General features: G+C 44.7%; 2 protein-coding genes and 1 long non-coding RNA gene across 3 annotated transcripts; 1 reads left to right on the forward strand and 2 right to left on the reverse strand.

Annotated features, from left to right (window-relative positions):
- Positions 1-10,031: 10,031 nt before the first annotated feature.
- LOC307230207 (caM kinase-like vesicle-associated protein) lies at positions 10,032-16,555 on the forward strand (the record flags this gene model as incomplete). The annotated part of the gene is made up of 10 exons (XM_080000441.1): positions 10,032-10,126; positions 10,579-10,710; positions 12,249-12,323; positions 13,177-13,315; positions 14,225-14,345; positions 15,053-15,128; positions 15,225-15,361; positions 15,556-15,634; positions 15,883-15,970; positions 16,166-16,555. 10 exons carry the CDS (start codon positions 10,032-10,034, stop codon positions 16,553-16,555), a joined length of 1,332 nt encoding a protein of 443 aa, XP_079856567.1.
- Positions 16,556-23,016: 6,461 nt separating this feature from the next.
- LOC307230961 lies at positions 23,017-25,453 on the reverse strand. The gene is made up of 2 exons (XR_013844178.1): positions 25,169-25,453; positions 23,017-24,982 (listed from the first exon to the last, which is right to left on the reverse strand). It is a non-coding gene; the product is annotated as an uncharacterized lncRNA (long non-coding RNA).
- On the reverse strand, positions 25,453-84,708 carry LOC307230208 (semaphorin-3F-like; the record flags this gene model as incomplete). Its single annotated transcript, XM_080000442.1, has 19 exons — positions 84,426-84,708; positions 81,327-81,486; positions 50,752-50,912; positions 50,317-50,379; positions 49,627-49,746; positions 47,810-47,899; positions 44,651-44,744; positions 42,880-42,999; positions 42,528-42,667; positions 39,231-39,345; positions 33,883-33,952; positions 33,624-33,768; positions 33,268-33,490; positions 31,877-31,965; positions 30,998-31,039; positions 28,921-29,078; positions 28,463-28,530; positions 27,204-27,337; positions 25,453-25,944 (listed from the first exon to the last, which is right to left on the reverse strand). The coding sequence occupies exons 2-19, from the start codon at positions 81,442-81,444 to the stop codon at positions 25,453-25,455; spliced, it is 2,442 nt and encodes an 813-aa protein (XP_079856568.1). The 5' UTR covers positions 81,445-81,486; positions 84,426-84,708.
- Positions 84,709-130,000: the final 45,292 nt, after the last annotated feature.

Raw genomic sequence — 130,000 nt, forward strand, 5'->3', positions numbered from 1 at the left:
GCCGCTGCCTTTGACTAAGCGCTACAGCAGTGCAACATTTTGAGTTCACTTCACTCCCAAAGCCATCAATCCTTCATGATTGATCCTCGCAGACGGGAGGGGAGGCGGGGGGTGGGGCTGGGTGAGGGTGGGTGTAAGGAATTTAAGAGGGAGGCATTCCGGGAGAGTTTGAGGCTGAGAAACAGACACACGGGGCGGCCCCATGACGATGACTCTGAACTGGGGAGCTGGTAGGCAGACGGTGGCGACGGCGGTGGTGGTGGAGCAGGAGGAGGAGGAGGACGAGGTGGAGTAAGAGGGATCATAAAGGCAAAGCCAGCCACTCCGACCGTAGCACACTGTAGGAGCGAGTGCTCTGATTCCTCGATACCAAAGAGACACAAGCCACAGGCCGGGTGCACTACAACAGTAAAACAAACGGAATAAAAGGACGCTGTTGGCCGTGTACAATGAATACATTTGTCTGTGAGCGCTCATTTGTCTGTCTTTTGTGTTGAAAAAAGAAACCACTGCTGTATTCTGTATCCCCATGCTTCTTGGCGCACTCTGCTGATTGATTTTTCGGCTCGCAGCCCATTTGTTCCCAATGAGTTGTTGTTATCTTGCGTTTCTCTTTCTTCACACAGATGTCTCCCTCTCTCTCTCTCTCTCTCTCTCTCTCTCTCTCTCTCTCTCTCTCTCGCGCTCTCGTTTTCTTGTTTTCTCATTCTCTCTCTCAACTCCCGATACTCGGCCCTCTGCTGGCCCAGCAGAGGCTGAAAAGGCAAGCCTAATATTACGCTGCGATACAAGTTTAATAGTGCTGGAAAAAAGCCCTGGAGAGCAGGCACGCCAAACTTTTATCTGCAAGAATCCGCTTCCCCTTAAAGTTGAATCTAAAAAGGCGTGATCCTTGTAAGGTGCAATACTGAGGCAGTGTAATGAATGTTGTTTCTTCCCGAGCGAGCCAATTCCCGACAAGTGCTTCAGAAAGTATAGCAAAGCAGCACTGAATTCATGCAGTTTTGTATTGTAATTTCGAAATAAGACATAAAGTCTCCATCCCTTGTCTTTTAATTATCTAAAATCGTCAGGAGCCGGTACAAAGGTGTCTTTCCCCACTGTCGGGGTCCCGTACTGGCAGGGTTGGGTTTTATTGCGCAGCCTCAACATTCCACCATGAGCGCGGTGTTTATCGAATAAATCCAAGCCTTAATGCATTTCATTGGCCCTGGAGTTGGACTTTCAACCATTAATGTTCACTCAAACTAAGACAGCTCTGAGTTTAATGGGATGATTTCGGTTGCGCAGCAAGACGTAGCTTTCATAAGCCTATTTGTTTATGACACGTCTCGCACCATCGGACTCCCTAACAATTACAAATCCACAGATTTTCACATTTTATTGTCTTCACTAAATTGTAATTTGACTTCAGGGTTTCAGCCATGAAACCGCCGCTGTTAGGCGTTATTCATCTAATTGAGATGAGGACTGAGCTGTAATAAAAACAGCTCTGGTGTGCTTTGTTAATGAAGTGCCATTAATTGTGATTACTGAGAAGGGAAGGACTCTCTCATTGTACTTCTATGTCTCATATGAATCTTCTTTTCTCCATGTTCTTTGTCACTGATGGACAAAAGAAAAATGATGGTCCAGTGATAAAAAGGACAGTGTCCAATGTCTACCAAAGTCAGTCTCAAAGTAGGACATTTCATTTCCATCTTTATGGTGTTTCCTTTTGGCTTTATCTTTCATTTTTATCCCTGGCAGACGGCCATGATATCCCGCTATCATGCCGGACCAGGGTCTTGTTTTCACCTTTTGCCTCGCTTGCGATATCTTCCATTCTCGCCAGCTCTCACCAGTATTTATGACTTGTTGTGGCAGACTAATTTCACAAGTCCAGACAGTGCTTTCAATTAGGGGATATCTTTCAAAATTCAAGGGCAGAATGGTCCATCACCTCCGCCCACCAAAAAGAAGACTTAGCAAACTAAGTAGGTAGCTGGAGTTGTGGCAACTGTCAAACGTGGTAAAAACAGATACTTTCATGGACATTACTTCTAATAGATATTTTAAGACGGACACTTCCATCACACATGCACCACCCATGCAATTTACCAACTTGAATGTCCAGAACACAGATATACGCAATATGGACGTCCAAACCCATCACCATCCACCGAATACATGTTTATTTTCATACCATTTATATACGGCGAACGATGGTGAAAGGCAGATGCTTGACTCCCTCTCTCTCATTGGCCCATGCAAAGTGGCCATGTTCCACTATACTGAGCCTATCATTCCCTTCCAATGCCCTGTAGTTCAACAGGGAATAAAGAAAATGAATGTCTGATGTATCCCAGACGACCACCAGGGACTGGACTGGGCGAGTGCGGGAATATAGCTAGATAGATAGATAGATAGATAGATAGATAGATAGATAGATAGACAGATAGACAGATAGATAGATAGATAGATAGATAGATAGATAGATAGATAGATAGATAGATAGATAGACAGATAGACAGATAGATAGATAGATAGATAGATAGATAGATAGATAGATAGATAGATAGATAGATAGATAGATAGATAGATAGACAGATAGACAGATAGACAGATAGATAGATAGATAGATAGATAGATAGATAGATAGATAGATAGATAGATAGATAGATAGATAGATGGATAGAAATGCTTCACAATTTGCATGAATATCAATCATTCTCAACAGTCTTGAAGAGACAGGCATTATACTGTAAATATGGTACATTTTGTAACAGGCTTCAGTGTAAAATGTGTCATTCACACTGCAGCAGAGAGCCCGACTGACAAGCAAAACAGAATATGCACTTTTGAACAAACCAAGCAAATACCCTTTACTTTGAGAAAATTCACGGTGGGATTAACCCGCACTCTCATATAGGTAAGGCTTAGCGTCCCAAACAGATAGCTGCTCCTTTCCTCGTTATGCAGCCCAACACCAAGCTGCAGCAGCAGGTAAAATACCACCCCCACCCCCTTTCTATTCTAAAAGTCCTGACACCGTGGCGCATAAGTGCTGTGTTTGATTTAATCCCCAAGCTTTACCCGGCACTACAGAGACTTCTCATCGATTAACAAAAATAAAAATAAAAAGATTAAAAAAAAAAAAACAGCCTAATTTGCTTGCTGGCTCGTCTGATGTAGAACAAGAAAGGTTTCTGACTAATACGCTTCTTTAACCTTATCCACCTTCCGTCCTATAATTCTTCACCGCATCTGCACAAAATCCTCTGTGATCTTGTGGGCCGCCATGTGTGTGACCCAGCCCGGGTCACACGCCGCAGCTAGAGGGCTTCGGGAGGCATCGATCACTGCTTCCCCCGGGGAGATGGACGTGGGGTGATGATGTTTGATTGTAGCTGAGGCTCGGCCGAGGGAAAAGAGGCTCCATTATGCCGCCTCTTTATCTTTATCACATATCAGACTTCCAGCAGGAGTCCATTCAGTGATTCTTCAATCGTTTCAGCTGTTTACGCTGGTGCTCTAAAACTGGACAAGATGAATGGGATGATTTGTGGAAGTACCTTTCTTAGCCCGCCGGCAATATTCTTCTACTCTCTTGGTCCTGTGGGAATTGAGACTTAAGTTTTGTTCGCGCTTCATGCCACCAGCAAAATTGTGGAGTTTATTTTACCGCCTGGGAGATGGGGATCTTCACGGCATAATTGTTAACCACGGAACACTAATCTTAGTAACTTTATTTGATATAAATTGAGAATACAAGCTTTAGAATCAGTATTACCATTAATCATAATCATTTTAACCTTAGATTCCTGTGCAGCAGTCGTATTTATACATATATATGCATTATTGCTAACAGACATATACAGTATGTTAGGAATAACGCCGTGATGTATATTATGGCCCTGGAGTCAAGGTTCTTTGAGTCTACATTGTCCATTCAATTTTGATAACGTTTACCTCATAGGCCATTATCTTGCTTACACCTTGTGCCACTCATGAATGATTAAAAAAAGGCTAAATAGGAGAGGGCTTATATAAATGCAGAATTGCCTGCAATCCTGTGGTGTCACGAGGAAATCCATTTGCCGCAGATACCAGAGGCTACGCATTGTAACAGGCTGTGTGATTCATTCCACGTCTGTTTCATCTGCGATGGAGCAGAACGACGGGATGGATTTATATTAATATGATGTGAAAGAGTGCATGTTCCTCCCGGGGATACAACTATGTTACACGCGGGTTTCAATAAGAGAACACACTTTAGACCTGTGGCTTCAGTACCCGCAGAGCGGGTAGTGTGTAACACATTAGCATGCTGTGGTGTGGGGGTGGCCTGGTTTGAACAGCCACATTTCTTGGGTCTAGGTAATTAGGCCCAGGATCAGGGTGGCTGTACGCCTGTTGCTCGTTAGACCGATCAAACAAGCAACAGGTAAAACCCACACTGCCCCACACACACAACAGAAGAGCCCTTGTCATGACATGTTTTCCATCTGCTCTGGGCTTCTTTCACATTGCCCACTCGCTACAATAAACTGGAGTGTTTTCAACTCCATTGACTCTGCCTTTGTGTTGGAGGGCTCTGAAAACGCCACCCGGGTGGCAGGTGGCAGCGCTACACATGCGTTGCGACGCACGCTTATTGAATCCAATTTTCCACCTTTAACAAGCCTGCTCGGTTTGGGTGCTTCCGCGTTGCAGGTTGGATGTGTCAGGAAATTACAGGAATGCCTCCTCGCATTTAGCACCTCGAAGTTGATGTGAATGGTGTGTCTCTCATCAGGGAACATGGTAATTACAGTGACTTCTATGTGACCTGAATGCATCGGCTTTTATGCAGTTTGGATTCAGCACAGCAAACTTTGACACTTGACTCAAGCAACTTGGTAGGTGAATGTATATCCTGATCTAACGCCGCAACCAAAGAGAGCCTAATATTCATCAATGTTAATCTCATCATAAAATCAATGGCGAAGCCTTGGTCATGAGGATATTTGTGTTTTATGTCATCAAGGAAGATGATAATGCATTTCCTATAATGATATTATAGAGGATTTTATTATGATTCGGTCCAAAATACAGTATAATGCAGCTAGAAATATGCTTTGCAAGACAATGTGTGTGCAAGCAGTAGTTGCATTAGCAAAATTCTAAAAGTGCTGGATCTTGTGTGGTGGGTCGTACTCACGGAAAAGTTGGTGTGAAGTTATAGATCCTGACATGCCGTCACGAGTCTCGAAAAACGTCGATTCAGGCCATTCGATATGCAAGGAAAAACAATAAATCAGGATTCGGAAACAGCTCACACCAAATGGCAACTGCTTCTGTATGATTGTTGAAGTTGTTTCTCTGGGATGTGATGTGATATGTGAGTCGCTACGTAGCATGGTTAGATCTCACCTTTCTTTTTTTGATCATCTTTGAGGCTTTTTTGTAATGATTTTGAATGGTGATTGAACGCCAAGCTTCCTTGAGCTTGCGCTCCGGCGGCTAAGACGTGAGCTATGGCACATCGTCCTTGTAATGCCACTATTGTGTTCAAGCTACGTGATCCCTTTGTGATACCGGTATTAATAAATAGTTGTGTCACCACGTGTTATTTTGTTCCATCTGCCATACAGTCATAGCTAAGCGTTTCCAAGTTGAGGATGTTTCCTGAACCTGGTTAAGGTGAGAGGATAACAGTTAGTCTTCATCTCAATGAACGGCTTGACAAGTTTATGGGATCCGGTTTCCAAATCAAAGCCAGGAATGAAGCCGAGTTATGAGCATACAAGGTTCCATTTCTCAACGTACCCGGCCCTCTCCTGTGGTCTAGAGATAGGTGAAATACTCCATGGTAACTCCTTAAAAACGTACAGTAAACTGGTTTAACAGCTGCTTATATCAGTCATTTCTTTGCTCTATCGTTATTTTTTATGATTAATAATTGTTTTTTTTTCTAATTTTCCATCCGTCCAAATCATCTCAAATCAAATGCTTCACTATAGCATTTTGATAACATCTAACAATTACTAAACCCCCCCGAATATTACATCAAAATTTGTCATTCTACAGCATGGAGCCATTTTTGGTGTGGGGACCTGAACATTTGTTTTCCTTTTTTTTTTTTGTCTAGTTTTATTGTTTTTCTCTTCCTTTCTCTTTTTTTTGCTGCCAAATCTGCAACATTTAATTTACTGTTATCGAATCTCATAATAACTATATCATTAACTACATTATAACTAATATTTATTTATATTAATTTATTATTATTATTATTATTATTATTATTATTATTATTATTATTATTATTATCAGGGTTAGGGTTAAAATTGCCATGAAAGTTAACAGTGGTTTTCACCTGGGCCGTGGTCTGAATCCATATGCAGTGTTTACAAGTGACTCGCAACTCTTAACATCTTCCTGACCACAGAACGACAAAGGGAAATAGAGAAAAGGGAGAGAGAGAGAGAGAGAGAGAGAGAGAGAGAGAGAGAGAGAGAGAGAGAGAGGGAGAAAAGGTCGGCTCCTTGCACCAAGCAACACAGAACTGCTACGTTAGAGGGGGAAAAACAAGGGCTCAGAGAGTGTCGACGTGTCTGTGTCGTGCCGTAAATTGGACTGGATTACATGTCGGTTTGTGGGGCCGCTGTGCTGAACGAATTGCACCCCTCCCCCTCCAGCCTCCACCCTTCACCCTCCGTCTCACACGTGATGCTATATTTCTCTCTTGCTCCCCACTCTCATTTACATGGAGACATCGATCACCCAGACTGCGGCTGGAGATGGATATAGCAGAAGGCTCTTTGGGAGGGAAATGGCTTTATTTATTTATTTATTTATTTATTTATTTATTTATTTATTTATTTATTTATTTAAATGTTAACTATTTGAGGGTGATTCAGCTGAGCGTGCACTTCCACACTTCACTCAGTACAGTAGCTGGTCTGCGGTCCTAGGATGGCCAGAGTGAACAATCCTCTCTGGTATAGCAGCTTTAATGTCAAGTGCAGCCATGGTATGTTGTTTTTTTTTTATACTACACCTGTAGTTTGAGTGAAGACATGTACAATGATGTCACGCACACGCCCACCTACATGACAGATACAGTATCCTATTTGCTGAATTATAAATGCTGTTTTATCATCTGCTGCCTCCCAGAACAGCTGATTCAACACCAGTTTTGGGAACTCTCTCTTCCTGCCTGCACTCAGGGAGCATCAACACAAAGAGACACAACATCTTTTTCCGCCGAAATAACAGACCAATTAAGCCCGCCGTAAAACCTTTAATCCGCTCTAAGAATCTGCAGTAAAAGTTGAATAGGTTGCTCCAAAAATTCCACCCTGTGAGTGGAGGGAAGAAAGAAAGGCCTTTCGCATATAGGCTTGTAAGTGTTGATGCAGAGCTCATCAAGTGCTGCAATTTGTCTGTGTACTGTGGTGCTCTGGTCATGATTGCTGGCCATCCGGGATTGGAAATGCTTCACTTGTTGCTGGGGTTTGCTGGTACGGCTGGTGGAGTGCATTGAATTAAAGGAAAATTCCACTGCAGTACTATGTATGTACATAGTGATATGGTGCTAAATTACCGTGCCTGCTCCAGCCTCGACCATGGATTTCAACTGAAAGACAGGCCAACAACATTGTGATCGATTGCGGGGTAAAGCTACAAAATCTTCCTCCGCCGTTAGTTCTTGGATTCCCTTGACCACAATGACGGAGTTAATTATGCATCGATTGGATCATTTTGTTTCATGTTGATTTGCTGTGTAATTTCACGTCAAGCCTGTCCTCCCACAGGCAGTGGTGGACAAAGTACACAACTCCATTTCTTGAATCAAAGTATAAATTCTGTGAAATATTACTCCAACACAAGTGGAAGTTGTTCAGTCAGTTTCTTACTTGAATTTAAGTACTGGAGCACTTGCTTTTAAAAAATACTTAGGTATTCAAAAGTACATTTTGTTTTTGCTGTCAACTTATTGTTGAACTGTCGCCACAATGCATTTTACAGAACCTACTGAGGGACGAATTCACAAAGCGATTGAGCGGCTTTTGGGCGCGTTGTGTGTGTGTGTGTGTGTCGCTGTCGTAGCATTGGCGCAATATCTTTTGTGAATGGGACGCTAAGGCGACGCAGATGGCGGGCCCAATTCATATTGCGCTTAGAGGCAGCCATCCATTCTTTGTGAATTCGCCCCTGAATGCACTACCTTGCTGGTAGGACCTGTAAAATAAAAAGCGTGTAGAATATGCTGCCTATAGAAATACCTATACAGTAGAAACACAGTTGAATCGACACAAGGAAAGCCATTGTTGTTTCATGTTTTTTATTTAAACCCCACCCCCACAAAACAGCATGGCAGTGTTCTGGCACAGCTATGGCAGTGTGTGTGTGCGTGTGTGTGTGCGTGTGTGTGTGTGTGTGTGTGTGCATTTGTGCACAGGCGTGCATCAGGCAGACAGTGGAATTGCTGTAGACGCAGCTTCCTCAGAAAATATCAAATAAATAAAACAAGCACCCTCCCTTAGAATCCCAGTTACACACCTCTAGCTTTACAAGCTGAAGGTGTGTGCCCAACAGGCAACAGCAACACTGCCTTTAGTGGGGGGAAATAACCCTCAATATAGATTGCGTTAATTCAGCAACTGGATTGCTTATTTCTTGCCTCAAATTAGCTCAGAAACAGATTTTGATGGAAAACAGTCCACCAAAATTTTTTCCGAGCATATTTGAGGACAACAAAAGCTGGAAGCCATGCTCAAACGCTATTGGCTCACAGAACCCCGGAACCTGTGCTCAAACCCCATTGTCTCACAGAACTCGGGGCGTCGGGAGGGTGGCTCCGCCCACCGAAAACAGCTTGTTTCCGAACAAGAGGGTTATAGAGGCATGCGTAATCTGAGTGGTACCCTCAGCAAAAGACTTCAAAGACATGTTTTGCGGACGTCAGAGGCTTTTATTTACTTGTTGAAAAGGAGCGTGATAGGTCCCCTTTAAAAATGATCTTTATTTATTTTTGCATCGTTTCAGTTCAGGCATCTGGACTTTCCTGCTCATCACTCCCGGCAAGGTGTACGGTAAAGATAGGCATACTTAGTGAGCTAGAAACAGGTGTGATGAGCTTGAATCCCCCCACTGGACAAAAGAGTGGAGCCCAACAGGTGGATGCAGGTGGGAGGTGGAGGGAGCGTAGCAAAGCAGGCAGGGCAGGAGGGATCGGTTGCTTAAATAGACCAGCCCATAAAGTCATGGAAGCGCGTAGGGTCGCCAAGTTGTCTGTCTGAACTAGCTCCGTAATCTATGCATCATTTACTGCGGACCCAAAATAAATATTTTTTTCAGAATTATATGATTCCTGCCAAAATTCCATGCACAACTCAGAGCGAATGACTCTTGTTCACTGTTCAAATCAAGCGAACAAAAGTGGCGGAAAAAACGAACGGATCTTTTTAGTGAGTGACTCGTCAAGAAGCGACTCTCAAAAGAAGAGTCGGACCTTTCATACATTAACTTTGAACATGACACCCACATCGCTGCAGCAGCATCTTTCTATGACGGCCCCCTCTATTTCCAGACATATTTCAGGTATGTTTTCTACACTTGATGCCTCCTCTGCTCGTCAATACAGGATCATGAAAGGGCCTCGCTTACAGCAGTTAAGTGGAGAAAAATCAGCCCAAATCCATACCACAAAACTGTCGGCTGCGTGAAACCCACTCAAACTCCGGAAAAGACTCTCTCAGCATGTTTTTCCCCTTGGTATTCTTTACGAGTGATGGAAGGCCGTGCTTCACGTTTGGCCAGTCATCATCCAGTCCAAATTGCCGGCCATGTGATGAGGCGGAGTTTAGAAAAAACATCTGCAGGATGGGAAATCTTGATGAATTCATGGGAGTCGTTACTCTTTGCGCTCTATTTCCTTTCTTGCTGCCCTCGCCCTTCTGCTTCTCTATTCTTTTTAAACCATTTTCTCTCTCTCTCTCTCTCTCTCTCTCTCTCTCTCTCTCTCTCTCACCCTCCCTCTTATTCTTCCCAGGTCAGCAGTGGCCATGCCATTTGGCTGTTTAACAATCGGGGAAAAGAAGGATTATAATAATCCTTCAGAGGTGACAGATAAATATGACCTGGGACAGATTGTTAAATCGTAAGTATATTCCACCGGCTTCTTGTCGAGCAAAGTAATTATCTTCTGTTTTCTGAACGATACGCTCTACTTCTTCAGCGAAGAAAATATTAAAAATATTCGGGAAACAGAATTTTTGAAACTCTGTGTGTGTGTGTGTGTGTGTGTGTGTGTGTGTGTGTGTGTGTGTGTGTGTGTGTGTGTGTGTGTGTGTGAGGTATACTACAAAGAAAGACTTGGTATTTAGCCAGCAGTGGTGTGTTTGTTTTATGTAATAGGTACTGCAGGGCCAGCCTCCGAACGTATAGATGTTTATAGTAACACAGAGGGGTGACCTGTTAGATAAATAGAAGATGAATAGGAGATAAATAAAAGACAAACCACCTAAGTGCGCCTCACAGTATACTCCTCAGAAAGACCTTTTTCCTTTGTGCATTTCATTTTGTGTGCTGCTGTGAACTTCTTGGTTACAGGGAGGAGTTCTGTGAGATCTTCAGGGCTAAGGACAAAACCACACTGAAAATGTTCACGTGTAAAAAGTTCCTAAAAAAGGACGGAAGAAAAGTCCGCAAGGCGGCGAAAAATGAGATCCTCATCCTCAAAATGTAGGTTGTTTTTTTTGGTTTTTTTTCATCCCTGTGACGTTTACTGTGATTATTAGGTATGTGGAACCCTCTGAAGCTTGAATTGTATGCTGTGAAATTAGTCTTCCGGAAGGGTTTTGTAATCTACGCCATAAAAAGAAAAAAAATGAAAACCCGACTTGTTTTTCTCCACTGCATCACCTGAACTATATCTTCAGGGGTGGACGCGGCAAACACAAAACAAATGTATCATTGCGTGTAGTAAAGGCAATAAAGCAGACTTAATTTTGCATTTGGTGATTGCAAACTAAGAGCCTTTTTATTAGAGACATTTTTTCTATTACCTTGCACCCAAAGAATAATACATTAACATAATGTGAACCCTTATCAAGTAATTTGCTACAGACGGCAGGCAGCACAAAAAAAAAATGATGGGGAAGCCAGAGAAGTTAATGGAAGATGAAGGCATCGCATGTTTTTGAGGTGTCTTTAAAAAGGGGGCCTGACCTCGCTTCCCACAAACTTCCTTCGAGCTTCGATTGAATTCTTGGCACAATGGCAACAGGAGGATTTTTAATGCTCCATTAGAAACAAGCAGACAAGTTGGTGCTTTCGCAGAGTCGATCACAGGGAGGCGTTCACAATGGCTGATTACCAAACTGAACGATTCCTATTTCCTATTTAGAATTATACAAAAGGGGAATCGTAAATATATTTTTATATGTGTGAATGGAACACAGCTCTCTGCGGGCTCCGATCGCCGGGCCCGGTTCCCCCAAATAAAACAACTTAAAACAGTGTGTGGACGGGCCACGGAGGAACGGGGCATGACTCGTAGACTCGTTAAGATTATTTTCTGCGCATAACGCATAGAGAGGAGGTGATCGGGGAGAGACTCACAGAGAACGTGTCTCCATTACGCACGGCTTCGTTCCATACGCACTTGATTTGCTCCATAAGCAGACGTAAAATAAAATAACCTGCATCTAAAATAAAAACACACTGTTCTGGCGTGCCGACGAGCATCGTCGGTACCGTCGGAGAGGGAGCCCGGTGCGCAAAATGCACCCCAATCGCCCCTCCCCTCTTTGGGATGGCGCCCTAGGCGGACGCCTATCTCGCCGGGCCCGGCCCAGGCCAGCCTGCCTGTCTGCGGAGCTCACCCGTTCTCCACCAACTGTGCCAAGAAGTTTCCTGCCTGGTGCGGCGTGTATCCAAGTCATGGTTCAAGGCTCCGTGCTCCGCTACCGGATGGTTGTCGTTTTGGGGCAAATCAAAAATCCCGTTCCGCCCAGGAAATATTTTATGTACACACGGGCAGTCGAATAAACATGCAGATATTTGCGTCTTCGATTGATCCAGATTGATTACGTTTTTTTGTGTTTTTATGTTTTTCCACATGGTTTCTTCTCGCCTTGGCTTCCTTGATTATAGCTGTCTGTTATTCATGAGTGTATATTGTGAACAGTAAGTGAATGAATGATGCAACCTGACCCATGACATAGGATCTCTCTCTCTCTCTCTCCCTTCTGTGCGGCCTCTTTCACGTCTCATTTCAGGGTGAAGCACGCGAATATCCTCCAGCTGATGGACGTCTACGAGACCAGAAAAGAGTACTTCCTCTTCCTTGAGCTGTGAGTGGAGGTGTCTGATGATCGGAAGGAACGACATGCTTGCTTGTCTTTGTGGTGGCTGTAGCCCTCTGTATGTGTTGATTATGCACTCATGGGAAATGGGCTGTTGTAGCCCGAGGCCCCGTAGATATGAGGAGCGGCTCTGAACTGAGCTCATTTGGTAGTCAGATACTGTTTTTTTTCCTCAGCTGCTCCACATGCTCATCAGCATGTGTTCTTGGGGAATTTGATGCATTTCCACGAATATGTTAAACACGCGATACTCATCTGCTCCTTCAAGGGCTTGCGATCCACGGGATTTTTCAATTCTAGTCGTGAGGAAAATGATCATACACCAGCGTAGACATCCACATGGAAATTATTAAGATCATCTCACCCCAAACAGGTGTTATGAGATCTTGTCCGAGGTTGTTGCTCTCAGCAAGTGTAATTGTCAATTTTCCGAGGTATCTTCATCAAGAAATCACCCTAGACATTGGACACACGTTGTATTCGTTCGAATTCAAAGACAAGCACGTATCATGTAGGTAATCGTTTTTTCAAACAATCAAACCCGATTCAATCCAAATCCCCACTATTCAAAAGACGCAATACATTTGCTCCCGAGAGAATGTTTTTGAGGGCATACAATGCATTAAAGTATAAAGTCTTGCATTTTGTTACAATTTATAGGTGGCATTTTGAACCAATATTTAACTATTAAAACAGTATTTAACTTATTAAAACATTAGCCTTAAATCAGCCCAGTCCTTACAACCCCCCTCCCATCGGATCTCTGGCGACCCTCTAGAACCCCAGGTTGAGAACCACTGCTCTAGATGTAGAAACTGAGCCCTCCCTGTCTCCTCCATAGTGCGACGGGAAGAGAGGTGTTTGACTGGATCCTGGACCAGGGCTACTACTCAGAGCGGGACACCAGCAACGTGGTCCGCCAGGTGCTGGAGGCGGTGGCCTACCTCCACTCCCTTCACATCGTGCACAGGAACCTCAAGGTAACCGGCAGCTAGGATCAGAGGTCAGAGATCTGCTGGGGTCTAGCTGTGGGTCAGTTAGTTACAGGTCCTTTTTTAGGTTTGGTATAAGTTTTTGGAACCTGCAAAGACCTCTCATGTTAAGGTATTTTTTATCACTCTTATCATGTCAGTTGGGGTTAGAGGTGAGTGTGAGAGGTTAGGGCTTAAGTTACGGGTTAAGGGCGTTAGGGTACCAAAAGCACGTGTCATTTCTTACCTCGAGTTTGGAGTCGTTTTAATACCCGTGAGGAAGTAACAACACAAGTTTGGCGGTGTTACAATGACCTCTGGGATAATTACAGGCTCCTCATTAAGAGCTGCACCGCACATTAAGAGCAGCGTGAATGATTCATCTCACTGTGTTTAGGGTCTCGTTAGGAACGGAGAAGGCAGGGCTAGTGTTGGACATTGTACAATATTTAAAGACTGCGTGTCACACTCTCCCATCTGCCTGAGCTTGTTCAGTATCAAGTAGGGAGTATTAACTTGATATAATGTCATAATAATGGCTTAATTGGTCTCGGTGGCTTCTATTATTTATCAGTCATTTTTAGTACTTAAGTGATTTAATAATGGAAGGAACAAGTTGTAACACAAATGAGTAGTGAAATGAGCCTTCACAGATCTGTCTCTGATCCGTCTTTTGAAATGAAGAGACGGACCGTTGAACTTGTCCCGCGTCGGCATTTCATTTAATCTTCGTCATTCCTGTTAGCGGGCTGAAAAACGTCTCATCGGTTTCATTTAATCTTTGATGAGGGTGATCTCAAAAGGTATTATATTTTCATGAGGATGGTAAAATACCATCCCCCCTCTTTCCCGACAAAAAAAAGGGACCTTAAAAATGCATGTGACCTTATCTGCTGTCGTCTTGCTTCTTCTTTCTAGCTGGAGAACTTGGTGTACTACAACCGACTCAAGCACTCCAAAATAGTGATCAGCGACTTTCATCTGGCCAAGCTGGAGAACGGGCTGATCAAAGACCCCTGCGGGACTCCTGAGTACCTGGGTGAGGGAAAACACTTTTTTTTTATAAAGTTTGTTTATATTTATTCTTTTTTATAAAGAATAAAGCTTGCTCGAAGGTGAGAAATATCGGTACATTTTTTTTTGAATGGCAACGTTGGCAACGTTGAAATAAATAACCAGAAAGACCACACCCCCAGACCTAAAATAAGGTACTTATAAACATGTATAAAAAAGATTGGATTTGTATAGAACTAAATTACAATAATATCATACATAAAATATAACATCTAGTTATAATATTTATAATATCTATACTACTTAATGATGGGTGTACATCCTTCATGAGAAGGGATAATACATAAAGCTGTTTTGTATGCATCTTCATACATTGAAGATGTATGAAGACTGTTTATCCTTTGGTCTTTTTGAGTGTCTTTGTTTATTATTATTATTATTATTATTATTATTATTATTTGTATTATTATTATTTTCCCGATAATTGGTTGTTATTCATATATCAGCATTTGTGTTAAATAAACAAAAAATGCCTATAGGTTTATGAAACGTAGAAAATGATGACTATTTTTATGATATTGTCAACAAACACCGTAACATTGACACTCTAAATTATAAAAAATAGAATAAAGTCCACGCACAAGTCGTAGTTAATCGTAGTTGCGGATGTAATAGGAGAACGAGCAAATTAACAAATAGAGACCTTAAACTTGAATCTTTTCCCGACACAAGCACCCGAGGTCGTTGGCCGGCAGAGGTACGGTCGGCCAGTGGACTGCTGGGCGATGGGCGTCATCATGTACATACTGTAAGTTTATTGTTCTGCAATAACTCGCAATAGGGTTGTAAGAACTCGCCTTGTATTCCTGAACACACTGATCCACCAAAGCCCTTGTCCTCGCAGGCTGTCAGGCAATCCTCCCTTCTACGACGAGACCGACGACGACGATTACGAAAACCATGACAAGAATCTCTTCAGGAAGATCTTGGCAGGAGATTATGAGTTTGACTCTCCGTACTGGGATGAAATATCTGACTCGGGTACGATCCAAAAAAATTAGACGGATAGCCAAGAGGCAAACAACAACATCCATCCATCAGAAAGAAAAATAGTCGGTGTGTGTATGTGTGTGTGTGTGTGTGTGTGTGTGTGTGTGTGTGTGTGTGTGTGTGTGTGTGTGTGTGTGTGTGTGTGTGTGTGTGTGTGTGTGTGTGTGTGTGTTTCCTCTTATTAGCTAAGAGCCTGGTCGCTCGTCTGATGGAGGTTGACCAGGACCAGAGACTGACGGCTCAGGAGGCGATCAACCATGAATGGTAGGAATCATAGCACTGTCAACGGCTGCAACAACAACAACAACAACAACAACAACAACAACAACAACAACAACAACAACAACAACAACAACAACACAGCACAACATAACTGCGGCTTCTCTTGTTTCACCAAGTGTCTCCCGTAGAGGGTTGCCAGTTCTACGGAAGCAAAAATGTTTGTGTTGAATGTGAAGAAAGCGTAATCATTGTCTCCCATAAAGCTCCGTTGTCCCTCTTTTTCCCGTCAGGATCTCGGGCGGCGCGGCTTCAGATAAAAATATCAAGGAGAACGTGTGTGCACAAATAGAGAAGAACTTTGCCAAAGCTAAGTGGAAGGTGAGCCTCTTTTGTTTTCTGTGTTTGGCAGCTCGAGATGTAAAGTGCGGTGGCGTTGCATAACTCCCAAGTTCAGGTGGATGATGACGGCGTTGATGAGAATGATGATGATGATGGTGTTGATGGTGCAGCGGTGAGTAAGCGCCTACTCCAGTGGAGTTTTGTCCTGATGCGATGGAATGCGTCCTCCCACAGAAAGCCGTGCGGGTCACCACCATCATGAAGAGGCTGCGAGCGCCGGAACAGAGCGACTCCAGGGTGGCCAGCCCCGCCGCCGCGGTCCCCGCCGCCTCACCCCAGGCCGACCCTGACCCCTCAGCCGCAGCCGCAGCCACCGCCACCGCCACCGCCACCGCCGGGGGAGGAGACGCCGGTCATGGGCTCGCGGAGCCCCCCGCCGGGGCTGAGGCGGCCGGGGCCGAGGCGGCGCCCGAGGCAGGGGTCCCGGCTCTGGCCTCCGCACCGGCCCCGGAGCCGGAGCAGCCGGGCCCGGTGCTGGAGGAAGCTCAACCCGAGTCGCGTTGTAACGGAGAAGTGTCGGCCTCGCTCCAACCCGCCGCCGAGGCCGGGGGAGAGCAGGGTTAGCCCCCAACCCCCCACCCCACAGTCTGCCCCTCCTCCCTTCCTCCCACTATGATGACCCCCCACATTACCCGCACACTGTACATTAGCTGCTCGCATGGTGACACTGACTCTGCTTCTCTCACTCGCAGCATTAGTTCCATCACATGGAAGCTGTGCTCTGTCTTTCCTGAGTGTCGCATTGCGTGGGCCTCCTTTTTTCTCCCTTTTTTTCCCCCTTTTTCTCCCCTTTTCTCCTTTATTTTTAACATGTGTTGAAACTTTTTATGACTGTCTTTGCTTTTTTTACCAAAAGGTGTCGTTTTGTTTAGTTTGGTTTTGTATCCACTATGACCGCCGCATCGATCTCGATCTCTATCTCTAGATGTTTTTCTTCTTTCTAGGGGACTTCACCGAGAGGTTTACTGTAGGGCCACCATGGTAAACAGCTAAAGGCTGCTCTCTGTTATTTTTTCTTTTCCCCCAGAATATCGAGAGACGCAATTGTGTCGCCAAACAACTTTGATTCCTTTTTAATGAGCCAGCCTCGAAAAAATTCTCCATTCTCCCCTCTTACTCCTTCCCCCAGCAGTATTTGTCCTGTTAAATGGGTACAGAAACAGCTCTGCTTTGCTCTTCAAATTTGGATAATTTGCCATAATATCTAGTCCTGTTTGTAGAGTAGAGTACAGGAGCTACATTTGCACACACATACACACACACACACACACACACACACACACACACACACACACACTTGCTTTTCTTTGCCAGCTTCCAGCTCAGGAAATAACCTTATAGCTGTAAGTGTATAGATTCTGTACATAGTGACCTTTGTAGAAGTAGCCAGAACAGCATGCATTCTCACACCCTTTGCTGTTGATTTTTACATTTAGAAGCAGGTGGATGCTCTTTCTTTCTGCCAGCACTGCTCTTCGCTCCCACTAGAAGCCTCGTTCAGGCTGCTTCTATTACCCCCCCCAAGCCCCTCCCCCCCCCCCAGAATCCTCTTGTACATTAGGCTTTTTACTCGTACCGTCCAATCGGCACTCCTGTCAGACCACGTAACCGATGACAACATTAGAAGAATATTTGCCGCCTCCTTGTTATAGCTCATCGTAGTTTCTATGCATCGGAATAATTTGTACAGTTGCTCATCTTTAGCCATATAGTATATATATAGTATATGTATATGCATATATATAAAATATATATGTATATTCTATACAGTGTATAGAACGGCTGATCCCGTGACATCCATCCCATGTCAAAATATCGGCAAATGATACCATTATCTATTGCCTTTTTATTTCCCGTCAATTTAGATTCTATTGTGTTCATATGTCGATCGTCACCCTTGTCTTTCAGGTCGCCCTCTCACGTCGCAACGTGTTAGTCACCCGACATCCGTTATCAACTCTATCCGCTTTATTTATCTATCTATCTATCTATCTATCTATCTATCTATCTATCTATCTATCTATCTATCTATCTATCTATCTATCTATCTATCTATCTATCTATCTATCTATCTATCTATCTATCTATCTATCTATCTATCTATCTATCTATCTATTTATCTGTTTATCTATCCATCATCCATCATCCATCCATCCATCTATCTATCTATCTATCTATCTATCTATCTATCTATCTATCTATCTATCTATCTATCTATCTATCTATCTATCTATCTATCTATCTATCTATCTATCTATCTATCTATCTATCTATCTATCTATCTATCTATCTATCTATCTATCTATCTATCTATCTATCTATTTATCTGTTTATCTATCCATCATCCATCATCCATCCATCCATCCATCCATCCATCTATCTATCTATCTATCTATATCCCGTACTCGCCCAGTCTAGTCCCCGGTGGTGGTCTGGGATACATCTGACATTTATTTTAATTATTATTATTATTATTATTATTATTATTATTATTATTATTAATAATAATAATAATAATAATAATGATAATAATAATAATAATAATGATGATAATATATATCTATATATAATAAATGTTTAATTTTCTATCCATTGTTTTTCTTTGCTATACTTGATGAAGAACAATAATTCTCGTCGTGGAACTTGTCTCCCCCGGCTCCTCTCTCAATAATGACTTACAGATGTTTTTTTTTTTTATTATTTTCTGTAAATCACCACCGGAGTAAATTGAGCAATATCCAACCAGCTGCAGATACTGTGACCCCCACCCCCACCCCAGTGTCCTCTCTCTCTCTTCTGTATAAACCTCCTTGTGGTTGTAAAGCACCTTGTGGTTGTAAAGCACCTTGTGGTTGTAGTTGCACGACGCTGTGGAGGATCGTCTGCCCTCGCCCGCACGGCCGACGCCACCATCCGGCAGAGCTGCTGTGAGAAGCAACACAACACAAGCAAAATAGTTTATGATTTGGACCGAGTTTCCACGGGCTCGGAGCGAAAGCACAAAGCGCTGTTCAGCCCCGTTTGAACCGAACCTCGCTGTCGAGGGAGATGGCATATGGACGGCGTGTGCCTGTAAATTTGCGTTTTTTCGAATGTGTACTTCTGGGGGAGAGAAAAGGGGCAACTACAATAGAGGGAAATCAGCTAAGCTGTGTTTAAAATGTTATTTATTTTATTTAAATGAGTGCTTCACTTTTTGTTGTTAATAATAATAATACATGTGCATTAAGCCACGCTGTCATATTAAGGTGGATTGGTTGTGCAGATACATTTTTTCCCCGGTTTAACCATCGTATCCTTGAGTTCTATTTCCTCCCGTACATGTTTACAGTGTGACAACAGGCCTCATCAGGAATATCACTGATTATTTATGTGAATAGATTATCTTGCCTCATCCATTTTCTTGGTTTGGATGCCAAATAAATGCTGTTTCACTGTAAAGCAATGCCCCCCCCCATGCATCTCCTACTGTACTTAGTATTCCGTGTCCATTTTTTTTGCCATGCACTTCCAGGCGTATTTGTACCGTAGTCGTGATGTTCTATCGGGCCAGCAGTCACCTGTGGGTCCTTTCTCACGTTTGTAAGCTGTATACCGTATTCCTTGAATAAGTTGATGACTTTGATGGAAATAAAATTTAAATCATCCGTACCCTCTCAACGCCATCCCGCCTCTCTCTTCCGATCGGCCCCCTCATCCACCTGTCTGACTGCATATTGAAGGGAAGGGTTGCTAAAATGTAAAAGTGTTGGCTCCCATCACCCAGAGCATAAAATAGGAAACATCCGGCATTGAGTCATTCACAATGAAGGGCGGGGGGGGTTCCACCGTTAAAAATGCAGTCAAATATGCAGCTTTAACTCATTAGTCGGCAACAATAACGGGAAGAGAAAAGAAAGTGGTTTACATGAATCATTACAAATCAAAAGCGCGCAGCATTATTAAATATTAAAGTGAGTTAACAGGGAGGGAGGGAGGGAGGGGTTATTCATTGCGTCCTATCATTGGAAAAACTAGCTCCCGCTAACCCAGAAGGAGAGCATCTGTGCTAAGCTGCCGCAATTAACACAAGCTTAGATTTGATCCCACTGGGGAGTGAACTCATGTGAGAAGAGTCCCCGTGCTGCCAGTTGGTGAGGCTCTCTGGGATCCTTGCGCTTCCCCGGGACCCACAGGACATTAACGCACCTTCTCTTGGGGTCCCCCTGACTTTCTTCGGGGGCCTCTCGCAAACGGTGCAGCCATCCGTGTGATGGTAGTCGCTCCCGGAAATCCCAACTCTGTGTCATTCGACACTGTGCCATTAAAGATACCATCATTTCACGCAGTCTCCATCACAATTTTGACAATATTGCTTGGAAACCAATGAGGGAGGTGGAAAATGTGGTTTCAGGAAGTAAAATCCCACTCCGGAATTTTGTGACAACCGTGGGGATTTCTGCAAGTTGAGCAAAAACAAGCCTGGACTCTTACTTTCTGAATTTCGACTTCTGCACCAATTTGCAGGATGGGATATGGAGTTATTATCTAGTAGTTACAGAGACACATCCTGAATGTCAACCCAGTATCGAGGGACACTCAATCAATGGGAAAGGGTACTCAAGGCCCCTCCCTGGGCCGTACACAGATCTGCTTGTAATAAGCACTATTTGCCACTTACTATTGATGTTTCCATCTCGCGGGGTGTGAAGGGTCACTATATCAGCCATCATCAAACAGACTGATGACTACACTCCCAGGGAAGATGAATATTAGGACATTGACGAATGGCTGTGGTTTGTGCCATTGATTTCTCGGCAAGCAGAGGCTAAGAAACGATCCATCACTGAGCCATCCCATATATATCTGAATTTACAGGGTATAAAGTGGGCCACATGTCATTCTGAATGCAGTGTGACATCCCTCAAAACACAGCTATCCTAGAAGGTTGTTTTTTTTTGTTATTTTTTATCAACACAGATACTTCGAGTGGTATCAACATTTGTAACGGCTGCCGTGACATATTATTGTACATTTTAGATGTAGATAGATGCATTTTTAATACTGTGGCGTAATAATAAATAAATTAAAGTACATTTATTAGAAACATTGGTTGCATCTTGCCATCTGCTGGGTGATAATATGTCATGCATCTATGAGCAGGGACGTTGCAATCTGGTGAATTAGTTGCGTTAGTTGCATTGATTGACCGGCAGAGGGCAGTATTGCTTCACTATATTGCAGTCACACGTGGCTACTGAGTGAAAATAAAAACCTCAAGACCTTTTCATTCCTCATTGAGAATGTTTGAAAATATGACACATGGGATCCCATCGTCCCCCTGAATTGGGATGAGACGTAAAACAAGTCTCTCCAAATCAGTTTTATATCTCAACTTTTGGTAAAGCAAATCCAAGCTGAGACAACGGTGTCAGCTCATCGTCCACGCAGCGATCTTGGCCGCAGCACTGGCCGAGGGCGTAACTAGGCCTTCAAAAAGGACGCCTGCGAACAAAGGGCCAGATTTAACGTTTTTCCAGACTGCTGCCCTCCGGAGTTTTTGAGAGGCTCCGACAAAGCGGAGAGTGTGCTCGTTCATTCTACTCTGAGGGAGATGGCGCGGATGGTTGACGTCCACATAATGGCGTGTCTGCCTCCCCATGCCACAGAAAACCTGATCAGATCCTCTGATAAGATGCGGCTGAATTCCTCGTCCGAGGAGTCATCTAAATGATGCCTCTGTTAAGTGTTGGCTGCGGCTCGGCATCATGTGCGCCATTGTGAAGTAAACGCCACTGATCATAAATGCTCCTTTATTATGTGTATTGTTTGGGGAAATCTCTCTGATCAAATACTCGGCGGCCGGACTTTGCTGTGGGTGGACTTTAAATTTCCAAGATGCGGTTCACTGTCTGTCAACCTTCCTCTGAGATGGCAAGGCCAACCCGACTCAAAGCCACCGCCGCTCTAGGTCAGCTCTCATGGTCCATGAGGGGTTTAAGACGTCACTGTCCCTCTATTCAGCGTGGGCGTCCCGTTTCCCACGGATGCTTTTACCCCGACGGGAGACGAGATAAGAGACAGAGAGTTGGCGTGTTGTGAGCGCAGTTGAGTCCAGGGCAAAAGCCGAGACGTTGATGGTCAATTCCAAATGCAGCGGTGCCTCATAGATGACACACAAACAGAAGCACCATGGGGTGAGACGGTGGGAACCCACCTCATCTCTATGAGGGGGAATCTGAGTTTGAAGTCCTATCCACCCGATCTGTGTGCTGGTCACTGGCAGTCGTATAGCTTTTGGAAAACCCAAGATTCTTCATGCATCTATGTTCAGGGACAGGACCTTCAGGATATCCTTTGACCAAAGCGTTTCTGCGCTCTACACATTTTTGCAGGTTTGGATAGTGTGCAGGAGTCACTTTTTTTTGAGCAATGTAGCTTTGAAAGATCTGCTATTGGACAGTAACTGACATTGCTTTTTCGTTCCATATCAAATAGCTACGGTATAAGGGCTAGAGTTGTCTCTTCCTGGGTTTCTTTCTCCCTCACTCTCTCTCTCTCTGTCTGTCTCTCTTTGACCCTGTCTTGGTTTTCTAAAAGGGAAATGTGAATCACCCGTCTGCCAGTAGTTAGAGGTCACACTTTCTAAGCTGCAAGCCGGCGCCTCTTAGAAGCTGGCTTTGCCACGCCTACGCCTGACACGGCCAAGACCTTTCTCCAGAGATTTGGCACCGAGGCCAGGCCTCCGAATCCCCCAACTCCACTGTATCTATGATATAAAAAAAAAGGCAAAAGTACTCTAAGATCTTCTCTATGGTAGGATAAATAACGTGGCCTGGTTAGTCCAATGCTGGCTTCCTTACATTGTATGTCAATGCGGGCTAGCGTCAAGCCATTTTTTTGTAGTTACAACATAGACCAAACTTGGATCCATAACTTTTGGGTCTAAAACCGATGGAGACATTAAGAGGAAACAGCGCTGGTTTTCTCGACCATTGCACGAAACATAATAACACAATAGGCTTTTATACAAACGTGCGTCGATATCTCTTTAACAGATACAACTTTATTCCAACCATCCAGAGGTTTTCTGGGCAGAACATGGAAAGAAAAAAAAAACATCTAGTATCAAGCCATTGACAATGAAGGGGGGAGCATTCCATTCTTATAAAATATAGAGCTTTAATTCATTAGTCGGCAACAACAATGGAAAGGGAAGAGGAAAGTCATTTACACGAGTCATTACAATAACGTCACCTTTGTGCATTTAGGTTTTTTTTTTCTTTAGTTTCGTTTTGTTTCAGAAATTCATAATGCAAAAAAAAAACAAAAAACTAAAAAAGAAAACAGAACCCCCAAAAAAACGACAACAGAAAAACAAAACACTCAAAAAACAAAAAATACATCTCGAAAATACCAACAATTTGTACAACCACGTCTCTCTCTCTCTCTCTCTCTCTCTCTCTCTCTCTCTCTCTCTTTTATTTCCTTTATTTATTCATTTATTTTGAGCGGTTTCACCCAACTGGGGGAGAGACTAAACCGGGAGTGTGAGCGGCTGTGATGCGTTCTGGGAATAAGCAAAAACCCGGCAAGAAAGCGCAGGTCTAACTAATCTATATACTGTAGTCACCTTTTAAATAAAGACTTTCACAGATCCCTTGTGGATGAATGCGGGATAAGGTATGAATGCTGCAATCCTGGCCGAAAGAGTCTGCATTACAGCCTGCATAAATATACATGTTTTCTCTCTTTTTTAATGCAGAGGTACAGTTTTCGCGTTATCCTCTAGAAATATTTTTTTTTCTTTTTTTTCTTTTAAACTTTTTCTCGATGTGCCTTGGCTGCTGTGCGGAGCGACTGACCATACTGTACAGAACAGAAAAATGACCACCATAGCTTCTTCTTTTTTTTTTTTTTTCAACAGAATTACAGTACAAATACAGGTTCATGCACACAATGAAAAGCCAGCTTCCCAATATTTTGGTTAGTGTCACAACATTGTTACGATGCTCTATTTTGTCGTATCTTCTTGTTTTTCCTGTTATTTTCTTTTTTTTTTTTTTTTTTTTTTCACACACACACACACACACACACACACACACACACACACACACACACGCGAACATCAAAAGGGTCTGGACGGACCCCATGGAACGACAGGAGATGATAAGTGCTTGGAAGCCGACGCCGCCGCCACCAGCCGCCACCGCCTGATCCGGGCACCTCTTTCATCTTCATCTGAATTGGGGGTCGCTTCACTGATGTCAGCTTTGTTTGTTTGTTTGTTTGTTTGTTTGTTTGTTTGTTTGTTTGTTTGTTTGGCCCTGGCAAACGTTTGTTGGATTGCACACCGCCCCCCGCCGCCCCCCGAAGCCCGCACCAGGGCGGAGGGCGGTGCCATCGGTGCCAGACGTTGACTCTTTGCAGCACCTCACCCAGTCTAATTCCATTTGAGGTCTCGAGTTTCGAAAACCAAGCCTAGCTTCTAAAAAAGATTTGAGGCCTGGCTCGTCGTCTTCGAGGGCAACGTAGTAGGATTTGTCGAACACAAGTTGATTTCGTTTTCCTTTCAGTACGACCCAGGAGTAAAATTGTCTTCATCCGTTTGTTAAAACAATTCCGAGCATACTTGGGAATGGAAACAGCTGAGATTTTCCATTGTTTTCCCCAACTTATTTTTCTGTTAAAACTGGCTCATAAAAAGAAACTGGGACCGAGATATCGATAATCTGTTTGAATATTTGAACAGCTGAACGGAAAAGTCAGAGAAGTTTTTGCGCCCCACACCCCGGCCCATCGACAAGGACCCGTTGCCTGTTTAAAAAAACAAACCAGTCTCTGTCCTCATCTCTCCTCTCAGCTCATCTCCTCCAAGGGTGGAGGAGTCAAAGGCAAGGAGAAACGGGAGGATCCCGGTTGCCCCCCGATCGCCCACTTGGTTTTTTCCCACAATAGCACATTCCAAAGGGTCGACAGCAGCGTCGCACGATGCAGGTGAAGGGTGAGATTCTGGTAATGACAGTAACAGCAACAATAAAATTAACAACGTCAATAATAACAATAATATTTGCCCTCAAGGTACCTATACATAAAGAGCATGTATTTTTTCCGTTTTTTTTAACTATAAGTACAAAGAAATCCACAGAATGATACTATATACAACCTACAATAAATACTGTGTATCATATCTCTTACTGTTGACTGGGATTGGGAGTTGCTATCAGAAGCCTCTATTTCCTTTTCCCTATTTGCCAGGTTTGTAGAGTTGATCTTTTCTTTTTTTTTTCTTTGCCTTGTTCCTGTCATTGAGTCCGTCCCAGTTTTTTTTATTTTCATGGTGGGGATGTATGTGTGTGTGTGTGTGTGTGTGTGTGTGTGTGTGTGGGATTGCGGCGGTACCAGGTGGATGCGAGGCGGGAGGGGGTTCAGAGTGGTTGAGGGGCGTCGCACACGAAGTGGAGGACGAATGGATCGCCTCCTCATGTCTCCACCTCCTCCTCCTCCTCCTCCTCCTCCTCCTCCTCCTCCCCCTGATCCTCCTCCTGCTCCACGTGGTGATGCCGGCGATTGCGCGGCTTCTTCTGCTCCTTGAGCTCCTTCAGGTCCTTGGCCTTGAGGGCTCCCAGCAGAGGATCTCCCAGCTGCCAGTAGTCCTGGCAATACTGGTTGATCAGGCCCATCTCCGGCTGGCTGAGGATGGTCAGCAGGTCCTTGTACTGGCCGGCACCGGGGGCCCACTGGGGGCCGCCGCCGAGCGGGTGTGGGGACGACGGCACCAGCCCCCCGCCGCCGCCCTCCACCAGCACGCTGTTGACGGCACGGCCCGACAGCACCACCAGCTGCATCTTGACCAGCGTGTGCTTGAAGTTCTTCTCGGTGGCCGTGCACTGGTACATGCCTGAGTCTGAGGGCTGCAGCGAGCGCAGCAGCAAGCCCTGCTCCGTCTTCAGGATCCGCCCGTCCGAACGCATCTGAGGGTAGGGGAGCGGGTGGGCGAGTCATTAGACACATTGTTCCTTCTCTGCCAATAAGCTCGACATGGATGAATTAGACACCTGCACAAAAATAATGTAAAGCCAGCTGGTCGTTAGTGCAAAACAACCCCCGGCAGGGTGATAAGGTCTTGCATCCATCTGAAGGGGGTTATTTTGCGATAATGACCGGCTGCCCGAACATTATCCTACTTATTACACGGCTACTTACGTACCAAGTGAAGGACGCATTATGATAGAATATTGATTTTAAATAATTTTACAACTAGTATTCCTAGTTTTAGCCCAGAGCAACATACCTAACTATTTACTCTACAAAAAAAAAACTTTGCCTTATATGTGATGAACCTATTTACTGCTAATGTGAATCGGACATATCTGCATTCATGTCGTTTTCCATTGTAGTTTCTATGTAGCATCACAAGACGTCACTAACTAGTGTTGTGCATGTAGGTCGTGAGTGAAACAAGGGAGGGGAATCCAGGCAGAGTAGCGGTTTCCCGCGACAACGGTCATTATCAACAGATCACTGGCCATTATTCAGAAATAACTGCCCTGAATCGAGCATTCCACAGAGCCGTGTAGAAAAAGACTCTTAACTCTGTTTTTGATTATACAGTGAGTATTTTTTATGTCGTTCTTTTTAAATCCCGCTTTTTGGTTCTGTGATTAAGTGATGACAGCTTTCAAGCCAAGTCTCTGGGGAGAGAGAGGGCGAGAGAGAGAGAGAGAGAGAGAGAGAGAGAGAGAGAGAGAGAGAGAGAGAGAGAGAGAGAGAGACCAGCCAACAGAATAGCCAATAAAAGGCAGAGAGAGGCAGCAGCACTGCATAGCGTCACAGTAAAAGTTTCACCAGAGCCGAGGGTTATGGATACCGCGGGACTTTTGCGAGGACCTCCTTCGTGTGTCCTTTTCCACACCTCTGAGGAAAGTTGGGAGGCCTATAGATAGTTGGCTAGTTGGAGGTCTCAGTGAGAACCACGCATCGTGTACTGACGGGCGGTTGTATCCCCTGTTTACACATAATTAGAGAGGGAGACACATAGCTGGAGCATGCACAATATGCATCCTCCCAATACAGGAAAGCACCGAAGGAAACTCTGGGGAAACAGAGATTATCATGTGTCTTAGAAACGCCCTACTTTCCTCAGAGATATTTCCAAAAATAATTCATGTATTTAAGCTTATTCTCTACGGTATAGTAAAACCATGTATTTGTGCGCGATCCGGCCGCTCACCTCCTTCCTGCGGTCACTGTTGTCCCTTTGCAGGTGCCACTTGATGACGGCGTGTGGGGAGCGGGCCTGACACTCCAGGAAGGTGCTGCTGCCCTCCACCCCGTACTGCACCATCTCCAGGGTGTTCTTGTTGGCTGCCGGGGCAGAGGGAGGCATGTCCATGGTAACCATATGCTCACACGCGAATTCCACAAAATTCTCACTCGTGGCAAATCAAAGGTCTCCCCACACAAAGTGCTCTACAGTACATTATAGTTATATACCATACAGTATGTCACAATGGATGCTTCTGTCATTTCCTTTACTGAAGTCAATTGCTAAGGGATGTTGCTTTGACTCTGCCTGCTGAATAATTCATTTTTGTTTATGTTCCTTTTCATAATCACAGACATGCATACGCATCAGGCGTGCAAACCGATCAATGTGTCTGAATTAAGTTATAGAGTGGGAGTGGGCTGAAATTCCCCTTGGTATCAAATTATGGGAAGTGTTTGTCTGCAGTTATTGCTGCTAAAGGTGTGGCAACCAGTTAATACGTTTAAGGGGACAATACATTTTTCACATTGGTAATTATGTTTATTTTTCATTAAATAAATGAAATAATAAAAAACAACATACTGACATTTTGTGTTTACTCATGTTCCCTTTGTCTAATATTACATTTTGTCAAAATATTTGAAAACAGTGTGACAAATATGCAGTTATAGAGGTAATTAGGGAGGGAATGCTTTCTCACAGAACTATACAAACATACATACAAATACACAAATATAAACACTATACATAACAGTATATACAGTGAAAAAAATATATATATATCTATATATATATATATATATATATATATATATTGATATATATATATATATGTGCAAAACAAAATAACTATAGTTCCATATGTGATTGTCAATTGTCTATTGTAGCCCCATGGGAATGACCATAAAAACTGTTCCTAATTCAATCCCAAGTCAGTTACCTAAAATCTGCCAGAAACAAACCTATAACTTATCCTATTTATCCTATTTATCATCCATAAACAAAAAATGAAAAATCAATCAATGAATCAAATGAACCAAACTTTGTCAGAAGCAAAGATCTGAATATCCATCAATAGCCCCAGTACTCTTTTTCGGTTATAGCCATAACTGGTGGGAAAGACCAAAAAGCTGTCACCGGTGGATAAGTGATGTTCGGATGAACTGGACTGAAAATGGATCTAGGGTATATGTTATAGGGCTGCTGAGGTAACGCTGTCTCACCATTGGAGTTGAAGCCTCTGCACTGGCGGATGGGGTTCCCATACTTGACGTCCTGCCTCCGGCTACGTCTAAAGGGGTCAGACCAGTTTTGCCGAATAAGGAGAGAAAAAAAGGATAAAGCAACTGCGGAGCCATTCCAAGCCGTTCAAACAACACAAGAAGCCATTCACGACTGTCTGCCATTAAGGTTCTTTAGTTTTTTTTTTCTTCTTCATTGATTTACTTAATACAACATTGGCATCCCCCTCCGGGTTAACACATTGTGCAGTGGACGGTATTTGAGGGATCACAATAAACACCACGTTTGAATGTACTCCAACACGTGCCCTTTGAAAACTCAAGCCGCCATTCAGCCAAACAGGCTCACGGTAACTCAGCATCGAGACCGGTTCAATGGAGCGTTGCAGTTAATTCGGCTGGTTATTGTTATAGGGTTAGTGGGGTCACGCCGTGCTCACCTCTTCTGCGACGCCGAGTAGCGGGAGCAGGACTTGCCGTCCCAGGCGCAGTAGGGATCCCGGGCAAGGCAGCAGTCGGCGCACGCCTCGCCGTACACATCGCAGCGGTGCAGGGCCAAGTGGGTCACCCCTACCGTCGACGACACATAGAGCTGTTGCTGTTGGGGGCGGGGGTTGAAAACAGTGGAAAGCAGCATTCAGCCACAAGAGCATCAGGAATTTTCTTTGGTGGAATTGCTCACGCTGAAAGCGAGGACATCGCTGACGATGGCGGTGAAGATACCTTACTGACTTGATGTAAGCTTCCCATTCCATGGAGGGAAAAGGAGCTTCTATTTATAGCTAAGTATTTAATCATTTGTCTTAAAGAAGTGTCTACTTTGTCTACTTAAAGAACTGTAATACATATCAAATTGACAGTTTCATATAGACTAATGAGTAGACACTGTAATAATTTAGTCATAACATAATAATTTATAACTACACCTTCATTGTGATCCATGACTGTAATATTGTATACATATACATTTATCTGGTACAGTATATCCATCTATATTTATAATTTATACCTACAGCCATGCTGCCACTCAGGCACACGCGGGGGGGGGGGCTTTTTATGTAAGGATGGGAATCGAGGGATCGTTTTTTTGCGATGGCGTGCGTTGGGTTGCCTGTGATCGCTGCTCCAGTGCTGCCACTACGTTTCCTTATTGAACCGAAACTCAAAAGAACCGTGCGTAACGGGGACACTTCCTCACTCACTCTCTTACCCCCCCCCCCCCCCCCCCCCCCCCCATGTGCCTTTATTTTTTTGAGCACCTCCACCGCTTAACGTCTCTGTCTTGTCGCTTCACTTATCATGTGCATAGAATCACATTTTGTATAGTCTGTATATCAGTGGTCTTCAACCGGGGGCAGGTGCAGGGGGTCAGCCAATTTTTCTTTGTCCAAATAATTTTTGTGAAAATTAAAAATACATATTTTAGCCAAAAAATAATATTGAGTAAACTCAACACTAATGCTGGAATGGAGCCGTTTTTATCGTTTATTTTTTGAATTTTTTTATCAGTAATCAGACGTGTATATAAATAGGTTGATAAGGCATTATCAATATTATATATTATACAATACAATAATATATTATTATATAATAATGTATTCTATTATTATAGGTCAGGCATAAAATGTTACACAAAATAAAAAATAAAAAATCTAGGGAGTCCCTGCTCTGATTTTCGATTCACCAAAAGGCCCTTGGGCTGAAAAAAGTTTCTGTACATTTTTGTATTTTGGCTATTTTTGTTTTCTACTTGGGGCTATTTTTATTTATTTCTTTTTTGACTGTTCCGGTCTCTTTTATATACTTAATTTGCTGAACAGCAATGAACCTTCCTCGTTACGATAAATTCCTTGTAAATGAGAATGTACTTGACCGGATAGATTCTGATTCCGACTCTGATCTTGGGACTTACAGGAGCTTGGAGGACTCAATAAAAGGAAGAATACGAAGTGCTCTGAATTGTTACGACAGTTGGCTGCTCCGGAGAAAAAACATAGTGTAAGGATGACTAGGAGGACTACAATCCAGACAAATGTAACGTGATCACTGTGGAATCTAACTGTGCGTCGTTGGGCTGCCGAGCATTTAAGGGAGGCTTTTACGGTGTTCAGCCACTGAGCTCATCTTCATAACGCTGGGATTGCGACCGTCCCGCCGCGGAGCACCTTCGGATTTAACGATCAGATGTTTCAAATCCATCATTCCTGGCAGATTGTGTATAATAGCCGCTTCCTCTCCGCTCCAGAAATGATGTCACGCAGCGCACCGGAGGCCTAGTGTTGTAATCAGGGTGAAAGACAACGCTAAACTCTTAATGTCTTTTCCACGCCGCTCTGTTCGGTTGTCTCCTCTGGACGTGAAGGTATTTCTAAAAGGTGGGAAGGGAAGCATTTGTTCCGCAGCAGCGTTTTAAAATCATTTTCCAATTCATTTGTAAAGTTCCCTTTCCCCTGCTGTTTTATCTCGAAAAGATACACTGGCCTATAAGGTAATGCATTGCACCGACTGGGCACCTACCCTCTTGGACGAGATCTTCATTGTGGTGATGGGCGTGGGCACCTTGAAGAGGAGAGAGATTCATTGTGAGAACTGTGCGGTATCCCCATAGTAGTGGGTTGAAATGTAAAGAGTAGATACAATGAGGGAGAGGAACAGAGAGGGGGTAAGGGCCTGGTAAATAAAGGAGAGCATACCACCACCACAGAACAGACACAGTGCCTCTAGGTATTGTGATTTTACGCAATATTTGCAAGAGCTTGCAATTTTGCAAAAATGTTGGGTTTGAGTCACCGCCAGTGCACCACATATAATACTGATTTAAGATAAGCATGAAGTAAGAGTATAAAGTATACTACATTAACAAAATATATACAGTTAAAATTATAAATAGTAAACAGCTTAAACAAAGTAAGAATACGTATATGCATATTTTATTTGGTGCTCCCTGTACAGTATGTTGAATAGAAAGTTTATTTTAAAGACTTATTACTGGATTCCAACCAAAGGCACAGGGCTTTCTGCTTTTGAAAAGAATACTCAAATATTTCCCGTTGTTTTTGTGATTCCGCATACTCTTTCTTCATTGGTAGTTAAAAAAAATGAACATTTGGGCAATTTAGGCAATTTTTGACAACCTCCACAATTATACTTCAAAAGAAAATACATGGAAGTTCAAAAATTGCATCGCAATTTTTGAGAAGAGCCTCTGCAAAATCGATTCGTCTTGGTGGCCACACTCCCATCGCTCAGGGGCACTGAACAGGTGTGTGGAAGATTACAGAAAAGACAGAGAGAGGAGGGAAGAGTGGAAGAACAGAGGAGGAAAACGGGAAAAGTCGAGTTGAACAGACAGAGAGAGAGAGAGAGTGAGAGGAAAACCCCAGACGGGGAGCTCACCTTGAACACCTCTACCTCCTCCAGGACCAGCTCCTCCGTCTGCAGATCGTCCCTGGGCAGAACAATCACCTTCTGCACCGTCCCCTTGTCTGTGAAGCACGACGCACACACACCGTGAGCAACACACGCACACACACACACACACACACATACACACACACACACACACACACACACACACACACACACACACACACACACACACACACACACACACACACACACACACACACACACACACACACACACACACCACCTCTACAGTCCGCACACCTTCAGCCGCAGAGCCCCGATGGTTAAATCAGCCCCTTATACAATCGGGAGCGCTACTTATCATCGGGCCCTCCTGCACTCTTCACCTCACACATACACACACACACACACACACGGATCTTAGGAAGCTTAAACCTTCCACGCGATGACGACACTTAACATCCCGCTTTCTCTGCCACGACCCCAAAAGCACTGAAGGCGACAGGAAAATCTACGCCTTGCCCTAAATCGGAGCGCATGTTTGGTTACTGCAAGGGATGCTCGGCTTTCCTAGCGAGCGGGGATACCTGAGATTTATTATGACTTCTCTGGTGCGCCCTGACGTGGCGCTGAATGGCCGCCTCTGACAGCAGCTGTAAAGACGATACATTCCTCCGGCGCCGAGGCACGGTGGGGGGCCGGAGGATGGGGGGCTGGCGCGGGCCAACACCACCCTCCGGCCCATTAGTCTCTCCGCCCGACACACGCAGGAACAAAGGAACCAAACAAAATCATCCGTCCTAAGTGAGGGCTTGCTCCCTTTGAGGTACTGATGACATCCTGATGGAGGGGGGGCTATTAAAGGTTCAAAGCACTAAGACAAATAGATAAACTCCCTACCTCCAATGCCAGGATTAAGGGGATGGATATCTGCCCCTCCTTCCCACCTACATTTCAGAGATAATCCCTCCTTTTACCTCATCTAGGCCCCCAGCACTTCACGTCGATCCACCCCTTACCTTACGCAGGTTCGACAGTCCCTAATGTTAGTCTCGAGTGAATGGAGCGTGGCATATCCCCTCTGATGGGTTAAATGTCCGTCTCAACATCTTTCTTTCCTTCAGCTTTTTCTCGTAGTGACAGACGAGTGAGGAGGGAGGCCTCTCACTTGTAAAACAAGAGGCCAGGTTGCCTCTTTTTCATTACCCTACACCCTATATCCCTTTCTTCAAACATCATTTCCGTCCACTCAATGACCAATGGGGTTATAAGTCAAAACTCGCCCACACACAGACTACACGTGCAAACATAAACATAAACAGTCAAAACTAAGAAATCAAGTAGTGATAGAGTGATGGTCTCAGAGCTTAATCCCACGCTCTCCCTCGAGCCAAATCTATGCATGGCAAAACACTCACCGGTCCCCAAGAAGAGGACTTCATAGTTGCCGTCCGCAGCCGCCACCTGGTCGACGGTGATGGTGGTGAACTCGTAGTCCACGTTTGTCCGAACCACCAGGGGGCGCTTGTGCACCGGGTACACGGCGTTGTACATGGTGGGGTGGTTCCTCATGAAGTTGATGACTTCATCCGGGTAGTCCTTGGTGGACTTCATGTTGGGGGTAAATGTACCGCCGGGGCACTGGGAGATGAAGAGGAAAATTTGAAACATAATTTACAGCAGCATCATGGATTCTATTTCGATTTCTACTCTGGGTCTGAAGTCAGCGCAGAGAAGCATCTGTCATGGCAGCTTGCTGTGGGATGTGGCTTACCGTCCCAGGTCGGGGGTAGGGGATCTTCCCAGAGTAGGCCACCCATTGGTAATTGGGACCCTCCTTGTGAGCAAAGGGTCCGTTGAAGACCATACGAATGTCTGCCATGGAGTAGACACAAACTGCTGAGCCTTTGAATACAGCACTACAGTGCAGGAGAGAAAGAAAAGTGTCAGGGCACATAGGTTTGTAAGTAATGGCCAAACCAAAAAAGTCCATGCTGTTTAGTTTTGTGGGAATGGCTTTTATTGTTACTGACCCAGAGACTGAGAAGACTCCATATATGACAGGGTTCTTAGTGTCCTGTGTTGGCTGTATGTACACATCACCTGCAAGAGAAAGGAGAGAAATCACCTCAGTTCACGAAGAACGGCCTAAAGAAACATCACGCTCCGCCGGACAAACATTCTTCATCAATAATATTTGCCCTGCTTCTAAATCAACCAAACCCCATTGAGCCGCAGAGACCTTGAGACGACGACTTCTCAGAAGGAGTGCCTCACAAAAGAAGTTGAACTCGTACCATTTACCCTCTCGTGAGTGAGTGAGGCCGGGACTCGGCCTTCGGCGGCCTTTTATGCTTTTGTGCTACAGTGTTTGCTCTGGGCTCTGTCATGCAACGGTTCACAGGAGAACCAGGGGGAAGTCGTAGATTTACAATGAGTATAAGGGAAAGGAAAGGCAAAGCCACGTCGCTGAAGACTCATAGATGAGAGGGTGAAGGAATGAGTTGAACTCTTTCCTTGTTAGGCCACTCATGCTGTCATTCCCGTATCCTGCCTAAGCACTAGGTGGTAAACGTACGGCGTTGTGGACCCTGCCACAACAGGAACTGGAGCTGTCGCCATGGGAAGGACAACCGAGGTGAAGGCCTCGTTGACAATTTGTTAAAATATGGCCCGATGGCTCCTTTGACAAATTCCCCAAGCTTCCCTCAAAACCCCAACCATAAATAGTTATTACCGGTGGGTGATTGCTCAAGCAAACACATTGTGGATTCATATGGCTCTGCTCGTACCTCAGCCGCTGAGGAGACAAACTGCTTTCTGGTTTTCGGTTCTTTCCAAAGTCTAGACTCGAGCAAGACAAATTGCGCTGTGTTGTCGCCCGGGGCTTCTCTTTAGGAGGCGTAAGATTCAACCATGATGTGCGGGGAATCTTCCTGAGCTTTGCGGTTCACGCTTTACACTCGGGAGGGGAGGGAATATCTTCTCTTACTGAATCCTATATTCTGAGGCCAGGCGTACAGGCCCTAAATCACCAACGCTCACCGTGGTGCACTCCACAAGGCCGTGTCATTGAACGCTGCCCGATTCAGATGGGATTATCCTGTTGGCGAGGGAAGAGGTGCGGCGTGTAAGTCCTGTTCTCCTGTTCTAGAACCTGACCTAAATACGTGCCGGTGCCTTCAGGAGGCTCCCGGGAGGCCCTCTCAACGTCCTGCAAGAAGATGGGACCCTTCGTGGCCATGCAATGGAATAGCGGGGGGTGCCAAAGCTATCTGCGTAAGAGACCAAAGACATTATTGACAGAGGAGTCCATGAGTGAATGCCTGGAAAACAGGAATAATTCAACTAAAGAAACAGCATGAGCACTGTTTGGTATATGCTGGGGGAAAAAAAAACAAAAACGTGGCAAGGTATACTGATTCAGATTTATGCCCCAGCAGTCCCATATAGACCAGAATGAGAAATTAGCTGTCAGGCTGCTATGCAGATAGAACGATAGGGAGGGGTGGGGGTGGAGTATTGTCTCCGATTCCAAACCGAGTCCTGCTGGGGTTCCGGTCCTGTGTATATTTGTAAGTGTAAGTGTGTGTGCGTGCGTGTATGTGCCCGTACAGGCTTTTTTGGCAGGCGGTCGAGTCGTTCTCGGGGGAATGTCTACGTCCGTGAGCTCATTCCCGGTGAAGAGGATGGAGCTGAGGAACAGCAGGCACATGGTCTATATTTTTTCTGTAACTACCCAATTTTCCCCTCACTGTCTCTCTCTCTCTCTATCTCTCCATCTCTCTCTCTCTCTCTCTCTCTCTCTCTCTCACACACCAGCCTGCTGCCACCATGTGCTGCAGCTGCTGGGGCCAGAGCAGCGTATCGGTCATGGATTTGCATGGTCGCAGGAGGACGGGCTGTCATGGCCATGCAACAGATGAGCCACCTCATGACACACAGCTGTTCCACTGCAGAGACAACTAAATCACATCACACACACGCACAAACACACACAAGACACGCACACATAGACATTCAAGAAAATGCGCGTGTGTGCACCATGAGTCACCACGGAAGGCAAAGATAGAGCTATCAGGGCTGATGTGCAGATAGGGCAGCATGTTTCTACAAAACAGATCATCAAAAAGGGAAAAGCGTTTTGATCTCTAATAAAAGCTTTTCTGACAGGGCGGCGGAGTTGGCTCCAGGGGATCTCTGCACCTGCATTTTAACAGGAACTAAGAGCGGGGTTCCACAAGTGTTCAGTCTTAAGGCCTCTGTACTTCTTCCACTCGTCAGTTTGTTTCCCGTTGGGTTACAGTGTTTATTGACTTCATTTCACTGTATCTCTCTGTCTTTTATTCTTTTTTTAAATTCTTCCTCACTGTGTGACCTTTATCTTCCCCGATGCAATTTTGAACACGCTCAACGCTCTCTCTACTGAAGCTGTGATGCTGAAGCTGAACGTGGACGTGTTTGTTTTGGCCATTTTTCAAACAAAATGACCCGCCAGGCAGAAAAGCAGGCCTTCACCAGAGGTTCCTCAAGGTGTGAGTAGTCACTGAAGCCAGTTTTTTTAACATGGTCCAATTATAAAAGCTCCCTTGGTCTTAAGTGCGCCCAGCCAGCGTACCTCCCATCACCGGCAGTGCAGCTGGTCCGGATGTTTCATGCTCACTTTTCAGTAACGACTTGAGTGACTTTTTTACTAATGCTTTAATAGAGAGAAGGGGGAGAGAAACATTTCTCTTCTCTCTCACCTCAAGCGGGGCCCAGCAGGCTCTCAAAACTAGTCTTGGCACGAAATCTGTTTGTAATGTATCTACACCGCCTCTCCGCCGCATGTCATTGTTCGCAAACAGGCCTCGATGACCTACGTGAAGACATTGTGAAGTATAATATACCCCTTGTGATATCCTGAAAATCCCAGTTGTCCCGAACAAATCCTGCGCAAGGAGGAGTCCAAAGAAAACTTTAAACTATTAGCGTGAAACTCAGTTACATCCCATTCACTTTGCCCTCCAGGGGGACTTGGCAAGGAACGGCTGATCTTCAAACTGAAATGTGTGTCTCTCAGTCCGCCCCCTCCTCCATGTCTTCTCCGTGGGACGTCTGTCCTGCAGTGTCTTGTCCTGCTCCCTTACTGGACTTCCCATGTCACCGCATATTTACGGCTCGAATAAAGGAATATCCCGAAGAGTGCGAGACAGCTCAACGTCCATCTTGTCAGCATGAATTGTCCACATCGCGCTCGGATCAGCGGGGAACCTAGTTGGAAGAGAAAGGACGCAGAGAACTCGCTCAGAGCCACAGAGTCTCCTTTGTTTTCGCCAAAGGCCAAATGCAGCTTTTTTTGCGGTTGTTCAATTAGGGATACTAACACATGTAGACGAGCCTGGCATCGCCAAACCAATTCGCAAATTCATATTAGCCTGGAATCTCTCAGTTATTTTTCAATTTCCAAGGGGTGTTACCAACGGGCACAGACCAAAATGTCTCTGGATGCAGTTGGATAGATCTACAACCAATTAGAGCATTGGATAGACCTACAACCAATCGGAGCATTGGATAGACCTACAACCAATCAGAGCAACGAAACATGTGGCGTTGCGATGAGCGAGTGAGTTGGTCAATGAAACTTTTACCAAATCCAGTCGAAACAACAGCAAACACATCTTTCTTATCAACAAAAGTTTTTTCGAGAAAATAAACAGTCCGGTTTGTTTAATACTGTCATGATAGCAGATTCAACATGTCAGCAGCAGCCATCTTGGTAAGGTGCCTCAACGGCAATAGTGGGTTCAACAGACTGCTCCACCTCAGCGGCAGCCATCTTGGTCGGGTGCATCAACGGCGATAGCGGATTCAACAGACCATTCCACCTCAGTGGCAGCCATCTTGTTAAGGTCCCTCATCGGCGATAGCGGATTCAACAGACCGTTCCACGTCGGCGGCAGCCATCTTAGTGAGGTCCCTCAACGGCTCTCCTCTGCATCGTCATCGTATCAAACCCGCCCCATGTTAGATAACGGTTGTGATTGGCCCGACCCTGGCAATGTCGGGTGGAAACTGTTTTAATGGGAGGTTGGCCAGACGTATTCTGCAGAGCAAATGACACACCAGCTGCATATTCGTCTGTTTCGCAGGCTACATGTAGACTGTAACACAAAACAAAACAAAGAACGGGGTTTTGACGACGATGAGATGCAAGCCAGGAATGCGTTAGCTGGACATAATGACGAGATTTATCATCGTCCTTGTGTTGAGGTCTACTGCGACCGTGGCCTCACGGATGGTCACTCAGTGGATGTGAAGTGAGAGTCAGACGGACAGGGGGCGGGGCGAGTGGCACACCTTGCACTCCACAGGCAAGAAAATGTTTTGTGAGACATCTTAAAGCAGAGAGAGAAAAATTGAATAAATAACCTGCTACGTCGCTGTGAGTATGTGTGTGATTTCTATTTAAGAATGCTGTATGGACCGTGCGATGGCTGGGGGAGATGGGAGAGGGGGTGGCAGGCTGCCATATGGAACAAGATTCGGGCCGTGTGTGTGTGTGTGTGTGTGTGTGTGTGTGTGTGTGTGTGTGTGTGTGTGTGTATGTGTATGTGTGAAGGCATGTGTGCATCCAGTATTTATAGTCTTCTCAGCTTTGCAGTCCAGACCACATTGATCTGCATAAAATGTTTCCTTTACTATTAAAAGAACATACTACTATTACTCCAAGTGCTACTATTACTACTGTGATTACTACTCCAAGCCTAAAACTGACACTACTACTTACAATAGTAAAAATAATAATCATCATATATATTGTTTTATTTTTGTGTTATATAAGCCAGTTTTATAATTTTATGTCTTTGTCAAGAAGCTGTTTTATATAAAACACTGTTTTATAATAATTACTAACGATTATCTAATTATAACTGCAGCTGAAAGAAGAAGAAGAAGAAAAAGTAGAAGAAGAAGGAAAAGAACAAGAACAAGACTATTGATTATATCTAATAAAAATTTATATATAATTGATATTAATTATAAATGATATTAATGGTATACTGTATATTGATTATATAGTAGCTATCATGCTATTATTATTATTATTATTATTATTATTATTATTGTTATTCATAATAATAAAAATAATAAAAATAATAATAATAAAAATTATAATAGTTAATCATTAATAATAATAATACTAATAATAATAATAATAATAATAATAATACTTAATCATTAATAATATTAATAATTATAATTTATAATTAAGTAAAAACATTTAGAAATATATAGTGACAAACTTGGATTTAAATGCCTCCAAACCAGCCACATCTAATACTGTATTGATAATTCTTTGGGTGGGGTTGAGGGGGGGGGCATGAGTGTTAAGTATACTCACGGAGCTCGTCAAAGTGGGTCTCCATGCCGTCGGCCCCGGGCACCGAGCAGATGAGCCTGGCCTTCAGGAAGGTGCTCCACTTGTTGACCAGGCAGCAGTGGCCCCCGTCGTCGTTCTGTTGAAGGGGGTGGAGGGAGGGGCGGGGTTTCAGCACAGAACGCAGTCTCTCTTACTGATTGGCTCTTACGCTCGCATGGAGAAACCCGCAAACAAGCCCAGGTGGAAGCCACCAACCCGCCCACACACACTGTAACATGTTGGTTGAGGTGTGTGTGTGTGTGTGTGTGTGTGTGTGTGTGTGTGTGTGTGTGTGTGTGTGGTAGTAGTGGTTTGTTATGAGGGGATGCGATGGTAAACACAATCTCCGTCTATTTAGACTCTTCCATCTGTGATGGAGCCCGGCCAGATTCCTCCCCAGCGCCGAGACAACTATACGTGATGGAGAGTGTTCCTCCCGCCGTAAAGCATGTCATGCACTGATGAGAGGAGAACACAATATAGGGCTATGTATTCGGAAGAAATTGTAAAATAAATACATTTTCATGGCCTAAAGCAGTGATTCTCAACATTTTTCCAACAAGGACCCTCAATATGCATTAGGCAATGGACCCCAGTTGATGAGGTTTTGTATTTGGATCCCGATCTGGGAAGCATTTTATTGTTATATTTGATTTAGTCCTTCCATACCTGTCCCTACGATAGTTATGGAGATAATAGTGAAACTATGATCATAATAGTCATAATTGTACATTGTCTAATGGTGCTAGTAGTCATTTTAGTCATTTTGCTGGGAACCACCTCTCAAAGGACCCCCAGTAGTCCCTGCTCCCGCATTTAGAACCATTAGCGGAAAGGATAGTCGTAAGCTTGTAACTTCTACAACTTCTTCTGTTATAAATGTTCCCACAAGAAAGTCTCAGGGTCAAATTCATAACAGGATTGCACGGCTTTAGCGGCCGCTAAACCTGCACAAATAAGACAAAAAGAAACAAACCCGCAAAGGGCGAAATGCACTCCTAACTGCGCTGCTAAACAAACAGCGTCTCGGTGCTCCAGTGCTATTTGTACGTATTTAAATGAGGTCATATGCATACATTTGCTGCAAAATTGGCCCCTTTCTACAAATGAGCCTCATTGCAAATGAGCGTCACACAGTTGGAGTGAAAATTATTAACGTCTTCAGAGAGTCGGTGGTAACTGAAGTACATTTATCAGGGGTGTCCCGTTTGAGAAGCTTGTGACGCATTGTGTGATTTATTTTCTTTTGTCCTGAGCTTAAAACCATGCCATCTTCTTTTATAGTCTGAAGGTGTGTGTTTGAAAACACCAAAAGCGCTGACAGATTGGTATATGAAATCACAAATACGGTTTCTCTTTGTCAGGTTTAAATTCCTTGCCTGAAGTTTTTAGGAATGTCTCTGAACCTCGACGTGTTTCCCACGTTCAACTCTTTTATGGAAAATAACAGAATGGGTAAAACTATTCCCTACACCAACTTGTTGTAGCAACAGTGCAAAACACAAATCCATTCTAACCTAATCACCCTTTCTTATGTAATGAATATCAGCGCCGGGCCAATGTACAGTGTGTATAGCACCATCTTTCTTCATATTCTGTTATCACTACTTAGATAAATCACATCATTAAAGGCCATAAATCCTTCACTACCTCTGCCAAATATGCCATATTTTGAAACCAATTTCAAAACTGTTTATCTTGGTATCAGACCAAATTTGTGCAGCCAAGACAGAGGTTGTACTGCATGTGCTGTGAGTGCCTGGGTGTATTTTTTGATTTGAAGCACTTTGAAATGTTGAAATGTTCTCCAGAAATGTTCTTGGATTTGTGCATACAGTATCAACTACACCTACTTGGTGTAGAAATTGATAGAGAAAAAAGGATCTTAATTCAAGTAAAAACATTTCTTAGTTTTCCGCTCGTGATTTTCAAATACTATCTTTGGCTATAAAGTGGCCCTGCCATCTGCCGGGGTCCCTGTGGAACACCCACTCTGTCCTCCAGTGGGAGCCTCCTGGCAGAGTGGAAACCTGTCTTCCCTCAGCTCCCTGAGCGCTCTCTCACACACACACACACACGCACGCACACGGGGAAGCACGCGGGGACGCATGCACGCACGCACACACGCACAGACACACTCCAGGTTCCAGGATCCAGGTTCCATGATCCAGGTTCTAGGATCCAGATTCCAGGTTCCTGTTTCCAGGTTCCAGGATTCAGGTTCCCTTTGCAAATGTGAAAGGTGGCGACTAACACGAGAAAGAACCCAGCTCCTTCACATACGCTCCTTCATTTATTTACTTAATAACTTATTTCCTTAATTTCGTTTTTGGCTATAATGTACAGTGGAGTTCATGATTGTTTGTTCTGTCAATGTTTAAAAAGTTCAATCGAGGGTTAAAAAAAAGAGGAGATGGGAAAGATGGTGCGAAGTTGACATTTTTAGGTCAGTCAAGATGAGGTGCAGCAGGTTGGTGACTAAATAAGGCTGACAAATGTATTGAAATAGTGAAATATTATATGACATTATAAATAGCATCAGGAATATCCAGATGTTCTATCCAGGTGTGTGTGTGTGTGTGTGTGTATCAGGACGCGGGTGTGTGTTTGTGTGCAGGGTCAGGGCCTGACCCCCCTCAGATAAACACTATGGTCAACAGCTGAGGACACACACACACACACACACACACACACACACACACACACACACACACACACACACACACACACATCCACACATGCACACACATAAACAAAGACACACATACTATCTATATAAACACTTTGACTCCCAGTTTGAGACAGAGAGATGAGGTATAAGCTCAGAGTTTACTCCCTGGGGACAAACATGTCCCTCTCCGCCGCCTCCTTCGGGTGCTTGGCCCACACTGTGTTTGTCGGGAGGAAGAGTTTGGCGGCTTTAATTTAAGGTCTCGTTTTTCACTAGGATGGATGGTTTAAAGATGAAAAGGCCACTTTTACGCTGCTCCTGAATGACCAGTGCATTAAAAGCCTTCGAGTTTTTGCGACGACCGCCGAGCAGAGGTCAGCAGGTCGGGGCGTCGGGGGGGGCTGGGGTCAATCTCCCCAGACAGAGACACGTATTGTACGCCGGAGGGTTAAGGACACATGTGGATTCCAGCACTGCAGTGTTGGCCAAATACAACGTTTCTGAAACTGGATCAGTTGGAGGAGTGCAGACTGATTTCCAAACACAGTGTGTTTTCTTTGTTGTTGACTTAGGCTTCCTTTTAATTAGATAACCGTGGGTGTACCTACCAGGCAGATGCGTCCGATGCGGGACTGGGTCACGGGGCTCTGGCCCATCTCAGAGGACTTCTCCCTGAAGAAGAAGTACAGCTTGTCGTCGTTTCTCTCGGCACTGTCCGGGATGAGCTTGATGTGAATAAACGAGGGGTCTGGTCGGAGAGGGAGGGAGGGGTGGTGGCGGTGAGTCCGGACCAGGGGGGTAGAGAGAAGATCTAAAATGGTTCAACTATGCATTTCCTGTTTATCAAGGATTCTGTATGATGAAGCCAATTTGGAACCCTGTTTAGATAGTATATGGACAGGCTGTGCAAGCTGGCAAAAATCCATATGTAAAAATTGGCCGCTAAACAAGGATGTTTACCGTTCAACCATCTGGAGTTGTACTGGTCCGTCCGCATGGCGGTCTGCTTCCCCAGAGTTCGAAAAATGGCTGAGTCTGTTCCCATGAAGTCGATGTAAACGCCGGCATAAAGCTCTCCACCTGAGGGAGGGGCCACACAGAAAGAGACACAAAGAGTGAAGTGAAATTCTTGAACTTTGAGATTATCCCAGACCTGTGGCCAAAAACGTTCCTTTTCTAAGAAGCACAATTTACTCTCTGGAATCTGAGAGGCTCTTGGGTTCCTGGATCCCAGCAGCGAAGCTTAAGGGGGTCTCCTCCTTGCAAAAAATGTCTACTTTTAGGCGTAAACTGGAGCAGAGCATTTTGTGACCTAAGGCGTAAGTGACTCAGCCTCTGTTGGCTGAAAATAATCACAATGAAAATGACATCCAGATATTAAAAAGACTAACGAACCACACCGCACACACACACAGCCCGATCCGGCAGCTCAGCCATTCTCCGGGGACAGTCTGCATCCGTTAGCTCATTCTCCAAGTGAAGGAGAGTGATAGTTGAGGGATAGCAGGCACATCCACCAAGCTATCCATTTCCCACAGTCTCACACACACACACACACACACACACACACACACACACACACACACACACACACACACACACACACACACACGCACACACACACGAGCACGCACACCGGCAGCCTTGTTTTACAGGAGGCCTGGCAAGACGAGTCTTCCAGTTGCCCATCAAAGAGCAGGTGTCCCAGCACGTGGGACTGTGCATGCAAGAGACAGGAATTCTCGGGTCAGAGGAAACTTCGGGACTTGGTGCAGATTACGATGGCAGCAACTTTAGTCAGTTAGTCACTCTTTGATTTATGTTTCAATTGCACTCAATGGGGACATTAGCATGGTATTCCACAACAGAGTTGAAGGAAAACGGAACATCTAATGTCGCCCTCACTGAAATGGCTGTTGATATGGTGGAAGGTGTACATTTTAAGAAACTGTCGTGATCAACACGTCTACATGTCAACATATCCAAATGTTCCTCGCCTGAAGCTAACTGGTGAATGCGTGCCGGTACGGTACCAGTCAGCTGGCAACGTGCTAATGTGGGAAAGTCGTACGGGCGATTTACACCCTCCGTCGCACTCAGGAGAGAGGGGATCAGCTTTCACCGTTGGCAACCGTGCAGGTCTAGGACGAGATAAATGACCTTGAACGCTGCGGTCTAAGGACACTGCTTTCCCGAAAGGTGACTAGTTAGCGCAATTTTAGTGGATCTGTCTTTTTTGGTTTTTCCTAATGGTGATCTAAGCTGAACTGGTGAATTATCCTGGCGTGTGCTGGACATTTCCATTGGAAGCGACTGAAGCCACAGCAAAGGATATACAGTACTTAGTGGGAGTGGCGGGTCTGTGCCCATCTCCGCCCTAACAAGGCAGAATTCCTCATGAATTTATGATTCGGCTTCAAGTACCGTGGGAAACAGGAATGGCAAGGACACTTGAGCAAGTCATCCTGGACTCCCTGGGAAGGAAGGAAAAAAACTTCACTGTTTAATGGAACGTTTGCTTAACCCAAAATGCCCATTGAAATGTAGTTGAGTGAGGCGGCCATTAAAAGCAACAGGAGATGAAGCAGAGTGAGTCCATATGAGATTAGAGATGCCTGGTGTATGAGAGGCCTGCATCAAAATGATGTGAACTGGACTGCACCACACTGGCCAGAACACCCCCCCCCCCCTCCTCATTAGGCCATGTGACCAAAAATCTGAGGACACTCACTGATCAGAGCTGACACACTGTTGAGCTTCGGGTCGTAGGAGCACTTTCCCTTCCCAGAATCCACTTTGCCTGGCTCCAGATGGAAGATGTATTCCTGAAATGAAAAAAAGTAGCGAGAAGTGGCAATAAATTCAGGGCTGCTCATCTTGTCACGGGCAATTCCCTGATGCAGCGGGGAAATGAGGGAGCATCGGTTTCCCCTGACTCCCGCGGGACCTCTAAGGCTTGGTGCAGGTTGAGCTATTAGAATAATGAGCGCGCTTTCGCACAAAAAAAATACATATGGAGGGTGAAGGATGTGATGAATTTCCAATCCATCTCCATTGCCAACGTGCCATAGAAAACATTGTGTCAAGCAAAGGCCTGTAACGAGCCGCGTGGCAAGCCTCTCTCGGCCTTGCAGCGCTGGTGACGGTGCTGGCTCGCTGCTGACACCTGGAATCCAGCGCAGTGAAAACACGCCACCAATGGAGGCTGGATGACTAGTGCTCACCACTCACGGCATCGCCACTCCCGAGCATAGCGATCTGACTGGCAGGGTGTTTGAGTGAGCTGGTGAAGGCAATGACACGTCCTGCCCAAAAGTTCAAAGCTTGTCAAATCCTTAAACACCGCGTTCCAAATTCTTATGCAAATGATGTTTTTCTCTGATTTTCCTGAATAGTCGATGCAAATGACAGTCAGTATAATTTTCATCAAGTCATCAACACTTAGTGTATAATTCGAATGTTATTGAACAAACCTCCCAATGATAATAATATTTTTTTCAAAAATAAAAAACTCAAAATGCACTATTCCAAATTATTATGCACAACAGAGTTTCAAAACATTTTATAGGTTGTAAAGAACTGAAAATGGTCATTTGTTGCAGCATTAGGAGGTCATATTTACTGAAATCAAAAGCTATTTCAATCAAAAACATCTTAACAGGCCAAGTTACATGTTATCATAGGACCCCTTCTTTGATATCACCTTCACAATTCTTGCATCCATTGAACTTGTGAGTTTTTGGAGAGTTTCTACTTGAATTTCTTTGCAGGATGTCAGAATAGCCTCCCAGAGCTGCTGTTTTGATGCAAACTGCCTCCCACCCTCATAGATCTTTTGCTTGAGGATGCTCCAAAGGTTCTCAATAGGGTTGAGGTCAGGGGAGGGTGGGGGCCACACCATGAGTTTCTCTCCTTTTTATGCCCATAGCAGCCAATGACACAGAGGTATTCTTTGCAGCATGAGATGGTGCATTGTCATGCATGAAGATGATTTTGCTATGGAAGGCACGGTTCTTCTATTTGTACCATGGAAGAAAGTGGTCAGAAACTCTATATACTTTGCCAAGGTCATTTTCACACCTTCAAGGACCCTAAAGGGGCCGACCAGCTCTCTCCCCATGATTCAGGCCCAAAACATGACTCTGCCACCTCGTTGCTGACGTGGCAGCCTTGTTGGGACATGGTGGCCATCCACCAACCATCCACTACTCCATCCATCTGGATCATCCAGGGTTGCATGGCACTCATCAGTAAACAAGACTGTTTGAAAATGAGTCTTCATGTATTTCTGGGCCCACTGCAACCGTTTCTGCTTGTGAGCATTGGTCAGGGGGTGGCCCAATAGTAGGTTTATGCACAAGTGCAAGCCTCTGGAGGATCCTACACCTTGAGATTCTTGGGACTCCAGAGGCACCAGCAGCTTCAAATACCTGTTTGCTGCTTTGTGATGGCATTTTAGCAGCTGCTCTCTTAATCCCACAAATTTGTCTGGCAGAAACCTTCCTCATTATGACTTCTGCACGAACCCACCTGTGCTCTGAATCAGCCACAAATCTCTTCACAGTACGATGATCACGCTTAAGTTTTGTGAAATCTCTAATGTTTTCATATCTTGTCCAAGGCATTGCACTATTTGAGGCTTTTTGGCAGCAGAGAGATCCTTTTTCTTTCCCATATTGCTTGAAACCTGTGGCCTGCTTAATAATGTGGAACGTCCTTCTTAAGTAGTTTTCCTTTAATTGGGCTCACCTGGCAAACTAATTATCACAGGTGTCTGAGATTGATTTCAGTGATCCAAAGAGCCCTGAGACACAATACCATCCATGAGTTTAATTGAAAAACCAAACATTTTATGTTTGTGACACTTAAATCCAATTTGCATAATAATTTGTAACGCGGTGTTTACCGAGAGAAATAGATTGAGAGAAAGTGAAACGTCCTTGTCCGTGTCTGTCAGCACAAACAAGGGGTGACAGCAAGGGAGCCGTTGCTCCAATCTATTCCCCACCGGGTTTACATGCACCCTCTTGTGCTTCGCCCTCACCTTTGATTAAAATCAACCAGCCATGCAAATGTGAAGGTGTTGGCAGCTCACCCCCAGCCATGCCAAACGCCGACACGTACCGAAGGTTGCAAACATTCAAATGTGCCGAGAGGGGAAAAACTCCCTAATCTGAACTACTTCTCTAGACTCCCCTTGTGAGACGTTGCCTTTTGGGAGTGTTGTCTGATATAAATATAAAACGTCAGACTTAACACAATGCCTACTTTTGTCCTCCAAGAGCCTCGTTGGGAGAACTGAAGTCAAACACTCAAGCCACGCTCAGCTACGAGCCTCTATTATTTTCTTGACTGCTCTGAAGGTTGACTACAGATGGCGGGTGTTTGCCCTTAGCCAACAGGAACTTCACTCAAAGGAGTGAAGGAAGAAGAGGATGAAGAATTCAGGTATTGTCAATGTCTGATGTGTGTAAATTCATTGGCATTGAGCACGGCATTCAATGGACAATGAGTGGTACTGCTGGGGGGGCATGGCATAAGAAAGCTTGTGACAAAACATTTAAAGTGGATTGTGCATGCAAAATGAGACTCCTCAAGAACACCTCAGTGGAGGGACAGAACTCAGGCGGTGCTCATGGAAACCGAGACAACGAGGCTCACACACAACATGCAGGGTGGAACCAAACAATGCAAAAAACTCAGAATGAGAGTAAGAAAGTCTCCGGAATGTAAAAAGACAAAACAAATGGTTTCACACGGACCACATAACATGCGTGCAAAAACGTGATGAGATGACAGACAAAGTGGTGTCATCAAGAGGACGGTGGTCAAAAATGGCACACAGAGAGGCAGTTTGCGCGTCGGCTGGCACGGGGGCCGCGAACCCCACCTTGAGTCCCAACGTCTCGTGCACCACACTGGGCTCAGCGGCGCGGCTGGCCCTTCCTCCAGCCTGGGGCATCAGGAGATGCATAGCGGTCTAGAACAAGAAACAGGCGACAGGGGTCTGACTTGGGGGTTGTCCAAGGGGGTGATGTGTTCAGCCAGCTTACCTCTGACTTAGGGTATATCGGTAGGTAGACTTATGGTATATAGGGTATAGGGAATATCACAATAGGTTTTGATGAATACAACGATATTTTGAGGATGGCTATTGGTGCCTTTATAGGATGTTTGAGAAATAACGAATAGTAATGTGGATATTATAACCAAACAGGTAGAATAGCTAAAGTCAAACAGTCTGTGAAGTTCATAAAATTGCATTACTTTACTTTAACGTAGCCTGAAAGACAACATTAAACTATATCAAATTATCACAATATCGATATTATATCAATATACAATCTACATTTGTGTAATATCTAATAATAGCTGATATAATATCTAATGTAATAGCTGTGTGTATCAGCAAATGTGTTGAAATGGGAGTGTAAAGAATTGCGCATAGAAAGTATGTTGGTTTATTTAACCAGATGGCGGAATAAGCAGTGATAGAAGGTGCCTGCCCTGTGGTTGAGCTCATTCTCACACTATTCGCAGTGAAACATTTGGCAATTTCACTTTAAAGTAGCTGTTTGGATCCTATTAATGCATTTAATATATGTTGTAAGTAGCATCGAGGAAGGATAAATGGTGCCAGAAAGTGGTGATCCATCAAAATTACGACAATCAATATGGAGGTCTTGCCAAGAGATAGAAAAAGTTTCAAATGTGTGGCTGTGTGTGTGTGTGTGTGTGTGTGTGTGTGTGTGTGTGTGTGTGTGTGTGTGTGTGTGTGTGTGTGTGCCAGCTGTCAAACTAAACTCCTCAGCCCGACCGAGGACAGGCTCAGGGGACAGGTCGGACCTGTCTGTTCTATGTGATGGGGAAAATAATGGCCTTCTCATTAATGGACTGGAACTGGAACATTCCACTGGCACCCCATAATGGGAGCTCCCGCTCCCCAATTACATGACATCTCACACGGTGGAGGCAGGAGGGTGGCCTGGATGGATAGGTGTGTAAATGGATGGATGGTGGGTGAACTGATAGGTGTTGTGCCTCTGGTGGGGGGGTTGCAAGTCCCCCAGGCAAGAACTGGGTGGGAATGTTTTTATTTCATTTTATTCATCCCTTTATTAGATTCCCATGATCACCATTAGTGAACCACCCAGTAAAGTATGTAGCATTTAAAGAACGAGAGAGCGAAGCTAGCTGCACTGGAAGCAGCGGGGCGATGGGGAGGAGGGTGGAGTGGAGGTCGCTAAATAAAAGAGGAGCATTGGGAGCCACTGAAGCCTGGCTCGCTATAGGAAACTCAAGAGGTCCCATTAAAGAGTGAGACTAAACAGAGTAGCGGTAACAGCGCACTGGGGACGACAGCTGTGCGCTAGCTAAGCCGCTCTGGCTGCCTGGGGTAAGAAACTGGAAGGCTGGAAACACGGTAAGCCATGAAAAAAGGCTTAATGAGGTAGAGGAAAATCATCATAAAATGAACCTGGCGTGAGGTGGCTGGGGCACGAGGGGGGGGGGGTGAGGGCAATCGCACAAGTCAGGCTCAGAGAGAGAGAGAGAGAGACGGAGAAAGACAATTGTAATGATAAAGGACAGAGTTTGGGCATTTGCCATGTGATTTGAGGTATGATGTATGAATACACTTGTTCGTCCTCTCCATCAGGTGGTGGACTATAGGTCCCACCATTTGGCCTACTGGCCCAAGTTCTTCACCTGAGGTTTGCGCCCGCGGTTGACGTAGGTGCAGACCGGGTTGTATGCTCCAGTCCCACAGACGTACAGGTGAGTCCTGTTCCATGGCTCGATCAGACGGATGAAGTTCCCGCACTCCCCCTGGGGACCACAAAAGTCATTATCAAACTGTTCAAAAGAATAAATAAACAAACAAAACACATAAACAAAAAACGCAAAAAAAAAAAGGTAATCACTGAGGCACAACAAAGGAAGCTTGTTTAGTCTAAACTCATGCACCTTCTGGGCAATACCCTCACCCATTATCCCTGATCAAAACCTTAGCCAGGCGGGCTCCAAACCACCGTGCCAGCACTTTACCTCTCCCTTATATTTGGACTATGTATCAAACTATTTGTCAGCGGTGTGCACACTAAGCTGGCGCAGAGGAGGAAGGTGAGGCTGATTGGGTCCTTTGTGTCGTTCTGTTCCGTTGCCGTCTTCCTGGCTAGACAGAAGGGAAGCAACCTTTCGCGGAGCCAAGTTTGAGCCCCATGCTATTGCCATTGCCATTTGTAAGTCCCTCACACTGGAAGCTCTGTTTCACAATCTGAGCCCTAATTTGAGAGGAAAACTATTCTTTTTCAACCTACCCCCTCTTTAACTCGTGAAAGATCTGATGAAGGGAATCATAAATCGCTAATTCGGTGTTTTGTCAACAGACATACTTACGTTGGTGTCTTTCCCACTCAGGATACACTCTGTCCTTCTCTGTTGGGACACCGGCCAGTGGATCTGTGAGTGGGTGAAATCAAGATATTTTTACAGTCCCAATCCTGCCCAACTTTTTATGTTTTTTTTTGGGGGGGGGGGGAGTGAAACTGCTGCATGGATATCAACCCGGGCTCTTATTAGTCCAGTGGGTATTGTCATCACCCAATTACGAGGTTTAAATGACCCCGTCCTCAGAACGAGCAAGTTCCAACCCAAACCACTGATGGAATAACCAACATGGCGGCCATTAAGTGCAGAAGAAGTGGATATATGTGGCTCCGGGCGTAGTTGTGAGTTAACGGAGTTGGCTTCCACCCAGGATAACAAACTCCTTGTGGGAACAAAAAGGCTGGCCATGACTAGGTGCAGGGGCGTGTTGGGGGGTGTTCTTACAATGAGCGGGTCCTTGTTGATGTCGTGGAGGTCCAGGGAAAGGATGTAGTCCTTGCTGCCCACATACATGCGGTCGTGGTCCTCGTCCATGCGCAGGATCCGGTAGTCGGAGGCATTGAGAAGGTAGGCAAAGTGATGGGCTGTCCCGGTAGACCTCAGCTCTGAGAGACAAAAAAAACATTCATTAGTGACAGCTGTACCGCACATACTGTGTCACAAACACACCACCCGACCGACACATTCCACATACCACCCGTGCGCGAGTTATCTGATGGTTTTTCGCCAACAATGTCGTAAGGCAACACCGCAGATTAGAGACAAGTGCTACTGAGTGTCTGTCCCTCAGTGTTGATGGCTCGCTGCAACCTGAGAGGAGGTGGGAAGGTCTTCCTGAGGAAATCGCTCCTCCGTGTTTGAGCTAAAAGCCACCGGAGACAACCGAACGGAGGCTCTCTCTCTCTCTCTCTCTCTCTCTCGCCATTACCTCCGTCATGTCGGGAGAAACTCAATCCCGCCGACAGTCCTGCGTCTGCAGTGTTTGTTTGATGTGTGTTTTCCTTGGTTCAGAAGCCGTGTGCAGACAGGCCAGGGAGGAAAGCACCCCCACCCCCACAAGCCACACCATGGACAAACACACCCCTCTACAGTCTATAGGGGAGGCACTCACGTACTGCTGGACAAACATTGTCGGGTGGGGGGGTTCACTTACAGTGCTGGAAAGTCCCGGTTCACCTGTATTCCACAGAAAGCCACAACTATTCTACGTTGTCATGGTGGCTGGCGGCGAGAGAAAACACCTACACTAATAGGAAGTGAAGCACTGCTAATTTTGCAAATGACTCTTTATGAAACATGTGTGACATATAACTCTGTGGGTCCTGTTTCTAGCCTAGCGGCCTTGATCCTCGTATTGGGAGGCGTCTTCGTAAATGCCTCAAAAGCACTTATATAAATGCTCCACCGGACGGGTAAGGAACTAAAGCATATGTTGCCTGCAGGCGTTTCAAGGGAGAAGTAGCTGCAGTGCCAGCACGGGGTCATCAACCAGCCTTAAAAAGAAATGCCATCTCTACAGACCATTCTGAACACACCGCCTCATGGGAATCTGATATCGCTGGTGTTTCCTGCCAGGACAAAAATCTAGCACGGCGGGTTACGTCAATAGCCAGTGATTAATAGCATTAGATTTGCTATATTTGTACAGTTTGATCTAATAACCCGCCCCCCCGAGGTTGTGTTTATAGTTGGGCGGAGTGAGTGACAGCTGTCAGGGTCCGACTGGAGGAGCTGCGACATGTGGTCCAACCCACTGATTATTTGTGTTTGAGACTTTAAGTTGAATGATGACTCCCAATACACTCTGGCCCTTGGCTGTTTATGTGTGTGTGTGTGTGTGTGTGTGTGTGTGTGTGTGCATGTGTGTGTGTGTGTGTGTGTATGTGTGCGTGTTTGTGTTGGTGAAAGGATGAGCGCAAAATGGAAATGGCATGCACATGTTGTACATATGTCCTATACACTATACACACATGTGACCACACATACACACACACACACACACACACACACACACACACACACACACACGCACAAGCCTCCCCCCATACACAAACATGCGCATGGCTACAAACACACACACATAAGCTCCCTCCCACACACACGCGCACGCATGCACGCACACACACACACACACACATACACACACACACACACACACACACACACACACACACACACACACACACACACACACACACATACACTTACACCCACACCCACACACACATTCCAGAGGGCCAGGCAAAGCCCTTTCTGAAGCGACTTGTCAGCGACTCCTCAGCGTGTGTTTGTTGTCAGAGAGAGGCTGGATGGGCCCATCAGTCAGCTGGGAGGGAATGTGGACGCTGCGTGGCAACAACACACCCTACGGAGCCCTTTGCTTCCACGACCACGATGCATGTAACCCAACCCCGTGAATAATCTGATAATAACGCACATACTGGGGTCCTGGGATTAATGGATTATCAGGACATGTCAATGACCTGTGCCACTCCGCAAACATGACCCCCTAACAACATGGACTCCAATTCCAAGACGTAATTATAATACTTGGAAGGTCACACCTGTGAACAAACTGTGTTGCTGGTCTCTTTGAATAAGGTGACATAAGCTCTGTGGAAAAGAAATCTAAGATTATGATGAGTAACTACTGGGACGGGGCAAAAACAATTATACTTTCTACAAAGTTTGATCAAAGCTTCTCTTAGTTGGGACTAAATGAATTGGAGCTACGAGACCGTGCTGAAATCCATGATAATACCTCTTTAAGCCTGCCCCAGAGGCAAAGCTAACTCTGCCTCTAACCGCATTAGAGCAGCTTTTTTACGGGGAGGGGGGGGTTACATTGAGCTTACTGTAAATGCCTTTTTTTATACCACAGTGCGCACACACACACACACACACACACACACACACGCACGCACACACACATACAAACACACACACACACACACACACACACGCGTCTATTTCTTATCCAACACATACACATGGAGGAAAAGGGCAGTGCGGGATCCCGGTGTGGCCGCACTACAATCCCTGCTGCTCCTCCAGTCCCGAGGTCCCAATGTAGAGGGACAACACAACAAGCCCAGGAGGTCCCTTAGGTCCCTGAGATGGGACCGACACCCAGCGCTAATCAACCAGGCGGGGAGCGGGACCCCGATGAGGGCTGCGTTGTGCATAATCAAGATTAATGCGGACCGGTGTGTGGTTCCGACACATCATTTGTATTCATTTAAATTTGATTGTATAGATTCCTGGCAGCCGCACACTCCCCTTAACGTTCGCTCCAGAGCAGGCCACGCATAACTTTCGATCATGGGGCGAGAAATTTTCTCCCTTTTTTTGCCAACCCCATTATAGCATGACAGTGTTTTCCACACACATAGGCTTAGCCTGAAGATTTAAAGGCCGGCAGCAGAGTACGAGCATTAGAGTACGTCTATTAGAGCATGATAAACTCTTAAAGTGGCAATGTGAAGTCCGTGTTGGGTTTAGGCGAACTCCGGGGGGGTCCGCGCCCCACACAGAGGGAGGCTTTGTCTCAGGAACGCACCGATTCTCCCAAAGGAATGACACACGTCTCCATTAGAGGTGAAAGTAAGCCACTGTGGGCAACATGATCCTTGCGTTCTAACAGTCTTACCTTCATGCAAGCCTGCACACCCACACACACACACACACACACACACACACACACACACACACACACACACACACACATACACACACACACACACACAAAGTGAAATTTGGTACACAAAGGAGCCTTCGACCATCTTTCTTGTTCTTTCTCTATCTTTTGGGCTTACACATGTACCCAGCTACAACGAGTACGGGGAAGCACATGGCAAGAAGTAGAGGAGGGAGATAACATGATGTTCCGCGCTAAAAAGTTCTCTGTCCTAATTGGTGAGGAATCGATCCCGACCACTCTCTGCAGTCTGCCGAGCAGAGACAATCACGTCCTCTCCGCCGTCCTCTCTGAGGGGCTGCCGTCCAGGGCGGATCGCTGCTAGTTCTCACCACTCAACACTCTGCTTTCCCACTGGGGAGGTTAGCTAGGTGGTCGGGAATAGAGTGCTCGGTAAGACGAGGACGCAAGGAACCAATTGTGTCTAAATGTCGACGTCTGAGCCAACTACTAAGAGTTATACGCACAGCTTAAGGTCACACATGTGTGTGTCTGTGTGTGTGTGTGTGTGTGTGTGTGTGTGTGTGTGTGTGTGCGTGCGTGTCTGTGTGTGTGTGTGTGTGTGCGTGTGTGTGTGTGTGGGGGGGGGGGGGGATAAATGGGGACAGAGACAGATGGAGAGAAAAGGCATTTGAGCGTTGGTAGGTCCAAGTGTTGCATCTCCGTTCCCAAAGTAATGACATTTGAATGGACGAGGGTACTGTGATTGTCCAATTTAGTCTGCTTTCGATTTGTTTGGTGGCAGCTAAAATGCCGGTGATATCACCCGATGCAACAGGATGTCAAATTAAATTATTCGCACAGGCATAGCGCCACGGGAAAATGCTCGCGGAAACCCAATATGTTATTAAGACCCTTTTCTCTTCATTTCAAAGAAGAAACTTTCGGGGACACATCTTTGTGGCCGTTGTCTTGCCAGCAGGCCTTGGATCAGGCAAGTTTGACTTGGATAAGCTCTAGAAAAGCGAGCTTATGGCTATGGCGTTGGTTTGAGTCCTATGCGTGTCTGGGGGTGTGTGTGTGTGTGCTGTGCTAGGGGCAATGAGGGTTCCTGCGCATTGCTCCCCCAAGTGCTTTCAAGGTTTATTTTAGCCAAGCTCTTAACTACGTTATACCTTGCTATAGTTGAGTTGCTCTCTGGCAATCCTGAATGTACTGGGAAGGTATGTGTGTGTGCATGCACTTTTTCACACACACAGACACACGTGTAATATGTTACACACTGTGCGTGTTACATATTTCTACCCAACCCCCACCTCCAAAATGGGGGGAGGCGTGCTGCCAGTGATTCTGCGCATGTTATAGCCTATCTCTCTCCATCTCCAATTAAAAGCCCCATGGGCAGAGTTTCCTTTGAAATAAATTTGGACACAAGAATGTCGAGTTCTCTGGCACGCGGCAACAGCCCCGAGATCCCATATCTGGTAATAAGTAATCGATACCGGTTAATGCTGTCTTACAAGGGAAGATTTCTCACAGTGCAGTAACAAGAGGTTCTAGGATTGTGTGTGTTCGGTAATATGAGTTCCTCTTATTTAGGAAAGATTACTGCATCCAGCCTGACTCAAAAGTACACCGTTCAGCTCACACTAAACTTTCCTGGCAAAAATCGCAAGACGCATCGGGTAAACTCACTGGATCATGGAAAAGAAGTCTGCAGCTTCAACATAACAGCAAGAGGGAGAGAGCGAGAGAACGAGAGAAGGCACACCAGGCACACCAGGCAGCGCATCGGGCGTTAGCAGCACGAGGCTGATCTGGGTGTTCCGCCCCACTGCATATTTCTCTGGTTTCAAATTGGGTAAATGAAAAAGTGCGGGGGCCCTGCCAGCGACGGCAGAGCAGAGCATGTTGCCGCTTGAAGCGGCTCCCAGAACCTGTTGAAAAAAAGGCCACGGAGGCACCGCGGGGAAAGGGCGGAGGGCGGTGAGGAGCAGAGTTTGACATTCAGGACCAATAATTCAAGAGAAATCCTTCGCAGAGGAATGATATTGACTCCATTGAAAGAAGAATGATTGTGATTGTTCTAAAGCCTTGAATTGTTGACCCTGAATCTGAAAATGAGTATAATATTTACCTTATCATTAAATGCACTTTTGTTGTTAGATGTTTTTATTTTAATGCAATTCAGTATATATTTTTTTATTAGCTTATTCTTACCCTATTTTTCATTATTATTTTATCATTATATTGAATACATTTTGCTTGTATGATTTGCTTGTTTGCTTTGCTTTTATTGTTTCTATTTGATTGTTTTTATTAATGTAAAGCACTTTGAGTTGCATGTTGTGGATGAAAGGTGCTCCACAAATAAAGGCTATTGTAATTATGATTGTGATTATTATTATTATTTTTTTTATTGTTGTTGTTGTTGTTGTTGTTGTTGTTGTTGTTGTTGTTGTTGTTAATATTATTGTTTTCATTATTATTGTTCTCCCAAACTGGAATCAATTGTTTTTGAATATGGGGAAGAGGGGGTTTCTGTTTGACAAATTGGGCCATATGGCCAATATTGAGATATAGTTAAGGCTGTATTACAGTTACAAATTGCAGTGCAATTTTCTGAACTTTGTAGACTGTTCTAGCCGTTCTAATCAAAGCTTGAGCTCATCTTGTGTGTAAGTATCTTATGAAGGCACCAATAGCCATCCCAACATATCGCATAATTGATATTGAGGTATTCATCGAGAAATATTGTGATATTTGATATTGTCCGTATTGCACAGCCCTACAGCATAATCTCCATGGAAATATATATCTAATCGATGGGACCTGAACGGGATGCAAACATTTACTCTCCGAGAAGCAAGACGGCTGTTAGGGTGCGTTACAAACCTTTACGGCCGTGCCGTTAAAAAGAAAAAAGGTGGAAATATCCTGTTAGCCTGTTAGGCAGATCTCCAAAAAGAAGCAATGTCCCGGGGCAGTTTCCAGCCCATGGGAGGGATGTGTGAGTTCACACACTGGAATGGCAGGAGTGATAATTAGGGTGTTTAAAAGTGGGGGGGGGGTTGGAGGGGTGGCACGTTTTCGAGGATCAAAGGCGCCACTTGTCAGTGGCTCCGGCCAAATATTTTGAATGCTGTCAATGCAGCAGAGGAAAACTTCTGGTTAAGTAATCAGCTTTAATACTCCGCACCAGGCCTTTTTAATTTCAGCGGATGTGAGGGAGCCCAGCGCGATATGCTTTTGAGACGTGTGGAAAATTACAAGGCTGCCTCTTTGGCAGATGGGTCACCTAATAACAAGGTGCAGAGATGGTTTGATTCCCCGCCGAAGTCATAGTAGGTTTAGTGGTCTCACTTAAAAAGCATGACCTTTTTGGAAGTGGCGAACGCTCTCGTTAATTTCAATGTTTATCCAAGCTCCATATTTAGGAAGCTGACGCCGTTTTGCCAGTTAAATGGTAGAAAGGCCCATTTGTCGTCCAGAGCAATGTTGTTTTTAATGCTTGCCAAGAGCAAGCAAAGGTAGAGTGCTCAGAAATTTACTGTATGATCTGCTGCTATGCAGCGAGCCACTGAGTCCTTATGTCTTAATTTGTGAATGTGCTGAAATGTGAAATAAACTGTATTCACATTTCAGCCAGCAACATCATTGGCCATACTTCAAGATTGAGAAACAATTGTATCATTCACGATTAACTGTAATAAAAATTATTCCAGAAAGATTTTTTGGGTCACCTGTGCTTTATGGCTGCAACCGAATGTGGAGATATTTTGTGTGGTATTTCACTCTTTGGTGCAAACAAATTTACACTTAATTACCAAAATGTCCCATTATTTTCCAAGACGTGCAAATATTATGCAGACTCCATTTCTATTCGCACCAGCGCTTCTACCATTCAAACTGAGCTCTGGAAATAAAGCACATTGGAATAGGAACGCTTTTGATGATTCAATACGATTTCAGAGGAAATTGGCAGGAGTCCAGGGTCCCGTATCTCAAGAGTAGTATTTGTTCTTTGATTCTAACACAACTTTCTCACGGTGACTTCCAGTATCTGCCAGATAAGGAGGGCCCTGACGTAGGGGCCACCAGTGAGCTGACTGACATGAAGCTGAAGATTATGGCCCCACTACCCAGAGGCAAGAACGGTGTGCATCCAGCGGAAAAAGCTCCCAGCGCATTTCTAGCCCCCTGTCTCCACTTGTGAGAAGAGATACTGCTAACAAGCCCATTTGAAACTACCACCCCTCCGTTTATCCCTCAGCGGCTTCTTTCAACGCGACTCGTATTTTTTAGCAAAACATTAACAGGAGCTATTTAGGTTCATGTCAACCGCGCGCTTCAAAGGCAACCAGAGCAGTGACACCGCGGTAAAAGAATGCCTCTGTGATTACAGCAGATTGGAGAAGTGGTTATTATGTAGCTGAATGATGAGAGAGATGGCACAAAAGTACAGCTGTTGCTCTGTTTGGTGAGGTCACTCCGTAGGGTAGGGGATGAATAAAGCCGCCGTGTCATATCAGATATGATGCATCATTCAGCGGGGGGGAGAGACACCAGGGGCAGGGGAGCTCTGATGTTCTCGCTTTGGCCAGAAAGCGCCATGCAAATAGGAGCTCAATATGTTGCTGCTGGGGTGGCCGAGAGAGACATCATGGCATGTCTGCATCTTATTGACGTCTGACTGGCTAAAATAAATCATTCTCAATGGAAAACAAACAACACAACCCATATAAATGTAGTAATATGTTTCCTATTTCTGCTAAACATCAAATACCTTGGACAAAATGCTTTTCATTTGGCCAACGTCACGTTCCTCTGTGCTGCCCAAACAATCCTGCCCAGGTGGTCACAGCATGTTATCTTATTGGGAAAAACACAGTCCTCATTTATATCTTTGAGCTTCTATCGATGGGCATCAGTCGGTGCGCATGCTTTCCCCAACGGCGACAAACTTAATACTGTGAGCTGCAAAACGCCTCTCTTTTTACTGCCTCCGCCGCCTTGCTACCTCTACACCGTCCTCCAAACCCTCCTCCCGAATACCACAATCTGCTCCTGAAATGGAGGGGGATCTGCGGGGGGGGGGGTGTTTGGTGGGGACTCACCGGCTCTATAATTAGAAGCCACTCTATTGCCCTCCTTGTCCAGCGACTCCCCCACTCGTTAATGGCACCAATTTGTATTCGCTGTCAGCTCCGATGGGCTCTCATGCGGAGAGACGGCCTTATCACAGGACCTCTGGCTCCCATCGCCTAAGCCCCTCTCTCCTGTTGCCTGCCAAGCCCAGCGTGCTGATGGACAGGCTGGGTGAAGTGGAGTAGAGTAGTGGGGGTGGGGGGGCGACCGGACTCGGTGGCGGGAGGGGAAGGTGGGGAGGGTGTTAAGGGGGTGTACATTTGTCTTGTTTGAGTCGAAACTGGTGTAACAGCAGACAGATGTGTTATGGCACGGCACCGGCTGTACGGAGCGGAGGAGAGGTGATGATGGATATCTGACCGTAAACTATATCATTCAGACTGTAACGACTGAAAAAAAGTCCCAGGGCCGTCTCTCGCTAGTCTGCCTCACCATGTTTAGATAACACACACTGACCCCAAATTGATTTAAAGTCTATTACGTGGCTGCGGTGAAAAATGGAAGTGGGCTGGTGATTCTTCTTGGGATGACACATTCTCTGTCAGATGCAAAGTTGGAAAACCAGGAAAGCAGCTGAAGGAGGACTTTCAAATGTGAAGAAAAGAGGAGAACTTGTAGGGAAGAGACCCTCCCGTGAGAGCCTGGATCTAATCGAGCACATCTGAACAAACACGGCAAACGTGCGATTCATTAGGGATCGCCGACTCGGTGGTGACACCTCTCGACCTCTCTTCCCATCCCGCATGACTGTCCCAGTAAATCAAACCCCAGCGCGCTTTAATATCATCACTGGATTCATCGCTGGTGTCCCGTGAACACCTTCATAGAAGAACGCCTTCCCTTTGTCAACAGGTGATTTCCATGAGCCTAGTGGTGTTTTGTTTTGTTTTTCCTGCCGATGAAAGGATGCATCTGTGTCCTCAACGTGTTGGACGAGGGCTGGAAACCATGAGCGCTATTCAGCCGACGAATGACTGTAGCGCTATACAACGAAAGAAGCGGGGGGGGGGGGGGGTCAGAGGTCACCAGGCAGCAGCAGCAGCAGCGCTTTATGCCATGGTTTAATCTGGGATTAGCTCAGGGTCAGGGTTATCTCCCCTCGGCCTGAGTGGAATCAGGAAACAGGGATTGCCTGAGGTAAAGTGGCATTACTGGACAGCCTGTCCAGAATCGTAATGAAGCCATGCGCAACAGGGGAATGAGGTGGAGAGAGAGAGAGAGAGAGAGGAGAGACAGACAGATAGAGGAACAGGGGAATTAGAAAACGGATTGAAACAGGGTTGACCATGATTCAGTCATAACCTTTCTGCCATCGCACTGACCCTGCTGAGTCCCGGGTTCCAGCTCAGCAGAAAGCTTATAAATGATTGCACCCGCAAACTAATAAATATCTGGTATCTACTGTATCTTTCTTGCAACAGTCACGTGCATTCTGTATGTTTTTATTTCATTAACTGTTACGTCTGATTTTACGTTGCATTAGAGAGGTGCAGTAGAACAGAAGCCAGAGGGCTTTGCAAGTTACTGCCTACAATGCATAAGCAAGTTGAAAATGCCATTTTCATGATGACAAGAGTTTTAAGAGGTAGCAGAAGTAACTACCTCTACCTTGAACGCCTCTCACTCTATCTTGCCGAATCTTGTCTCCGGTTGGCTGGTTCACAACCCATTCTAAATTATCGTTCTGCGCTGTCTGGGTCCACGGTGTGCATGGAACCAGTAGAAACAGAGATGTGGAACCACAACGCTCTGGTTATAATGAAGACGGATCTGCCGCGCTCGCTCTCTCTCTCTCTCTCTCTCTCTCAAGGTCTGCGCTACACTCCAGTAATAATGTTTCCTACACAGTATTTATTCATTTTTACAGAAGCCCTTGGATAGACCTAGTTTATACTGAAACAATATTAAATATATTAAAAAAAAAAGTTGAATCGCTTAAGAGATGTAATCTGAAGAATGAGATCCTTACCCAACTTGGTCTTATATATATTTTTAGAAACACCACACCTTGAGGCTACAACCCCGGCCTATTAAGCTTATAACCATGAGAACTGCACTTTTAATGAAAGCCATCAGCCTTCAGCCCCAAAGATATATTTCAATGGTAATATCTTCAGTGGATCTGTCAGGCTCGTGTGCATTGGTTTGAGAATTTCCCAAAAAATGTGTTTTCTTTTCAAAATGAATTCCATTCCCTCCTATTAACTTTATTACATTTGGATTGTTGTGATTTCACTGGTATTACAGAGAACATCTTAAATTATGACAAACTGCAAGCCACTTACAACAATTGCAAAGTCATGGGTCTTAAACTGTCTTGATTTTGATGTAATTAACTTAATGCAGAGGGTAAGCTTAGAGTAGGTAACACAGAAGATTGCCAGAAAAGTATGTGCGCTTTATCTGATTTTATACCCCTTATATATTTCAAAACCAACTTCCACAAAGTAGAAAAAGAGAAATAAACTGAAGAAAAAGCTGTGGAACAGCTTTCTCAGCAGAGTAAGAAAAAAATAGAAATGCAGAGCAGACCAAAAAAAAAAAAAAGTAAGGTGACCATCCTCTTGCTTTTAGGTGTATCCCAACAGGCCACTTCCAACTCAACAGATACAAGATGGCAACCTCATGCATGTGGCCTCAGCAACCCGCTGTAATGCCCAGCGGATATGAATGCCTTATTTGTTAGAGCAGCTTGGGGTCACTGTGTGGGAGGCCAATTGTAACAGCTCCTTCCTGAGAGCGACAAGAAGAGTGGACAGATTGTGACAGTAGCCATTGTGGCCCTGCTCCAGCTCTCTTCCTCCCACAGGTCTCCCACCACTGCCGTCACTCTGGGTTAGTGTGCACAGTGCCACCTCAGCGCTTAGCTTCCCGCTCATTGGCGAGGCATGGGCGAGGAGAATCTGCAGCAGGATATACTTTGGTTGCCTTTTTGTTAACTTTGCAATGCCTCTCCAGCACATTGCACAGTCCCACCCTGGGCATGGGGGAAATATAGAGGGTGATAGTGGACTGTCCCTGTCAGCCACCCCTACCATGAATAGAGAAGATAGGGTTAGTCCAGGCCCGAGGAGCCCCTGATTCCCAGGCCAAGGGGACAGGAAATGGGATTAAGAGACAATCCTATTTTTCCATGCATAAATCAACAAGGTAGTAGCTTTTGGCGCATCATTTTCTTTTCCTTTTAAAAGGGGCGCTCATCTGAAATAAAGATGATTAGCCTTTGATAAACAGCATTATGTTGTCGGCCCATGCTGCCCCTCTGGGCTCTTCAGCCGTCTGAGGCCAGAACCGGCCACCCCCCTAAGGCATGCTCCCATGGGAATTGAGGGTCACAGGGTTAACCCATTCACATCCAGCGCAGTTACACTTTTCAAGGCACAAACAACGCTGAGGGGTGCAAGCCGCCAAAGGAAGCAAAAGTCACTGCGCCGATGCCAGCCTGCTCTCTGAGAGTATAAGCCTGCCGCTTGTAAGCCACGGTCGTTTTAAGGGGCCTTCCCGGGCTCTCCACTCTTATCCCCTTTTAGAGACAGAACAAGATAATAGGTTCCCTTAAGACAGGAGTCCCATCTGGTGAAAAAGCCTGTCCTCCACTGTCCTCGCCTGTCCTCTTTCCGCAGCGGTTAACGTGAAGTCTATTCACAAGAACACAATGTGGAGTGTAACATGATTATCATAACAATGCATACATTTCTCATACAGTTCTGCACCTATTTCCCCTATCTGTACACCAGGCTTAATCCCAGTCCGTTCATTTTGCAGTCCTGCGTTAAGCACTGCACAATGAAGAAGCTGAGGCACTTGTGGCATTTCTATGCACATTCAACTTTTCTTTTCTTCACCCTTCTCCTGACTTCTTTATCTGTCCTAAGACCAATTTTGTCTTTCCATTCTGGGAGAGGCGGTGTTTCGTTCCCATGTAAGGTAGTGTTAAGGATAAGGCAGATATGGGGGGGTTGGGTGGCAGGTCAGTGAGTTTACCAAGCCGATTTAGCGATCCCAGTTTGTCACTGGTAATCTCCCTGCAGCTAACAGGGTGATGAAGTGATCCTGATAGCAATGGGACATGGAAGGAAGGAGCACAACAGAGAGGGAGAGCGATTCAGGCGGATGGCATGCTTTCTCAGACTTTATCCCCTTGTCTCGCACACACAAGTAGCGATAATATGCATGACATGCCTATATAGGCACACAGCCTGCTGTGGCCGAAGCATATATTGGAACTTCATAAAGGTCAGGAATCAATGATGCCCGCCCCTTGTTTTGAAAAAATAAGGACAACAAATTCATGGAAAAGAGAAAGTGACAATACTGCAAATGGAACACGCAGAGCAACAGCAAGCAATATGTGTGTGAAACTTTTACAGCAGTCCTGCTCTTACGAGGTAAGGCTGAGGAATGTCACTTCAGCTTTAGTCTTGCTAAAGATCTGACTGTGGGCTCATTCAGTTACTTTTCAACAATGTATATAGGTCCCATTCCTCAAATGACGATAACATACTAGAAGCATAATTTACTCTACTATTCTTACATGTTTATTTTTTACTGCATTATAACTAGACAGGGCAGAATACCAGTCAATCCGAGGTGTCTGTACGATGGTAGTACGACTGCAAAAACAACTTGACAAATCATATCTCACTGGATAGTGGACGTGACAGTGGCACTAGGATCGATTGTTCCTCCTTCTTCAAACCAGCTTGTTGTGTTGTGCTCCAAAGTTTGCGTCCTCCACTCGACCTCCCTCCGGTAAAGCCAAATCCGAAGAGAGGACGCAGACTGTCATTTTCACTCATCAGTTGATTGCCCCGCAGCCCTTGCTGCACCGAAACAGGCAAAGTGACCTTGGCGGACGAAATCAAACTGTCAATCATTGATTGCCATTGCTTTTTTTACACATTCACTTAAGGGCTCCCCTTTCAAGTTTGATCAATATCAGCCAAAACGCAGGCGATGAGTAGCTATTAAGGGAACACTGTGCTTTAGGGGGAGCCGTGCTTTTTGAGATGACAGTTAGTAAAGTAGACCACACAACAACCATAACTGCACCAGTATGCTTCTAAACAAAGCGGGACAAACTTGACCTCATTGTGACCTGGGTCTATCCTGCTGTCCCCTTCCAACACGACACAAAACATTGCTTTTTCTGCAACGATGACATTAAAATGTACTTGGGGCCTTTGATGGGCCTTCGTTATGAATGTCAGTAAGTTACAGTAAGTGTGGAGAAGACATTTTTGTTCAGCCCTATATAAAGGTAAACTTTATATGGGGTCAACTACAGTGTAAATTTGATTGAGTATTTAAGGGCTTTAGTGCTCTCACGACTGTTGTTTAGTACAGAAATTTCAATGAAGACCTCTCCCCTTTCACTAATATTTTTATGAAACCAAATTCAATAATCAGGTTGAAAATCTGACTGTGCTGATCGCCCTGAGAAAACAACTCCAAACAGTTCCCTGTGTATTTTCTTTGTGAGGTCGATTCCTTTTTTTTCTTCCATTAAAGACAACCTGAAACCATTGTCAAATAAAAAGACTCGCACATAAGCATTGCATTCCTTACTGAAGTGGGAACCATAAATGGCAAAAAACCTTCACCAAGTGAAATCATTAAAACTCATTTGCTGCACCATTGTTCTTCGGAAGAATGTTAAACCATAGATGCCCTATCTCATTATTCCTGGAGAGTGTATTTGATGTGGAATGAAGGGTAAATCCCAGAGAAAATCCTGCTCTGTTTAATTTTTGTTTTGTTTTAATATGAGGACAGCCTGAATGTGGGTAGGTCAGAGGAGGGAAAGGGGATCACTGGGCTGTGGTGCCAGCGAAGCCTGGACCTCAAGTAACCCACTCCGCTCCCCACTCCGCTCCACACTCCGCTCCACACTCCGCCCAGCAAACAGCTGCGGCCCGGAGGCCTCTCTCTCTCTCTACGTCGTCCTCAGACGAGCCTTCCTCCTATGATGACTCATTGATTTGAGCTCATCAATCCCTCGCCTGCCTTATCTTAGCAAATGGGAAGGCTTCGGGATCCATCACAAGCCGCAATCTCTCCCGCAGAATGAGTGCACTTAGAGGTCAACGCTCCCGCATCTCCCAGCAGTGAGATACTAAGCCCAGGTGAAAGTGGAAAGTTCAGTTCAATCTTCTGCATGTTCTCCCTGCTGATAAAGGAGGTTAACACTCTCCCTCTCTATCAGTCTATTGAATCTTTGAATTCCATTGGGGGTTAGGGTTTTATCATCTAAATAACCAGCTCGAATTTCACACATACTGTAGCTGTTAGATGCATAAGTCTTCCTAGAATGCGATAACCTTGCTTTGATCCTAAACATTAGGAGCTCACGAGAGGTCTCCTCTACTATTAGCTAAAAGAAATCCACAGTCATTGATAACTTTTGGGTGAAATGACAGAAAACAGCAGGGAATGAGTTGGGTGGGAGGGTAGTGGAAAATAAAGGCTTGAAGAGACATAAAGAAGATGAAAGTCCTTCCTGGACAGTTGACTGTAATACAATGCATGGCGCCACCAGTGTCTCAATCAATCCATAGCCAAATAGTGCAAGCAAACTTAAAAATTATTAGACAGACTTGACAGATTAGAATGGGAATAAAGAGCCTTCTCTTAAATTGACTCCCCAATCAAGCGTGAAAGCGTCAAAACACAGATTATGTATCAGGGTGGATTCTACATTATATGACCCATGGTCAACACTAGCACAGCTGGTATTAAAAGGTTTAAAAAAAAAGCTTTTAGTTGTATGAAGGTCATTATATCTCACTACTACCTCATCTCCATACCCCCTGTTGCTATTGCCGTCCTCATCTGCTCACCGCCAATATCCTTTTACCTTGTTAACCCCAGGAGAAAACCCGGCCCTCTCCTTACTCAAACTCTCCCAGATGCCTGCAGTGACATTGACATCAACATATACTGGTGGAACAGTAGACAGCTTGACAGCTGTGTTTCTGTGAAATAAAGAGTCTCCTACCTCCCCTCAAGATTTTAATGAGCAGCCAAGTCTCTGGCCTGTTTGGGTTTAGCTCTGTGGCGGCGTGTCACACCTGACAGCCTTGACGTTTGACTGACAGGCAGGATATCCCACTCTGTGACCCAGCCGCCCACCATTCCAGCAGTTCTGGCTGTTGGTAAGTGGGTTGTAGGTAAGGTCGGAAGTATATATTGCAAAGTGTCTCAAAGAAAGCTTTTGTTCTGCGTAACCCTGTCTCTACTGAGATGGAGGAGACAAGAAACCAGTGGGAATGAAGAATCCAAGGCTCCAAAATAATACTCTTGACAGGTAATGTACACCTATTTGTAGTGACTGTGTTTGTTGGCGAATCAATGGAAAATAATTGTAGCTAACTTCTGTTCACTTTGAGGCAATGCATACAGCAGAGCTTAAACCTCCTTATCTCACACTCCTTTGTGGCCCTGCGGTACCCGGCAATTAACCATCAACTGGGCATGAAACCATGAGCGACAGCGACCTCCCTCTCCAAAGGCAGAGATTAATGGATTCCTTACACCGCGCCAAAGAGAATGAAACCAAACTCCAGTGTGTAAGCAATTAATGTGGCATGTTATTGTTGGCCTCATTACAGATCCAGATACATGGAGGCATGTCCTCAATGGTCACATTATTGTCAGTGCGCGGACCTAGAGGAACTCTAGGATTGGCTCTGGTGCTCATTTTATGTATTGTTTTCAAGAATTAAACATGTCTTGTTGCGAGTGGTATATGATTGGCTAATGCTTAACGAAATTAAAGTTGCATAAAAAGTTCCAATTTATTCCAAGTTAATGAATTTTTCACCCCAGTTACAATTCCCTTCAGTGATCTCTCACTAACAAAGGATCTCTACTTCTTGGAAAAGGTAGCATACCCAGTTGGGTTTATCTATTATTTCCAGCTTCTGCCTTTCTAAAATGATAAAGCCACCAATTTCATGAAATGTTGATTTGAAAAACAGTAACATTTGGCAGCCTATCAGAATCCTCTTCCTTTCTATCAACACTGGAAGCCGTCCACATCTGCAAATAATATGTACCTTCCTGTGTTTCTCCTGGCCCCTGTCCCGACCTCATGATGTTTCTGCAAAACATTTTAATTGACACTGCAATTAGGCAAGACAAGTCAAAACAGAGGTCTTCTCAAACCTCTTACGAGTGGAGAAGCGTAATCTGCTTCCCCTGGCAAATTTAGCTTAAGAATGCAAGGTATTCTTTCGAGACATATGGCTTGAATCGCAGCCAGAGCGAGAGCAACAAGAACAAAATATTTAACAATGAGACCATATTAAGTGCAGTACATCACCAGTGGGAAGAACGTGAGATTAAGTACAGTGAAGACGTACAGTAAATCATTTATCCGGCTGGTTGCATTACATGGTCTGCAACATAAGGGAGAAAAACCAAGAAAAAAAATGGCACCGATCATCTATCATTCCAATACAAACATTAAGGAACGCTGCAACATGGGTAGCTATTTCATTTTACAGCATACACTATAGACATGATAAAATGTGGGTCTAATGGTGACAGGGCTTCCGAGTGGCTCACCTGAAAACCAGATGCGAATATCTGGTCCGTTCATTCCGCAGCGAGGCATTTCTGGCAAGGACTCATTTTTAAAGATGATGTATGCCACGTTCAACTTCAAGGGCCTTTTTTCATTTCCTAACAAGCCATGAAGGATAAAGTGGGAACCAAGGTTGCAACTACAAGTTACTCTGGAACTGGACGCTCAACAGGAGAGTCTTCATTCATTGCACAGAGCATAATGTCTTGTGCATTCCCATGGCTAGATAACGACTCCTGTGTGCCACCACATATTAAACACATACACACGCCCAATGAATCGGCTGCTTTTTTCTTAAGCATCCTGTGGTGACTAGAAATGAATGTGAAACACTAACATCAAATGGGATTGTTGTCTAACTGTCCTGCGACTGTGCGTATCCGCAGCGTAACCTCCCAAGCAATCCAGGCAAAAGGTATAATTATGCCCATGGAGATGTCAACATGCGTTAAAGAAGATATGAAAGCACCTATCGAAATACCCTTGCCAATTACTGAATTATATGCTATAGGCGAGCCTGATAAACAAGATGAAACTCTTTGACAGGTAAAGTATTGGGTTATGCGAGTGACTGTCTAGGGTCATGACAGCTCTTTTCAAAAGCTGCATTCAAACTTCCTCTCCAAGTCAGATTAAAGTGAATCCCCTTGACATCTCAGGAGGCAGCCATTGGCAAATAAGTCAAGCGTGTTGCCGAGAGAGAAAATGCACGGTTGTGTTGACGACAATAAGTAAGATGAGCTTTGACTTGAACTGTGAGAAAAACTGAATGCCAGATCTCACCGCAACTGTTTTGCCTGTGCCTTAACAGCTTGTGGGGATTAACAGAACCTTTTTTTCTTTGAGGCCTCAAGAGAAATATGTGTTAACATATTTTAATAACACAACAATGACAATCGTTATGCCATGGGCACACTACACGACTTTCAAAGTTGTCAGATCACTGTTCATACGGCGCAACATTCTGTCATTGTGATCGGGAATCTTGAAGTTGTTGTTACACACTGCTGATCGGCGACAAGGGGTCATCACATCACATCACATTACAAGATCTTTCACCAGAAGGAATCCCCGACGAGTCTTCCGGGTCTCCAAACTACGCTTTGTCACGAACACACAAGTGAGAAGTGACACCGGAAATTAAGTGATACCATGGGCGGGACGGGATTATTTCATTTTTATTATATTCTTGATTACTGTAAAAAAAGCAGAATTTAAATAAGAAATATATTAAAAACCTCGATAAGAAAGGTAAAATAGGTGTGTAATTCTGGTTGCTGCTCTGTGCACTTGCGTCTCCCTGTCTCTCCTTCTCGACTCCTCCCCCCCACTCCACGTCTGCTCTCATTGGCCTTAGCTTGTTGCGTCACTCCCAGACAAGCCCGACACGACCAGATATTAAACCCGCTTGATAGCTCGCCAGCCATCGGTGAGTGCTCTGGGAGCAGTCAGATCGCGTTGTGAGCAGTTCACACCACAACTCGTCGCTCTTTGATTTTCCTCGGATTTGGGTCTTTGGTCGGCAATCTCCAAAAACCTGTCAGCGAGTGGAAAATCAAGCCAGAATCAACTCGGCTTTAGTTGTGTAACACCCAAATGCCACAGCATGCTCAGTGGCTGATTTATTTTCTCTTCTCCAGATATCTTTCAATAATTATGTCTAAAAAGTATTACAACCATAATGCTAAATCCCTCAATGTCTATAAAGCCATTGGATCGCATTCCTTTACTTTACCTGAAAGCAGTAGACACAGCTTCTATATTCCTTACACAATAAATCCATACAAATCATAATAAGTGGAGTCAACACATAAGCCCATCTAACTTGTTTTGGGAAGGCAGAGCTAGCAAAAGCCAATACTTCACCCAAATTAAGTCGTATTAGTTTTTCCAGTTCTGTGGAAGGAAAAAGCCGTAAGGCTTGGCCTTACTGGAAGTGCCAGCAGCCGATGGTGTGGAAAGGGTTGGCTGGTCGACAGCAGAGCTCTGTGCTGTCATGGGAGGTTGTGCAGCAGGTGGATTTCTGACTGCTAACAACCCCACCCACCCTCTCCATCACCCTCCATGACTTCTCACCATGGTAGCACCACCCCTGTGTCGGTAAACACAGGAGAGGACAATTAGGAATCCAATCCAAGGAAAACAATTTTAATTTCCATTGAAATTCCTGCCCCCTATTTTTTGGGAACATGACACAATGCAAATTGGTAGGCCGGAAAGTTCTGTTGATTCAAGAACAATTTCCACACACACTGGCGGGTTTGGAGATTATTCCTCAAACACACCATTGAGCCTTATTGTTAGGCCGCAGCCCCCACGGGTGTGTTGAAGAGTTAATTCCATGGTGCATTCAATCCCCCCAGTGTGTCATTAAAAGCGCCGCATCTCACCTCACCGTCATTTATCTCTGCACCGCTAATTAGTTCCGATCAATTAGCTTCACTCAATGTCACTTCCAGGTTTAAGAAAACAAGAAGAGCCTCTCATTCACCGCTGCACTTTTCGCAGCCCTTTCAAATATTCTCGCGGGTCGGTTCCACCGAGCCGGGTGTTGTTTCTGCCGAGGGGCCTCCATTAAAAGGCCATCGCTCACGGCGGGGACCGGCGGACTGACAAGAAGCCCATGGGATTCGCTAGCATCCTTCCCCCGTCACACTCCAACATGCACCATAACAGAGAACTTGGAGGCTTTACTGACTAAATCAAAAACATCAAAAGCAGTGAATGTCAGAGTTGTGCCAAATCTAACTTCAAAGGAAGAACTTCCTGATCTGTGTTGGGTCCATTTCGATGGAAATAAAAGCTGAAAGCTTCTACCAAAGGGTGGTAAATTATATCATTCAACTTGGGGTGTGAAGGAGTAAGGTGGAGTTGGACACTTTCTTCACACTGGCCTTCAAGGCACCAGAAATACAACGTGGATGGGGAAAGGCATATGGATGGCTGCCTGATTACACACATAGTGCAGCTGAGCACGGGGACGGTGACAGCATATGGACACATCCTATAGTTCACAGTCAATGTTGAACGTGTACTCATCCCACGGCTCGGCCCTGGAAAGCTCTGAAAAGTGACCGAACCGTGACCGATTAATCGGTCAGCCACTACCATCGGCCGATACCTGCGCTCACAACGCTGATCAACAAAAAATGTCTGCAGACTAGTGACAACACTTTTTCTATATATATTGAGCCTGAATATTTGAAATGGTTCCAATACTCATTTTCTGCACTATCCATTTTCCGGTAGCAGCAACACTTTTGCCTTCTCTTCTCTCTGACAGCGAGTTGACACACACCGCTGCAGTGACCAAATAGCGCCGCCTCCTCTCACTCACTCACCGTGGGGACTGAGCGCAGCAGAGAGGTGAAAATCAAGTGGCGACTCAAGTGCTCTTAAAGGCACAGTGCAGGCTTTTCACAATACTTACGCTGTATCTTTTACTTAAAATGGATTATTAAAACAGAAAATGAATATAATGAATTGATCAGGATTCTTTGACATTTCTAACAAAAATAAATCAAATAAGTTTCAGAATCCTTATCTTGTTCACTACGTGAATCACTAACTGCATTACGTTTTAGGAATCAGTTAGTTTAAGTTAGTTTGCTAGATAGGAATCAGCTTAGCTATGATGTTCGGGTTAGTAACTATTGTGCATTATCTCCGGGTGCGTTGCAAAGACATTTCACGGCATATATGTATGAAAGTATGTATATGTACAGTATGTGACAAATAAACCTCTTCTTGAATCTTGAATCTTGAATCTTGAATCTTGATACAAAAGGGGAGCTCGCACGCTTCTCATTTTCCATGACCAATGTGCAAAGTCTGTCTGACATAATTTACTCAGATTTAAGGGTTCTTGGTAGGGTTGGGTGGGTATCAAGAACCAAGGTCCAAATTTCCAAGAACTGTGGATTTGTTAAGACACGGGCCTTTAAATTCTGCTTTTATCGGTTCCTAACTTTTGCATATTTCGGTCATGCCCTTGACTCGCTTACCTTATGTTGTCCTGGCGCAGTAGCAGATGGGCAAATGTTGTCATAATCGATCAAATGAGTCATTTCTGGAAGCGCCACGTTCCCCCATGATTGATTACATCGCTCCCAGGTGCAGATAACGTAAAGCACCATGGCATAAAATATTGCCGTAAAGCAGTTCTGCCGCTGATTTGCAACATAGGCATAGGAACTGTATCGGGGTGCGCACACACTTCTGTTTACATCCTAGACCATGGCTGACGACAGCAAACAATCAAAAGTTTAGCCTAGCTTCACAAAATTTTAATGTTTTTTGTTTTTTTTATAATATTCTTCCATTATTCATTTCAATAGTTTAGGTGTGCAATTGTTTTTGTTGATCATTTCCTATGAGAAAGAGTAATATTTATTTTTATAAATTAAGGCAAAAATAAACCTTCCTGTCACAGTTGACAGTTTACTGATTATAGATGGGATACCTAAGTGTGCCAAGAATATATAATTTTTATTTTCTATGCAGATGCACTCGACTACAAAATCATCCCAGTCATTATAGAATGATTAATTATTTCCAAACAGAGCTATTCAAGCCATCCGGTTAAAATTCCTGTATTTTTTTCAAATCACAATATGTATCGCCTAAAAAAAATATTGTTTTTGTTTTTTTTCAATAAGTGCACTGCAGACAGAGAGTGCAGATCTACTTAAGCAAACAGAGGCAATGCAGACAATAACACTAGTGTTAAATAAATGTTCATTTAAGTTCAGCAATTTTGTGTCCCATTTGTTATTATTATCAAATTGTTGTTTTTCATCAGATGCTAAAAAAAAACAACAACATGATATCGGCATTATATATCTGCCGTCGGCCGCCCAGCTCTCTAAATATTGGCGTTGGCATCGGTCATTGAAAGACCCATATAGATCGACCACTAATCTGCACTGTAAGCCATGAAAGACACTCTAGACCCACTCAGAGATTGGGTGCAAAGAAGAAAGTGAAATTCTAGCCTCTCTGCTGCCTCCATCTCTCTCTCTCTCTTTCTCTCTCTCTTGCTCTCTCTATCTTTCTATCTATCTATTTCTCTCATCTTGGACTTGAGGAACGTTTGCCTCCTCAGAGAAAGGAAATGCAAAGCAGGCTGCTCCAAAACTCTGGGAAACGCCACAGGACGTCCCCTTGGGGTGACGGAATTAAATACGGCCGCTCAGATCCACACAGTAAGATGGCAATAAAGTATTCATTAACCCCCATTGAAGAGCTAAGCGGGAAAACAAGCTACTTAGTTAAGAAGTCACCCCTCCCCCGTGTTCATTTTCGAGATTTCTGAAAGGCGTCGCAGAGGGTTCTGCCCGGAGAATGATCACAGCTCATAATCCACGGCGCTTTCGGATGGCAATACACGGCCCTCTGTTGACTTGGCAACGTGCCATCCAGGAGGGGAGGATATAAACAATCCCCTCTGGCCCTCTGACTGGTTTTTTTTCTCTTTCTCCCTCCATCCAGGGGCTTCATTTTTCACCCTCTCATTCTAAACAGCTGTCTCCCTTTTAGAGCTCCGTGGCGGCGATCCTCGGGACCCGGGCCCGGGGATCTAAAAGACAACATAGACGCAGGCCCACGGGAGGCAGCACAGCGCATTCATGGACCCAAAAGGAGAAGTGGGGGGGAAGCCCGTTTTTGACGCCCTCCCTTGGGTCTCTCAAGAGTGAATGAACTTCTGTGAATGGGAGGCAAACCTACACCAATGCCCCTGTGGCTATGGGACCTTCACAAGGGGGAAGAGAGCGTGGGCGATACCAAACAACAACAACAACAACAAGATGAGGGCTGGCGTGCCCCGGGTCTCCCTTTTTCTCCTCTCGATCCGCTAAAAAAGAGAGGAGGCACCGCCACTGAAAGGACGGGGTCATTACAGCGCGACAGGGAGTGAAGGTGGTGCGGGCGGAGGGCAGCGCCAGACCCGGCCCCGGCCTGAATGGATGTGAAACGGAGTCCACCTCCACACATAGCAATTAACACCCACTCCACCAAAGGGACGGGAGACGACAATAGAGGGGAAAACTCCAAATCAGCATTCAAAAAAAAAAGGGGGAAAACTGTCAAACCCACACCATTACAAAGACATCAAAGCACACGCATTGTATTATGGCTGAGTGCTTTTGTGGCCCGAGAGCTCATCACGGTCTGTGTAACCCAAGCAGCCTCATTGCCTCTCACCGCAGTGGCACAGAACTGTAATGTCCACGAGTGACCAAAGGGAAGAGATGTGGGAAGAACGAGTGGCAGCCTGCCGGTTCATCTCCATGGGATTATTTATTTATTATGCTTCATAAGTCCCTCTTGGGGATATTCCTTCTCTGCATTTGACCCATTCTATTCCTAGGAAGAGTGAGCAGCCGCTGTGCAGGGCCCGGAGACAGATTCCAGCTCTTGCCAGTGCCTTAGTCTAGGGCACCAACAGGAGCATTAACCCCTAACATACATGACTTTTTATGGTGGAAGGAAACCCACATAAACACGGGGAGAAGGCAACGGTGCCAACCACTGAGCCACCGTGCTGCCATCACCACCGCACTTACCTGATGAGACATCGCTTTGAGTCCAATGAAACGATTATGTTCAGTTAGTTCATGTGCAGTTACTGAAAACTTTTCCAATCAAATATTATTGCGGGAGCAATAAGAGTTTAGCTCCAGTTTGATTCTCCAAAAGGATGTCTGATTCAACTGCTAACTGGTATACTTTTTCTTTGTGATTATATTTTGATAACTTTCGACTCGATTCACCAAGAATTCCTATAACTGAGTCACAAAAAGCGAAACCACAATTCTCGAAGGTACAGGTAGAGCTCAGTCGGATATCTAAACATCTTGTTCATCGAGTACACTGGCCCAACTGTGTGGAGGCATTCTTAAAGTAGTTCAACATTTAGCCTGTTGTGTTAAGTTAGTTTCAGGTAAAGCGTGTGTGTCCCTCGCAGAGCGGCGAGACAGCATCTGTCGGTACCAGTCTCTGCGCAGACACAGAAGGACGCAGCTGAAACCCAATCCCCTACTGACAGATTGTGAGAAATGATGTTAGTTGGGGATGGCGATGGGGTGGAAGGTGGGCTGCAGACTGTAATTTTGGAGGGGGGGCTGTAGTGGTGGAGGCCTTGGCCTCCTTCAGCCGGGGTGGCACCCTCTTACTCGACTCTGGAACTCTGCTACTATACATGCATTCAGACAGGCTTTCTACCACACCTGCCACAGCAACACCACCCACAGAGGCCAGGATGTACCCAGGCACAAGGTGCATATGTTTATTTACCTGGAAGTTATTATTACTACCGACGTGCTTTTCTATTTGCTGTGCCCGATAGCGCCTGCTGAGACTCGCCCCACTGTGATAAATAGTTAATCTCATCGTGTATAACAAGATAATGGAACCTCCGACGATAATCTCAAATTCTCTCTCCTTATCGCTCCTCTTCTTTCTCTCTTTTTTCTCACACTTGCTTTTCCTGTATTTGGCTTTGTCCCGAAATTCCTGCTCAATATCACCTTGGACTTTCCCTCTCTGCTCCGTTGTAAAATGAGTCCTGGAAAAAAATGCTGTGGATTGTGTTATATTCTGAATTGTAAAAAATAGTCACTCCGTTTTATAACTTGGCTGCAGGTTGAGGTGGATCCCCGGGCACATCTAATCTGCCTGGACTGGTATTCTACCTGACACCTTAATCTGCCACAATACAGTACACAACATTCAGTCCTAGCAGCAGTGTGGAGACAAAGCCAGTCTGAGTCTTCAACCAGTTTATCCAGTCTACGCTAATGCCCTGTTTTTACAGTGCGACAAAAAGAAGTGCGACACAAAATCCCACAGGAAGTCTTAATTGTGCCACCTTCTGAAAGGCCTCACCTTGAGGGGGTAAAACCTTGGAGGGTGTGCTAGATACCTGCCGTCCGCTGGCCCAGATAATCCCAGTCCGCCTGTTTGGACGGATATGCCAACCCCAAGAATACTAAGCACTCCATTATTGTCTGTATCACTTTACCAAGTGAAAAGGCAGACACAAAGAAATGGTGACAGACATTTAATGAGGGCGGGTGAAGTGATCTGACTGCCACTGCGCAAACAAGATGTTTAACACAGTTGAGTTTTTGTGAGTTAAGGCATTTACTTGGTCAACATATCCAGGCAAAACTCTATTATCTATGGTCTTTGGAAGAATTTGTCCAGTCAAATGGATCCAGTCCCTGCACTGGGCTGGAGAAAGCCATTCCCAGTGGAGTGCTTGGAGGTGGGGTTTGGGGATGGCAGCACACATGCAACAAACAACACACCCCAAGGAGGGAAGGGAAGGACAGGGCAGACAACACGGGGTGGGCGGCCCTTTCGGGAGGCCATCTCGGTTTCACTCGAGGGAAGGGTTCCGACCAAAGTTGGTAACCCGAGGCGGGAGGATGTTCCACGGTGTGTAACGCAGACCCCGGAGAGGGAACACCGCCACCCCACCCCACACCCCCACCTTCCCTGTGGACACTAAAAGAGAGTAGCGCCGTCATGCCAGGAATCCCAAACACCCAACTCCTTTGGCCTTTTTTCTGTTGCTGCTCGCTTGCCATGGGGGCAAGAGGAGGGAGGGGGTAGCAGGAAAGTGGCCATTCAATGAAGAGTTTGGTTTATATTTAGACACCACTCTGTCACCTTCACTTTCCCTGCTAAGATTAATTCCAACGGGGGACAGGCACGCAGCCGGGATCGCGCCTATGTCTTCTGTGACCATGAGGAATCTGTTTACCTGCTGACACATACCAGCAATACACACACACACACATCCACACACCCACACACATTCGATGAAATGTGCGAGAGAGGAATGGAAGTTATATCAGTCTCACCTTTGGCCAGATGGAGGAGAAAGAGGATCCAGAGGAAAGCCCAGATTCTTTTCCGCATATCAAACCACCTCAGTGTCATGTGTTTACAGTATGTATGAACTTGAGGTGCCAAGTTGCTATTTTCCATAACATTAACGGCCTGTACTATAAAGCCGGCGGGCTGTGATAAAGTCAACTGTGCACATTTAAAGGGCCGTGTTAAGGGCCGGAGATATTGCAGGCTGCGGCGCTTCAACACTAGATGAGAGGTGCAGACAGTGCTAATGGCTGGCTGACACAGATATCAAGTGACATTTTCACTGCTATTTCACTTTGAGAGGAAAACTGGCAACATAAGGGTCCGACACAAGATCATAGTAGGATTTGGGGCAGTTTGTCCTAAAATGCTCTATTACCCACCACCCGCCCCCTAGTTATCATGCATCTTTCTCACCCACCAGTAAATACTCTCACACACACACACACACACACACACACACACACACACACACACACACACACACACACACACACACACACACACACACACACACACACACACACACACACACACACGCACACACTGAACAAATTACTCACAGGCAACTCTCTACTCCTCTAGGCATGTTATGCTCACCATATTGGAGGATTGAGGTTTGTTTTAGATAAGTGGGCTAAGACAAGGCCTCAACCAAGAACTTCTGTTTCTTCCCACAAGCGCCCTCTTCACTCCACTTGCACCCACTTAATCAGATTAGAGATTATTTATAAATTCAAGGAAGGCTTTTGGCCCAACCAGAGGTGTACTGATAAAGTGACACTCTTGAAGGCTGGCTCACGGTGGTTTTAAGCACAGCGGAGGAAGAGCTGGGCAGGCAAGACTGAGCTTCGCGAGTGCTGAAACCACCGACCGCTACCGCCCTGTGGCCTGTGTTCACTGGTTAACCACGGCTCTACAAATGAGCCCAGTGTGCCTCTTGAGGGCAAGAGAGAGTTTTACAGTAAATATAACCTGTGTTGGCTACTGTGGGGAAGGGCTGAGGTCTGGGCCGTGGCCAGAGTAATAGTGGTTTTCAATGCCTTGACAGTCATTGCATCGCCGCCACAGGAGTACATGGTCTCGAACCCTCCAAAGCAGTAATTAAAGATCACAAATATTAGCGTTGTTGCCAGACACCGCAAGTCAGCGGTTTCATGGCTCTTACGGTCAGCAAAACTACAAAATACAACTGAGTAAGGGTGAAGGAGGGACTGTGTACTTGAATCAGCCTATCCAGCAGAAACAGGGATAGGCCCAAGCCCACACTGGATGTATCAGCGGTAAAGGTGGATCCACACATGACTCTGAATTATATTATATTAGTTAAATAGTCCAAGTGAGACCTGGAAACTCTTCAGCATGGCCATTCTGTCCAACATTCTGTTGCTCAGCCCCGAATGAGCCGGTCTGCTCTAATCCCCAAGCTGCCATACACATTTAGGTCAGCAGTGATAAGGGCACAAGATAGGTTTAATATTGACTCCCATTATATTCCCTACCACCGGCGAAGAAGAAAGTGCACTAGATGGGGCTGTGTGAACGGCGTTAATCACAAGTTAAACATTCACTGCTATCAGCGAGTAGGTGCTGGTAATAGGGAAAGCCCAACGAGGCACTGATAGCCAACCGTTGTATTCATAAAAAAACAACTGTTTAATAGCACGCAATAAACAGTGCTAAGCTGCTTTTTCAAAGAGCCAGATTTTTCGTCTAATCCTCAACTGTTATTTCTCTCAGGCGTAACAGTTGTAACACATTGGGAACATAAGTGTAGCACATGGGGGGGTTGGGGCTTTATATTATAGAATGCTGGGCATTTAACCCCATAGGGAGTTTCTAACCCACCGCACCACCACCACCCATCACCAAACCACCCACCCAAACTGACCTTCTCACACACACGCACCCACATACACACACACACGCACACACCACATATAGCAAGAAGAGTTCAGTAGGAGGGGTTAAAAATAGTAACTTGCTGAGACCCCTTTACAGTGAGTGCTGAGGACAAGCGGTCTGTGTGTGCGTGTGTGTGTGTGTGTGTGTGTGTGGGGGGGGGGGGGGGGGGGTCGCGAATGAGAAATGTGAATGAACGACAAGCCCGAGATATTTCCCCCTTGCTGCCACCTGCACTGCCGCCTAAGCACCTGCAGTGAGGTGTTTCTTGGCGTTGAGGTTGGGCCGCTGTGTATTTGCGTTTTTTTGGCCCTTCAGCCCCCGTAATCCACAGGAGGAGGAGGAAGCAGCGATTTGCGTTTAAAAAAAAAAAAAAAAGGACTTTCCTTGGCGTACGGGGTCCATATTTCTATTGCTGTGGTTTTGGAGAGCAGCTGCTTCAAATTTCAGTAAGCCTCAGTGGGTAAAGGTGAGAGGTTCACTGTTATTACAGAGGAGTTCCCCACGGCCTCTGTGGTGCAAGATGTGGCTCCGTCCGCTGCCGTAGATCACATCCGCCCTGGCTGACTCTTCCAAAGTATGGATTTTTACAATCCTGGCTACGACTGACCCTGCGCCTTTGTTTATTCGTCACAAATGTTTACCTGCCCTCTGTTTACCTAAGCGTGACGGGGAGTAGAGAGTGTATACAGACCTCTGAAATGTCGCAAATGGATTTTAGTTCCAGCTCACACATTCTCTGTAAACAGATGCATGTAAAACGTAGGCAAGGGGCCTTCGGTGGATACAAACAGGCCATAACAAAATGTTGCTCACTAATTGACTCTAATGGGTGGTTGTGGTCGTAGCTGTCCAGCTCGTGTGGCGGTGCGAGGCTTGAAATGGCAGGGGCATAAGCAATGGATTTAGATTGTGATCTGCTTAATGCATGAACTCAGATATATGGGAGATAGAATGTGGGCCAACAGCAACAAGGTTACACTCAGCTTTGATTCATGGCAGGATTTACCAAAACACGGTCGGGAAACTTTCTTGGAAAGCTGCCTCGTAGTCAAAAGGGTTTATCATTTTTTTCCGAGTGTTCAACACAGTTTAGTACTTTTAAATATTATTTATATAATTTAAATTATGTTATTTACGCGCTGAGTGGTGAGAGAGAAATATTCTTCTTGTGGGATTTTCTGGCGGCTGTAGTCTTGTTTCACCTTACCCGAAAATGCAAATTGATTTTTCTGCGGTGGCTCACCTCACTCCCCGAGTGCTGTCCGCGCAATTTCTCGGGTTGCCAATTTAGCAGGCCTTCCTCGATAGATCACGCTTCTTCCCTCGCCCTGTAAACTTAGGAAGGAACCCTATTGGATTTTTATCTGCGTCTGTCCTATCTCCAAAGTGAATTCAGCGCGGTAGTTTGGTGATAAGCCCGAACAAAGTCTACATCTCAAGGCTCTGGGCACAGACTTTGCAAAGCCAGAGCCCGATCTCATTGAAACATATGCATGATACATTCAGCGACTTACAAATTAGCCCTGTACCTGCCGGGAAATTTATTGGACACGGTAGACTTTGTTTTATAGATGACGTCCTGCTTCCAGAAGCAATTCGGGGAGGAAAGGTAGAAAAAGCACAGGCAAAAACAATTAGGTTCTGTGATTTACTCTACCTGTTTAAATAGGAAAGAGGGGGCCTTCCAAATGGGGGCAAGGTCTTTAACCCCTTGCCTGTGCTACCGAGCTAATTAGTTATGTTGTTATGTACAAAAAGACCATATTGCGGCGCGCATGTATTCTAATCATAAGCAGGACACGGATAATGAACAAATTGTTTCCTTGCAAATTCCTAGTTGCAGCGTGTGAGCTATAAAGCCACAGAGGTAAACTCTCGCACCTAAAAAGCTCAAGAAAAGATTCAAAGCGCAGAGGTACACATCTGGGAGAGTGCGGGCAACTTGCTAAGATAAGGGTTACACGGGGCCATTCAAAAAGCAATTAAGGAAGCGAGTCGTAATATTGAATGGGAGTGGAGGGGAGGGGGGAGGCACTCCTGGGAGAGAAGCAGCACCAACAGAGTGTGAAATTCATATTGACTAAAGAAGAAAACAGACAGGTAAGCAACTAGAGCGCAGGAGTGTCTCGCGTCGCCCTCCCTCAAAGCCACCTTGCCTTTCCATACTGCCACTCCACACTCCTTTTAAAAGGCATTTCAAAGGAAAACAAACATCCACAGCTTCTCAACAGAGACAGATAAAAAAAGAAATGTTTTCAAAAGAAACCACAAAACAAAAAAACAGAGCCGAGATTTCCTGCAATGAAACAACCAGGGTCGTATTTGAAAGAAAGGAGAATCGCTGAGGGCTGGGTATGTGCTCAGTGACGTGTTAAATCCTACATGATTAAAGCGGGAGCGGCCGCCTTAAACAATGAACTGCGCCGCTCCACTTAATTAAGTCAACTTGAGCCAGGGGAACCCGGGGAATTGGGAAGGAAAGCAAACAGGGGCCCTTGCTAATCAAAGGCTTGATCTGAGAGAAGGACGGGCCTTGGGGACAACACTCCACTCAGCTGATCCTGGCAATTTGCTCCTGGTAATACCCTCCCTCACACCTCCGCACCCCTGCAAACCGAGCGAAAATCACTCCCGGGGCCATTTAAATAATTTCCCAAATCACTGGGAAAAAATTGGGAATTGGAACCCTGATCATACATTACAGTTGCAAACCACTTGATAAAATTGATTCGTTATGATTTGGGAGTTACTGGACATCAGGGATGGATGGACAAGGCATTTGTCTTCCACATCCAAACCGAAACGCCGGTCTCCCTAAATCCCACGCGGGCATGTTGAGATGAGGTGGATTCTTACCTTTGAAGGAGATGAAGACGCGGGGTGCAGCCAGAGGGTCGCTGATCACTGGATTCCCCAGAGCAAAGCTGGCCATTGCCAGAAGGGTGTGGACTGCCCACAGAGTGTCCAGCTGCATGGTCAACCCACCTCCAGTTGCACGGACACAGGGACAAAATCACTGAAAAAGGGGGATGAGAGAAGGGGAGGGAGGGCAGACGGTTTAGCAGTGGGACTACAAGAAAACCTTCACAAATCTTCACCCCAAAGGCCCAGCCTGAGAATGACACTTGAGGGTTTTGCCAAAAGCCTTTGTGAGAGTTAGGGTTAGGAAGGTCCTTGTGTGTGTGTGTGTGCGTGTGTGTGTGTGTGTGTGTGTGTGTGTGTGTGTGTGTGTGTGTGTGTGTGTGTGTGTGTGTGTGTGTGTGTGTGTGTGTGTGTGTGTGTGAGTTGAGGGGGGGGGGGCATTTTCTGTGAACTTCGGCAACGCAGCAACAATGTGTATACGCCCAAGTCTCTGGGCGCTTCAGAACATAAAGTATGGCTGGAGACAGTTCAACGTTTTCAGCATCAGTAAACAATTCCATTTGGCAAGAATGAAGTTTGGCTTTTTTTGTGCGTAGGAGTTTGCAAGCATATGCGTTTGATATGTTTGAGTATACTGTATGTGTGTGTGTGTATGTGCATACAGAACACACTTGGGGGACCACTTTTATGTTTGTGACAAAATGATGCAGGGATCACGCAGCTATTGTTTCCCGGAGTCGCTGTGCTGTTCCTCTTCGGCCACACAAAACACATTCCTCCTACATGTGTTGGTCTCAGTCTGTTATTAAGGGCCCTCCTAATACCAGGTCACACCTCCTCATTGTACTTACTCAGTAGATAGATGGCCGGAGGGGGGCAAAGGCAATTGATGTATAGAAGGGCAGGACATTGCATTTATTGCCATAGTAACTAACATAAACGATAGTTCATCCAAATATGTCAAAACCTGGAATGACCAAGGAGGACAGATTGGAGTGGGAGTACTGGTCACAAATCAACACTGATCTACAAATATTTTGGAGATCATTAGCAAGGCAAGGCGTGGATAACAACCGACCTCTTGCCCCAAGTCAATTTCCCTCAGAATACACTGGGGGGGGGGGGGGGGGTCCTCGCTACTGTGACATCTCCACAGTGTCCTCCACCAAAGGACCCAGACAGCCCCCCTGCAGGGAGCGTCAGTTCAAAGTGGATATATGGGCCAAGGAATGTTTTTAACCTGTGTAATAAAAAAAACCTGTGTGTAATTCCAAAAAAAAGGATCCAATCCGCTGTTAATTCCCAATTCCAACCATTCCAATCAAATCGGCAAAGCACGTGGTGCCCTACAAAGGAGCCAATCTCTGCAGTTCTAACACCGGACTAGAACTAGGGCCGGCACCGGTTTCTCTTCAAACACAGACCAGGAGGCTCTTTTGGCCGAGCCAGAGCCAAGCGAGGGTCGCTCAGAGCTGCTGGTTGCGCTGGTTTTTATGAGCATAAGCAGCTGTTTAAACTTCAGCTATTTACTGACAATATGTTTACCATCCAGCTGTTTATTCTGAGACAGGGGCCAACTCCTTCACACGAGCCAATGAAATCAAACAAGTGGCTGCTCACAAATGACACTGAGGGATAATGGGGGGGAGGGGGTTGAGAGAGAGAGAGAGAAGGAGGCAGGAAGAGAAGTGTGGTTTAAGGCACAATATTCAAGTGTATGTAATAAGTAACAAACTGTATGTAAATAAACTATAGCTCAATTGAAGGTGCAACATTCATCTCATCTCATCATCCGCTTCAATTTATTGGTGCATTTCGAGCAGCCCGAGGACGCACAAAATAAAAAATTCAAATAAATGAATAGGTAAAACGAATAATACAAGTTATATAACATACCATTTGTAAACAAGAAATCATATTGGGTAACAATGACAATATTGGAAGGTTATTGCTACACAACGTCCCTTGGGTCTCCAAGAAGAAAAGGACATAAACATGTATATAATATACTGTATTTTAATAACATATAATAAAAATTAAAAAATATATATATAAATGTACATAAATATATAAATATATATATATATATATATATATATATAAAAAATAAAAAATAAATATATATATATATATAGGTGTGTGTGTGTGTGTGTGTGCGTGCGTGCGTGCATGTGCGTGTGCGTGTGTGTATAATTAATTTTTAAGGTTAGAATTTTAGGAAAAAAAAGGTTCTTTCTTTTCTTTGTTTCCACATTTTTAACAGTTGCTCCCAATTCTCTTCCAAAGTTAATTTCACGAGGTTGGCGCTGACCAACGTGCGCTCAGTCCACTCCAGCCACCGAGCGCAGATCTGTGGGAATCCGCGGACGCGCTCCGTCCAAAGCCCCCCACCCCCCCCCCCCCCCAAAAAAACCACCATTTAACCGTTTGGCTTTGGGGCGCTGGACACCGTCTCAAGTGCGGACCCCGTTCATTCTGATTATAAGTGAAAGCGTTAGAAAATGCCAGTTCGCATTCTGAAATCCTGGAAGCTGGAAAGTGAGGTGCCGCGGAGAGCCGCGCTACAGCCCGAGCCGCGTGCGCCGGCGCGCGCCCGGTCCCCGACCGAGGATTTGCAAAGAAGTGTTTTTTTTGGGGAAGATCAGGATCAAATCGGCGTCAGCGCACGGACGCGTGCGGGTGAGGCGGATCCACGGGCACAACTACAAGCATTATGGTGTGGGAATTAGAAAACACTCCCCTAACAGGAGTGATTATAAACACTGGATGGGTGTTTAAAATCAAGTATCTTGTTATTGTTTAATTATCAGTTATAAATAAAATGACATCAATAAAGTGTATTGATGTAATATTATTTATAGGTGCCAGCTGTAACAATGGAGTGTCATTCCTGAGTTTCTTACATAGTTTTTCTTTTCATAGTTCTATGCAGCCTGTCTAAATTAATTCCATTGGGTTATTCAAGGTAAAGCTGGCGAAATAAATAGAAAAAAAAACGTAAAACTAATAATGCAATGATTGACATAATCAAGACGATGGCAAAATGATGCATCAACAAAGTGGCGGTGGCGGGGGGAAAGTTATTGTACCGACCTGGGCGTTACAGTTCTCCGGGAATCACTTCACAGCCAGTCCGGGGAGGCATTGAAGAAACCAAATTCCGAAATCGTTCAAATGTCGTCTCCCGAGGAGCTGTGGAAATGCAATAAAATCCTCCTTCGCTGCAGCCCTCATACAGTGGATGGGATTTCTTTTGTTCAATCTTGCGCAAGACCGAGACTGGGAAAGAATCTCATGGCGAAAGGTTTGAGGAAGGTTCCTTAAATGTTGTAATAGAAACAGATATTCCTTGTTATGGAAAGTGGTCCAGCCTCTGGAAAGTTGCTCTCCTGACTAGAGGGCAGAGCACCGTGCTGCAGGTGGATGCGGGGGCCACCACCCGCCTCTAACACACCCAGTGGGCGGTGCGGTGCGGGGCCGCTGCCGCCCATCCACCCGCCTATCATCAGCCAGTCCAGCGGACCACAGAGCACTGGGACGGTTCTGGCTGTTGTCACAATGTCAACTGTTCATACAGAGGCACTGGATATTGTACATTATTAGGGATATTGTATATTCCCAATTTCTTTGTGAAATTTGTTTTTTTTTTTCTATTGTTAATACTTTATTAATATTGCCCATTGCGTCGGTGTGTGCTGCAACGCAACAGTTTCCCTCTAACTATCTATCTGTCTGTCTGTCTGTCTGTCTGTCTATCTATCTATCTGTCTATCTATCTATCTATCTATCTATCTATCTATCTATCTATCTATCTATCTATCTATCTATCTAACTATCTATTTTAAATTTTTTGAATCTATATCTGTCTCTCTATCAGAGAGACAGACAGACACGTCTGTCTATTTATCTGTCTGTCTGTCTATCTGTCCGTCTGTCCATCTATCTATCTATCTATCTATCTATCTATCTATCTATCTATCTATCTATCTATCTATCTATCTATCTATCTATCTATCTATCTATCTATCTATCTATCTATCTATCTATCTATCTATCTATCTATCTATCTATCTACTGTATCTTTCTACACTGTATATCTGATAAGATAGTACTTAATTCATGTAACTTAAATTCTGGTATTGCAGCAGTGGGGAACATGAAGGACAGAGTAAAGTGGGATGTTACTTTCTGAAGCTTCTGGAGATGCCACTGTCGTTGATAAAATGTTGATGTTGTCAATCTGCCTGTCAAACCAAATCGTTTAGAGGATGAAAGCTTGCAAATGATGTACCCACCAAATGTTGGACACACAAATTGTGAGTTTATTTTCTTGTTGTTCTTTTTGTCTTCTATACCTTTTCCTTTGTCATTATGATTACGATCGTTATCCTGATTAATATGGTTATGAAGATGACGATTATTATTATTATTGAATTAATAATGATTTTGATTACACTTTGAACCGTCCCATGGCACGGTATTTTATCTACGAGTGGAGTTGCAATTCTCAACCTGCGATGCCAATCTTCATCAAAACATCATCATAGTCTCTTTGGATGAGTTGACATTTATGGCCGCCACCGATGATGACCAATCCCTCCCATTACTTTGACAGTTTTTCTCAATTGTTTACGCACTAACACTGGTACTTGAGACACAATGGCCACAACCTGTAACTAATGTACCTATACCCTGAGCTAATTCTTCTTAAATGCAGGCACATTTCCTGCTTCACACTCTGTGGCAGACTCGGGGGGGCGTAGTGGAGTGGGCTCCGGGAGGCGAGGGGAAGTCAGCGTGGTAGACTGGCACTCCCTGCCCCGGTGCCAGCTGTGGGCAGTTGGGCTGACAGGCCAATGACAGCAGCTGGGAAGGTTCTTATTATGTGTGTTTGTCTTGCAGTGAGGAGAGCCACAGCAGGGAACGTGCGGGAGCGCTCTGGAGAAATCCAAGTCTGAGCCCATCTTTAAAGTTCTCCGTTTTTGTTGTCTGTTCCGCACTTGAGCGTTTTCTTTGACTGGAAATTATATTGATAAAACCTGCCGCGCGGGCGCCTCTGCACCGCTACCTCTGTCTCGCCGCGTCCTTGTAAGAACCTGGGTAGGGAACCAGCTACACACTCATATTGCAGTTGTAACCCACACTTTTTTTCAAAACACTACACAAAATTCCCTACATTTGGCACAATCTTCATGAATAAAATCCCTTGGTTTTGCATGGAGCACATTGCCATTCAAAATCCTAAACTCAAATTTCCGACTATCCACACTGACTCTGCACATGAGCAAAGACATGTTGCACAATTGTTCAATTAGCAACCAGAGCTTTACTGTCACAAAAGGGCCACAGGAAGAGTAAGTGAGAGGAGCGAGAGTCAGAGGAGGAGGACAAGGAAGAGGAAGAGCGAGACCAAGGAGAGCCATAAATCACTGATGAGATCCGTGCCACTTTGGTTGACCGCGTGGTCAACCATGGTCCAACAATGAGGGAGGCTGGGAAGAGAGTACAACCAAACTTGAGCAGGTTCACAGTAGTGTCTATCGACCGGACTTTCCCAAATGAGAATAGGTAAGAAGTCCACTCTCATTACAATATTGTAGTACTGCAAATGAATACAGTACTCAATTATATTATTTGTTCTGTATGGAGAACACACATACAACTTTGTGTTTATTGGGATGTATACAGTATTTCAGTCTTTTTTTTTTAGTTTATATTACAGTATATTTGTGTGCTTTATATTTAAATATAAAAGTATATACAGTTCGAGTACTTGGGGTCGACCATCCAAAGCAGCAGAGAGTGCGGGAGAGAGGTGAAGAAGAGAGTAGAGGCAGGGTGGAGTGGGTGGAGAAGAGTGTCCGGAGTGATCTGTGACAGAAGGGTTCCAGCAATAGTAAAGGGTCAGGGCTACAGGACAGTATTGAGACCAGCTATGTTGTACGGTTTAGAGGCGGTGGCACTGACAAAAAGGCAGGTGGCTGAACTGGAGGTGGCAGAGTTGAGGATGTTGAGATTTTCATTGGGAGTGACAAGGATGGACAGGATTGAGAATGAGTACAGTAGAGGGACAGCTCAGGTTGGACAGTTTGGTGGAAAAGTGAGAGAGGCCAGATTGAGATGGTTTGGACACGTGTGTAGGAGGGATGAGAGTTACATTGGGAGAAGGATGCTGAGGGTGGAGCTGCCAGGCAAGAGGAAAAGAGAAAGGCCAAAGAGAAGGGTTATGGATGTGGTGAGGGAGGACATGCAGGCGTTTGGTGTAAGGGAGGAAGATGCACAGAACAGAAGGTATTGGAGGCAGATGATCGACTGTGGCGACCCCTAACGGGAGCAGCCCAAAGAAGAAGAAGATATTTAAATATAAAAACATTATCTAAAAATATTGTAAATATAATATAACAGACTACTGTATATACATAGTAAGTATAACACGGATCCAAAAGGCATAATGCTCCTGTTAATGCATTCATAATAATGTTTTACATTGAGCACATAGGTGTTTGACTGGTTGTGGGGCATGTTTATTCATATGATGGTGTGGTGTGTCATTTACACACAAAATACCATTTTGTTGAAGACATGAGATTGTTCTGAAGTTAGAGTTTCATTTTGCAGGAGATTTGTGGCATTTGGCCTTTTGTGTGTGTGTGTGTGTGTGTGTTTCTGGATTTGTGTGTAGAGTTCTGAGAATATGAGGTACGTTTTCAGAAAATGTGTGTAAACAATTGGGGGAAAAACTGTAATTATCCTTTTCAAACATCGGCAACTTTCCTCAAGGTTACTTTCACAAATATTGAATATGGAAGGGCCCTTTGTTTCGTGAAGATTACCAGTCAGTTCTGTCTGGCTCCTTCTAGTCAATATTTGAGGCCCCTTGTCCATTTTTGGGCACCTGACATTGTGATGAGTGTTTGGTCCCACTTATCAAAATGAAAACCCTTATCTCGACAAATGTTTCGAGTGACTTTAATGAGCATGGGAAATAGAATTCCTTTGACAATGTTTGGAGAAAGGGCTGTTAAAACGGTTCATTTGCCTCTCTATTCAAACACTGATTGGACACTTTCAAAGTCATTGAGTGCAACTTTCTGGAGCTCAATGAGAAAATTAAACATTCTCCCACTTTTTAATCATATCCCATTCAGAGCGTGTCTCTCACCTGCATTATCTGTCTCCCGTTCAATCTCAGCCTTGAAATTGCATAAGCCTGCCGCCGCTATTTGGCCCGTCTGAGGGTTAGCGAGAGAAGAGAGGAGTTTTTGAATCGCTCGTGTCAAAAGGAGCTGTCCCTTCAAAGTTCTCCTCCATGCCAAAGCCCAGACTGAGGTTTGCCCTCGCGCCCTTGACTCCGCTCGCCGAGCCGCCATAAAGGTTTCCTTTTAAAAAGTGACTTGGCAGCGGTCGAATGGGAAAGCATCATTCTGATGAGTGCAGGCAGACTGCTTCCTTTCTGGGACAAGCTATCTATTCAGCTGAGAGAGAGAGAGAGAGAGAGAGGGAAAGAGAGAGAGAGAGAGAGAGAGAGAGAGAGATCAAGATAGAGAGAAATAGATCAAGATAGAGAGGGAGAGGGAGAGATCAATAGGGAGAGAGAGAGAGAAAGAGAGAGCGAGATAGAGAGAGAGAGAGAGAGAGATCAAGATAGAGAGAGAGAGATCAAGATAGAGAGGGAGAGGGAGAGATCAATAGGGAGAGGGAGAGAGAGAGAGAGAGAGAGAGAGAGAGAGAGAGGGAGAGAGAGAGAGCGGGCTGTTCCAAGACCCCATCACCACGCATTCCTCGCCCGGTCCATTCCCCTTTAAAAGAAACAAAGAGAGGTATGGGCTGTCAGGACAAGTTCCATATCGTCCATGTAGTGTGATTACTCTTTTCCGTCTGACTTGAAACGCACATAATCCCAGAGAGACTATTTTGTTTTGTTTTGTTTTGCTTTTTAAGTTGGCCTGCCCTGAAAATCTGTGCCTGAGATAAAGATCTCGGCAGCGGCGCATGATGGAACGCCGCCGTTGACATCCATCCAAGTGGCGTAAGGAATACGTCTCGATTTGCATTCAGGTCGAGGTGCGCAGAGTCCTCGCCATGAGGTCTTCTGTCCTCGGGCGGCGGGCGGCCGCCAGGTGCTGTGCATCAGCATCTGCAATTCTTAATGCTGTTTTGAAGATGTCATTCGCACCTCGATCCTAATTTCAACTCTTGTTGAGAGCCTGCTTAGGGGCTGTCAGGTCTTTGTGATGTTAATGCTAAACCGTGCAGGGCTCCAGGATCCACTTTGTGTTTATACAGATTTATGCGGGCTTCGATAACAGCACACGCAGCGCTCATCGTATGTATCGCCTGTCTTATACATTAATATCTCATGTCCACTTTATTTCCCTTTTAGCCACATTAAAGATAACGACAAAGACAATTCAGTTTGAGTGAGGAAGAGGAGGCGAGATTGACTTTATCCTTTAAAGTTTGTGGCTGCCGCGTCGAAAAGCATCGACCGTCGTTCAGTGTTTCAGAAAGAATTCCAATTCCTGAAAGACACACACGCACGCGCACACGCACACACACACACACACACACACACACACGCACACAAATACTCTTACACATGCAAGTGCCTGTTCCCGGGGTTGGATTTACTAACACAGTTGTGCAAGATAACACACTGCAGCTAATAAATCAAAAAAGTTGGAAGCACTCCTCCTATTTTTTTGTGTTGTGACAAGATATGAGAAAAGCACAGCTCCTGTACGTACGTGTAAACGGTTTTAAATAAGGCAAGAAAATGGATTCACATTCAAATTGCATGAGTCAACATATTGTGTGTACAGTATCTGTGTTTTTTATGTGATTGTGTATATGGGTGAATTAGGGAGTGGGTGAATAACTGTGAGTAACTGTGAGTGAGTGAGAGCGAGAACTTGAACCAGGCTTGAGTCTAATGAGAAAGTGGGTGGGTGAGTGACTGAGTGACTTAATTACAGTGAGAAAGTCAGTGGTTGAGTCAAGAGTGAGATAGTGAGTGAGTGAGTCAGAAAGTCAGTGAGTCTGCAAAAGTGAGAAAGTGAAAGGTTAGTGAGTGAAAAGTCAATAAAAGTGAGAACGTGAGAGAGCGGGTGAGTGAGGGCAAATGGCCAAAACAAGTAAATGATGAATGCTTTAAGCTCAATTTTAGAAATGAAAACAAAAGATTCCACAGACGTGCTAAATTAAGGCTACCACCTCCTCAGAGCCACCCCCAACCACCACACACACACACACACACACACACACACACATACACACACACAGGACCTTCCCGACCTTCCCTTCTCCCCTACCTGTGGTGGGGGGCCTTTGAGCCACAGTTTCCTCTGTTGGTTTTGGCAACAGTTTTTGGGCCCCTCTGCGTTTTCGAGACGCTGCGGTCCCAACTTAACTGCCCTGCCAGTCTCGCCCCCTTCTCCCCCCGGGGAGCCACAAGATGCCGTGGCCAGAATCTGGGGCCACATAAAGGAAATGGAGTTGATTTCCTTCCACCTTTCACACATCCAATTGGGAAGGAAAGGAGGTCCGTACCAAGCTGAATAAACATACTCACGCCATACTCAGTACTGTGTGTGTGTGTGTGTGTGTGTGTGTGTGTGTGTGTGTGTGTGTGTGTGTGTGGGTGTGTGTGTGTGTGTGTGTGTGGGTGTCGGTGTGTGTGTGTGTGTGTGTTGCGGAACAGGTGAGTTCATTTCTACCCACTGCTGCCTTACATCAATGTTGAAATTGTGTGTAAGGTAAACATTCGGTAATTGAAAAAAATCACAAACCTCCAGCAAAAAAAAAATCTAAAAACCTGCCGCTCCGCTTTGTAGTCCTCAATAAGTCTCTGTTCTCGCAGGCTGGCCCTCCGTGGTCGCTCTTGGCGGCGGCCGCGAAGTTGAGTGGCGACATTTGAATGAATAAATAAATCCTTCGACCCCGAAAAGTCTGAAGGGTGATTTCATTCATCGGCGGGGCCTGTGTCTGATGAAAAAGAAATAAGCTGGACTTTGCTCCGTCTGGCAACGTATGTGATTCATGCAGTGAGTGTGCGTCACTCCGCCTCCCGACGCCAACCGCTACAGGAGGTACCGAAAAGCAGGGAGGGAGGAATGAGCGCTCAAATGCGAAAAATGAAGCCGCTACAGAAAATGCGTTGTTGCGTTGTTGTTTTACTGAGTGGAACTGCAGGAAGACAGTTCCCAAACAGGCCAGTTGCCGCTTTTCCCACATTGCTTCATACCTCACACGTTTGCCAGAGACACGCCATCTCACTGCCAGCGCCACTTTATGCAGATGAGACGACAAGACACGGTGATTTGGTATGCCAGGGCTGGTTTAGAGAGTGCTGGGATTGTGATGGAGCAGCATTTAGTGGTCGTCAAGTCAATCAATCCATCAATCAATCCATCAATGAAGGACTGGATCCGTGGGTTAGTCAATCCACTGATTGACTAACGTTCCGTTCCTTCCTCTACACTAGTATCTGCATGATTCACCAAATTGCTCAAAGTTTCAACTGAACAAGCAAACACATGCGTGCACCAACCCCTCACCCCGCACACACACACACACACGCACGCACGCACGCACGCACGCACGCACACACACACAGAAGGAGCAGGTGGTTTTGACAGGGAGCTCAGTCTCACAGGTTGCCTGTCACTACCACCACATCTCTGGCGCTTCACACCACGCAATGCTGCTCATTCCCTCCGACCTTTCCACTAATATGTTGGATACGTAAAAAAAAAAAAAGATCATATAATTAAACACATATATATATATATATATATTAAAAAAAAAAATATATATATATATATATATATATATATAATCTTCAAATATAATAATTAAAATGTAAATATACTGTATATTTCTTACTTCTGTCATTAGAATTGTTATTTAAATGCATGCATTCAAAGAATAATTCTGCAGAAGGGTTAGACAGCCGTCATGTGACGGGTTGTTTGAGACCCTGTCACATTTCTTTTAGATTTACATTCAATGCTTTTTTACGACAACGATTTTCGACAAATCGTCCGTCGGCTATGAGATTAAGTGGTATGCGTTGGGTTTCATAATTTCAGAAATGTTGACTCTGATGCAGAAGAACTCAACTCATTTTGATCAAGCTAAATATATATGGAGAAATAAAAAAGAAAAAAACTCGACCTCATAAATTCAAATTTACGACCATTTCCTGGTATTTAAAAGTGAATTTAAGACATTTAACGATTTTGTAAGGCCCTGCAGACCTTCCTGTTTGAGGTCTGCCTTATTTGAAAATCAATAAAGGAAAAAAAAAAAAAATTGAAAGGGGGAAAGGGTCTATTCTGCGGAGAAACAAATCATGTCCTCTCTCTTCCTCAGAGCGCGCTCGTCCATTGTGCTGTCGGTTCCGTGGATCCTTCCTGAGGATGTTGCGGTAAATCTGCCTCATTCACGGGCCTCATCCCTACTTCCTGCTCCGGCTCCTCTTTGCTGCCGCTGGGGGTCGCGACCGTTTCCTTTGCCAGATGAACGGAGAGGCATATACATACTTAAAACTAAAAATAATCACCGCGAAACACAGATCGGACCAGTTTGTCCGGATCCGCCTTTGTTGCGGGTAAAACTTTGACAGCAGACATCATTAAGCAAAGACGGATGACTTCAGTTGAGCGCGCAACTTATTTACGAGCACAATACGTTTGAGGGGGGAAATCACACAGGATGGCCATAAGGCGCAATAGTTAAAAATTATTGTCGTCTCAAGTTCTGTACAATTTTATATATATATATATATATATCGATATAGTCAATCTATACTGTATATATGTCGTTATTCAAGAAAATATTTGTAGCCTACCCAATTCTTACTCAAATTCTTTATTCTCCTGACATTTTTATGACAGTAAGGTTGAATATGGGTCTCCATCGATAAGGTCAAAAAACAAAACAAGATGAGAGCAAAACAAAGGTAAATAATTGATTTATAGTGGTAGTCCAGTCGTAGATTATTGATAGCTCAACAACCCACAACATGGTCATAAGGGCAATAAATTGCAAATGTGACACCGCTACAAATATTCTTACTCGCTTATGGTTTCCTTTCCATTTCCAATTTCCAAAAAAAGAAAGAGAAAATAGCCTGTTTGAGGTTTTGGTAGTTGCCAGAGAAACTAAAAAGGCAATCTAGAATGTTCTATGGGAACCAGTCTTAGTGTTGCTTCATCAGCTGTTATCGCTGCAGTGTTCTCCCCTCCTCTCCCAGAGGCTGAGTTTTTGAGACAATTTTAGTTTTTGAGACAATCGGCATCTAGACTGATCTAGATCAAAATTGCATCAGCGCATTTCTTTGTTTTGGGTAAAGGCGACCACCCTGTACTTCTGCATAACCCATCGGGCAACTCAACACTCTGAGAAACCACAGGCATGTGGAGCGGTGGCCAAGCGTAACACTACCTAACACAAAGTCAATTAATTGCGGTGTCCTGTGGGACTTTGGCTGTTGACTCACATTTTTGAAGATTGATTGATTCCCATTTATTAATCCAAACCCAAGGTTTTCTCATAACGTGGCCCATCCCATTATTTCGTAATTTCCTGTAAAATGTGGAAGGATGTGTGCATGACATAAGCTGTTTATTTTTCCCCTTTCACGCCTATTTCCACTTTTGGGGCTCGTAGGTCACCCATGGCCATGGTAACGGTGCCAGTGTTGATGGGTGTGCCCCACACACACTCATCTCGGTGTGGCACCGTGCTCACATGCACACCGCCCAGTGCTGATGAAAACTCAGTTCCCATTATTTAGGCACGGTTACAAAATCACATCCTGAAACCACTGTGGGTTGTTGTTTTTTCTTCCCCCACCTAATCCTTAAACCAGCAGCGCTGAATCATGTTTTCATTTAACTGTTGAGTGGCTCTGGCTGAGATAGGTGCGAGAAACTACAAACAATAGCTGCTGATTTATTTATGTACATGTCATCATCAGGGGTACACCGTGAGGAATGACTTGCCTAATCTACCTCAAATCATCCTTGGTATAAATTCAAAACGAGCACTTTGATGTCCTGAGAGAACGGCTGCGTGTTAGGAGCAGCTTAAGCATGACAGTCCCACATGGCTCGCGGCGGCCTGGGAAGTACATACGACATGCATACCTGCATGGGAGTTCTGAGGGCAATGGGAGACTTAGTAACATTGTGTTTCAAGTCTCGAGAAAAGCCTCAGCCTCTATTAGAGGCACTTGTGTTGTCTGCCAGAGCCCTGGAGGGCCTGTGGGCCCTGCATGTCTGGGCCGCTCCACCCCTCAATGTGTAGACTACACAGCGCCAGGACACTGGATTTAGTTGTTTGTAACCAAATAATGAACAACTTTAGGACTAGCCAGATTCAACTATTTTTTCTGAACCCTTTATTTTTGGTATTTCAAAATGCATTCATTTTTATTCGAAGGTGATGAAAACCCACCTATAAAACAATCCACAGAGCAAGCCCATTGAAATCTTATTGTCGACTTTAAGCCAGTTTTAGTCGTAGCTGGCAAGTTTATTGAATTGGATTAAAATAATGTGTCTTTGACAACTACTATGATTGTGTAGGACTGTGATCGGCGATTATATTTGTTACTTGACTTTAAAAGCCATAATTGTGGTAAATGCTACTCTAATCCATGGGTTTGTGTCAGAGATTCAGAATTACTCGTAAGGTAAGTGTGAGGCATTGCAAAACTTTAGGTCATGCGACAAAAGTGAAGTTGTTGACTTCAACAGGAAGGCCCTTTATGCAGCCCTGTGTAAACCCCCTCTGATTAAAATGATGTCATGGGAGGAGTTCCTTGCAAACTTTAGTACTAGGCTGAGCACTGTCAGTTCAACACAAACTCCCCGCCCTGTTTAAAAAAACATAATCATGCATCTGCAAAGGCCAAGAGTTCAGCCAATATTTGGGAAATCATACATTTTCTTGCAATTAATGTGCCACAGTGCAGTTGTATTCTTCACATACAGCGGCAGAGAATCGTTACAGTTTCACCAAGAAACTACGGCATATTTCCGGCCCCATTGTGTGTACCGCTCCAGAGCTGCAAACCGAAGCAGACAGTTGGAAAATACATTATGCTCGGATGTCACGCCAGGCCACATACGCCACGAGGCTTTGCCCCGCTACAGATGTGTAACCCAGGTATCCAGGTGACAAAGTCATTAGGTTTCATGTACGTCTCATGACCCAAAGTGTTGAGTGCCACAGAAGATGGCCTACTTCCAAAAGAATCTATGATCAAGTTCAAATGAAGGCTGATGCCAAAATGCTCCCCCAGAACTCGTCATGGCTCCATTATAGTGTTCAAGGTGATATTATTACAGGGACGCTGTTTTCAATTTTAAAAGTATTCGGTAAGCCGGGGGTAGGGCGTAGTTCATCAAACAAAACGATCCATGAATCTCTGTTCGCTTTTAGACCTGGCTGGAGTTTTGTCGTCCTTCCCTGAACCAGTTGCGTGCTCTCTGTGTACTGTGTACTCTCTGATTCATACTGTAAAAACACAAGCTTTTTACAGCATGGCTCTGCTCCTAGCATTAAATGTTAGCCTGATGCATGAGATCCACTGAGATTTTAGGCAGTTAACATCAGTCACCCTCCGCTTTTTCTTTAACAAAAAGCCCCTTTTGCCCACAGCTGACCCAGTTCATATAAAGCATGTACAGTATAAGAGTTTCCTTCTCCTCTTTACACGGGGAAACATATTAAAGCTACAACCTTAGCGGCAACACAAGGAGTTATGGTGTACAGTGCAAGGGCGGTGTTGGAGGACAATGCCGGCATGTCACCCACTCGGACCGCTGCCAGGTTGTTAAATAGTCCCAAGATGGAATGTTGCTCATAAACACTATTCCCTGCCAAGGGTGGATCCATCGCTTTTAAGCGATGGATCCACGATGGATCGTCTGTGTGACAGGCTAAGAATGCTTCATAAATGCTTCATAAACTAAATGACAACACATAGTCTTAAGTGCTTCTGCTGAGCGTCTTTGTCCCAGGTTTTACTAATTATGGGATTGATGAGCAGCGCAGACAACAGTGCAGACCGAAGCCAATAGCTAAGTATTTGCGCCTGGATCTCATTGAAGGGGAGATCACCACTGTTTGCATGTCTTGGGGTTCATGCTTGAAAGGTGTGTCACGGTTTGGAGAGGATCTGCTCGAGCTCAGACTTTCTGGACAAGGAAGTATTTGATGGTCCTACATCACAGTTTCTCAGACAAGCGCATTGACATCACGGGCAGGATTGAAACCTATTTCAATTTAATCACATATGCGCAACGAGCTTGGTGGCAACTGCTGGTGCACATACATTTCAAAAACGGGAATATAGCACACACCCTTCTCCAGGATGTAAAGTTTATTGACCTCAAGCATGTCAGCTTGCTGCTTTCATCAAAGTGTCCAAAATGGGACATTGCCAGGGAGAGTGGAAAATGCAAAACCAATGTTATAGTTAAACATATTGCACGGAGACATTACCCATCTGAATTTGCTTCTGTGTACCTTTACTCAACTTCACATTATTTGCGGGTACCATAAAGGTGTTTCCATAGGAAGTCACCCACCACAACAACGTGCCTGGCAGATATCTCCAGGGTGAAGGTTGTTTCCTCCTCCACCTTGAATAAGAAAAGGATAAAAGAAGCCTTTGTCTGGAGCTCAGGACTGGCTTCCCAGGTGACCATTTAGAGCACGGAAGCGCTCCTCACCTTTGTTATGCTCTTTCGTGAGAAATCTCCTGCAGGGGAGCTATGCTAATCGGGTGTGATTACTCCTCTGTTGCCTGTGTACCTCAATAACTGTTAATGGCGAGCGGATGGGAGACCGTCTCTTTTTGGCACATGAGAAAGAGTAATTGAGCAAAACAGAACGCAGTAGGAAGACCACCTGTTGCTCAGCTAGGGTTCTCTCACACAAATAAGAAGGGGGATGCACATTGGAACAGGTGATGAGATAATTCTTCAGTCCCGGGTAGTGGGTTATAAGTACAAGCTTTGGAATAGACAACCAGATTTAGGTACAAGCAAGCAGGCCTGCATATTGACCCATCACTCCACCTGAAGAGAGGAGAGAGCAAGCATAACAACCAACAGGTTCAACTGATTAACCGGGAAACAAAGAGGGGGACGGATGCAATTCAGTGTAAACAGCATTGCCCCTTGTGTTTGCATGGTCAGTGGTTTATCCTAGATCGGTACAAATCAGCAGAAACGGAAGCAGGAACCTTTTTAGCTGCCACTTTGTAGTGGTGAAAGAGGGGGCCATCCCATTGACTGAAAGATACAACCAGATACACAGGTACATATACACCCATTCATTCATTTGATTTCTGTGTGGCCCTGCGGTTTCCCGCTGTGAGCATTTACATCACAAGGAACTGAAAGGACAACGGCGGTCTATTGACGGGGAAATGTAGGTGAAGCTTGTCAGCAAGCACACACAGTGTTATGTACGCCTTCACACAGAGATCAGTGAAAATGCCACTGCAGGAGTCAGTGCCGAACTGAGCATCATTTACAAATTCTAACGTACCCCCTAGCTATTCTCTTGAACTCACTAGTTACCCTGAGAACAGAACAGTAGCCTCCTCTCGCCTCAAGTGTTGCCTTTTCAACGGCCACCCTTGACCTTCTGGTTTGAAGACAGACGCACAGCTCACTTTGTAGAAAAAGTGTTGCGGGAATACCAACTTGGCCTGCGAGCAAGATTACATCGTGATTGTGCCAGCGACCTCCAAACTCCTAAATTACAACTTTTGATTGAAAAAATATCAGGTAAATTGCTTTTTTATTGATACCCTCAGAAAACACCTCTTACCGCGCCAACTTCGAAAACTTGGCCGTGGCAAGGCAGGTTAGGAGAGCGGGAGTGGAGGAGGAGCAGCCACCGTTTGATCCAAACTGACAAGGAGAAGGAGGTGGGGGGGTGGGGTGGGGTGAAACACATTGATATTCTACAGCCTAGCGTGGTTTCTCCCCTGAGAGATACCAAGCAAAAGGAATAGCTGATAAAAAAAAAAAAAAAAAAAAAAACAGAGAAGAGAAGAGAAACTTTGGCTTTTGAATTATTGAGGCATTTTGAGGTTTGGAGTGTGTGCATGGGCCTCTTTTAAATGCAGTTTCACCAGGGAGGGTCTGTGGATGAATGGATGGATGGATGGGTGGATGGAGGGATGGATGGATGGATGAATGAATGAGTGAACGAATATGTTAGTATGGGAACATAGCTTTATAGCTTTAGCTTTACAGCTTCGTAAGTCATCACCACCACCATCACCAGCTGTTTTATCACAATTTCATCTTTGTTACTTCCTTACATTACAAGCCACGCCTTTCTTTGTTTGCCGTGATTTCTCACCGTACATTTTTAACATCACCACAGTCTTCATCACATCAGGCTTTTAAAGTTTGACATCTGTGGCTCAAGAACACAGCACCATGATGGACGGGGCAAAAACCTTGTTGTCTAATATGTTGTCTCCATGGTGACCATCCGATGCTGAAAGAGGAGGGGGTTCTCCGCGAGTGTTGTGTGTCTAGACTGTGTGAGCATCTCCAGTTGGAGGAAACCTGACCGAGGCGGGCGCGTCTCTTTCATCTGTTAGATCACAGCCATGCTAATGTCACTTACACCAGTAACAGCCCCACGCAGCTCCACAGTGCTTTAATTCTCGGGTGCCCATGGCAACCGGTCATTCTGGAAAAACGTTTTTTTTGGCAAATCATTCATGACTGAAAATTTTGCCAAAGCCGGTGGTGCCAATGAACCAGCATGATGTTTTTATCCTTATTTTTGGAGCACCCGGAATGTATAAAGCCGGTGACTAAATGACGGATTTGAATTGTTTTTCTATTGAATGCCCACGGTGGGCCTCATTAGGAAGATCCTGGGTTGAATTATTACTTTTCACTAAATAGGAACAAACATTGCCCCTAACAGGCTCTTCTTCGAAAATAAACCAAGAAAATAAATAATGAATGAATACCCCATTCAAAGTCTTAAATGAGATGATGAATTTGAATGTTTCGGAAGCAGTAACCTTTCAGAAAAAAATGGAATATTACTGGGCTCCTTTCAAAAACAACATAAACACAGTGCTGGGGTGTGTGTGTGTGTGTGTGTGTGTGTGTGTGTGTGTGTGTGTATGTGTGTGCGTGCGTGCGTGTGACTGTAAAGTTTGGTATTTGTGTTGCATAGCTTCCTAGAGTCATCCTTATCTTCAAAGCCCTCCCTAATAGAGCATAATTTATGGCCTTGCGGGTAGAAGAGCTGATTTTTCACTGCCATAAACTGCCATTATTCACAGCCGTGTCATCGCAGCGAGTTGCCAAACATTTATAAACGCTAACTGTGAGCGGTCTTGTCTCAGAGCTGTGTGTGTGTGTGTGTGTGTGTGTGTGTGTGTGTGTGGTTGAAGTCGGGGGAGAGGAATATGTGGGGGTGAAAGTGCCTCAAAATGTAAATGATTTGTACAGTATATAAAACACAGCAGGTCGGAATATGATCCTTGTGGTACCCCTGAATTAATAGTTCACAATGAATGGAAAAAAATAACCTTAATTGGCATGATTTCATCTTCTTACATTTACATTTAGTCATTTAGCAGACGCTTTTATCCAAAGCGACTTACAATTGTTCAAACACCGACGGACGCAGCCATTAGGAGCAATTAGGGGTTAAGTGTCTTGCTCAAGGACACTACAGCATGCTAGCAGGAGGAGCCTGGGATCGAACCAGCAACCTTTAGATCACTAGACCACCAGCACTACCGCCTGAGCTACCATCCACCCCCTCTTAGACCAATAAAGTGCTTGTGATTAAACTAACCGAGCCATTTTAAAATGGCTCATTTTTAAATTAGAACCATTTTAGAATGATAAGTGTATATATTTAAGAAAATCACTGAGTAACAAGTTGTTGATCAAAAAATGGCAACAGAACAAAGAAAGAGAGCTGAGTCGTTATGGGATTAAATAAGATCGCACTGTGGAATAATAAGTTAAGTGTGATGGTGGGACCTGTGCCGGTCCTGTTAAGGGGACTCTTATAAGCTCACACCACCTGCCCCCTGGTATTTGATAACACCTCCATCAACGCGGCATTACTGCGATATGGCGCCTTCAATGAGTGACAGATAATCACCTCATTGTCAACGCGCCCGTGTCCCGCCGCCACTCGGTGCTGGAGCTGGGCTGGGAAGGCAAAGCCAGTAGTAACCCTAAATGAAGAACTGTATTCCAGCTTAACCCACCTCAGGTATATCTCACCGGCCATCTTGTTTTTGTGGAATTCGGAGCAGGTGGACAGACCTTGTTGGTGTGGGACGCTGAGTGATGTGCCCTTTTATCTCATGATTATACCTCTTATGCGTCTCAGTTCTACAGGTGGAAAGAACCACCTATTGAGAATTTTATAGTATCGCAGTTTTGGCGACAACGCGCATTCATCTGGCTGTCCACATATGGAGATCATAGATAATTAATCCAGAGTGAGGCTGTGGAAACGACACCTGGAGCTACACAAAGACTTTTTTTCTGTCATGTTTTACGGCTGGAAGGGCATATGAGTTTTTTTTCAAAGGGTAAAGTACAGTACAACTGCGGCTTTGACTAAAGGCATATTTCTGAAACAGGACCCGTGGCTGAATTTGGTACATGAGGTATGAGGTAAATTGCACACGTCTTGGTCTCTGATCTCCTAACCTGTTAATAGCGCATGACTACATGGCTGATCATAGTATCTGGGGCAATCCCGGGATGCCAAGTTATGTGCCCTGTCATGCCCACCCACCTACTAACACACCCCCTTCCAACTATCCTACGCTCACACACAAACGCACGCATTCCCACGCTCTAACCACTTTGCTGCCAGGCTCATTACAGTCTTTTGTCAGAGTCACTTAAAGCTAGAAGACAGCTGTGACCAAGCATGGTAATAGCAGGACCGGCGACATGGCCGACGTACACACGCACACACGGAAATGCCACGAGAACCCAGGATCGAGTGAGTTACACAACATCAGTGCCCGTCGCCCAAATACTGTTATGATTATATTACAACTCATCTATCTGGGGAGTAAACCCAATATAATTATTGATGCAAGAGTTGTGAACGATTTGTGCGTAGCAAATTAATGTTTTAAAATCAATTGGGAGTCGGGAGTCACAGAAGAGTGGCGGAGTGAGTGAATCTTTGACTCGCAAACCAAAAATGATAAAAGAGGACTAAATCCGTGTGGAGAAAGAAGGCCAAGGCATTTGTGATTTTTGTGATTCACGTTTTGCATTTCTCTGCCGAAAAAAAATATTTTGAGAGAATTTGGCTAAAGGGCTTTTGAGATCCGCACTTTGCATTCTTGCGCCAAAATCAATAATTGTTGCAGCATTATATATAATAATAACCGCAAGTCTTCCCTCACTCACCGTGCTTTATACCAGCTGAATCAAACGAACGAAAAGTAGGAAAATCAAACGACTCCTTTTACCGAGTGACTCGCCGTTAACCGAATCCAAAAAAAGAATCGAACCTTTCATCACCAAATAGAATGAAGTCATAGGGGTTTCTGATTTCTGTTCGAATGCATGAGGCCTATTTTATTTGAAAGACTGCAACCTATGATGAGCGATGGCCTACAATGTCCTCCCGTATAGAATTACAGCACAGCTAAAAACGTACTCCTCTCTAACAAGTTAAAGAGCCGTGTTCTCTCTGCCGTTACGCAACCGAATGGTAACACAAGAGGAGCCCGAGGCTACCGCGAGCATCATCTATGCATTCACAGAGATGTGGCTGTGACCACGCGACCTTCGGCTCTGCGGTCACAGCTTTTATTAAGGAGGTTTGTTCACTGGCGGTGGCCTTGAGGCGCACGCCGGCACGCGAACAGCATTCTACCTTGTAGGGAGCGGGCGACCGGCCGATCCCGGCGGCAAGAGGCAGCTCCCTGGATCGCTCGAAGATCGGTGGACAAAAGAGTGCAAAACCTCTCAAGAGAAGTCCATCTGAAAAATGATTACCAATTCAACAGCGACCGCGTTTAACCTTCTCCGGTTGTCATTTTGAATGTCTTTCGAGACCAGCAAAATCGGAGACCCCTGTACGCCTCAGAGGAGAACGACAGAACATGCAGAAGAATGCAGCATTTTGGAATTTGCCTCTTTTAATTAATATTGCGACAGCTGTATTTTTGTGTTTTTTGTTTTTTTTGTGGGTTTTTACAGAATTGTGTATACATGCTGGCCTCGTTCTCCTTTGAAGTGCGAGAGGGGGAGAAAAACATTCAATCGCCGCAGGTCAAAGTAATTACAGAGAGGCTCAAGGAGAAAGGCCAGCGGGTCAGGGAAAAGTCTCTGTTCTGACACCAGATTACTACCTGCCGTGACCGGGCCCTGTTCGAAAGGTTACCGTTAATACTGGAAAAGCCTTAATCTGTTGATGGAGATCTGTTTGCACCCTTCAACATGTTTCAAAATCCTGAGCAGTTCACCCAACCCAGTGTTCAGTGTAAAGGTTTGCCCCATTGAGGGAAACAAATATGGAATTGCTCTTTTTCAGAGTAGGCTATGTTTGAGTTTTCTTTTTTTCTTTCTTTTCCCAGAGAAGATCATCAACTCGACAAAGTTATTCCCATGGTCAAAATGGTATTTATTTGAATGACCAATCTCAAAGGTTAAGTGAAGAGTTTTGACTTTGAACTCAAATCAAAAAATCTAAATTAAAAAAAAAATGTTCTTTTGCATGTTCTGGGCCATTCCGTGTACAGTGTGCAACCAGAACCAAAATCCACTGGGTTTTGGTATCATTTCAATTAAATAACTCACATTATGTATAGATTAAAACTGTATAGATTTATTCCCACCGTCACATGTCTACATGTTATATTTCAACAGCAGCACAAAGCATTTCGCGCCCAATGAAAGGTGCAACATAAATAAAGTTATTCTTGAAAAAGTGTTTTAATGCAACAGATGAATTCTCTTTTCTTATGTCTTCAAACATTGTTATGTTAATTTAAACGTAGAGGGTCATGATGCCACAGTTTCTACTGGACAGGCTTGAGCTCAAGCGAGTTGTGCCAGCATCCCAAGTCACATCCGAAATATATAAATATATGTATTATTTTGTTTGTCATTTGGGACACCTTAATTTATTCATAGTCAAGATAACCACAAAACAGGAACCGGGTGTTCCTTCATCCCGTATATTCTGATGTTCTCCAAGTGCAACCAGTGTTGATTCAGCCTTCTGGTAACTGTGGTAGCAATGTGCTGTGCCGTTACACAAACTTATAGAAATCATAGTGTGTATGGACCTGGGGTAAAATTAGTAGAAGTACTCCTCACTTAACGACCGAGTTCTGTTCCTAGACCAGGTCGTTTAGCGAATTGGTCGATAAGCGAGGACCCGCTCCTTTACCCTTATTTCATTGTAAGCGGGCGTGGCCATTGCAAACGTGTGTATGTAGCATATATAGTTTATATAGTATATATAGTGTATATTGTGTATATATAGTGTATATAGTATACATAGTATACATAGTGTGTATAGTAATAATAGTGTATATAGTATATATAATGTATATAGTGTATATAGTATATAAAGGGTGATGCGCGATGAGATGCTTGGCACTGGGACGCCGTGGTATTGTACTCAGTGTCCATACAGACTGGTCAGAGAGCTGGTCGTAAGTCCAAACGGTCGTTAAACAGGTAGGGCGTAAATTACCTGCACTGAAAAGATAATTAACTCGAGTACAACCAGTGATGAGAAAAATTATTCACTTAAGAGTATATAAGTACATAGGAGTATATATGAGTAAAAATGACTCAATAGTGGTATTTATCAAGTTACTTATTTCGCTTAACATTTTAGGGGATCACAATTGTTTTGAGTTGAAATAGGATATAACTCTGTTACAAGATACAAAATGGAGCAAGCATAAACATTCTTTGGTTTGATTGGTTCTGAAACTTCAATTGTTTAGCTGGTTCCTGCAATTGATTCTTTTTTTGGTCTTTAAGGTTTGAAGTCAAATTCTATTTTCACTACATCTACTCTGCAAAGGTAAAATCGAAATTGAAACTAAAGCTGCTTTCACGCATGCACTGCAACCATGAACTTATTTAGACATCACCCGGAGGAGCTGTATGTGAGAACACAAATGTCTGAATCAGTTGGACCGGACATTAAACGGACTTTACCCAGCCAGCACCCTAGTACAAAGTCAGTGTAATATCCCATTGAGCTCATGTGTGAATAGAGCAGGTAATTGTCCAGAGTGTTGATAATATTGCACATGTGTTTGCATCCGCACATACAGTACATAGCATTTTAAGACAATTGATGACTTTACGGTATGTCCTAAATGAGCTGTGTATACAACGAAACAGCTCCAAGCCCGACAAGTCCATTTCACCATAGCGTTTCGGGGGGATATTCATCAGACGATGGAATATACAGTATATTATGTCCAATATCGCATCTAGTCGTTTTGCTGCCTCCTGTACCTTCTACCCGGGCTCCATCCCTCGCCTAAACCACTACTTCCAATAGGTGAGAATGCGTCTGACGCGGACAATCTCTGGTTGTGTGTTTCGTGTGCGAAAGGGCAACTCTGGACAATGTCCAGACATTGTCCAGAGTTCATATTAGGAAACGACATTAAACAATTAGACAAGACTCATACCTCTTTAAAATTGGAGTTGCATTTATCCAAAAGTATCATGACTTTCAATATGAAATGAGATTGTTATTTTATGATACACAATGACACGTCTTACTCTGTCAGTGCTGCAGGGTTGCATGGCTTTCAATCAAGAATTGAGTCTCGATAATAACAGGCACTGGATTAGGATCTGGTACTTTCCAAGAGACAAAAAAAAAAGCCAAACAGTCGCTTCGTTCTCCCACCCCATCCCACCCCACCCCCTCCATATTTTTCCATTATTTCAGCAGCTTGTTGATTATCCAAACATGTCCAAACCTGGCCTACTTTCACTTCGCGGCCCAGCCATTATCGCCAAGCTTAGCGTGAAGCCCCATTCAAAGAAGGAAGGATTATTGGATAATTAAAATGAACAAGCTGATGTCATCTAAAATCACTTTTGTGCCAGAGGTCTCCGGCTTACACCAGCACTATGAATCCCCCTCACCTATATTCCTGGGTACAATTAAAGACCCACACCGGCTCATGAAACAGGAGAAAACAAAGCCTACACTGTCGTGACCGATGGGATTCCTCCTGGAAGAAATCCCACCGTCATTTCGGGGTAATATGTGTCAGTGCACTCGTTGATTTAAATCAGGTTTTTGGAGTTCAGGATTCACGGTGAAATGTCGAACCGCAGATAATGGATGTTGTCTTAGCTGAGTCACGTCTCCTCATTTGAGGCGTGTTACGCATGACTTCTTCACAATTAATAACACAATATATTGTGTATTGTTTAAACATTTACTGATCTTATCTGGATTTTTACGAAATATGCTTCCAACCCATTGTTATCTCTGACACAGTTCATGACAGAGGGAAATTGAGTGTTGTTATCACGACCCTGCACTTCCACTTCCAAGTGGATTTGAGGGGGGATTGAGGAGGGGTGTAACATATCATATGTTTCTGCTTCCCCGACATACACCATCCACTATCCAATGACAGTGATTCATGAACGACAACAGCAAAAAAAAAAGGGGGAAAGCATGGGAGTGTTTCACAAAGCTGAAGTTGTCAAGTGAAAGGTCAGTGACAATGTGAAGAGTTAACCCAGATCCAGTGACCCGGGCCAAAGGGAGGCGTGCGCGCACGTGTGTGTGTGTGTGTGTGTGTGTGTGTGTGTGTGTGTGTGTGTGTGTGTGTGTGTGTGTGTGTGTGTGCAGGCATCCAGTGTTCCTGCCCTGAGCATGTGGTGCTGCTTCGCCATCACTTTGGCTGATGCACAGCAGGGTCCGGAACAGAAAAGCCCCCCGCCCCAGTACCCCTGACCTCTCCTCCTCTTCCCTCGGATTGCTACAAGATAATGTAACGATGAAGGCCACTTTTGTGTGTGTCTGAAACTAGGCGTCCCGGCTCCGCGCCCTCATCTGGGACTGATATTGTATGTTGAGTAAAACGTCCCTGCATTCATGGCTGGAAAAGCCTCCTGGCTCCATGTCGTCGGTGGAGAATGGAAGCGACCACACAGCCCTGGGGCATAAATATAAAGTATTGGAGAAGGTTAACAGTTCAATACCTTTTAAGAACAAGGGGGATTATGTAGAAGGAGCCCTGAACGAAAGGCAATGATGTACTGTACATATGTAGGCCAAAGCTATTGAAAGCCTCTAAAGTTCACTTATATCTGAATCACAGCCCAGCCCAGAGAGGAAGGGCTATTACAAGGAATCAGTGTTTTCTTTTACTCCGATAAACAATTCACAAGCAAGTAATTCGATACCTCAAGTAAAATCCCTGTATCACAGTTACCCCTTTCCTCTAAATCTTTACCGATAGAAACGCGTTTACCAGCCCCCCCAAGGGAATCAGAAACAGATGTAGGAAAGTACGAGCGCTGGCTTAACGACATGAGCTGATTAGGAAACGGGGATGAGCGACGAGGGCCCCCAGCAGCTATGGAAGGAAAACTGAAGGCGACTCTGTGCGATGCGATTTGGAGCAGATGTCCCCGTCCCCTCCACGCCAACAGGGGACTCAATGGAGTGAACTCCCAAGAGGAGCCAGGTCACGATGAGGAGGAGGAGGAGGAGGACGTGAAGAAAAATAAACCCACAACAACAACACATCGACCACAGTGAAGGCCAGGCCCAGCATTCAGATGAGCCTACTTTCATTGGGGGAATAAGCGTGACTTCTACTACTCCGTGTGAGCGGAGAGATGAGCCAGAGCCACACATGGAATGAAAGAGCCCCCACCCCCTCCCTTTCTTTTTTAGTTTAATCAGCACAAAAGATGGCCGCATTCTTTCTGCCGCATTGCATCGCCACGTACTGGATATCGGCATCTTTTTTTTTTTCCCCCAGTGCCGTGACCTTTGGCTGCAGTCGTCGGCATTAACCCCTGGTGGATGCCAAGCAGAGCCGGGCTGCTTTTAGTCTGGTCTCCCCCACCCCACCACTTCTGCACAGGGCCTCCACTGGAGAACTGTCACGCCCAGGGGTCTGGTTAGTGCACACACACGCACGCACGCACACACACACACACGCACACACGTACAAAGATCTTTTCACTTCTCTTCGGAGGAAGAGGCATTTACAATAATTGTTGACCTGTGCATATCTCTCCAAAACTTCCTTTCGGAAATATTGACACTGGCTTATAAACCAGGGATTCCCTTTTTAATAATGCATATTTCAATCACTGGTATGTTAATGACAATCTGAGGCAAACTGTGAGCTGTGTATGTGTGTGTGTGTGTGTGTGTGTGTGTGTGTGTGTGTGTGTGTGTGTGTGTGTGTGTGTGTGTGTGTGTGTGTGTTTCTTAAAAGAGAGAACACAACCATGGACCAGACCATGAGGAATTCAGAACTTCATCAAAATGTGATTTTGTTTATGTAAAACATTACATATTTGCATATAACAAAGCATCTAGTATCTGACTATGACAGTTCCATAAAGGATCTGAAGACTCACTGGTTTGTGAGTCTGTTTAATTGAAGCAATAATAAGAAATAGAGCATAAGCCTATTTTCTCTTTAAAATATGTCAGGCAAAGTATCACAGCCATCATCTGTTAATGTCAATTCATGTCTTTGACCAACCAACCAAACATTTATTCATTTAGATTTTGAGCTGGAGAAATGGGAAATGATTTGCTTCGCCAGGAAGGTTTTCTTTGGACTGTGCCCAAAACAAGTTTCCCACAAGGATAGTAAAATACTGTAACTTAAGACAAGAAATTACCATTCTCAAAACTGGTCTTTGTCAGAATGGTGTATGTTGAACCCTTTAAATATGTCTTTTACATGTTTTCCCAAATAGATAATTAAGCTACTACTAAGAATAAATCAACCACAGTTTGTATTGTTACTTTTCTGTTATAGCCACCATCACAATCTAAAGCACCTCCAACCCACCTGTGGGAAATGGGGACATCCTTTTCACTTTTGGCGTCCAGGTGCGGCTTCCATGTCTGTCAGAACCATTTCACCAGGTCCATTCAGCAGGTGGCATGAACAGAGCAGGCACCTGCGGCACCATTTCTGAGAAAGAGACCAATAAAGTTGGTTCACCTGGGCGACTTAATCCCTGTGAGAGTATGTTGGTGTTACACCCTTGTTTTTGTGTGGTATATAGTACACCCTTCTTTCCCACCTTCCCAATAACCCCCTTTCCTTTGGCGCTTGTAAACACTCAGGACGGACATTCAGGAAGGGGGAAAGTGTAACAGTGTTGATCTCGTAGGTCAGATAGTGGACAAGTCATGAGAAAGGTTCTGAACAGATACCGTTATAGCCAAGACATTGGCCGTGATCCTCCACAGCAACCTCGTGAATTTCCCCCCAGCAGATGGACAGACACGTGCTTTGTGGCCTTTAGTGACCCTGTGTCACACTGTACATAGTCGGTCGGCTAAAGACAGTGTCTGAGACGTAACGCCATCAAGATTGCAACTCAGCACCGGGCCACATTCCCGGTGGCCTCGAAAACCCGGCCCGGCCACAGGCCTGACCCGGAGAAGGGTGTTGGAGCAGTCAGGTCGACCCGCCGAGGTCCGAGCAGAAACAACTGTCTGGGGGAGGCTGGGCCTACTTAGCAGCAGTCAGGCAGAGTGTGTCCAGCTTCCCCAACAGCTGTAACCTCTAAAGCCTTGAGTCTTTATGTCAACGGGGCCTTGCCCACCCTGCTGCTCCACGAGGAGATAGAGAGCAGCTGCCCAGATCCAGAGCCACTCACTGCACCTCTTTAACTAGGGCCCCTCGGGGGAGAGTCGGGGGACGACTCTCAGTCTATGCCATAAAGTGGAGGTGACCAAGTTATTGGCGACCAGAAGTCCTCCAGTCTTCCTCAATATGACAGCAGGGGTAACAGCCATTTCCAGTTAGAAAAGTTTGGCACGCGTTTGCTCCAAGCACTCCCCTCCAGTTCTGCTTCTGAAAGCGATCTACTCTCAAGATACGCTGCCAGATCATTCGACCTCATCCTCCTCCCGGGAAAGACACACACGACGGAGCAGAGAGACTGAAATAAAGGGATGAAGCGGGAAAGATATATATAAAAAAAAAAAGGTTCTATAGAATTCGTGCCCGTCGCAGATTTGAAGGGTTGGGTTCAGATCACTCTTTCACTCTCCACTGGCACGTGAAATTTGAAATGGAAGGAAGGGGTCACAAGCCTACCACCTTTATCACTCCCATTCCCATCACATGGCTCAGTCTACCGTACAGGAGTACGACTGGTCAAGCGCAAGGGCGTTCAAATGCCCCCCGATGTCCCCAAATTGTGTGTGCCAATGATCTGGCTCGGCTTGAGTTGTTTAACTCGAAACTGGGAGAGCGACTGGGAGAGCGAGAAGTGCTATCGTGACTAGCATCTCTCTATTCTTATCGGTCAGGCGTGCTCTGAAGGCAAAACAAGACTGAAGCCACGGCACGCTAGTATATTTATGAATGCTCGGCATGCAACATTCACATATGTGTGTATGTGTATGTGTATGTGTATATATATATATATACTGTATATACCCCCCCACCAACCCGTCTGCAAGCTTCTGGCTTGGCTTTTTTTCAACAACCTAACTTGTTTTTTTCACAGAAAGATCTGTTTTAGTGACTAACAAGATAAAGCTGTTAGAAACTGGAAAGCTCACATGAGGACCAAACCCAGCTTTTGGCTCCATCAAACACGGCCCGGCATCCAAAAGGTTTGTCAACTTCGCAGCTCCTGATTCCTCTGATGTCATTTCAGCGTGTTGCCGCGCGCCGTGCGCTCCACAGGCACATGGCTAACACCGGTCGCGTTGACGTATATCCCGCTTTATTGCTCGCGATTTCTTTATGATTGAGTGTTGGGAATTATGTCATGGTGTGTGGCCTCCAGAGAGGCAAAAGCTCTGAGTGCCCAGTGTCAGAACTTATTGAAAGACCGGCGTGAAACACAGCGACTGAGGATGACGGATTGGCCCGGTGATGGCAAGGTGGGACATGGAGGGGGGAAGGGATTTTCATGTACTTCTTTAGTACTGTGATGAAAGTCAAAGCCCTCCATTCAACATTCAACACAAGTGCTACTACAAGTGAACAAATAATTTCAGGAAAAACACGTTTTCCATTCATTTTCCAGTGATTTGATGTATTACTGAGTCAATGTATAAGGTCCCCTAGAATTGAGTTGCTCAACCAAAGTCGAAATGCCTCAAAATCGAGAGAGCAATTTTAATGTTTAACAATTGCAGCAATGCGACAATTCATCATACATTATTTTATAACCAAAAAGATCCACGGTTTCTCTTCTCTGCTGTTTCTCCTTTCGTGTTTTGAATTAACAGGGAACAAACAAACACTTTTGAATGGATGAATGTTTTATGTTGCTGACATATAAGAATTTGAGGCGGCCGACGATGTTTCAATGTAGCCATTCATCTCGGAATGTTGTATATTTTTTCCTTAAAAAAACAACAATAACAAAAGTCAGAGAATGCCGACATAATGTTGTTATTAACATAATTTGTATGTTGAATAATCAGCACCACAAGCCATTACACAATCCCCACGAGGTCCACTTGGCCGAACCGCAAACAATTCAAACAATCCGAATCAGCAAAGATCTGGTTTGGATCAGAGCCGGAGAGTCAGACAACTACCTGATGCACAGAGTGGCACGTTCAGCCGGCAGAATTAAAAAATATGTATTTGATGAAAACACAACATGCACGAGAAACTGATGTGGTTCAGTTTGTAGAAATGCAAATGTCGGTAAAAATGCCCGAGCAAATCATGCCTCGCTGCCACTGCGACTATACGCCTCCCGACACTGTTCTGTGTTTACACCTATTGTTCGCTGGGGATTGCCATCAAGCCAGCGCTGACTTCAGCGAGTAAATCCCCGGTGATTGGTTGCCAAATCGATGTTATCTCAATCATGTTGCTAATTTCCTGCCTGCGTCGCTTTGAAGATTAACCTGCTCCCTCCCTGAGCGAAGATTAACCTCCGGATCGCAAAACAAAAAGGCAGGTCGTTGTAAAACAATGCGGGACCAAAAGAGAAGGGAGGTTTCGTCTCACTGTAGGTCGAGCTATCTTCGCCCAGGTTCCCCGCACGGAATACCAAGAGGCTGCTGGGAAACCCTTTGTTATGCTGCGGTGGGGAATAAGGGTATTTGACTTAGATCTGCTTGATTGCTCGTGGGTTGGCTACACATCATGTTTTCTGCAAACACATGGACCAAGCATATTTATTATGTGCGTTTTTTCCTTAGGCAATCAGTCAAAGCATGAATAATTTCTTTGCAAAATTCTGTGATAATATTAAATTTATAACTTTTTTAACATAAAAATGTGATTTTTTTTTTTGTTTTGATGATATTTTCAGGCCCTAATGATTTTTTTTTGATTTGTTAAATTCCCAAATAAAATGGCACTTCCAACTCCACTTGCAGATTAACTCTGTCCTAGATACAAGGGCATACTGTACAAATCCTCTGAGTTATATGCCCAGCATGCTGACAGCACCGGTAAAAAATAAAATAGAAAATTAAAAGAAAAATCCTGAATAAAATAAGGCAAATATATTGGAATGCAAATTCCACATATAATGGAGAGCCAGCTATATTGCAATAGTGTCAGTGGGGTGCTTTACTGGTTAAGCAACTTAATAATAATAAAAACATATATATAATAAAAAATAATAATAATAAATAAATAAATAAATAAATAAATAAATAAATAAATAAATAGATAAATAATTAAATAAACAAATAAACAAATAAATAAACAAATAAACAAACAAATAAATAAATAAATAATAATAATATTCTTCATTTAGATAGTGCTTTTTAGAGACAACGTTCACAAAGTGCTTCACAAGTAATAATAAAAATCGAGATACATAAGGAAAATAATAAAATACAGAACAAATACAATACAAGATGCAAAATAATGTTAAAAATAGATTGATAAAATAATAGAATGAATCAGTAAAACAATCAATAAAATAATACACTTTATCATTTGTTGGTGTGATGGAAATATTTTTTTATCGAGAAATAATTCTACGAAAGCCACCAGCGTATTTTGCACCGAGGGACTAGTCTCGCTAAGTATGAGGGTGGGTGGAAAGCAGACAGTGGCATCAGCGTCTAGAGGGCCGACTTAGTCTTATCACTGTGAGAAGAGGTGAGATGTCATCTCGCGGCCCCTTTGTTAGGACGGTTTTATCATTCTGGGGCTGTGGGGGAGATTCCTCAGCGAGGCACACATGGGCTGTGTCTGATCAAAACATTTTTCCTTCTCTCTAACCTTGGCACTCTCACAGAGCTAGACTGCCTCAGTTCTCCATCAAAAAAAGCCTTGAGAGGCTTGTCCCTTGTGAGAATAGAATCAATATGGTATGTACGACATGCAACATGTGCTTTGGATCACAAATTGATGATCAAGTGTTGTTGCAAACCTCTCTCTCTATATATATACACACGTACAGTGTGTTTAGAATTACTTCTCGATATAGCACATTTTTGGCACACCAAAGAAATAATTATGTGAATGCAAGAAATTATGATTTTCTTTTGCTTTGATTTTCAATGTAATGGTCCCTATTATAATTATAATATGATAATATGTTTAATATCAACATAAACATTGAATGTAAAATCAATTGATTGTTTACATAGTGTCATATGCATAGTAGTTATATCCTCAGCCCCCCTAAAATCCATGTGTAGATCACCCACAAAATACATCACACAGGATCTAGAAACACGAGTCTTAAAATAACAGATCACCCAGGTTTCATGTGGTCATTGTAATTCATTTTAAAAGCCCCATTTAGGGGAACCACTCACAGCCACATCGTTGCCCCTCGCAATTACGACATGCAGTGGTGATAACACTGGTCCGGTAAATCTGCTTGGTGATTGAAAACAGCGAACCCTACACCTCTGGCTGTTGTCTGGAAACAGAGCCAGGGAACATATTTGCTTTGCCTTTGCCATCATGAATCAATCTTGCCCAGGTGCAACTCTGTGCGTGTGCCTAGCATACTCTACCTAACAACACCAACACTAGAGCTAAGCCCTCGAATGAAACGCAGATCATTTCTAATCAATGTCAGTCAGTTTGTTAAATATATATAAGACAGCCCAGAGGCCATGTCTGTCTGGGCTCTGCCCATAGCCTACATTGCTAGCTAACTCCAGTTTGACTTACTACTTTACGACTTAGTACTTAAAAATGTGCAGTTGGGAACTGCAAATTTTGTTTGTTTTTGTTGGAATGGAAATTTGTGGACAACGTCCTCTGCAGAGAAAAGTATCTTCTAGATTACCTCCTGCCTTGATCACTAATTACCATATGTTGGGAATCCAGTTTTGAAATAAATATAGAGTTCAACCTGCTACCACACAAAATGTCATGTACATAGATCACCTGGAAGCAATGCTGGCAATTCCTTGATCAGTCTCTTTGGTCGGGATTGTGTGATTCGGAGGTTTCTTTCGAGTATGGAGACATTGATCCAGTGTGCGTAGGAGGAGCGGCTTCACCTCTTTTCGAGTATTTTTCGACCTGCCATACTTGGGAAGTGACTGCTGACCCCCTGACAACTTCACGTGGAGCTTTGCATCTGCCCTTAGGCTGTCATTGACAGAGTACCCACCGATCTGTGTAACACGAGAGGTGGCAGCTTCGGCTCCAAGTGGAAGAGCCTGAGCGACGGGCTATAACAGGCTCCCCACGTCACTTAACTGTGGACTTCACACGGCAGAGAGACAGACGGAGACCTGCGAGACGCCACAGAGATCGAGGTGGGACCGTCTGAAGGAGGGGCGGCTCGCTGCCTGTGAAGGAGATCGGGTTTCCCTACAACTTGTTGCCTGGTGCTAAATAAACGCCGGCATGTTGTGTGGAGACATCCTACACCCCGGTTGAAAGGGTCACTCACCCAGGGTTGTTCAGGCATCGACATTTTGACTCTCCCTCTGGCCTTTTAACCCCATCCTTCCCCTTCCACTCTCTTTGAGATATTCTCCCCTTCGTGGCAGTACCCTATGCCGAGAATCTCATCGACCAACAAGACATTGGCCTTGGTCGAAAACAAGACCTCTCTGTTAGGGCTTAGACGCATGGCGCCCTGTCAAAACATTGATAACAAGGTCGCAGTTGAGGATTAGGGAGTCTTAGCATGAGGAACCCAATCACAACATCGGACAACAGCAGGTTTAAAACCCATATACTGTAGTTTCAAACCAGTTCTCCTCAATCATGCTGCATACCATCTGTGATTACTACTCAAACTATTGACCCTGCTCCCCATAGTGATTCCATGTTGGAAAAAAACAAAACTCAAGGCCAATCCCAGACAACACTCAGAGGATTCCTGTGGATTTTTCCTGATGATACATATGACCCCCACCCCAATATTTCCCTTAGCTTTACCCCCAAAACTAGTGCATGGAGAAAAGGTCTGCCTGGTGCCCCAGACCTAGCTAACTAACGGGCTTCCACGGCACAAAGGGAATTTATCATTAAAGAGGAGCCAGTCAATATCTCTCACCCTCCCTGCATGGTGAAGCAAAGCAAGGCCTCAAAAGTGAAGCCTACTGCTGTGCTCAGAGAGGGGAATGTGGGGTACCAGAGGAGCTAATTAGAGATGAATGTCGGCTATCTTGTTAGCCCACATCCAGCTGTGGGAGTAGTGCTAATGAGACGTACAATACCAGCAAAGACCGGACGTTACTGCAGCACGGACGATCACTACCCTTGCTGATGTTGTACGCCTGTATAATCATTCATATAAAGCATAATTAATGCACATAATTCCCTCTTGGGGTTTCCTATCAACTAGAAAAGGAACTCTGTTGGCTGCATGTCCGACACCGTGTAGGCACTCCAGAAATGCTTGAAACATTCCAGAGGCGTGTAAGAGCTCTTCTTAAGCAAAAGCCGGGTTTCATGCATGTCTGTGTGTGTGTGTGTGTGTGTGTGTGTGTGTGTGCACCACCGAGCGCAAGACACATTTTACGTAGAGAAAAATCCACCCACCCCTTTTATGTTTTGGTTAAAATTGTGCAATCCACGGGTGTTGCGCAGACCAGAGGGTGGGAGGTCAGCTATACTGTCAACGTGACCACAAAGAAAGTGGATATGCCAGAGATCGAGTGAATCAGAGGCCCCAGCGGGCATGACAGCCATTCACTCCAAAAAAAACCAAAAACATCCACTGGTTGAAAATCTTGCCTTCGGGTGATTTCTTGAATTTCAGCTCTGCCGTTGATTAATCAAGTGATTGCAATTTAGTGGCAATAATGACAGGCATCCCGGCAGATTGGAGGTTGAAGCCTGTCTTGTTTATCTTCATTAGTAAGGGTGGAGTAGTAAGCTCTGTGCAGTATTCTGACCCGACTCTCCCGGGACACATCACCGTGGGCAGTGGGTCAGTCCAGATGGCAGACCAAGAGTCATGCAGTTTCTCTTTCTGTCCTTTACGGCACATGCCTCTCGCAAGCCCCGATCGAGAGAGGTTGAATACAACGTTTTTCTTTGCACAAACTTTGCCAGGGGTTATCCCTCCCATCGCCCACGTTTCAGAGGAATACTTGTAAAACCGGATAACTTGTCCAAATCTATCTGGATCAGCGCTGATATCAAAAGAATTCTAAGGGTCGCGCAAGGATTTTATTTATGTCTCCAGCTTATTGTATCCCATCCAAGTATCCATCAGGATGCTGTCTTTAAAATGCCAGGTTGGGGCCCTCGTTTTGAACCATTGTTAGGCACTTCACTTCAAACCCCTTCCATTAAATCAGAATCTCCACGAGCAGAAACAGGAGCAAATCATAAACACAGGGGAAGACGCTCACGCTCGCTTTCCATTCCCTTATCAGGTGACTTCCACAAACAACTGGTCCCAGATGTACGCTATGATGCAATGCAGCTGAATTCTAGAAGGATATCGCTCCGAGGACGTCTCTGATTGCTCAGTGCAATGTATAGAAAACCAGACAGTCTATAGTATATTATAGACGGATCAGATGGAACTTATAGTGAATATCTACTGAAGCGGAACCTCATCTTATTCCTTGAAATGGATACATATAATTGTTGTACTCAAATAAAAATATAAAATGTCTCAGTTTGGTGAGTAGGAATATTGAGAACTATGAATATTTCTCCGTTTTCCCATAGCCTCCATGTGAACTTGACATACTGTAGAATATATTGATATATTGATTTTCAGGGTTGGTGATGATTTTAGAAAATGATCCGTGAGATTCTTGGGAAAAATGAGCCAAATTACAGCTATATATATGATATTGAAAAGTATAGTGCAGTATAGAGTTTCTTGGTTGGGATAGTTCAAACATCTGGGAATGTCATGTCATCTGCCAAATGTACATGCAATGCCACGCCTTAATTCAACAAACACAACGCCACATTCCACTGATTACATCCATCTTCTGTTCAAACCATGCACATTGCAGTATTTTAAAATGTGCTATAAATCTTTTCTTTAAGTACAAGACAGGTGCATTATACACATACAATTTTTTTTCCGAGGCAAAAGGCAGGTGTTTAAACACCACATGTCTCGACATCACTCTTCCTGAAGTGATTCCCAACCGCATTGGACATACTGTGTCACTGAGCTCACGCACTCACGCACACACACGCACACGCACACATACACACACACACACACACACACACACACACACACACACACACACACACACAAAGACCAACAGGTGTCGTGAATGAATGGAGAGCCCCTGCCCTACTAACCTTTGCACTGAAGGCTTGTTCATACTTTACCCTGGGAACCGCACTGTATCTCTGGAGTTATTAGAATCAAATGTGTGACGCATTGAAGGACCGAACAAATGGGAACTTTCAAAGAAGGGACTCGAACCAGACACTTAATGAAACGAAAGCCTCTAACAGCGGGCTTGTTAGGTGATCCACTTGACCAACAAGCTACAACCAACAACCCTAGGCATCTCGTACCTCTGTGATTCAGTCCATGCTGACACCAATGCACCCTGGGGGATCCTCACAGCTTAAAAATAGCAGTGACCGTCTCTTTGAATCTCATAATGGTGAGTGTTCTCTGACACAGTTGGTGTGAAAACTTAACCTATGATAACTTCCCTCCTCATTGTGTCCTTGTGTAGTAAATACATAAATACAACAATGTTTTAATATACAATCGTTTATCTTTTGAAGGAAGTGCTTTTGTCATGTTGTTTCTGCTGTGGACTGGCAGATGACATTTTATGAGATTTATTGTATGTTGCCATTCTTTCTATTATCCATTTTTTTCTATTTAGTTAATTTTTTCTTGTTTCTTGTTTATTTTAGGATTTTTATTTTATGGTTATTGCTTATTTGAATTGTTTATTGTTAATCCCCTTTGCTTACTATTGCCATTTTTTCTATATTTTAGTAAATGTTTAGATTTGTTTTATATTGCCATTTGTTTCTTGTTTATTTTACTCTTCTTTTTAATTGTTCTTGCACATTTTTATTTTTGATTGTTAATTATTTTATTTCACTTCAATCACTTTTTTTATTTCATTGCATATTGACAAGTTTTTCTTGTTGTTTATTTAAAGAGTAATTTTTTATTGTTAGATTTTATTCTTTCTATTTGTTAATTTTTCTGCATATTTCTCTATTTTTCCCTATTTTTCCCTATTTTTATTCTATTACTTTATCATTATGGCCCATTTGATTTGATGGGAGCTGCTGTAATTGTGAAACATCTATCTGGAATACTTTCTATTGTGATATCGAAATAAAACTCCCACGTGACCCTCCGCCGGTGAACCAGCGGCGGGGTTAAAGCTGTTCGATCATGAAGGTGAGGTCATCCTGTGTGTAAGTGGCGCCCTTGACACTCACTGTGAATTATTACCGGTGCGCGTGAGCGAAACGGGGGAACGAAGAAGATATGAATCTGTGAGATAACAGTAGACACAAAAAAAAACAAGAGAGATAAAAAGCGGAAAAACTTGCCAGATTTTGGTGTCATGCGCCAGTGTCCGCCCGTATCCCGTCCCCCTCAATCTCTCCCCCTCCTCTCACACACACGTGGCATTATTAAATAAGTATTACAACATTATGGAGCCCGTTAGACAATGATTTATGGGTCAAAGGGAACACTTAACTATGATTGCAATCAGTGGAGTCATTTACCCTCAAATCGCCGAGCGTGACCGGGATCATGTCAACAGTGCGGAGGGAGGTTCCTTAAAAAAAATGTTTCTTGAAAGAAGGACATGTTCAACCTTTTTTCACTACGCGTCACGATATAAGCTTGTGATAATAAAGGCTATTTACGCACCAAATGCTTATCAAACAGTTGAATCAGGGTTACGTTTTTATTTCCCCCCATGTTTACTTGTGAATGAATGCGGTTATAAATGCTGTAATTATACAACAAACAAAGTATTATATACAAAAAAGTAATAATAAATGCGTCTTCAGTTCAAGCCGAGCCGTTTATTTGTTAAGGAATGCACGGCAGCTCCTTTACAACAGGCGAAATGTAAAGCCAGTTAAAAGTTAACAAACTTTTAATGTTTGACGGTGCGTGTTTGTTAAGGGTTCAGTTATCCATTTCACATTACCTGCTGTGAAGTTGTAAAGTGTTCGTCAATCCATAGCAACAGCAAGAACCACTTAATATGTGGCTGGTTCCACAACTTGTGTCCCGCCAATATTAAATTAACAAATATGCATGTTAAATAAATTAAAAGAGTTTTTACACTTGAGTATAAAACAAAGTATACAACAACCTACACAGCTTAAAACATAAAAAAAACTATCAAAACTTAGAAAACAACATTTTTCACCTGTCCCAAACCCCTGTAAGTAAACATTAACTTGAAATCTAATCATTAACATCCTTCTGAAATCTTATTATTTTATATTTATCTATGTGAATCCATTTCCTATTTTTTTTTAATAATAATTATGAATATTATTTCATGCTTAAACATCTTTTGATGTGAACATTTTACATTTGAATGGTGTCCCATAACATTCACTCAGCCAAGTTACCTGAACACCCCCCCCCCCCCCCCCACCATGAAATATTTGGAATACTCTCACGAGTCACATGTTCAACAGGAAGTAGCATCGTCTGTCCTTGCCGAAGGCCACGGGAAGAAGTTAAGTGAGTTCTCTCGTTCTTTTCTCCCTGAAGGTCTCGCTCAGTGCACAACCCTGTTAGAAAATAGGATATTATTAGGGGCCATGGCTTAACACATTTTTTAATGGTTAAATGCATTGTTTTCTTTGATTCAATGTTGACAAATGATTAAAACAAATAATGTTGTGTTTTCTAAGAGTTACAAGGACCACTTTGCACCCGAAGTGTGAAATCGCCCACATACAGTATGTACTTGTGCAAAAGTCTTGGGTTGCTTAACATCGAAACCGTTTGTGAGATGTATTGCAAGAAAACAACACGCTTAAGTCGAGAACAATTTGTCATGGATCAAGCAATTAATTTTGACAAATAATAAAATAATATTGATTAGTGTACGATAGACCTTGTCAATTATGGCATCACCTTCACCCCCATATGAACTTTCCTAACCTTGCAATGGGGAAGATGAATGGGACTTGATCGTTTTTCGTACACATGGGCATTCTTACCTGTTTGCTTCTTTCTCTATTGGCACAGTGTTCTTTTGATTTCTTTAACCCTTTTTGAGTCAAAGCAGTCATTTCGTGAAACAACCGCCTAAACAGTTTGGCAAAGATCATTTGCGCTGACTGCTGAGCTGACTCCCAACACCCCGGCGTCGTAATCCAAACTCTGAGCATTTCACCACAATCTACAACCGCTGGTGTGTGTCCTAATGTTGACTGATCGACTAGAACGGAAAGAAAGAGGGACATGACAAAAAAAAAGACCAAAGGGATCAACAATGGTGAGAAAAAATAGAACAACATATGATTTAAGAGAAATATCATCTGAAGAAAATGCAACATCTGCGATTGATCATTTAGCAGAAGCTGCTGTGAAATTCTGGGATTCTGCAGCTTCGACTTGGAGAGCGAGGGAGAGAGAGAGTGGGGAATCCTGCCAGCAGCGGGTGATGCAAAAGTTGAGCTTCGACTACACAACTGTTGGGCCGAGAGGTATTAGAGAGACAATACATGTAGGTGAAAAACGTCCAGGTTTGCAAAGCCATTGTGCAATAACTGTGCAATATAATGTAATAGTAGTGTAACACTGTAAACGCTGTAATAATCTAGTTATAACATTGCAATAATTACACAGTCATCCATTGTTATCCATGTCAGTATCGTTATACACATCATTATTCATCCTGTACACAATACCCATCTTTATTTATATTTTATACCTACAGTCCTAGCAACCACACTGTCACTGAGACCCTGCTATTGCCTTTTAACCAAATTTACCCTCTGCATAGGATCACTTTACATTGTGTTAATAAATATTTTTCCAGTTCTGTTATTATGTTAAGCTTACAGCAATGCACCTTACCACAAAAAGATATATATTTGTATATGAAATTGCAAAATGATGCCCAGCTTGGGAGGCTACAGACTTTTATATTCAGTAACATCTTGCACGTGCGTGTGTGTGTGTGTGTGTGTGTGTGTGTGTGTGTGTGTGTGTGTGTGTATGGGTGCATGCGCGCGAGCGTGCGTGCGTGCAAGCGTGCGTGCGTGCAAGCCTGCATGCGTGCAAGCGTGCGTGCGTGCAAGCGTGCGTGCGTGCAAGCCTGCGTGCGTGCAAGCGTGCGTGCGTGCAAGAGTGCGTGCGTGCGTGCAAGCGTGCGTGCGTGCAAGCCTGCGTGTGTGCAAGCGTGCGTGCCTGTGTGCGTGCCTGCATGCGTGTGTGTGTGTGTATGTGTGCATGTGTGTGTGTTTACTGTAAAAGCCTGACACGCTTGCCTCCTCCTCTGGTCACAGCAGACTGATTTACGTTTCGTCCAATTGGACGTAATCAGCGGGGACTCTGAAGGTGTGTTTGTCAAGGCCGCCGATCGTATCCCAACAACCGCACACATCGTGGATGACAAAAAACCCAGATAAAAGTGCGTTTGAGCCCACGTGCACGTGCAAAGGGGTGTGTGTTCTTCGGGGGTTTACGGAGGTCCCGGGCTCCGAGGCCTCCCGCCTCCCAGCTCCCCTGGACAGCGACGCCGTAAAAGAAACCCCTCAGCATGAACCGCCGCTCGGGCTCCTTTCCCACGGTGGGGGTGCGTGGGGGCCCCTGGCACCAAACACATATAAAAGAAATGGAGCCCAGGTTGAACTCTCCGAGTGGCGTGACAAGAAGGGCACCGTTTACCTCTGACGGTCACCCGCACCCCATACAAACACACACGCAAACACACGGCGTAAATAACGCCTGGGCAGCCGCTGAGGTTGCGGTAGTGATTTTTTTATATGATTTGTGGTTCTGACATGGTGCCCCGGTCGAGCCGTAATGAGCCCCGCTCTGACTCAATGCTTAACAGAGCGGGTAAGGGGTAGAAACACTTTGTCTTTATTGGGAAAGCTGTGTAGTGTTAAGTTACGTGCCGTTAAGGCTGATAAAGGGGTGGATCAGCAGAGCTAACACGCATCCGCCGCAGCCTGCTTCCACAGCCACCAACTTTACACTTTTTTCAGTCATTAATGAGCAGGAAATCCATTTTTCGAGAACAAATTGACTTGTTGTACTTGTGTTCGTGTAGGCTTCTGTCCAGTTCCTCCCATCTGCGAACACATGCAGGTCGGATGGTCGTAGTGCATGTTGCCATTTTGACAGTTTCTACATAAATAGGACATCACATCTTAGAACAGGATTTCGATTTAGACACCTTTTGCATTGGAACAATTGCTGACAATCAACCTCCAAACAAATGGTCTGATTGCAACCAAACCCATCAGGAAATTGTTGATGCATCGATCTCAATCTTTCTCAATAATTATTATTATTATTATTGTATCTTGAAGTAATTTATACATTCATCAATAATTTGTATCAATGGGCATTTGGGTCATCAATCAAACTCCTTTTTTTTTCTGGATGTCTTTGAGTCTTATTTCCTGAATTTCCCTCCAGGGATTAATTAAGTGTTATCTTATCGTATCTCATTAGTGAACAATATATGTTAAAGTGTTTTCTGGGAGTTTCACGGATAAGGGGTTCAGACTACGGGATGCCGTTGATTTCTTTGTGAAATGTAGGCGTGTGAAGCCCTTAGAGACTGTTTCGTGATTGAGGGCTATTTAAGTAAACTTGACTTGACTTGACTTGATACATTTCTCCTCATCTTATTTACACAGTAGACAGTAGATTGCTTGAAAAAAAAAAACCTCTGTTAGAAACAGTGATTGATGATTCAATGTTGTTTCCCGACATCTGATACGCCAAGAGAAGTCAATGACAGCGGATACTGAGGGGGAAACGGAAATGCCCTCGAAATCGAAGGAAATGTTTGAATAGACTCGTTAGACTCCTGTTCTGGAAGGTGTGTCGTCCGCATGTTTCTTTGTCTTTTGTTTCTTTTAAGTTGCACAAGCGGGACTAAAGGCCTTCAAACTCGCGGTGTTGCGTTACACACTGAACCCCATGAAGACGGCCTGGCTGCGCCTTAACCAAAGTCACATGTTTTACTGAGCGCTAACCCGCTCTGCCCTGAGACGTCTTTAAACTCATTCACGAGCAGAAAACAGCAGGAGAGTTTTCTTTTTTAATACCAGTTACATCGACGTGCATGCGAGTTGGAGGAGTTGTAAGTTACTTGTCAACCGTTTTAAATTACTGTAATGGTAAACGGCGCTCGATTGTATCAACCCCCTCCCTCGTTGATTTTACGGCATTATCGTGAGTACGCAACTCCTGCAGCACTGTTCATCACTTTTATGGGGGTCGAGTGACCGCAGCCGGGCAGAGGAGACACCGGAGGAAGTACCTAATGACTCCACGTTTGCTATGTATGTGGTGGTGGTGGGGAGGGGGGCAAAAGGCCATTAATCTAACTGCTCCACAGCTTTGTGCCCCAAACAATATAGGCCGGCTCAGTATGGGAAACCATATAGACGTGTATTTACTTAACCTGACTCATTATGTCAGTCACGCACCAAAGGCTGACAAGTGCTGCTTCGTCACAGGCCAAGATATAGGACTTAAGGCTTTCAAAGGACTCTATTAGGTACTCGGCTTAGAGACGAGCCGGCAGTTTGCGGCGTTGTGATTTACTCGTTGAGGACTGCATTGCAAATAATATTCAAATCAAGATAAAAAAAATAAAATCTTGACTGCTTCGAACTCGATAACATCCCAAAACGTCCCGAAGTGGGTTTTGGAGAACGGTCAGAGGAGTCTGCTGTTTATCGGCGAGGCGTTACTGCTCCACATGGGAATGTTGCCATTGATGAACGACAGACAGATTCCCCCCCTTCTCACCTTTACGACTCTCTTCTAAAATCAATACACTCAATCTATTTTCGGTATAATTTACAAAACTGTGACGGCGGCGAAAAAGGTGACGAAACGGGCGGAAGTGGTTCTTTGTGCTTCCAGCCGTGAGCTTGCGTCTGGCACTCTCCGCTTCCCCTGACCGACAAAGGGGTTCGGGGGGGTCCAGCAGGGGTGTCGTCTTGGTCGCCGCCTGCCTCCTCCTCTCAGGCCGTAGGGGCCTGATGAGACCCAGGGGGCCTTAATTTAGAGCTTAGACTAGAGTTTCCCAGCTTTTCTTCTGGCACACCCCACTAAACACAATGAAACAATCACACGCCGCATCACTATCCCGTTAACCACTAAAAACGTCACAAACGCTTAGGACTGTGCTCATTATTATGGCCTACTATCAGATGCAAGACTCACAAACGATTTGTTTGTAGCGAACGAGTCTTTCCGGCAAAATAGTTTGTGAACAAGAACTGGGCTAAATTAAAGCCCAGGCAAAAAAATTGTCTGAATTGCCAAATCTCAAATAGGAATCAAGCCTTACTTACCTATTAATATTTCCCACTTTCAGTGTGAAACTTTAGCTGGTTCTGTTGACCACAGAGCTGGTGTTCCGGCTGGGACTTATCAATTCGATGACTTGGTAGAGTCGAGCGGTTTTGATCTTGCAACACAAGAGCTTATTTCTTTGTTTTATTTGTTAGTGGAATTTGAAACACCTGGCAAGTTCTCACAGCGGTGGTTGAGAAACACCGGCTTAGACGGCGACGAACCTCCACAAATACCACAACGTTCCACCGCCAACATCCTCTCTCCTCCCACGGGACAAGTGCTCCTCTATCTCTCTGTGGGGGTTCGACGTAGCTCTAGAGGGAGCGAATCCAAACAGGTCCTACTGCACAGAGACGTAAGGTGGTTTCGGGGCGTCAGATGCCGCTATGCTTTCCACATTTGAGCACGTTCATTAAGCCAGGAAGTGTTTTATGGATGACTTCTGAAGGGATCAGGGATCTCTGGCCTTTTCCACAGCAACGCCGCAAATCCAAGTCGAGGGGAGCCTTCGCGCCACGTAATCGCGGCCGGACCTCACACTACGTTCTACTTTGTTTCAAGGATCCCCCCCCCCCTCCTCCTCTCTTTCACTCTCTCTCTCCGTCCAGAACAGTATCAGTTCCAGGTCAACCAAACCGGAATGTACCGCTGTGGGACAGCAACTTGGTTCCACCCGTCTGTCGCTTCCTGTAATGAGAGACTTGTTGCGATTTTTATCACTGTCGGCAGCGGTGGCTCGTTGGCCCTAGCGCCAGATAATGACCTCCTCTCTGTCTCTGTGCGAGCCGCTGTGTGGATGGACTGAGACGGACTGAGAGGGAGAGAGAAAGAGGGAAAGAGAGAGAGAGAGAGAGGGAGAGGGAGAGTTCCAAAGAATCAGAGAGGGTCCAGATGAATAAAGTTGTTTGTTCTGTGCAGGCCGGGTCACACAGTGCAGGTCTTTGTCTACCTGGGAGCGCACGGGACAGAGGTCGTAGCATTGACAGACAGTGAGGTCTGAACTGGGAGATAACGATGATAAGGAGGAAGCGTATAGTTTTACAAAGATATATTTGTAAAATTTGGCCAAACGAGTCGAAGCTTCAGATAGTGATGGCGTGGAGAGTTATTTATTTATTTATTTATTTATTTATTTTGAACATTTAAGGAAGTAAAAATGGAAAAGGAAAAGATTTCTGGGTTTTTGTACTAGTGCATCCGTGGACGTGTGGGTCTCTCCAGCCTTGTCGAGCCACTGATTGAGCTGTAGGCTTCAGTGGTGAAGACTATTCTCATTCGGCCGCTCTCCTGAACCCGGCGGAGCAGAAAATGAGTACACTGATTGATCTGGGAGGAGGAGGGAGGAGGAGGGAGGAGGAGGGAGGAGGCTTGTCACTTTTCTTGTTGGAGTCCATCCATCCCTTCACCTGATTGGTCTCCCAAGACACCAACTCTTTGTCTCATTCTGGGCTTTTTTTTTTTAAGAACACTCAACAATTTGGCAGGAGGACATCAAGTCCCAAGTCCTTACCCCCCCCCCCCACCCCCCCCTTTGTCCAACAAAGGAGACCAGTACCTTGGGGCGAATCTCCAGGAGACGTCTTGTCTCTGCAGGACCTCCTCCCTGTCAGGATGCCAGCTTTTTATTCTCCATCATGTCCCTGCTGTGCCCCCCACCCCCCACACCTCAGTCAGAGCCGCAATCTAGCCCAAACAACCAGCCCCCCCCCCCGCCCGCTCCGAATGGAGGCCCAGCGAGCCGCTCATGCCATATTGATGAAAGGCTCTGTCCACGCCGGCTGAAACATCTTCCTTTCTGGGCTTCCCTCTCTGAAGAATCGCAGAATCGCTTTTTACCATCGGGAGCTGAGATGAAAAAGTCGCCCCCTCTGGGAATTCCCCGCCAGATCCGAGATGATGCGCTCTCTCTCTCTTTTTCTGAGAATGTCCTCAAGTGTTTCCTGGGTTCGGGTGCACTCTGTGCCGTGATCAAAACAATGCTGTAAACTCACAAGACTGAGTGTGAGTCTGCTGTCCAGTTGTCCAAACTCTGAGGAAAGAATCTTGGTGTTTGATGCTTCCTCACCAGGGATGAGCAAAAGCTTTCCCTGCTCGGAGCCGCCTTCATCTGACGCCAAAACCAATTATGTCCCCGGCCTCAGAGGGGATGGACGGTGAAGGATTCATCAGGGGGTGCTATAAAAATCTGTCTGTTATTGCAGCCTCCTGAAATATTTTCCTCAATGAATGACCCTCTCCCGCCTGCCTTCATTACTCCTCTTCCTTCTCGAAATTTGAAAAATGATTTACAGCCGAGGCCTGGATTTCATTAGAAAAGTCATTTCCAGATAATTCTGAATGTGTACCTCTGGTATAAAAGCTCCTATTGTTCCATCGGTGGGTTAGAACAAGACGCTGATGCGTGAATACACCCGGCATTATTCCTGAACTCTACTCATCTTGTCATTGTAGGAATCCAACTAGTGGTGAGATAAGGCTGTCCCTCCACACTTCACAAGACCGTCCAACGTTACCCATTGGCCGGAGCCACATATGGAATCCATGTGTGGTAGGGACCTGTGAGGAGCCATGAAGGTCGAGCGTTGGGGAACGAGACAAGGGCGAAAGGTATAAGATTTATATTGGAAGACTGGACCTCTGTTCCAAGAAATAACAAACGAACAAAAAACCCTGCCACGGATGAATTAAATGGGGGTTGATTTCATTTTTTCCTTCCATGAGCAACAAAAATGTTAAAGTGAGAATGAAGAGCTCTTCAAGTCAGTCTGGAAATTATCTCTTGAGGACTAAAAGTGACATTATCAAACGATGACAGAACATTGTATTTTTCACAACGAAATCTTTGCCACTTTCAAACTCTAAGAGCATCATTGATGTAGATCAATGATGCGTCTCGCCTGAACGGGCACTAATCCCACTTACGCGTACACAGCGTAAGTGTGTACTTTGCGGCGTGATGGAGTCTTCTGGGCACGTGAAGCAGAGGGAGCGATCTTTAGACTGAGGGATCCCTTCCTATGAGCCGCCAGCTTTTCCTTTATGGCTAAGTGGAACCACAGCTCGGGGTTTGGCTCCCTGACCCCTGCTGTTGTCTGCTCATGGTTATAACACTTGAGCACTTAAGTCCCAGCGTTATGCAACAGGGGTTTTAAGGTGCTTTAAGGTATGCGGCGGTGGTTTTGCAGTGATATTGTCCACAACGGGGAAATGCATTGTTGACATTAGCTATCGGTTGCATAACGTTACAGCATATCTTGACAATTCTTAAATTACATGTTGATTGACGTTTCACATTATTTCATTCCTCACATTTAGTTGTTGCTATTATTTGTTCACTTTTAATTATTTTTTTCTGTATTTCACTTTTAATCAATTAATTTATGTATTTATTTAATTGTGTTTTTCTGTTGTTGTTGTTGTTTTTTCAGTCTTTAGGTCATCATGTTCCTTCTATTTATGTTTCATGTTGTGGAAAGAAAACTTAGAGATCGCTGTGGCACTTTTACCGACCACACTCCACCCAAGTTGCGTTTTCGGGGACCTGTGGCACAGAGACACAGACAATGGGGTTTTCCGACACACAGTTTATTGTAGAGAGTGGGCTAGTTTGAATAAGCCCAGGCGCAGATAGACATAGGGCTCCACTCGTGAATGTGTGTGGGGTGGAGGTTTTACCTGCTGCTCGTTCCACCCGACCAACCAACGAGCAACAGGTATGCAGCCACTCTGATCCTGGGCCCCAATTACCTAGACCCAGGACAGGTGTGGCTGCTCAAACCACACCATCCCCACACCACATACCCCCGACACCAAACTGAGGCCAGGGGGATTCCCTGGCCGAAGCCTTACCCCACCCCAACCAAGCAGAGAACAAAGAAAGAAAAAGAAAATAAGCCGAGGAGCAGATGGACACGTGTCATGACAAGGACTCCTCTCCTGAGTGAGTGTGGGGATGGGGGTTTTATTTGTTGCTCGATAAGCCAACCAACCAGCAACAGGTATGCAGCCACTCTGGCCCCATTTACCTAGACCCAGGTCAGGTGTGGCTGCTCAAACCCCACCATCTCCCCACCTTAATCGTATCAAGATAATATTAGATGTATTATTGATTATATGATTGTCCAGAGAATTAGCTTTTTTTTTTACTTTCTTGCGCCAGTTATTGAGCTTTGTTGGGATCTTCGTGCACGTCACGTAGCTGTTTCATACTCCTTTCTGCTTTCCCTTATATTCCTTCCCACTCTTTTGTTCATGTTGCCGATACGTCCAAATATATGGAGTATCAACGCTTAAAAAGTCACAATTACTGAGAAGTCGGTAACTTAATCCACCATCTTGAATGTGCTTTAAAACTATGCAGTGTCATGCGTCATTGCATCCCTTCCTGCCTCCTGCACATTCTACCCAGGCTCCACCCCTCGTCTAAACCACACAAAGTATTTCCAGTAGGTGTGAACGCCTCCGATAGGGACAATCTCCGGTTGTGTGCCACATGTGTGAAAGGGCAACAATGTCTGGACCTGATTATCCAGACATTTTCCAGGGTTCATGTGTGAAAGCAGCTTTCGAGATTGTATGAGAGATTGTGTCCTGCTTATTGGCTTCTTCCGAAAGGGCCGTCTGGTCCCTACTCTTGTTGTGGAAAGGGAAGATGGGCGGATATATCTACTGTATATAAAATGGACAGCCTGACCCCATTCACTCACGTTGATCTGTTTTGAAGCCAAAAACATGGCAGCCTGGTCTCAGTGGATGGCTCTCTATTGATTGACAGTTCTCTGTTGACTGACCGCGGCACCTATCGTATAGATAGGAAAGACCTGAAAAGCTTTTCGCAGTTGCCCTCGTCGTGGCTGGAGACTTTCACTGCAGATTGGCATCAGCGGTTAACAGAGGGCCAAGTCTTTTGAAACCACCGGAGGCCGCCGGCGGAGCGGGGACCACCAGGCCGTGAAACTAACAGAAATGGGAGGGATCAAGATTCACTGAATATTAAAAAGGGCACGAGGGACCCAGCGCTTCTTATCTCCGACCACATTCATCAAGAAGATCCGATGACTTTCTCACGCTTGTTCTATTGATTTATTTTTCTAACTCAGTATTCCTGCTGTTTGAATTAATACTGCTACCAAAGACGAATGGCCACATAAAATCAGTATTTGAAAAGTGGTGATAACCGCTTATATAACTGCAAATGAACTACAGTTGGAAAAGACAGCAAATCATTTTGCTCTTTTTTTCTTTCAATTACCGTAATGCCATGTCAATCTGCTGAGTGAAATTATTTTGATATGTCGATACAAACCAAATACAGAGCACTCAATTCCCTGAAAAATAAATGTTGCTGCCTGCGTGTGCTTCTCACCCCTCTTTCAAACCTCCAATACTGTAACATAATGTAATAAACAGGTGATGGGGTTTGTGTGATTTTGAAAAACAACAAAAAAAAACAACTAAAAACGACACACTGATGCCATTGTTTCCTGGCTT

This window comes from Zeus faber, assembly GCF_960531495.2.
Source record: "Zeus faber genome assembly, chromosome: 5".
Taxonomy (NCBI): domain Eukaryota; kingdom Metazoa; phylum Chordata; class Actinopteri; order Zeiformes; family Zeidae; genus Zeus; species Zeus faber.